This window comes from Muscardinus avellanarius (genome assembly GCF_963383645.1).
Source record: "Muscardinus avellanarius genome assembly, chromosome: 4".
In the NCBI taxonomy this organism is placed as follows: Eukaryota; Metazoa; Chordata; class Mammalia; order Rodentia; family Gliridae; genus Muscardinus; species Muscardinus avellanarius.
The window spans coordinates 132,234,697-132,378,875 of NC_137789.1; the positions used below are offsets into that span (position 1 = coordinate 132,234,697).

At 41.2% G+C, this 144,179-nt stretch overlaps 3 protein-coding genes across 5 annotated transcripts in view; 2 read left to right on the forward strand and 1 right to left on the reverse strand.

The window, feature by feature from the left end:
* Positions 1 to 7,235: 7,235 nt before the first annotated feature.
* Positions 7,236 to 26,163, reverse strand: COX15 (cytochrome c oxidase assembly homolog COX15; the record flags this gene model as incomplete). Of its 3 annotated transcripts, none has more annotated exons than XM_080695389.1 (9): positions 7,236 to 7,367; positions 9,074 to 9,187; positions 9,409 to 9,563; positions 13,832 to 13,886; positions 15,831 to 15,998; positions 18,916 to 19,102; positions 19,365 to 19,487; positions 24,948 to 25,138; positions 26,074 to 26,163. In XM_080695389.1, 9 exons carry the CDS (start codon positions 26,161 to 26,163, stop codon positions 7,236 to 7,238), a joined length of 1,215 nt encoding a protein of 404 aa, XP_080551515.1. The 3 variants fall into 3 exon arrangements, with proteins under 3 accessions (XP_080551515.1, XP_080551514.1, XP_080551513.1); XM_080695388.1 differs by having other exon boundaries at positions 13,805 to 13,886; XM_080695387.1 differs by having other exon boundaries at positions 9,397 to 9,563; positions 13,805 to 13,886.
* A 251-nt stretch (positions 26,164 to 26,414) lies between these two features.
* Positions 26,415 to 54,257, forward strand: CUTC (cutC copper transporter; the record flags this gene model as incomplete). The annotated part of the gene is made up of 9 exons (XM_080694287.1): positions 26,415 to 26,475; positions 29,893 to 29,964; positions 34,771 to 34,830; positions 38,344 to 38,553; positions 39,427 to 39,462; positions 41,773 to 41,906; positions 46,273 to 46,300; positions 52,982 to 53,087; positions 54,143 to 54,257. 9 exons carry the CDS (start codon positions 26,415 to 26,417, stop codon positions 54,255 to 54,257), a joined length of 822 nt encoding a protein of 273 aa, XP_080550413.1.
* A 25,187-nt stretch (positions 54,258 to 79,444) lies between these two features.
* The window catches only part of ABCC2 (ATP binding cassette subfamily C member 2), a gene marked incomplete at both ends in the record, with an annotated part of 65,557 nt that continues 822 nt past the window's right edge, over positions 79,445 to 144,179 (forward strand). Inside the window, 31 exons of the mRNA XM_080693902.1 lie at positions 79,445 to 79,477; positions 81,756 to 81,929; positions 90,465 to 90,590; positions 91,923 to 92,057; positions 92,248 to 92,355; positions 92,903 to 92,958; positions 94,256 to 94,487; positions 97,023 to 97,186; positions 97,991 to 98,168; positions 102,015 to 102,269; positions 103,320 to 103,385; positions 109,766 to 109,903; positions 110,687 to 110,833; positions 112,368 to 112,452; positions 113,092 to 113,158; positions 115,460 to 115,586; positions 117,728 to 117,904; positions 119,059 to 119,226; positions 120,330 to 120,510; positions 123,957 to 124,080; positions 124,369 to 124,501; positions 125,379 to 125,598; positions 125,739 to 125,893; positions 129,777 to 129,932; positions 131,349 to 131,548; positions 134,104 to 134,230; positions 136,529 to 136,630; positions 137,458 to 137,601; positions 138,341 to 138,499; positions 139,715 to 139,881; positions 143,143 to 143,337. Of these exons, the coding sequence (XP_080550028.1) occupies positions 79,445 to 79,477; positions 81,756 to 81,929; positions 90,465 to 90,590; positions 91,923 to 92,057; positions 92,248 to 92,355; positions 92,903 to 92,958; positions 94,256 to 94,487; positions 97,023 to 97,186; positions 97,991 to 98,168; positions 102,015 to 102,269; positions 103,320 to 103,385; positions 109,766 to 109,903; positions 110,687 to 110,833; positions 112,368 to 112,452; positions 113,092 to 113,158; positions 115,460 to 115,586; positions 117,728 to 117,904; positions 119,059 to 119,226; positions 120,330 to 120,510; positions 123,957 to 124,080; positions 124,369 to 124,501; positions 125,379 to 125,598; positions 125,739 to 125,893; positions 129,777 to 129,932; positions 131,349 to 131,548; positions 134,104 to 134,230; positions 136,529 to 136,630; positions 137,458 to 137,601; positions 138,341 to 138,499; positions 139,715 to 139,881; positions 143,143 to 143,337 (4,499 nt within the window). The remainder of the gene's footprint in view (positions 79,478 to 81,755; positions 81,930 to 90,464; positions 90,591 to 91,922; positions 92,058 to 92,247; positions 92,356 to 92,902; positions 92,959 to 94,255; positions 94,488 to 97,022; positions 97,187 to 97,990; positions 98,169 to 102,014; positions 102,270 to 103,319; positions 103,386 to 109,765; positions 109,904 to 110,686; positions 110,834 to 112,367; positions 112,453 to 113,091; positions 113,159 to 115,459; positions 115,587 to 117,727; positions 117,905 to 119,058; positions 119,227 to 120,329; positions 120,511 to 123,956; positions 124,081 to 124,368; positions 124,502 to 125,378; positions 125,599 to 125,738; positions 125,894 to 129,776; positions 129,933 to 131,348; positions 131,549 to 134,103; positions 134,231 to 136,528; positions 136,631 to 137,457; positions 137,602 to 138,340; positions 138,500 to 139,714; positions 139,882 to 143,142; positions 143,338 to 144,179) is intronic.

Genomic DNA, 144,179 nt, shown 5'->3' on the forward strand with positions numbered 1-144,179 from the left:
GTACTTTAAATAATTGTATGTATATTACTTAATCATTACAATAGCCTTGCAGATTGATATTTCTCTTTTATTTTTTTAGTGGTACTGGGGGTTGAAAACCCAGAGGCATTCATTCTACCTCTGAGCTACACCCTCAGCCCTATTTTTTTATTCTTTATTTTGAAGCAGAGCCTCATTAAGTTACAGAGTGCCTCACTAAGTAGCTGAGGCTGTCCAAGAACCTGCAATCCTCCTGTCTCAGTCTCCCAAGAACTGGGATTACAAGCATGCACCATCACACCTGGGACAGATTGATATTTCTATGTTCTTTTTATAGTTGAGAATCTCAGGATACCCATGTTTATCATTTTTCCATATAAATGTTATTTCTTATTCGTTTAATTAGTTTTTGTTTAGTGTGTTATATCCTGTTTACTATTTTAATATTATGGGACCTAGGCTCGCTGTGTGTGTGTGTGTGTGTGTGTGTGTGTGTTACTGGGGATGGAACCCAGAGGCATTGTACCTTTGAGCTACACCCCCAGCCCTATTTTTTTAGTCTTTTTTTATTTTTTGAAACAGGGTCTCACTGAGTTGTAAAGGGTCTCGCTAAGTAGCTGAGGCTGTCTGCTAACTGTGATCCTCTGGTCTCCGCCTCCCGAATGCTGGGATTACAAGCGTGTGTCACCATGCCCGGCCTAGGCTCATTTTTATTACTGTGAGTAAGACTTCCCAAAGTTCCAGGGTATAAAAATAAGTAGGAAATATTATTATACCATACTTCAAAAAAACTGAGTATTTGTTCTTGGTATTGATTCCTGTGTGTCTTCCATTGTTCCTAATTAGATTTTAAATGAAATACCTTTACCTAGAAATAGAATTCATTTATTCCTTACTGAAGGCTAATTATGTAAGATATAACTCCCTAATAATGAAATTTTCTTAAAATAGAATCAATTTTGCTATATTCTTTATCCTCTTTAGCCTTCAGCTTTTAAAGATTTGTTTACATTTCTGCATGTTGATTGGTTTCCTCTTGAAGATAATTATGGTGTCATAAAATTCACATTCCATAGGTTATCTTGTGCTAACCACTCTTGATAACAGAATGACCCTGAAACTGGGAAGTTCTTTTGTTACTATGGAGACAGGTGACAAATGTCCCGTTGGAGTCACTGGCGTATTGCAGTGATGCTTTAGTTTTATGGTTGTGTAGCCCATCATTTCCCTTAAGTTCTTGCCATTAGAACATAATGAAAGTGTGTATAATAATCCCTGTGTGGCACAGTCACTTACACTGCAGGGAATCCTCTGTACCTTATCTTCTTGAATTAAATTTCCTTGGTCTGGGAAATTAATCACTTTCTACTAATGTCACACTTCTCCAAATGTCAGCGAAGTACTGTGTCCCTCCCTGTTCCCTATCCTCTGCCTACAGCTTCCAACTTCAGGTCTTGCTTAGCAGTTGTGGAAACGTGGTTAACTGAAAGCCTGACATGCGCTAACCTAGTCTTTTTAGGCATCAACATATACTATCTCATCCATAGTTATATGTTTGAAATAAAAAGACTTAATACATCTCAGTGGTATTATCTAAACAGCTGCTTCTCCCATACCCACAGTCACATTGCTTTGTGTTTTTCTTTCTGTCAGACGAGAGACGGCGGTATGATTTAAGGGAAGGAACACTATACCTAATGAATAGCCAGCTTGGACTCTGGCCCTGGCTTTGTAATTTACTGGCTCTAGTATCCCAAGGAAGTCAGTTGCCCTCTCTGATTCAGTTTTCATCTATAAAATAAGGTGTCTAGACAGGATAAGGAACTAAAGGCAGGAGAAGGTAAAAAAGATATATGATTTCAGGAAGAAGGTTTTGGCCTTAGTTTTGCAAGACTAGGTTGCCTGAAAGAGCATCCTATTTTATCCATAGTCCCTGACATTAAGCTTGATGGGAATGGAGTTTCCAAAAGAAATCATTATAAATTTCAAATGAGAGGTTTTTTGTTTGTTTGTTTTTGTTTTTTAATCTGTAAAGAATAGATTTATTTACTCACAGTTCCAGAAGCTTGAGCTGTTCGGCATCTGCTGGGAGTCTTCTTGCTGCATAACACGGCACAAGCCTCACATGATGAGACAGAGTGAGTTTTAAAGCTGTGACTTCAGAGTCTTCTGGTACCGTCCTCCCCACCCCCCATGAAATTGATGCCAGAGCAGTTGTAATATGCAGAGTCACAGCAAGTGGCCTCTTAGACCGCAGGTTTCTCTCTAACACACACTGCAACCAATTTGACAGCTGCAATGGAATGGAATGCTCATTGACAGTGTCTTTTTTTTCTTTTCTTCTTTTGCAGTTCTAGGGATCAAGTCTAAGGTCTTGCACATGCTATGCAAAGGCTTAGCACTGAGCTACAGCCCCAGCCCTGTACAGAGTCTTTTCTTTATAGTACAGGTGGCTGCAATTAACCATACCAGATCTTTATAACATCTTTTTTTTTTTTTTTTTTTTTTTTTTTTTTTTTTTTTTAGCCAGCCAAGCTGGCTCTGAACCAGCATGATCCTCCTGTCTCTGCCTCCCAAGCCCGGGAATTACGTGTGCTACCACGCCCGGCTATAACAGCTTTTTTTTTTTTTTTTTTTTTTTTTTTGTGGTACTGGGGGTGGAACCCAGAGGATTTCTACCGCCAGGCTATACTCCCAGACCTATTTTATATTTTATTTGGAAACAGGGTCTCACTAAGTTGCTGAGAGCCTCACTAAGTAGCTGAGGCTGGCTTCGAACCTGTGCCATCCTCCTGTCTCAGCCTCCCAAGTGCAGGGATTACAAGTGTGTGCCACCATGCCCGGCTTATAACAGCTTTTGATATTCCTTTTTTTTTTTTTAAACCTTTGCTCACACTTAGAAATACACCTTGTAAGAGAAATAGTGCCAAGTTTTGACTGCATCCATTTCAGTTTCTGTATTCAAAATGTTCAAATTTTTTGATGCCCCTTTTAAGCAGTTTGCCTAATTTTGCACTAGTTTGTTAACCACAGCAACCAAGCAATTAATATGATAGTTATAATCTAAATGAAGGGATAAATGTGTTAGATCTACCTCATCAAAGAATTTTATTGTAATCTTGGGTAGTTTCTAGATTTCTTTACAGAAACAAAGTCCTGGGGTATTTTCGGTCTGAAAACTTTAAACTAGTTCAAAACTAGTATATAATTTTTGTTTTTGCTGTGGTATGTGGTATCATTTTTGCTGGCTTAAAGAATTTAGAAGTAGCAATGATGTTTCAAATTCTTCCAAATTAGTTTCTTAGGTTATGTTAGCTTCAGAGTCTTGCCATTGGAACAAATTACATCTGTCAAACTTGTGAGGGTTTTGTTGTTATGAACATATTACTGCTATAAAAAATGACTCAAAACCAAGTTTTGGCTCTTTTGATTAACAACATAGAATAGCACATATTTTGCAAACAGTGACCATAGCTGAAATCAAATACTTTTGGGGATGTTCTGTACCCCTTATGGCTCTGTCCTTGCCTTTCTGTCTCCTAACTTGGATCTGATTTAAGCTTAAAAGTTGTGTATTTGGGGGTATCCTGTCAACCTTCTGGCCTTTTTCTGCAGGTGATTTTTAAGGCTTCATTTTAAGCCTGAATTGTCTACTTTCTTGATATCCTAAAAGATTGTCTTATTATTATTATACATTTCTTGCTTGCCCTAATATTATTTCCCAACTTGTCAATACTATTATTAGAGGGACAAAGAAAGAATAATGTATCAGTTGACTTATTTCATTAGAAATCTGAGCAATGAGATCCTTTTACCTGTAAAAGTGAATTGTTACTCCTAAGTAAGGGCTTTCATTCTTAAAATGTAACCAGTCAACTAGGTATGGTGGCACATGTCTATAATCCCAGTACTTGGGAGACTGAGCAGGAGGATTACAGGTTTGAGTACTGCCTCAGCAATAGGGAGACTCTGCAACCTAGTGGATCCTGTTTCAAACAAAAAGGGCTGGGGGTGTAGCTGAGAAGTAGAATGTCCCTGGGTCAATCTCCAGTCTACGCCCCCCCCCCACACACAGTTAACCACTCATGCTTGCCATTTCCCTAAAAACCAAAGTTGATAATGTCCTGAATCACAGGATGCTCATGGCCATGCATTCATGTTAGGCAGACAGAAGACATGTCTGCTCCTGAGCCTCCCTTTTTAAAGTGAGGTAGTCACCAGCAGACTCTGGTAGCCTATCATTCCTCCTTCTCCACTTGCTTTAGTCATCTTTCTGTTACTATAATACCTGAGATAATTAACTTATAAAGCAGTTTAGGAGGTTCCAGTCTCATCGAGTGCCCTTGGCTTTGGGCCTGTGGTGAGGCAGCAACCATAGCAGGAGGATGTGGTAGAGCAAACCACTCACTCACGGCCGGCACACAGGAGGGAGCTCAAGTCCCATGGTCCCCCAGGGCGACGCCCCTGTGACCCAAGGACCTCCTACGAGGCTCACCTCACACCACTTTCCTGAGGATCAAGCCTGTGATACATGGGCCTTTGGGGGACATTGAGACCCAAACTATAGACACTTACAGGTGCTTTCCTAAGCAGCCCCTCCTGCTGAGCACCTGCCAATTTGGCCTGGGAGCAATACAGCTTTGCTCCTTATCAGCTCATAAAAGCTTTGCTGTACCAGCAGGAACCCCAAATACTTTGATTGCTGTATTGTCTGAAATTCTCGAATTCCAATTCCCATTTAGTTGAAGCTCTGAGGTACATCCTGTGTCTCCCATTATTTCTACCTTGAGCAATGGCCATCGCAGAGTGTGCTGAAAGGCACCCCCCCCCCCCTTTGGATCCACAGCTAGGCACTCCACACTTGAAAAAACCAATGGCTACCTATATTGCATTGCTTTAGGGGGCTATAAAGACTAGGTTTTTCTAATATTTCATATTAAGAATAGTTTTGCTGAATGATTCTTAAAATTCACATTGGCAAACATTAAGTGTTGAGGAAATGTGCAATGCATGCTAGAGAAGTGATGTAGTCACCCTTACACAGGGATGTGGGTGTATGCGTTACACAGCCATATATAGCCCATCATTTGTCCCAGGACTGAAAGGATAGCTGCAGCTACACAGGTTATCCTAAAATCATGATCCTCAGTGTGGGTCTCTGCAACCAACATTAGGCAGTTGTTAATCATTGTTCCTAACACAGTGGATGGCATATGTCAATGTAGGTTAAAGACAATTATGGGTTGACTGACTAAAGTATGTTTTAATTTCTTTCATGTTTAAAAACGATAGAATTGTTTTAAGGTCTTTGAAAATATTAAGGGAAATTAATTTAATTCTATAGGTATGTGATGACTTTTTTAAAAGGCACTTGGGATGTCAATATCTATAAGAATATTTTCCATTAATTCATACTTTAATTCATTGTGTTTGGTGTATGTCTGGTGGTACTGGAAATCTTACAAATAAAAAAATATTTAAGATAATCTCCTTCAGAGACCTCACAGATAGCACAATGCAATGATACAGCCAAATACCAGATTTGTTTTTCCAAAATACTCATCTGTAATAAAAGAAAAATGAAGCAAAACATCAAATTTGACCTTGTTCATGAGTTGCCATTTTATTTATTGGGGTGAACTGGGGCATACTATAAAGGCATTAGCACATAGTTCTTTGAGTCAGATCATATTGCCCTCTGCTGTCTCAGTTATTAATTAAAGACAACCTGGGTTTGGAGATGATGGTGTGGGGACCTATCCCAGTGACTACTGTTCCCTTTCTTTAAAGAATCCCTACGATGTAGGAAAGAGAATATCCTATTAATATACTAAAGTATTATGAGTATGTGTGGTAATGAGGATTGAATCCAGAGGCATTCCACCTGAGCTATACCCCTAGCTCTATTTATTTATTTATTTATTTATTTATTTATTTATTTATTTATTTATTTATATTTTGTAGTACTGGGTATGGAACCCAGAGGCATTATGTCCGAGCTACACTCCTAGTCCTATTTTTTATTCTTTATTGAAATAGATCTGAGTTCCAAAGGGCCTCACCAAGTAGCCAAGACTGTCCATGAACCGTGATCCTCCTTTCTCAACCTCCCAAGTACTGGGATTACAAGCATGCGCCACCGTTTACCTTAGTTTTATTTTGAAACAGGGTCTCACAAGGTTGATGAATCTATTTGTTAAGGCTGTCCTTGATCCTGCAATCCTCTTGTCTCAGGCTCCCAAGTACTGGGATTACAAATGTGCACCACCACACTGGGCCTAAAGTATGTTATCAACATTGCAGATTAAATGGGATAGGGTGTGGTGGAAATCTGGAAGGAATGGGGACAAGGTGGTCAGAACTTGCTGAGGTAACTAGGCTATGAGGATGTAGGTCAGTGGTCCCCCAGCTTGTACACTGCACATTCAAGTCACCTGGAAACTTAAAAACTTGCCTACTGCTGCTTCTAGATTCAACTGGTCTTAATGAGGCATGGGCTTTGAGAGTGTTTTAAAGATTCTAATGTGAGAGAAGCTGGGAGCCACATCTAGGCAAAAACATAGGTTCTGAGACTTTTTGAAAACCTACCTTTGTTTTGCTAAGAATGGTACAATTTAGGTCATACTGATATTCACAGAATATTAGAGTTGAAAGGGAACTGAGATCTAGTTCAGAAATTGCACAAGAGGAACCTCAGTATGGCTTTCAGATATAATAAGCCTATTAGCATATTTTTAAGAACTTGAAATTACTTGCCAACATTTAATTAAGAGATTTCACATAAAAATCTATATATTTGACTTCTTAAAAAAAAAAAAAAGTCTGACAACCCTAAACTTTAGCAATAGGCCCGCTAGCACTCTGTAGTGTTCTGGCCCCTCAGATGGGGCAGCTACTCTTCAGTCCTGACCCCAGGACAAGACTCAGGAGCACAAGGACATGGGCATAATGAATGTAAAACCAAAACCTCCCCAGCACTGAGAAAGCAGAGACAGCGCCTACTAAATAGCAACAAAGGGCAGAATTTCTTTCTATACATTAAAACTGATTTTCAACATGAAAAGTAACATTTTAAAAAAGAACCTTTGGCATAGCCATACTTAATGACATTTGGATCCAGTGACTATCTCAAAACAGGCAAGGAGTTTTAAATAATGTGGCCAACTGGAAACCACTGGCATGCCAAGGGCGTCTCTCGTGCTCTTTGGTGAGCTTTCACAAGCACAGTTTCAGTCCTAGGAAGCTGATCTTCTGAGTTATTTTGGGACTCTTCGGAGTTCGTTCATAAGCCAAAGGGCCCCACTGAGCAGAGCCAAGGAGCCCGACTGGTGAGTGGCAGCCAAAGGAGTAGGCACGTACATCAGCAGGGTGCTGATGCCCAAACCCACCTGAAGAAAGAAAGAAATAGGAAATGTGGTAGCTACAAACTCAGACTGAAAACGACTGGGCATGAATAACCAGACATATAAACCTCCACATTTTCCCATAACATTAAAGTATTTTTAAAATTTCATAAGTATTATTTACAATGGAAGAGATCTGAACAGAATAAAACTAAAATTCCTCTTATTCTACACCCTATCCCAGATCTTCAAAGGTGGTTACTATTAGCAGTTTCTATACATTTGTACTTTAAAAAATATTTATAGAGATACATAGTTTTGTTATTAAAAATACATATCCTGTCATCTGCTCCCTCCCACTTAACAATTTGTTTTGAAATTTTAAACTTCTGTACAGCATTCCTCAGTAAAGATGTACCATAGTTGTTTGGTAGAACTAAGTTTCCAATTTTTACCATCACAATTCTATAATGAATTTCCTTATACAAAGCTCTTGTACAATAGAATTTCTAGGACAGATACTGGTAAGTCAGTTTGCTAGTTCAGAGGATTATATACTTTTTTTTTTTTTTTTTTGGTGCTGGGAATTAAACCCAGAGGCATTCTACCTCTCAGCTATATCCCCAGCCCAATTTTATTTCTTATTTGGAAAAAGGGTCTCACTAGGTTGCTGAGAGACTCACTAAACTGCTGAGGGTATCCTATATATATATATATTTTAACATTTTAAGTGGTACTGCCAAATCTGCCCCTGAAAAGCTAAAAAAACTCATGTTCTCGCCAAGAATATCTCAAGGTATTTATTTTCCTATACCCATGCCTGAATGCCTTTTTTTTTTCAATCTTTACTTCTTCCCAATTTGATAGGCACAAATTGGTACTCATTTGCTCTTATACGATCATGAATGATGTTAAAAGCTTTTTATAAGCCGGGCGTGGTGGCACATGCTTGTAATCCCAGCATTTGGGAGGGAGGATAAGGCAGGAGGATCATGGTTTGTGGACAGCCTCAGCTACTAAGTGAGGTCCTTTACAACTCACTGAAACCCTGTTTCAAAATAAAGAATTAAAAGATAGCCGGGCGTGGTGGCGCATGCTTGTAATCCCTGTGCTTGGGAGGCAGACACAGGAGGATTGAGCAGGTTCGAAGCCAGCCGCGTGTGCTGGCTTAGGAGACCCTGTTTCCAAATTTAAAAAGTATAAAAAATAGGTCTGGGAGTGTAGCCCGGAAGTAGAAGGGCTTCCAGAACCACAAAAAAATAAAAAATAAAAAAATAAAAAATAGGGATGGGAGTGTAGCTCGGAGGTAGAATGCCTCAGGTTCCATCCCTAGTACCGCAAAAAAAAGAAAAGAAAAAAAAGCTTTTTACTGTTTATAACTATTCATTGTTCCTCTTATGAGAATAGAATAGTATATTGATATTTTATTGTTACTCATCTTTTATTGTTTTTGGTGGTACTGGGGTTCCTGGAAACCCTTCTACCTCCAGGCTACACTCCCAGACCTAGTTTTTATATTTTTATTTGGAAACAGGGTCTCTTAAGCCAGCGCGGCTGGCTTCAAACCTGCGGGATCCTCCTGTCTCTGCCTCCTAAGCGCGGGGATTACAAGCGTGCGCCACCACGCCCGGCTATTGTTACTTATCTTTTAATCCATTATAAATGTTAAATACACTTCACTTCAGTCTGTCAACTTTCTTTTATAACTTTGTTTTGGGGATATCACCAGACCAAAAAGCAGTGGTTTATACCTGTGTATATGCCAACGCCAGCAGAGTCACTGCTGCCATCCTGGTCCTCTGAGGAAGGTGGATTCTCCGGGAGAGGAAGTAGAGCACAGTGATGGCAGTGACTGAAGTGACTCCCTGTGGGACGAAAGGCTCTCATCACAAGTGCAAGGGCTCCCTTCGCCTCCCGTGCCTCTCCTCCAGGACCAGAGCCACCACAGAGCACTTTCCTGTACTAGTCCCAGGTGCACCCCATCTCCTCCACAGTCCCTTCCACACCCTCTGTTCCATCGGCGTGTCACTGCGCTCCGATGCCCGTGCAAGGCTCCCTGCACTCAGCAGCCCACCTCTATGCTTACCAGAACCCGGTGATCAAACTGCACCATGGTGGGATTCTCAAAAACATTCCTCAGGACAGGGGAGAAGGCAAAGAGGTCCTCAGGGATCCAGGATTCTCCCATTTTGGGGAAGGAGTTGTAAACAAGCCCAGCATCCAGCCCTGCCACAAAAGCCCCTGTATTCCAAGGTAAATGAGATTTATTAAAGTGACATGAAGAGACCAAATATTATTTCTGATTATTAAAAAGCCCATTCTCCCAGAGTTAGACAAAGGGTCTAGTCAGAGAACGAAAGATCCACATTAGGGGTTTCTCAAATAGGGAATCTATATCCTGGTCACCATGGAACTTAAACCCCACCCCTGCACCCTTCACTTGCTCCCACCCTAGGGTCTTTGCATGTCTTCTCTAGAGAACTGGACTTAGAAGCCCTGGAGGGGGAGGTGTATTAATTTGGAAGATTTTCCTTAGTGTTTCTGATCGCCCCCAGTCCCCAACTGAGTGCTGCCGATCTGTTTGGGGAATGTTCATCCCCGACATCTGCAAGACTTACTTCCTCACTTCCAGGTCCTGCTTGAAGGTGACCTCACCTGATGACCCGACATAAATGGCACTCGTCGGCCCCTCCTCCTCACTCCATCTCCTCATCCTGCTTTGTTTTTCTTCACAGCACTGAATACTACCTCACACATTATGTTTTTATTGTATATTTTATGTCTTCCCCAAGAGATTAATAAATGTTTGCTGAATGAACTCAGAAATTAGAAAAACTCCAAAACGTGAAATCCTCAATAAGCACATAAAGGCATCTGTGGATTAATGGGGGACTGATCCACTTTTCATGACCAAGGAAAATTTAAAGAAATTTGGATAACAGTCCTCATTTTTGTGAATGCCACTTATGAAGTAAAAATTCATGCTCTTATAACAGAGAAAAAAGAAAAATTAATAAGTGTGCGTAGATCATTGGTTTGAATCATATTATTTTCGTTCTTGAGCAGTATTATCCAATTTCTATGATAATGGAAAATACTCCATATCTGTGCCATCAAATACAATAGCCAGGAACCACATGCTTTTTTGGGGGATGGGTACTGGGGATTGAACCCAGGGTCATTCTACCTCTGTGTTACACCCCAGCCCTACTTTTTATTCTTTATTTTGAAAAATGGTCCCACTAAGTTGCAGAGGGCCTCATTAAGTAGCTGAGGCTAGCTACAAACCTATGATCCTCCTGTCTCTGCATTCCAAGTACTGGGATTACAAGGGTGCACCACCACACCCAGCTTAGCCACATGCTTATAATTCGAGTTACTTTGGAGGCTGAGGCAAGAGGACCATGAATTCAAGGCCAGTCTAGGCAACACAGAGAGTCCCCATCTCTAAAACACACAAAACATGGCTAGTGTGACTGAAGAACTAAGTTCTAAACTTTATCCAATATTAGTTCATTTAAGTTCCACTGAACTCCATGTGGCTACTGATTCCTCTACTAAATGCAGTTCTAAAGACACAGGTAAAGGTGGAGGTGTAACTTTTCAAGACTTAAAATCTTCATGGACTGGGCATGGTGGTGCATGCCTGTAATCCCAGTGCATGAGAGGCTGAGGCAGGAGGATTGCAGGTTCTAGGACTGCCTCATCAAGTAGTGAGATGCTCATCAACCTAGTGAGACTGTTTCAAAGTAAAAATAATAATAGGGTTGGGGGTGTAGATCAGAGGTAGAATGCTCCTGGGTTCAATCTCCAATACAAAAACAAAACAAAACAAACCTTCATTGGTCTCTGTGCCCCAAAGAATTCTCCATCTTCAAGGGAAGGCCCTTTGCTTAACTCATCTTGGTGTAATGTAATATGAATAATGCTAGCCAGGCATGGTGGTGCATGCTTGTAATCCCAGTACTTGGGAGACTGAGACAAGAGGATCTCAGGTTTATGGCAGCCTCAGCAAAGCCCTCCTCAACTTAATGAGACCCTGTTTGAAAAATAAAGAATAAAAAATAGGGCTGGGAGTACAGCTTGGAAGCAGAATGCCCCTGGGCTCAAGCCCTAGTACTGGAAAAAAAAAAAAAAAAAGAATGCTTACGTAATACTAACAGTGAACACTCATATACCCTTTGCTCCATGCCAGGCCCTATTCTAAGTCCTTCATATATATATTACTCATTCTATAGCCATTTTATAGATGAGGCTTCTGAAGCCCAAAGAGGTTCCACAGCTTGCTAACAATATACAGGTCATAGATGGGAAAGGCAGGATTTGAACATGGGAAGTCTAGATCTAGATATATATTCACTACTGGAAAGTAGGATTCTGGGGAAGAGAGAAAGAAACAGAAAATAGAGGATGAAGACAGTGGGTATGAGAGAGGCAAGTGTGAAAGGGAAATAAGCAGGAGGAAGGGGCAAAGCATTAAGAAAGAGATCCCGGCCCCCAACCCTGGGCGGGTGGGCAGGCGCTGGTGGGGCACCCCTGGTGGAGGCAATGGCAGTGGCAATGGCAGTGGCCAGTACTCAGGGGAGGCAGAGATCTGATACATTACACCTGGAACCTTTGAAGTAATGACCCCAGAGGCAGAATGCTACCACCACCATGCACCCTCGAGAACATGGGACAAATAGTTGGGCGAAGAGGGTGCTTGGATTAGAGCCTGCCGAAGGGTGAGGCCGGCAACGGATGCAGCAAAGCTGGGATCGGAGCCTGCCGTGAGGCAAGGCCGGAGCTGGGGCCTCCGAGGCCAGGATCGGAGCCTGCCAAGGGGTTAGGCCGGTGCTGGGGCCAATGGCCAGCATCGGAGCCTTCCGTGAGGCAAGGCTGCTATTGAGGCCTCCGAGGCCGGGATCAGAGCCAGCTGAGAGGTTAGGCTGGTGCTGGGGCCAGCGAGGCCAGGATCGAAGCCTGCCGCGAGGCAAGGCCAGTGCTGGAGCCTCCGAGGCTGGGATCAGAGCCTGCTGAAGGGTTAGGCCGGTGCCGGGGCCACTGGCCGGCATCGGAGCCTTCCGTGAGGCAAGGCCTCTATTGAGGCCTCTGAGGCCTGGATTGGAGCCTGCCGAGGGGTTAGGCCGGTGCCGGGGCCAACGAGGCTGGGATCGGAGCCTGCCGTGAGGCAAGGCCGGTGCTGGGGCCTCCGAGGCCGGGATCGGAGCCTGCCAAGGGGTTAGGCCAGTGCCGGGGCCAGCGAGGCTGGGATTGGAGCCTGCCGAGGGGTTAGGCTGGTGCTGGGGCCAATGGCCGGCATCGGAGCCTTCCATGAGGCAAGACCTCTATTGAGGCCTCTTAGGCTGGGATTGGAGCCTGCCGAGGGGTTAGGCCGGTGCTGGGGCCAGCAAGGCTGGGATCAGAGCCTGCCATGAGGCAAGGCCGGTGCTGGTGCCTCTGAGGCCGGGATTGGAGCCTGCCGAGGGGTTAGGCCGGTGTCGGGGCCAACGAGGCTGGGATCGGAGCCTGCCGTGAGGCAAGGCCGGTGCTGGGGCCAATGGCCGGCATCGGAGCCTTCCGTGAGGCAAGGACATTATTGAGGCCTCCGAGGCCAGGATTGGAGCCTGCGGAGGGGTTAGGCCAGTGCTGGGGCCAGCGAGGCTGGGATCGGAGCCTGCCGCGAGGCAAGGCCGATGCTGGGGACTCCGAGGCCGGGATCAGAGGCTGCTGAGGGGTTAGGCCAGTGCCGGGGCCACTGGCTGGCATCGGAGCCTTCCGTGAGGCAAGGCCGCTATTGAGGCCTCTGAGGCCTGGATTGGAGCCTGCCGAGGGGTTAGGCCGATGCCGGGGCCATCGGCTAACATCGGAACCTGCTGTGAGGAAGGCCAGTGCTGGGGCCTCCAAGGCCGGGATCAGAGCCAGCTGAGGGGTTAGGCCAGTGTCAGGGCCAGCGAGGCCAGAACAGAGGCCTCCCATGAGGCAAGGCCGCTGCTTGAGCCAGCAAGGTCTGGATCAGTCCACCGGGTAGCCAGGCCACAACTGGGGCCATCAAGAGTGGGATCAGTATTTGCAATGCGGCATGCACAGAGAAATATCACAGAAAATTAAAACCAGATGCTTCCCCTAATCAGCAATAACTAGGAGAAAAGGGGCAACAGGATGTGGTCGAGCTATAGAAAGGGCCCTATAGTGAAGCAATTAAGGTGACCAATCAGAGGGTATGGAATAGGGGAGGATGGAGCCTCTTTAAAAAGCAGGAGGTACATAAACATATGTATCAAAGTTAATCACCAAACAAGCATGGGATCGAGGGAGGGAGGGAATGGATGGGGACTGGATGAGGGCTAATTGGATGATATGTGCTTGTATATCCTCTCAAGTCTTGTATTCCAATGTGATGTATGATTACAATGCACCAATAAAAATAAATTAAAAAAAAAAAAGAAAGAGATCCCATGCAGGGTGGGCCAAAACAGATCCTCTGACGAGAGGAGTCCTACCTGAGAGAGCAGTAAGGAACACCAGACCTGCCGTTCCGCAGGCAAATCTCCGCAACCACAGGAGCTGGCGGGTTTCGGGCAACTAAGGAAGAAAGAAAACCACTCAGACAAACTACTGCAGGCAGGAACTAGGAAAGGCAGAAAGACAGATCTCCAAGGCCAAACCCAACTGATGATTTACAGTCAGATCTTTTCTGACCCCTAGAATCGACTAAGTGCCATAGATATATTTCACTATAGATATGCTTTTACTGTGTGTCTTCCCTGCTATCCTACAAGTTTTGTAAAGGCAAGAGCTGCCATCTGTCCTAATGACTACAGTAACCCTAGCCTCGTGCTTGGTACAAAAGCACTCAAGTACTTATTTGTCAGTAACTAAATGGCCCATGCTAATCGGGGGAAAAATGCTTTACCATGGTTGAAACAATATGTGCTTAAGATTTAGACCTGGATTTTTATACTGTATATAATATTCAGTGCTTAGCTAATATGGTCAAAATCAAATCAATTTTTTCTTAAAATTTATGTTTCCATCTTCCTCCATAGACAATGTTGACAAAATATTCTGTTTTTATATTACCCAGCAATTTCACTTCTGGACATATACCCAAAAGAATGGAAATAAGAATCCTAAAGAGATATTTGCACATACATCCTGGCATACACCAGAGTGGCATTATTCCCAATAGCCAGAAAGTAAAAGCAACTCAAGTGGTCCATCACAAGATGGATAAACAAAATGTGGTGTATATATACAATAGAATAGTACTCAATCTTAAAAAGGAAGGAAATACTTACATATGCTACAACAGGGTAAAACTGGAGGACATTAGGATACATGAAATGAGCCAGTCACACAAAAAAATACTGCAAATACTGTATTATTCCAACTATATGAGGTATCTAGAGCAGTCAAATTCATAGATAGAAAGACTAGTAGTTATCAGGGGCTAAGGAGAAGAGAAAATGGGGAGTTTTTACTTACTGGTTATAAAAAAAGTTCTACAGCTTGGTTGTACAAAGTGTGAATACATTTAACATTACTGCACTACACACATACACACACACACACACACACACACACACACACACACACACATATATATTTTTTTTGTGGTGGTACTGGGGGTGGAACCCAGGGGCTTTCCACCTCTGGGCTATACTCCCAGACCTTTTTTATATTTTATTTGGAAACAGGGTCTCACTAAGTTGCTGAGAGCCTCACTAAGTAGCTGAGGCTGGCTTCAAACCTGTGCAATCCTCCTGTTTCAGCCTCCCAAGCGCTGGGATTACAAGCGTGCGCCACCACGCCCGGCTTGCACTATATATTTAAAAACGATTAGAAAGTGTTTATCAGTTAATCTAAAAAAAAAAAAAAAAGATTGAAGGCCAGGCGTTGGTGGTACATGCTTGTAATCCCGTGCTTGGGAGGCGGAGACAGGAGGATCGCGCAGGTTCGAAGCCAGCTGTGCTGGCTTAAGAGACCCTGTTTCCAAGTTTAAAAAATATAAAAAATAGGTCTGGGAGTGTAGCCTGGAGGTAGAAGGGTTTCCAGGAACCTCAGTACCACCACCACCAAAAAAAAAAAAAAAAAAAAATAGAGATGGACATGTGTGGTGTGTGGTGGCACATGCCTACAGAATGCCCCTGAATATTGAAGGTTCAATCCCCAGTAACACACACACACACACACACACACACACACACACACACACACTCTCACACTCACACGAAAACAACAACAACAAAAAGCACCAAAAAGTTAGGGTGGGACTAGGAATCTATCTCAGTGGGAGACCACTTGGTAGCATGTACGAGGGCCTGGGTTCAATCCTCAGAGGGCTGCTAAGTAATTTTTTTTCTCTTTTTTTTCTGAAAAGGGGGCAATAAGTCACTAAGTCTGGGTACCTATGCGAGCAATCTGAATTTTTACTTACAACTCCCTATTAGAACCAGAGTTCCCATTTCCTTGACTCCATCAGCATCCAGAGAGGCGGTAGCAGTCAGCCCCCAGAGGGACTTTTACCTTGTGCTGAGGGAGCAGCAGTGAGAGCGAGGTCCACAGGCTGGCACAGTAAAGGACAAGGGCTGAGCCCAGGTGGGCGGCGAGGCGGTACTGACTGACCCGGGGGATATCATGCGAGTCTGGTTTTTCTTCTAGTCCGCTTTTCACCATATACCATCCCAACAGACCCTAGAACCCAAAAAGAGAAAAGGCAAGGCAAACAAGCTGACGCTGTTCAGGGTCACTGAGGAAGGAGACTCTCGGGAGCACTCCCTACCTGCGCCCTCCTTTCCACATAACTAGTGTTCCAGGAATCATGACCTATCCCCACTCCCACACACAGCACCAGAACTACTTAGCCACCATTTAAGTTCATGTTTATTGAAGTACAATCCAATATAAAAAAGTACATAAAATTCTATCTGCATGTAAAACCTTAAAAATGTAAACCAATGAAATAAAATGAGAGCTAATTCTATTAAAACCAGATTACATGTTTTGGAAAAGCTTAATAAAGGCGATAGCTTAAAAACAATTACTGTCAACTTAGGTGGAAATAAGACAACTATATAAGTTTTGGTGGGAAGTCATACAAATCTGTAAGGCTTTTCCATACAGATTGTTTTGCAAATACCTAAGTTCCCACTTTTCTTTAAGGAATGTGAAACTAGATATTAAAGTTTATTGGGACACAAGAGATCTGAAGTTGAACTCCAATCTAGGGACTCAGAGAGTCAAATAAAAGGCCTTCGCCCTTTATTAAAAAAGAAGTTGGGCTGGGTGTGGTGGCGCACACTTGTAATCCCCGCGCTTGGGAGGCGGAGACAGGAGGATCGCACAGGTTCAAAGCCAGCCTCCCTGGCTTAAGAGACCCTGTTTCCAAATATAAAAAATAGGTGTCTGGGAGTGTAGCCTGGAGGTAGAAGGGTTCCAGGAACCCCAGTACCACCAAAAAAAAAAAAAAAAAAAAAAAGAAGTTGGTAATGAAAGTATGTTTGAATTTAGAAATTTGTAGTATGCACTGTATTCTATGATTCTTTGCTCTAAATAGCTTTTTAATTAATCAAACCAATGGCCAATTTCAAATGTATCGGGTAAGATACAGCTCTTCACTCCCATCCTCTCAAGCCTGTAGAATCAGGTCAAAGAGGAGGGATTCACTTACTTCTAAATATATATTCTTCAGGCAATGCTTTGGAGCGTTTCTCCTTCCAGGACCACCCCGGCTATTCTAATTACCTTGACTTCACCTGCCTGAGACACTAGAGGATAAAGGCATTTATAGTACGATCCACCAATCCACCGGCTTCCACTTCCTCTTGTAACCTTATCTAGCATCTTAAACTTCCCCTCTCTGGAAGTCTATTTTTAGTGCTTATTTGCTTAATTCTAAAGTATTAACTTTCGTTTTGTTTTGCCTAACTTTTCCTAGTTACTGTTATTTTATTAGTGTCTAAATCTTTACTGTCTCTATTACTACATTAAACCCTTGTAGCTGGCTCATCTTCTTACCATTTCTGAGTTAAAGTAACTGGAATACGCCGGGCATGGTGGCGCACCTTGAAATCCCAGCATTCGGGAGGGAGGATCCTGGCTAGCGAACAGCCTCAGCTACTTAGTGAGGCTTTCTGCATCTCAGTGACACCTTGTTTCAAAATAAAGAATAAAAAATAGGGATAGGGATGTAGCTCAGAGGTAGAATGCCCCTGGGTTCCATCACCAGTACAGCAAAAATAAATTAATTAATTAACCGGAATACATTTAGCTTCCTCTTGAATAAATTTTCCTCCTGAATAAATAGAGCTTCTTCCTGAATGAATTTTGATGATGTTTCTTTGATGGTCTGATACTGTCCTTAGGACTCTGACTTGTAGTTGTCTTCTCTCTTAATTTCTTTTCTTGGCTCTAAGCTTTACCCAACCTCTTAACTGTGGGAATCTTTCAAAGCTTTCTTCCTTAAGAGGAGTTCAACTTAAATCATTTAATTAATTAACTGATTACTTTTTGGTACTGGGAATTGAAACCAGGGGCACTGTATCTCTGAACTACACTCTATTTTGAAATAGGGTCTTGCTAAATTGCTAAGGCTGACCTCAAAGCTACAATCCTCTTATATCAGCCTCCCAAATACTGGGATTACACACGTGTGCCACCATGCCTGGCTACAACTTACATTATTTTAAATACCATTTTTATTTGAATATTTCTCAGTTACAGCTACTAACACCTTTCATTCCACAAAATGTTTCCCTCATTTGAAGTTTTCCTATTTGCCTTAGCCATTGTAGTATAAGGATTTCCCTACTTATATAGCAGGCAATTTACATAGCGAGAAAAGAACCCAAGAAAAGAGCTATGATGGGAAATAAACTCAACTTCTTACTGCACATGAAAATATATTTATTGAGCATGGCATATTTTTTTTTTTTTTTTTTTTTTGGTACTGGGGATGGAACCCAGGGGCATTCTACCTCTGAACCCACACACCTAGCCCTATTTTCTTCTCTTTTTTCCCCCCCAGAACTGGGGATTGAACTCAGGAGCATTCTACCTCTGAGTTATACCCTCAGCCCTAATTTTTATTCTTTATTTGGAAACAGGATCTCAATAAGTTGCAGAGGGCCTCACTAACTAGCTGAGGCTGGCCACAAACCTGTGATCCTTCTGTCTCAGCCCAAGTTACTAGGATTACAAGTGTGTGTCAACACGCCCAGTTCCCTATTTTATTCTTTATTTTTAAACAGGGTCTCATTAAGTGGCAGAGGGCCTCATAAGTTGCTGAGGCTGGCTACAGGTGTGCGCCACCATGCCTGGCTGAGCGTTATAGATTCTAGGCACTTAACTAAGTGCTTTATATGTGTTATCTCATTCAATACTCACACAAACCTAAATGACAGACACAATTATTATCCCTTTTACAGGTAAGAAAATCATAGTTTATACAGGCCAGATAATCTGTGCTACCAAGTGGCAGATCTGGGGCTTAAAGCTAAGCCCCTGACACTAAAATGCATCTTCTTACCCACTCTGTTACAGTGCTTCAAAGAATACTTCCTTAAAAATAATGCCAACTAGGAAGCTCCTTAAACTTTTGAATAAATCTTACCTGGAAGCACACTAAGGCACACAGAGCAAGAACGCGTCCTTTCATGCCACGGCTGAGCCAGCCCTTTCTCCAAAAGTAGGCAGCAGGCAGGATGTATGCAAGGCCTACAACGCGGCCCCACATTCGGTGCGAGTACTCCATATACCAGATGAACTTGAATTCGGCTAGCGTCATATCATGGTTCAAGCTGGGTGAAATGGGAAGTTGAAAATGAAGACAGAGGCAACATCCAATTTTTACTTCCCTATTGAAGGCAGAGACATTTGCAGACTTGCAGCTTGCCCTCTTTCTTACCAGCAAGCTCAGGATGACTTTGGATTTAGAAACTTAAATTAGGCAGCTCACTAAACATGACTGAATGCAAGATCAAGAAATACAGGAATCCAATGGGTTTAAGCAAAAATTAAATGAAGCTGGTGGGATATTTATTTGATTTTTCAAATACTTACATTTTAAATTCTGGAAACTGCTGGTATTTTTGGAATTCTGCTTCCCATTCCTCTTGGGTCGTAGGTGGCTTCATCTCCTTTATTAAATGCCAATCTACCATCGAGAGGCCAGACTCTGTCAACCTTAGGAGAGGAAACAGATCTTTGAATGTATGATGCTGGATTGTTGATGCAGGTCTTGCCTTAGCCCCACTGAAGGTAAACCAGTAATTCGTTGGCCCTTTCCATAGTTTTCTCACTGCTTAGAGTCTTTTAAGCAACAGTTTTGTTCCCTCAATCCTTTCATTCAACTCTCCCTCTTAATTCTTCCACTGGCATTCCCCGATGGCCAAAACTGACCCTTCCACAGATCCTAAAATTTCCTGCCTTCCTGTCCCTTTTTAAGAGGGAACTCTCGGCATGTGCCTGGGTGCTTCCACTTCTGCCTTATTAGTTCAGTACTCCCAACTGCACCAGGGACCACGACCAGCCTCCTGACTGTCCAGTGTCCTCCCACCTTGGAGGGCAGTATTACCAACTTTGGGAATCTATGCCTTAGATCAAAGAAATGTGCCTGAAATGCATAACCAACAATTTGGGGGCTGGGTGTTGGGGATGGAACCCAGGAAGGCCTTCTGTTATAGGTATACAGGTTTAGGTTACTCTGTGAATTCAAAAGTAATAATGCTCAGTTAGGCGTGGTAGCACACACACACACTTGTAATCCCAGCGTTTGGGAGGCTGAGACAGGAGGATCGCATAGGTTCGAAGCCAGCCTCAGCTGAGTGAGGCTCTCAGCAACTTAGTGAGACCCTGTTTCCAAATAAAGTATAAAATAGGTCTGGAAGTATACCCCGGAGGTAGAAAAGGCCCTGGGTTCCACCCCCCGTAACACACACACACACACACACACACACACACACACAGTAATAATACTCAAATTTGTTGTAGTTACCCATAACAGCCTATTTAATATATAATATATTTTGTAATAAAGGTACAGGGAATATGGAGAGATTTGAGGAACACATGCTTTATTAAAACCAGAAAATACTTTCAGCAAAAGGAGTTGGGGTTCCTAAACTATACCCTAGGCCAGAGGCAAGAAATGTACAAAATGAGACTGATATATTTTATCATATTAGAAAGCAAGGAAGATATTGAAGGTAACTAGGGCCCTGTCAAAAACACACTGGAGCTGGGCGTGGTGGCACACGCTTGTAATCCCCGCACTTAGGAGGCAGAGACAGGAGGATCGCGCAGGTTCGAAGCCAGCTGCATTGGCTTAAGAGACCCTGTTTCCAAAAATAAAAAAGTATGCCGGGCATGGTGGCGCATGCTTGTAATCCCTGCACTTGGGAGGCGGAGATAGGAGGATCGCGCTGGTTCGGAGCCAGCCTCACTGGTTTAAGAGACCCTGTTTCCACATAAAAAAAAGTTAAAAAATAGGTCTGGGAGTGTAGCCCGTGGGAGTGTATCCCAGAGGTAGAAGGGCTTCCAGGAACCCCAGTACCACACACACAAAAAAAGTATAAAATAGATCTGGGTGTGTAGCCCGAAGGTAGAAGGGCTTCCAGGAACCCCAGTACCACCAAAAAAAAAAAAAAGACACTGGAGCCAATTTCAAGTGATCCCTACTAATGAAAGACGGGACAACAAAAAAATCATCATTATATCATCATCAATACAATGGTTCCCCGCGCTGGAAGGTGGATACAGGAGGTTCACGAACAGCCTCAGCTACTTAGCCAGGCCCTTTGCAACTCAGTGAGACCCCGTTTCAAGAATAAAAAGGATACTTTCGGGAAGATGGCGACCGAGAAAAGCGGGGTTTAAGAGCCCCGCTAACAACAAATCTCCATTACCACAAAATCAGAGCCTTTCATAGCCAGAAAACACCATCACCAGTGAAACAAAAAATCACCAGGCTCCAGAGAGAAAGCGGACTGAGAACAGAGCCACAGAGGAGATAACCGGCCTCACGCCTGAGGACGCGGCAGACGCGGCAGCAGCGCCATACTGCCGGCGGCACCGGCGAATTCACGGACGGCTACAGCAAGCCGAGGTGAGCCACTGCGGAACAGCCAGGCGGGATTTCTCTGTGCAGAGAGCATCTAAAGCTCCCAGTGGCCGAGCTCAGCACACGCTGCAGGGATTCAGAGTGGAAATCAAAACCAAGAAGAAAAACACCAGCCCCACAGCCGAGGGCGTAGCAGCGGCGCCATATTGCCACCGGCGGCAGCAGCACCGAATTCAGCGAGGCCAGTACAGCTACATCTGCGTACTCAAGAACAGTGAGTCAAATTGCGGGCCACAGAGGAGAAATCCCAGTACTGTACTCCCTGGGACTTGACCCAGTGGGGGAGGGGTGGTAGCAGAGATATCACACCATAGGAGAACGCCCAACCTGGCACCCCCCACAGTATAAAGCAGCCTCTATCGACTCTCTGGGTCGGAGACTCTGCGATAAAACCCAGTAAAGGAGTAGTGGGGTCTGAGATACTACTGACTCGAGATCCAGAACACCTTAAGTGAAGTCATAGTGACCCAAGGGAAGAACCCAGAGAAGGCACAAACATCCGAAATCATGGGAAAGAGGAATAATACTGGAGCAATAAATGCACACAACCCCACAACATCAGAACCCAATAAAACTGAAAATCAGAGATTTCTAGAAGATCAAATCAGGAAAATAACTGTAGAAATAATAGAGGTGCTTCGAAAAGAACTCAGAGAGAGCCAAAAAGAGATAAAGGATGCAATTAATGAAGTAAAGGCCTCAATTCAAAGCACAAACAACCGATTAGACCACATGGAGAACAGAATCTCACTCTTAGAAGATGAGCAAACCAAAAATAAATGCATAGTTTCTAATCTAGAAAAAAATATCCGACAGCAGGAATCTGATATTGAAGAAATATGGGCCCATTTTAAGAGAGCTAACCTAAGAATAATTGGAATAGAGGAGGGAAAAGAAAGTGAAACCAAAGGGATCAACAATCTTTTCCAGGAAGTAATAGCAGAAAATTTTCCAGACATAGAGCAAGAGGTCGATACACAGGTCCAGGAAACTTATAGAACTCCCTTTAGACAGGATTGGAGAAGAGGATCCCCACGCCACATAATTGTCAAAATGACCAATGTGGAAGCCAAGCAGAGAATCTTAAAGGCAACAAAAGCAAAGGGCCAAGTGACATTCAGAGGCAAACCAATTAGAATCACTCCAGACTTCCCAAACCAAGTTATGAGAGCCAGAAGGGCTTGGAGAAACATATTCCAAACTCTGAAAGAAAACAACTTCCAGCCAAAAATTTCCTACCCAGCAAAACTTTCTATCAAATTAGATGGAGAAATAAGAAGCTTCCATGACAAACAGAAACTGAAGGAATTTATGTCTTCAAAACCAGCACTAGAGAAAATACTCAAAGAGATTAACTACAAAGAAGAAATAGGTAACACACTCCAGAACTAGAGAAACAAGATTTTCCATCCAACAGACAACTAAGATTGGTTATCTGTGGAGATTCATTATTTATGTTAGTCTTTTACCTATCTCTAAATTGTATTGTTTGCCTTTATTGTTGTTAATTTCTAGGATTTCTAGTTGGAATATTAATATACCTTCAGATAGAGCATTTGGAAATATTTTATCCCATTCTATTAGTAACTGTTAAATCTGTTTACATTGTCTTTGGATATACAATATTTTTTTTATTTTTTAGGGAGTTTGTATACTCCTCTGTTGCCTGTGCCATTGAAATCATAACCAAGAAATCACTGCCAATTTCAATGTTGTGAGCTTTAATGACCCAGATTTTCTCCTAAAAGTTTATAGTCTTAAGATTTATATTTAGGTCTATTATCTATTTTGAGTTAATATTTGTATATGGGATTAGGTAAGGGTCCAATTTTATTCTTTTCCATGTAATTATTATTTTTTAACAATATTTAGTTAAAAGATTAATATTTCCACCACCAAATGTTCGTGGAAACCTTGTCAAAAATAACTTGACAATATAGGGAAGAATTTAGCTCTAGGCTTTTATTTAACTCCAATGGTTTATATATCTGCCTTTAGAATAGTACTACACTGTTTCAATTATTGTAGCTTTATATGGTTTGAAATCAGAAAATATATATCTTCTAGCTTTGTTCTTTTTCAAGATCGTTTTGGGTACCTAGAGTCCATATTCCATATTAGGATAGATTTTTTTTCTGAAAAATAAATATATAAATATATGATAGTTTCACCTAAAAAATAGAAAAAAAATATTCTCTGGTAAGAAAGAAAGCAAAAAGAAATATTGAAATGTTATCTTTAAGTCATCAAAAGCTTGGTATCAGACAAATGAAACTGTTATGTGAGATTATCATTTTTAATTTTAGATAAATTGCCATAATACTTGATGTCAACTACTAAGCCAAGCATGGGAGGGAGGGATAGGGAGAGAATGGGGTGGGGATTGGGTGGGGGCTGACTGGGAAAAGTGTGCATGTATGTCTACAAAAGTATGTATCCTACTATGATGTATGAATACAGTGCACCAATAAAAAATAAATAAATAAAAAAATAATAATAAAAAGACTAAAGCCGGGCGTGGTGGTGCACGCTTGTAATCCCAGGATTTGGGAGGTTGAGACAGGAGGACTGTGGTTCACAGATAACCTCAGCTACTTAATGAGGCCCTTTGCAACTCAGTGAGACTGAATTTCAAAATAAAGAATAAAAAATAGGGCTGGAATAGCTCAGAGGTAGAATGCACCTGGGTTCCATCCCCAGTAACACACACACACACACACACACACACACACGCACGCATGCACGCACACACAAATTATACCTTGGAATAACGAAAGTGCTTCATAGAGTTGAGCTAATAAAATATGACAATTTACAACTCTGATAAAATCCTAGAACTAGGCAATAGTAATCAATGCTGTAGAAATTTCTAACGAACACTTGATATTCACAAATGTCCCAATTGTCTATTAAATATTTTGCCTCTTTATCCTCAGTCCATATCTGATCGAGCAACTAGCCATTCACAGGACATATAGCGTACAAAGGGACATGTTAAACATCACTATAGATAAGCCGTGAGCAAAATCCAGACACTAGATAATCACACACACACACACACACACACACACACACACACACACACACACACTGACCTGGGTTTCTCCAACAACAATAAGAAATTGCATATAGGGGACAGGAAGAATCTAAATCCATATAGTCTATTTATATATTTAAAGAGAACCCACAACTCATATGAACAAATTATGACTTGAGTTTAATTCATAATAGCAAACTGTAGAAGAAAGTTTTGAGATAAATTTGAATGCTGAGTGGAGAGAGAAAATACACATGAACAATGCAGTCACCAGTTAAGACCTAAACCAGTGTGTATGATAGCCTAATAAAACACTAACCTGTTCTATGACAGGGGAAGCCATCAGATACATTCCCTCTTTAAGGCCTCAGTTTCTCCATCTGCAAAACGAGAGAGCTAGACTAGATGATTCCTAAGATCCCTTTCCCCTCAGTCCTCCTTCTACTGATAAACCCAAAACCTGACTCACTATGAGTGAATTACTCACCTAGTTACTCCACCAAGAATAACTGCTCCAGCTACGGTTCCACTGCAGACCAGGAGCCAGCGACCCACCACTCGCTCTGCAGCCTTTGAGGGCAGGGACACTGTACCCCTTCCAGATTGCAAAGCCACTTCAGTGACGGTGCTGTACTGCCCTGGCCTCGGAGGGCACCTGACGCCACAGATGCAGCCACACTAGGGACCAAGGCAGACAAATTGGAACTGAGAAAACAGGGAAAGGCTGCTACCCATATCCAACCCCAATCTGACCGTGGCCCGTGTGGCCACATCTCCAAAGCCACAGCCCTGATAAATCATCTCTTATCTGGACTACTCTATTCACCTTCCGTATTTCTGCCTCATGTCTTCTTGCCTTCGTCCCTGCACTACATGAGTTTTCTGTTCTCAGCCTAGGCCAGCCTCAACATACCATAATGCACCTTCGAGTTTATCTGCCTGTATCTGTCTTGAATTATGGAAGGCAAGATTTGGTCTATCTTGCTCTTTTCCTCCTACTTTTATTTCTAACACTGTTCCCATACATAAAAGATCTTAATAAAGATTTAACAAATGAATGAACTATGACTTCTTCCAGGTCAGGAGCTTTGCAGTATTCTTCTCGTTTCCGAACACATAATAATCACTCCACAATTATTAGGCGAATGCATGTTTTCTGGCTCTATTCCTAAGAGTGAAAAGATTCGTGCTCAATTTCCTATTTCGAATTAACTAACTTTAGCCGAGGCCTCAATTTCCTCCTCTGCAGAATGAGGCTGTACAGTTGTTCCTGACTATTTGGAAATGTTTAGCAAAGGTCAAACATGCAGGTAAAAATCCTTGGGTTTTGGTTTTTTTTTTTTAACTTGTGTTAAAAGTTTGATGTCTATTTAACTGTTTAACCTCACAACAAGCTTGAGGTAGGTATTGTCATCCTCATCTTATACACAAGGAAACTGAGGCCCAGAAAGGTTAAATAAATTGGCCAATAAACACAACTAACAGCAAAGCGGCACATCCGGATCTGAACCGGAGGAAACTGCGCTGGGAAATGTAAGGCGGACTTAAGGCTGTCCGCTGTCTACTCTTTCCGCCTCACCCGCTTCGGTGATCGGAGCCGCGCGGAGCGGTACCTGTGCTCTAGGCGCCGCCCTGGGGACCAGGAGCCGGTGACCCGGGCTCCTCGCCAAGGCTTTCAGGGGCGGCAGGAGCAAGCGCTGCATGCTGTCCACCGCGCAGCAGCTGCCTTTGAAGTAGACACACCACCGCTCCCCCGGGCGGCTGCTTCCGCCTCCGCGAGGAGGACTTCCGGGTCAGGCGCGCCAGGCGGTGACCGCGCTTCCGCTGGGGCAGCTGGGACGCGGGCCTCGGGCACGCGCGGGCGCGCGCCGCCGTGGGGAACGCGCTTCTCGGGCCGCGCGCTCGGCGGGGCGGGGCCTGGAGACGGAAGGCGGCGACGGAGGCGCGGCGGAGCATGAAGCGGCAGGGGTCCTCCTCCGAGCGGAAGCCCGCGTGGATCGCGGCGGGGAAGGCGGGTGCGGAAGGTGGCGGGCCGCGGGCGGGCGCGGGCCCTGGCCTGGCCGGGTTTCCCCCAGGAGTTCTCCGCTCCCCGAAGCGCCGGGCGGGGCGGCGCGCGCCCGGAATCCCAGGACGCGGGAGGCCGAGGCTGGAGGAGGATGGCGGGGTCAAGGCCAGCCGCAGCGATGTAGCGAGACCCTGTTGCTTCCAAATAAAAGATGAAATAGGGCTGGGGGTGTGGCCCGCAGGTAGAAAGCCCCTGGGTTCAATCCCCGATACTTCAAAAAGGAAAAGAAAAAAGGCGTGGAAAAAGTGAGGGGGCTTTGGAGCTTGTTGGAATCCCAGCGCCACCACGCACCGTGGCGCCACCTTGTGCGAGTTGGGTCATTTCTCGGACCTCCCGTGTCCCACAGCCGCCTCACCATCGCTGCGTGTTTGGCAAGTTCCTTTTCCTCCTCCTCTGTGAACTCGTTCCTCCAAACCAGTGGTTCTTGCATTTTTGGTCTCAGGACTCTTTTGTCCTAAAAATTATCAAAAACTTTCAAGATTTTTTTTTATATGGGTTATATCTATTAATTTTGACCATACTAGCATTTGAATCATTAAAATTATTGGTGAATTAGAAAATAATCACAGTAAACTCTTACATGTCATAAAACTTTTATGAAGAGTATTTTATAAATATTTATGAATAAATATTCCTAAACAAAAGAAAAAAATGTAAATGTTATTTTTTTGTTTTGCAAATCTCTTTACTGTCTGGCTTAATGGAAGGCAATTGAATTCCTACTTCTGCATTCAATCTAACAGTCAAATAGCATCCTGAAAACTCCACTCCACTTCTGAGAGAATGAGAGTGAAAAAAAAAAAAAAGTCTTAGGAATATTATAAAAATGCTTTTCACTCCACAGATGAAGTCCTGGGCTACCTTCTGAGCACAAGCATATGTCTTCTGTGATCTGAAAACTATGTTGCTTAAAACAGTTCCCTTACTCTACCTTCTGTTATATATAGCCCTTTGCGTCTATCTCCACCCAGTCCTGGCCAGGAGCCTTTCTCCTGCGAGGCTAATGGGGACCCTGCAGCATTATCCAGTTCCATGTATGTGAGAGTGATGTGGTAGCTATCAGGAGACTCATGGAGTGATGGGTAGTGCAGTGTTATTGGTTCAGAGCACAGATTAACACTTAACTCTTTCACAGGGACTGATAGTTTTTTTTAAATGTCACAGCTGCAATGTGATGTTAGGTGGTTTTGTCAAAAATTGCTTTTTAATTATAAAAGCAATATTGAGCAGAAAGAATTGTTATAGAAAAGTAAGAAGAAAGTAAAAGTAATCCCAAACTCCACCACCCAGTGGAAACCATCTCCAGTATGTGGTGAACATTTTTCCAGGAATCATTGGATGATGTATATTCAGTACTTTTTGTGTGTGGTACTAGGGGTGGAACCCAGGAGCTTTCTACCTCTGGGCTATACTCCAGACCGATTTTATATTTTATTTGGAAACAGGGTCTCACTAAGTTGCTGAGAGCCTCACTAGGTAGCTGAGGCTGACTTCGAACCTGTGCGATCCTCCTGTCTCAGCCTCCCAAGTGCTGGGATTAAAAGTGTGCCCCACCACGCCCGGCTTATATTCAATATTTTTAATTAAAAACAAATTATATGTTTAACTTGCAGGAGAATTCAAAACTTGATATATTTTTATTATCAAATATAAGTTTTTGTTAATTTGTATTTTAGTAAATATCTGAGGTACTGTGGTGTAGCATGGTAGACACTGCTTGATGTGGGTTATGATAAAGCTTTCTTATAAAAAGATCTTAGGAATTTAAGGTCAACTAAGCATAGCCAGACTTACCTACATAAATAAGCAGTAGAAAGTGAATAGAAGAGAGACAGTGTTTTAAAAAAACAATTAAAGCTTTAAAGAGGAAATATTCTCATAAAAAGATAAGTTCAAAAGAGGTAGATAGAATTTCCTACTTTGGGAGAGGGAAAAATTCATGGACACATGACATGAGCCTTGGAAAACTGGAGCATTTGAAGATGAAGCTAGAAATTTGTGAGTTGAGATGGCATAAGAGCAAGGATGGGGACTGGAGAGGAGTAGAGTCATAAAGAAGAAATAACCTGGCCGGGCGTGGTGGCGCACGCTTATAATCCCCGCGCTTGGGAGGCTGAGACAGGAGGATCGCACAGGTTCGAAGCCAGCCTCAGCTACTTAGTGAGGCTCTCAGCAACTTAGCGAGACTGTTTCCAAATAAAATATAAAAAAGGTCTGGGAGTATAACCCGGATGTAGAAAGCCTCTGAGTTCCACCCCTAGTACCACCAAAAAAAAAAAAAAAAAAAAAAAGAGGAAATAACCTGTAGTTTATTAATGATATAAATACTTTTGGGGGGCTGGGATGGAGCTCAGTGGCAATGCATCTGCTTTGCAGGCGCAGCACTCTGGGTTCAATCCCCAGTTCCAAAAAGACAAAAAAAACCACACAAAACTTTAAATACTTATTGGATTCTTAGTGGGCACCATGCCCTTTACATGAATTATCTCATTTGGTGTTCACTACTCTGAGGTAGGGACTAAAACCTACCCTGTTTTATAGAAAACTAGGTATTTTGTCTAGGATCACAAAATAAATAAATGGTGGGATTGAGATTTGAAGTTCATTCCTATTTTTAAACATATATTCCTTATAAAGATGTTTAAACATTCTATAGGCATTGAGAAGCTAAGAATCTGAACAGGGATGTAATGAAGTCTGTGTTTTAGGAAGATTAATTTGGCATTTTGTGTCAATTTTCCTCTGTGATTTTTTGTGTGTGTGTGTGATACTGGGGTTCCTGGAAACCCTTCTACCTCGGACTACACTCCCAGACACCTATTTTTTTATATTTTTATTTGGAAACAGTGTCTCTTAAGCCAGCAAGGTTGGCTTCGAACCTGCACTATCTTCCTGTCTCCACTTCCCAAGCGTGGGGATTACAAGCGTGTGCCACCACACCCGGCCTCTATGATTTTTTATGCCTATGTTTACCCACATTCTAGTCAATTTAAAAATTCATGTAGTGCCAGGCATGGTGGCACATTCTTTTAATCCAAGCATTTGGGAGGCTGAGATAGGAGGATCACGGTTTGCAGACAACCTCAGCTACTTAGGCACTCTGCAACTTGAGATGCTGTTTCAAAATAAAGAATAAAAAATAGAGTTGAGGGTGTAGCTTGGAGGTAGAATGTCCCTGGATTCCATCCCCAGTATTGCAAAAAAAAAAAAAAAAATTATGTGGTATTTTATTGCATTCATGGGCCCTGTTATCATTTCCCTATCATTGGGCATTTGAATTTTGTCAGCAAAATGTAAAATATTTGTGGGCAAGTGGTCTGGATGTATAATACCTTCGTGAATTTTCATTGTTCTCCATGGACTGTAGGAGCAGCAAATGGATTTCTCATGGAAGTGTGTGTCGATTCAGTGGAGTCAGCTGTGAATGCAGAAAGAGGAGGTGAGAGAATGTACTAAATATTCATTGAATGTGCTCCGACTATACTAACGATCACTAAATTGCATACTTTAAGTGGTTGTGAATTAATTATATGTTAATAAAGGTGTTGTTTTAAGAAATATACAATCCAGTGCTTGGGAGGCTGAGACAAGAGAATTGCAGGTTGGAGGACAGCTTCAGCAACATATTGAATCTCAGCAATCTAGTGAGACATTGTTTAAAAAAAAACAAAATATAAAAAGGACTGGAGGTGTTGCTCAGAGTTAGAATGCCCCTGGGTTCAGTCCATAGTACCACACACGCACGTACATGCACGCACAGACACGCACACACTCTCAGCTTGCAGGCTATAAAAAGAGAAACTATGGGCCTTCAGCCTGCAGGTCATAGTCTTTGACCCCTGATCTATATTCCTGCTCTCCTCCTCCCAACCCCAGATTATTTTGAAACAAATCCTAGACATAATGTAATTTTATCTTTAAATATTTTAGAATATATGTCTAAAATATAAGGACTCTTCTTTGTTGTTGTTTCAATTCAAAGGACTTAACATGTTACATACATATTATATATCCATAAGAAATATGAATATTATTAATATGTGTATTTTTATTTTTTATTTTTTTGGTGGTACTGGGGGTGGAACTCAAAGGCTTTCTACCCCTGGGCTATACTCCCAGACCTTTTTTATATTTTATTTGGAAACAGGGTCTCACTAAGTTGCTGAAAGCCTCACTAAGTAGCTGAGGCTGGCTTCGAACCCGTGCGATCCTCCTGTCTCAGCCTCCCAAGCACAGGGATTACAAGCATGCGCCACCACGCCCGGCCTAATATGTGTATTTTTAGATATAGACTCTCATAAGTAGCCACATTATCACTAAGGCATCTTAAAAATAATTTCTTAATATTTAAAGTAACCAGTAAGTTTTCATATTGCTCTGACTTCATACACATTTTTCTTTTTTAGCAGTTTTTTGTTTGTTTGTTTGTTTGTTTGTTGTTTGTTTTTGGTGGTACTGGGGGTGGAACCCAGAGGCTTTCTACCTCTGGGCTATACTCCCAGACCCATTTTATATTTTATTTGGAAACAGGGTCTCACTAAGTTGCTGAGAGCCTCACTAAGTAGCTGAGGCTGGCTTCGAACCTGCACAATCCTCCTGTCTCAGCCTCCCAAGCGCGGGGATTACAAGTGTGTGCCACCACGCCCGGCTTTAGCAGTTTTTTGAAACAAGAACCAAACATTTGTTTGATATGTGTCTTAAGTCCCTTTAGATCTAAAATTTCTTTAAAAAGTATTTTTTGTCATTGATTTGCTAGAACACTGTGTTATTCATCTTTTAGAGCACCACATAGTCTCAAATTTTTAACACCTCTTTATTTATTTATTTATCATTTATTTTTGGTGGTACTAGGGTTCCTGGAAGCCCTTCTAACTCCGGGCTACACTCCCAGACCTATTTTTTATATTTTTATTTGGAAAAAGAATCTCTTAAGCCAGCATGGCTGGCTTTATGCCGGAGTCCAGCCCTAGCAAGAGTCAGGGGTCCACGAGCGGTGGAGTGAGGAGTCAGCGAAGTACGGCAGAGAAACAGCACATAGAAGCAATGGAGAGTGAAACTGCTTTATTTAATTTCAGTTTTGGCAAGCATTTTATACTTTCTTTTTTGGCTATATTCTACTCTTAAAATTTTTTTCTAGAATTAATCTGTCAATAAGTATACAAAGAACTAATACATCAAAGCAAGGTGACAGACAGCCAGGTTCTTTTTCAAGGGAACATTTTCTCTTACAAGCAACCATGGAAAAGATCAGAAGTTTATTATTAATTACTAATATAATATCAAAATAATATCCTATGCTAAGCATTATACTCTCTGATTAATATACATCATTGTTTTTAATCAATAGGTACTACTAAGGAGAGGAACGTTTCATACTTTCCCATGTCCCAAGGCTGTGCCTGGGTACCCATCTATTCTGCTGCTGTTGTACCCATTGTACAACCAAAGAGGGTAGGGTTACTGGGGGGTCGGTAGCCACTCTACCATAGCCTACCACTGATTAAATATGCTGGCTTTTTAGAATTCATGACGGTGGGAACAACTTGTCTTGGCTCTCTTTTAGGTGTATTGTTAATATTGCTTTAGAAAAACCTGGGGAGGATCACTTGCCTTTAAGGCTTGTTCTGCTTGTTATTGTTTGAGTCTTTATAGAATTCTTGTTAGATCAGTTATTTGGAAATTTAGGTGCAACTCATACATAAATGTTAACAATTTTAGGGAGTAAATCTTGAATTATTTTAAACAATTTGAAGCCATTAATAACATGAGTCTCAGGTATCTTTTTGGTAACAAAGCCAATTCCAAAAAATCCCCAAATCCCCTTGCCTAATACTATTCCCCAGAAGGAGATGCTGCGCGCCTGTTCCAGGGAATGTCTGCCATGCAGCATTCCTGCTAAAATGAGCCTTGCTCAGTTTTAGACTAGGGAAGAAGGCGCGGCAGCTTTAAACCTGCGCAATCCGCAATCCGCGATCCGCCTGTCTCCACCTGCCTGTCTCCACCTCCCAAGCATGAGGGTTACAAGCCTGCGCCACCACGCCCGGCTCATAGTCTCAGTTTTACTGATTGTGTAATCAGTGTCACTTAAGGTTTCTCTGATCACCATATTCCTTTAAAGCTGTAGTAAAGCCAGAGGTTTACTCAGGTTCAGAACTGAGTTTTGACATGACTACTTTTTAGACAACTTCATGTTGCATTGCATTAAGAGGATATCTTGGTTTTTTTCTCTTTTTGTGATGTTAAGATTGATTAGTGGCTTAAGAAGTTGTCAGCCTGATCGATCTTTTTTAAGGCTTCTGGTCAGCTTTTCACCTAATAATTTTAGCAGTCCATATTTTTAATAAAGGTTACAAGCTGGGCTTGATGGCACACGCTTGTAGTCCCAGTACTTGGGAGGCTGAGACAGGAGGATTGCAGTCTTGAAGCCAGCCTCAGAAACTTAGTGAGGCCCTCAGAAACTTAGTGAGACCCTGTTTCAAAATAAGAAACAAAAGCCAGGAGTGGTGGCACATGCTTGTAATCCCAGCATTTGGGAGGCTGAGACAGAAGGGTCGCAGTTCGCAGACAGCCTCAGCTACTTAGCGAGGCCCTTTGCAACTCATTGAGACCCTGTTTCAAAATTTTAAAAAATAAGGCTGGGGTGTAGCTTGGAGGTAGAGTAGAATGCCCCTGGGTTCATCCCCAGTACTGAAAAAAAAGGAAAGAAAAGAAAAAAGAAATCAGACTAGGGGTGTAGCTGAGAGGTAGAATGCCTCTGGGTTCAGTCCCCAGGGACAGACACACACACACACACACACACACACACACACACACACACACACATGGTATAAAAAGGGGTTATATTAAATCTACATACATTTATTTATTTACTTATCTATTTATATTGTACTGGGGATTGATCCCAGGGGCATTCTACCTATGTGCTACACACCCATCACTATGTTATGTTATATTTTTGTTATACTGGAGATTGGTCCCAGGGCATTCTACCTTCCAGCTACACCCCCCAGCCCTGTTTTATTTTTTATTTTGTAAAAAGGCCTTGCTAATTTGCTGAGGTCCTACTAGGTTGCTGAGGCTGACTTCAGACCTGTGATCCTCCTATCTCAGCCTTCCAAGTACTGAAATTATAGATGTATGCCACCGTGGCTGGCTAACAATTTTTTTTATTAGCTAGAATATGTATAGACTTTCCTTCATCAACAGTTTGGCTATCTTGAGATTTAGTTTATATGAGAAAGGAAGGATCAGTGCTTGCTATTCCCCTGTATTTGCTGATTTCTAGAAAAAGGAATGTGTTCTCTATCCTCCAGTGAACTGTTTTATCATTATGAACCTAGACTTATTATGAAAGAAGAAGGAGAAACTATAGATGAGCAAATAAGGCGACCTAACTGAGGAGGACAGGAGGGGGAAGAGGAAAATTCCCTAATGTACATGATGCACATTCACAAACATATTAAAGTCAATCAGTAAGCCAAACATGAGAAGGAGGGAAAGGGGACGGAATGGGAAGGGAATTGGGGAAGGGCTAGATGTGTGCACGTATGCCTCTACCACCTTTTACCCCATTAAGATGTATGACTGCAATGCACCAATAAATTTTTTTAATTGACTGTCAGTAACACAATATAGGTTGCAGAATATAGTTGAGATTAAAAATAGTTTTACTCTAATTTTATAATTTTATTTCTCCTAGACAACTTCTAAAACTCTTCTATTCAGAATTTTAAAGTTTGCTATTTTATAAGAGCCATTGTAAAATAAAATGTGTTGAGCATATCTGGGTGTGGTGGCACACACCTGTAATCCTAGCGCTTGAGAGGCTGAGACAGGAGGGTTGCACAGGTTTAAAGCCAGCCTCAGCTACCTAGTGAGGCTCCCAGCAACTTAGTGAGACCCTATTTCCAGATAAAATATAAAATAGGTCTGGGAGAGCCAGGTGTGGTGGAGCACACTTGTAATCCCAGCATTCGGGAGGATAAGACAGGAGGATCGTGGTTCGCAGACAGCCTCAGCTACTTTGTGAGACCCTCTGCAACTCGGTGAGACCCAGTTTCAAAATAAAGAATTAAAAAAAAAATAGGGCAGGGGATGTAGCTCGGAGGTTGAATGCCCCTGGGTTCCATCCCCAGACCCACAAAACAAAATAGGTCTGGGAGTATAGCCTGGAGGTAGAAAAACCGCTGGGTTCCACCCTCAGTACTATAAAAAAAATGAGTTGAGCAATGCTTTTTTATTGCAGGTGCTGGTCGAATTGAATTATGTTCTAGTTTATTGGAGGGAGGAACTACACCTAGCATGGGTAAGTATCTATTTTTCACAAATTTTCTCATAGGATTTATTTTTATTTTATTTATTTATTTATTTTTTGCAGGTCTGGGGATGGAACCCAGGGGCATTTGACCTCCAAGCTACAGCCCTTGCCCTATTTTTTATTCTTTATTTTGAAACCGGGTCTCACTGAGTTGCAGAGGGCCTCACTAAGTAGCTGAGGCTGTCCGCGAACCGCGATCCTCCAGGTCTTAGCCTCCTGAATGCTGGGATTACAAGTGTGCGCCACCACGCCTGGCTTTCTCATAGAATTTTATAAAGCCTGGAGGCATTGGTTTCCTACACTAATGTTGTATTATGGATCTTATATCAATTAGAAGTGCTTATTATTGTAAATAGCACAATAGAAAATTTTATCAAAATCAAAAAGTTGGAAGGTAGGTAGTTGCTAATACTAATTCAGCTGTTCTACAGTAGCTGATCAAAGATCAGACATTTAAAAAAAAAATCTTTCTTTTTTTTTTTGTGGTACTGGGGTTCCTGGAAGCCCTTCTACCTCTGGGCTACACTCCCAGACCTATTTTTACATTTTTATTTGGAAACAGGGTCTCCTAAGCCAGCGCGCGCGCAACTGGCTTCGAACCTGCGCAATCCTCCTGTCTCTGCCTCCCAAGTGCGGGGATTACAAGTGTGTGCCACCACGCCCGGCTAAAAAAAAATCTTTCTATATTGGCATTCTCAGTATGTTGACTTTTGTTTTAGTTTTTCTCTCCTGTTGTCATACATTCATATATTTTACTTATATATGCCAAAACTCATGTATATTGTTATTTTCACTTGAAGGATCAATATCAATTATCTTTTAAAAGGGTTCTTTTTTTATTTTGATTTTTTTGTCTTTTTGGAACCGGGAATCGAACCCAGAGCACCTCACCTTCAAAGCAGGCGCTTTGTCACTAAGCTACCTCCTGGCCCCCGAAGGATCACTTATCTTTTAAAGAGAGATAAATAATAAGAAAATAATCAGCCAGGTATGGTAATACACCTGTAATCCCAGCACTGAGGAGGATGAGGTAGGAGAATTGACCGTTTCAAAATAAAATTTAAAAAATTAAAAAATTAAAAAATAAAGGTATAGGAGTATACTATGGAGGTAGAATACTCCTTGGTTCAAACCCTAGCACCACAAAAGAAAAGAACCAAATGCTTATCTATATATTTCTGTTTTTCATTTCTTTATGTAGCTCTTTATTTGTCTGGTTTCATTTTTTTCTGCTTAAAATTACTTTTATATTTTTTGTAATGCAAGTTTGATGGAAATAACTAGCTTCTGTGTGTCTAAAATATCTTTCTTCTTAATTTTGAAAGATATTTTTGCTATGTATAGGATTCCAGGTTGATATAGTCCCCTCAATTCAAATTATTTGAATTTTGTTTCCACTATCTTCTTGCTTGTGTTGTTTCTGATAAGAAATCTACTAATATCCATACCTTTGCTACATCTGAGTCTTTTTTTTCTCTCTCTCTTTTTGGTTGCTTTTTATGTGTGGGAGGGAGTAATACTGGTGATTGAACCAAAGGGCATTTTACCTGTGAGATATGCCCCCAGCCCTTTTTATTTTTATTTCCTTTATTTATTGGTGATACTGGGGTTCCTGGAAACCCTTCTACCTCCAAGCTACACTCCCAGACCTATTTTATACTTTTTATTTGGAAACAGGGACTCTTAAGCCAGCGAGGCTGGCTTCGAACCAGCGCGATCCTCCTGTCTCCGTACCCAAGCGCGGGGATTACAAGCGTGCGCCACCATGCCCAACTTATATTCTTAATTTTGAGATAGAGTCTTTCTGATTTGCTGAGGTTTTTGTTAAATTGCTAAGACTGGCCTTCTAGACAATTCGGTCTCAGCCTTCCAAATACTGGGATTACAGGCATGTGCCTTGGTGCCTGGTGCCTATGTGAACTTTTGACTCCTGAACTATAAGATATTAAGGATAGCATTATATATATATATATATATATATATATATATATTACAAAAGATTTATATATGCAATAGCCCTTGAAATTGCATCACTAAAAGAAGGCAATCCCTAGCATTCTAAAATAGTATGAGTGCTATTTGTTTTTAGCAACACCACTCATGATTCATTACTTGTAATTGGGCCTATTGTTATCCTGTGCAAAATTGGGGTTCTTTTAACAAGGAAAAAGAAGAAAATTTATATTGAATAAATAACTAATAGTGCTTGTTACAGAACTTATACTTTTGGTAGTTTCTAAGCTAGCTGTACATTGTGTGATATGTAGGTACTTTTGGGGGAGAATACTGGAGATTAAACCTAGAGGCATTCTACCTCTGAGCTACACCCCAGCCTATTTTTTTTTTTATTTTAAAATAAAATCTCAGCTGGGTGTGGTGGTGCACCCTTGTAATCCCAGCATTTGGGAGGCTGAAACAGGAGGACTGTGCAGGTTTGAAGCCAGCCTCAGCTACTTAGTGAGGCTCTCAGCAATTTAGTAAGACACTGTTTCCAAAATAAAATATAATATATGTCTGGGAGTGTAGCCCAGAGGTAGAAAGCCCCTGGGTTCCATCCCCAGTACCACAAAATCAATCAATCAATCAATCAATCAGTGTATCTCACTAAGTTAAGGAGGGCCTTGCTAAGTTGCTGAAACTGTGAGATCCTCTTGTCTCAGCCTCTCAAATGCTGGGATTACAAGTGTGTGCTACCTCACCCAGCTTGTAGGTACTTTTGTTCATATGTTTGTGCATGAAATCATAAATAGGTAGACTTTCCTCTTGCATATCTTTTTCAAATAAAGTTTTTGCTAAGTTAGTTTCTTTATCTATTAAAAGGACAGACTTTGAAGCTATTTAACCATTTCTGTAGTAGGTTTTAAATACAGTTGTAGTCAGGAAAAACTGGATCTTGGGGAATACATTGGCAGAACATTGAGCCTGGTTGTTAATACACTTTCAAATGTCACATACCATTTAAAGGGTTCTAAGTTGTAAGGGATTTGTTGGACTGACAAATGCTTTCAAATTACAGTATGTTCAGTTTTCTAAATTGTCTTTTTAACCTTTGAATTTCCTATTACTTCCCTTCTACCATACATACATTTTTATTTTCAGTGTCCTCCTTCCCTTTATATCCATCTTTCTCTGGTTTTCTCATTCAACTCTTCCTTTTCTCTTAGAAATAATACACAGGAAAAAATGTAACATAACCAATAATATTTTATTGCCTACCTAGAGCTTCTAAACTCACATTTGAAATTTAGACTGCTGTCTAATTTTATTTATTTATTTATTTTTGCAGTACTGGGGGTTGAACCCCGGGGCATTCTACCTCCAAACTACACCCCCACCCCTATTTTTTATTTTTTATTTTGAAACAGGGTCTAACTAAGTTGTGGAGGGCCTCACTAAGTAGCTGACGCTGGCTGAGAACCTGCGATCCTCCTGTCTCAGCCTCCCAAGTACTGAGATTCCAAGCATGTGTCACCACGCCTGGCTTGCTTTCTGTTCTTATAGGTGTCCTTCAAGTAGTGAAACAGAGTGTCCAGATCCCAGTTTTTGTGATGATTCGGCCACGTGGAGGTGATTTTTTATATTCGGACCGTGAAGTTGAAGTGATGAAGGCTGACATTCAGCTTGCGAAACTCTATGGTGCAGATGGCTTGGTATTTGGGGCATTGACTGAAGATGGACACATTGACAAAGAACTGTGCATGTCTCTCGTGGGTAAGAATTTGTATCTGAGATGTATAAACCTTTACTGATGATTATACTTAGTGTCCCTGATACAGAAAAACATCATTATAAAACCGATTTTTCAGTTATACCTGTAGGTCTTTATGCTAACCTATTTATTTTGTTTTTGTCTTTTTTTGTGTGTGGTACTAGGGATGGAACCCAGGGGCTTCTACCTCCGAGCTACACCTCCAGACCTATTTTGTATTTTTATTTGGAAACAAGGTCTCACTAAGTTGCTGAGAGCCTCACTAAGTAGCTGAGGCTGGCTTTGAACATTGCGTGATCCTCCTATCTCAGTCTCCCAAGTGCGGGGATTACAAGCGTGTGCCACCACGCCCAGCTAACTTATCTATTCTAAAGAGTAGATATTTATGTTTAGGGCAGAGGGTATGTACAAAGCCCTGGACAGTAGATCAAGTTCTGTAGATCAAGTTCTGGTGTTCTTGTAGAGCTTAAGGGAAATTTACATTGGTTCTTTAACCACTACACCAAAAACTTCAAAAGTGATTGAAATGGTGAAAGGTCAATAGGATAGAACCAAACTACCTGTGTTACTAAGCCAGACTATTTCTTGAAGATCATCAGAGAGATGAGTAATAGATGTAATGCTGTTCTTATAGTTGCCAGATCATGTAATTGTTATATGGTATCTCTAAGACGTGGATGAACATGTTATATATAAAAATTAGAATTTAGTGGAAAGATAGGAATTTTGAATTTTTAAGGCTACCATCTTATTTAGTTCACTCTCCTTACTTCTTAAAAGAAAGTATAAAAAAAGTTTCACATAACATGTAGAGTTCTCTATATAGTAATAAATGGTGACTTCATATTCTTCTTGTTATGACTTTCTTTTTATAGCTATTTGCCGTCCTCTGCCAGTCACTTTCCACCGAGGTGAGTCATTTCCATTTTAGAAGTCCTGTTGAACAATGTCAGTTTTCTAATTTTAACAGATGCCACATCCTTTCTATAGATGCAGTTCTATAGTGTTACTCAGATCTTGGGATGGAAAATAATAAATTTAGAGATGTAAAATCCCTAGAAAATTTGAAGGATTAGTTATAAAAAGTTATTAAAAAATAAGTGGTAGTAGAATATATTAGAAAAGAGAGAGAAAGAAAACATTACTTGCAAATGCATATATCCATCCAAGTAACAATTCTGAGATTCATTTTAATTAGATTGCCTTAGGTCATAAGCAGCCCTACAGTGGTCAGTGAAATGCAGTGCATTGCCTAGCAATGGTCAGCGAAATGCACTGCCTGCTGTGTTCAGTGAAATGAAACACCCTGCCAGGCAAAACTGTTCCTGGTACTAGGTGTGAGGTCAGATTTCTCTCTAGAGACTTCCTATCTGAGAGGGAGAGAGCAGGGTATCTGAAGAATTGAGCATTTTTAGGAGAGGGGAAAGAAGAAATAGATCCTACATAGTCAATGAACAAATGTCAACTAAAATATACAAAACTGTCTCATGATTGATCATTTGCATCATATGAAGAAATGCCTCCTGTCTTCAAATCCAGTAGTTATAGTTCCCATACACTTTGAGTAAACCTTGGTGAAATGGAGGAGAAAAGTGTCACTTTTGCTGTAGAGAGCACTGCCATTACTCATGAAAAGAAAGAACTGGTTAGTAAAAAATGCATGTATTTTTTAGTTGATAATATTCTTGAGAAGTTGATTAATGTTTTTCATTCTTTTAAATAAGCATTCAGGGGTTATGCTAATAGTGAATATCAGCATCAGCATCCATTTATACAAATTAGGGATAAAGAATACTTATTATCCTTGTTTCGTTTGAATGTATGACACATTTTCTTTGACTTGATGTTAGCAGTTTCTTATAAACTAGCAATAACTAAAAGACATTAGGTTGATTAAGTGTCTGTACCTTGAAGCTAGCTACACACATGACAAAGTTTTTAAACATGAAAAATATTTTAAATTAATGAGCAATTATCTGAAAATAGAAAGTTTAAAAATTTGAAATACTAAACAATTTAGAAAGCAAGCTAGTCATCTGGAATATATTTTTTGTTTTTAAACTAAAAAATTACTTCAAATTTCTTTTCCTTTCCTGTTCTCCACGAAATTTAACAGAAATACTTTCATAATGCCCCAAATTAACAAATTTTATATTGACTTGGTTTCCACATTTTTCTACTCATTAACTTAATGAGATAGTATGATAGTGTAGTCACTGGTGAGAAAGTGCTGTCACTAAAAAAGGAAAATTCTATATAGTAGATTGAGCTGAATTAGTTTTTCTGTTTTAAGTTTCCTTGGCCACTTTCTTCTCAGGGTTCTGAGGAGGGAGGTTTCTCAGAACATAGAAAGAAAATGAAACCCATAGACTGTTGAAAACAACCTTATACTTTGCACCTTGAGTATGTCAGGTAAATGTGTTAGTGCAAAATATTAGTAATGAAAATGGGAGCCAAGGCTTTTTCTAGAACTGGCAAATAATAGTGTTTTCATTTTAGGTAGTCCACTTTGACATCTTAAAGCAGTTCCCCAAATCTGGTCACTTACTTATTGCATTTACAGATTTACTATATCTGAGTGTTACCTGTGAAAATTTATTTAAAATTTTTCTTTAAGTCATAAGTAAATTTATTTTAAAGAGAAACTTATATAATTACTATAAACTGGAAACTTTTTCACTTCTGCATTCAAGTAAATACAGCTATTAAAATATATACTAGTAAAATGATCACACATACTGCTAGTAGTACAAAGACTATGGTTTGCTGGTAAATTGGCTCCAGAGCCCTGATTTGTAGTATTTTCTGATTTCTATAATTTAAGTACTCTTATCTGAACTAATTTCAAGATGCCAGTAGGCTAATAATCTGACTTGCAGAATTCCTCAATATTTATTTATGTATTTATTTTTTGTGGTACTGGGGATAGAACCCAGGGACCTTCTACTTCTGGGCTATACCCCTGATCTATTTTGTATTTTATTTGTAAACAGGGTCTCACTAAGTAGCGGAGACTGGCTTTGAACCTGTGCGATCCTCCTGTCTCAGCCTCCCAAGTGCTGAGATTACAAGCGTGCACCATCACGCCTGGCTAGAATTCCTCAATATTCAACAATTGACTTTTGTAAGCCAGTATATGCTAGGTCCAGCACACCAACTGCATGTATATGACATTTTGGAATGTATTTACTTAAAATTTAAGTCAATTTTGTTTATTTCAGCCTTTGACATGGTTCATGATCCAATGGCAGCTCTAGAGACCCTCTTAACCTTGGGATTTGAACGCGTGTTGACCAGTGGTTGTGACAGTTCTGCACTGGAAGGACTACCTCTAATAAAGCGACTTATAGATCAGGTACAAGCACTTTTTTTTTTCTGTTTTTCTAAGATGGTTATGGTTACTCCTTACATTCTGCCGTACAGCTGGGTTGTTAAACTAAATATTACTGACTTTGTGGTTATAGGAATAAACAAACAGGTAGTGATCTGCTTATATAATTCTTATTTCACATGAGTATTCTTAATAATCAAGGCTCTTGTCGGGTGTGGTGGTGCATGCTTGTAATCCCAGCATTTGAGATGCTGAGAGCAGAGAATTGTGGTTCACGGTCAGCCTTAGCTATTTAGCAAGGCCCTTCACAACTCAGTGAGACCTTGTTTCAAAAATAAAAAGACTAAAAAATAGGTCTTGGGGCATAGCTTGAAGGTAGAATGCCCTTGGGTTCCATCCTCGGCACTGTGAAAATAAATAAATAAATAAATAAATAAATAAATAAATAAATACTAAAAATAGGACTGGGGATGTAGCTCGGAGGTACAATGCCCCTGGGTTCCATCACCGGTACCACAAAAAAAAAAAAAAAAAAAAAAAAATCAAGGCTCTTCAGATCAAATTATAGACAGTGCCTACAGATCCAATCTAACTTGGATAATCACAGCAAATTTTGTCTTTTTTCTGCTATTACCATTATGTATTTTTAATATCTCTTCATATGCAGCTTATAAATATATTCAAATTCAAAGAACCCCATACAGTTTGTGAGATAACTATCATATGCAGGTAAATTCCAAAACTAAAATTATATTTTTTTCTTTTTTCCCATCTGTCAATATAAGAGAAAATATATTTTTCCCTGATATGTATCCTCTTGATGAGCTCTCATCATTTGTAGCTCAGTCAAATATGGCTCTGTAATTGAAGTCTGCCTCTGTTTCTGTTTTTTTTTTCTTTTTTTTTTCTTTTTTAATACCAGAGGCATTCTAGGTTATGAGTACAGGCTTTGAGATAAAAGAGTTTTGTGTTTGAGACTCAGGTTTGACACTTATTTGCTGCATGATAGTGAATAGGTTACTATATTTGAGTGTGAGATTGAGTTAAATTTAATTCTCCTTTTATAGGGTTTCTCTGATGATTGAAAAAGATAAGATATGTAAGAACCTGAGCACAGTGCTTGGCACATAGTAGGTCTTAGTACATGTGTTTTTTGTTTGTTTGTTTGTTTGTTTTTGCAGGACTGGGAATGGGACTCAAGGGCATTTAACTTCTGAGCTCTACCCCCTGCCCTATATTTTATTCTTTATTTTGAAACAGGATCTCACTAAGTTGTGGAGGGCCTTAAAAGTAACTGAGGCAGTCCGCAAACTGCGATCCTCCAGACTCAGCCTCCTGAATGCTGGGATTACAAGCGTGCGTCACCAAGCCTGGCTTCATGTTTTTATACTTATTGTCCTTACAATCTAGTGCACAACAGTTACTTTAATAGAGTACTATTGTACTATTTAAAAAGGTATTATGTAGGCATATTGGAGAGTAATTGACTCCAGATTGAGTATAGGGCGTGGGGTGGGTGGAGGTTGGCAGTACTTAAGGAAAGCTTCCCAGAAGAAAAGGCATCCAACTCATAATCAATGTCTTACCTATTTGAAAGTTTGGGATTTATCCTTGTAAAGGGTAGGGTAGGGGAAGTGGAGGGATTGTTCCATGCAGGAGAAATTGTATATGCTAGCACCTGGAAACAAAATTAGGCATAACTTGAGATATTGAAGAATGACTGACGTGAAGAGAAGAATGATATCCAAAACTCTGAAAGCCTTATTAAATAGTACTTATACTTAATCCGTGGTGCACTAGAGAAGCCTGAGGCATTTTAAAAGAATTGATGAATCAGGTTTCTAGTTTAAAAAGGCTACTCACTAAGGAATAGAGAATAAGACATAACTGCCATAGTCATATATTGCATTTCAAAAGCCCCTCACTTGTGTGCCTTGCTCCCTCTGGTTTATCATTGATGGACAAGAAGCTGGATTAACTATTTTCATACACTATATTATTTTGTTTATTTTTTTATTTTTTTTGCGGTGCTAGGGATGGAACCCAGGGACATTCTACCTCCAAGCTACACCCCCAGCCCTATTTTTTTAGTCTTTTTATTTTTTGAAACAGGGTCTCAATGAGTTGCGAGGAGCCTAAGTAGCTGAAGCTGTCTGCGAACCACAATCCTCTGGTCTCCACCTCCTAAATGGTGGGATTACAAGGGTGTGCCACCACACGTGGTGATACACTAACTGCTTGAAGTAAATAGCTACCTAGTAACTATATTATATATTATATAAAATAGTATGTGTAGATATGTGTACACACACACACACACACACACAATACTGGTTAAAGCATAGGCTTCAGGATTATAATCCTGGCCTGCTGGTGGGCTGTAATCCCAGCATTTGTGAGCCTGAGACAGGAAGATCATGGTTTATGGACAGCCTCAGCTACTTAGTGAGGTCCTTTGCAACTCAGTGAGAACTTGTTTTAAAATAAAGAATAAAGCTGGGCGTGGTGGCGCATGTTTGTAATCCCCCGCACTTGGGAGGTGGAGACTAGAGGATTGGGCAGGTTCGAAGCCAGCCGTGCTGGTTTAAGAGACCCTGTTTCCAAATAAAATAATATAAAATAGGTCTGGGAGTGTAGCTTGGAGGTAGAAGGGTTTCCAGGAACCCCAGTACCACCAAAAATAAATAAATAAATAAATAAATAAATAAATAAATAAATAAATAGAATAGGGCTGGGGATGTAGCTTGAACCCTGGATTTTATCTAATTTCAATGAAATATTTTTTCTCTTTAAAATATCACTTGTCCTTATTTTGAAAAGCTTTATCCTGTAAGAAACAGATAAATATGAATTTTTTCCTCCTCAAATTATTTTAGCTTTCTAGATGTTTTTCTTTATGGATGATTTGCTTTGGAGAATATAAAACATCTTTGTTCCACTTCATTTTCTAACAATTATTAAATTTGATGAAATAGCCCCTTCTCTTTTTCATTTCATTTCTTTGCTTTATTTTATGTCATTGTACTTACAGCTCTCTGAAATTTTATTATGTTAATATACCTTTCTGTTTTCTGTCTTTCCTAGATGTTTAACTTCATGAGAGTAGAAATTTGTTCACTGTGTCAGGAGAAAAACTTTTCTTCTACCCTCTTAGGTTTAATTCCTGTGAGTCTATAAATTAAATTGGCTAAAAACAGATTAGCAAGGGAGAAAATAAATCTTAAGTGCATGTAGTATATAGAATATAGATTCTTATATACATATGGAAGTTCATATAGAACTATAACTCAAAGTGATGATTTGAATTGAGGGCTTATAAGCCATCTTAGTAGGTGAAGAGGCAGGAGAGAAGGGCACTTACAGTGGGAAAAGTGACTTTCTGGAAAGATAAGTGGACTTGTAGGACAATAAATGGGAGATATTATAGTTTATAATAATTTCAATCCATGTATTCCAGAATTATCAGAAATTAAATCTGTTCCTATAATCTCAGTTAGGGAATTTAGTTGAGAATATAGGATTTGAGTGAATTTTTCTAGCAACTTAAAATTGTGTTGTGCTTTCTTTTCTGCTAAGATCTTGTTTAAATTTAACCACTTCCATCCCATTGCATAACAATAATGCGGGATTAATGTTATTTTTCTGTAAGGCTTTCATAAGATAGTGTGATTTTTCAACATTTATATTGTATTCACCAATTCTCTATGCTCATAAAAGTTAGAGTTTATAAAGCAATAAACAAAATAATCTTCTGGGATAAAAAGTTATTATGCTGGACATCTTCCTTGCCCAATATTTATTACACTGCAAAATAGGATATATTAGACATTAAGCCAGGCGTGGTGGCGCACGCTTGTAATCCCCGCGCTTGGGAGGCTGAGACAGGAGGATCACACAGGTTAGAAGCCAGCCTCAGCTACTTAGTGAGGCTCTCAGCAACTTAGTGATACCCTGTTTCCAAATAAAAATATAAAATAGGCCTGGAGGTAGAAAGCCCCAAGGTTTTATTCCCAGTACAACACACACACACAAAAGTAGACATTAGAATATTTTTTTAAATTTAATATACCTTGACTTGTGTTTCTATTCTTACTGCCTTCTTATTCCAATTTAAAAAAGATACTGGCCAGGTGTCGTGGTGCAGTTTGTAACCCCCGCGCTTGGGAGGCGAGACAGGAGGATCGCACAGGTTCGAAGCCAGCCTCTCTGGCTTAAGAGACCCTGTTTCCAAATGAAAATATAAAATAGGTCTGGGAGTGTAGTCCAGACCAGAGGTAGAAGGGTTTCCAGGAACCCCAGTACTACCAATAAAAAAAAAAAGAAAAAGAAAAGAAAAAGATACTATACATTTTTTTTAAAGATACTAAAATGTACTTTTTTTTTTTTTCAGGCAAAAGGCAGGATTGTGGTAATGCCAGGTACGTGTATTTCCATTTATCAGCATAACACTAAACAGTAGTGGTGGAGAGCAAAAGAGACAGGATAACCTGTGAGAAAGTATTAGTATGTGATGTTTAGAGAGAAGAATATATAGATTGATTAAGATGTTTATAATTAGGAGATCTGGGCTGGCATTTAAAACTTTAGAGTGAGAACATTCTACAGGGATTACCTCAGAGAGAAACAAGTGAGGAAGTAGAAGAGGACTGAAGTGTCTCCGTGTTTGCTTTCCTTACAGTGTAGAATTTTATGAATTTGGATGTTGATGTTCATCTCTGGGAAGGCACACCAAGTCTAATACTGTGTTAAGGCCAAATATTTAGGTTACATCACTGCATAAATAATACTTTTTAATTCCTGAAGGTCTCTGATCACCAAATTATTTGTCAGAAAATTTTGAGTATATGCTAATAATCATAAGATTAATTAAGTACACAATGATTCATTAAGAATAAACAGAGCCGGGCATGGTGGTACATGCTTGTAATCCCAGTACTTGAGAAGCTGAGACAGGAGGATCTGGGTTCATGGCCAGCCTCAGCTACTTAGTGAGGCCCTCCACAACTTAGTGAGATCCTGTTTCAAAATAAAGAATAAAAATAGGGGTTCCGGGAAGATGGCGACGGAGAAAAGCGGGGCTTACGAGCCCCGCTTACAACCAATCTCTATTACTACAAAATCAGCGCCTTTCATAGTCAGAAAACACCATCAGCAGAGAAACAAAAAATGTAATTACAAGGGACAGAGAAAAAGAGGGTTGGAAAAATGAGACACCAGAAAGAAACCAGATCATAGTGGTGCGGCCGGAGCTGCGGCGCGGAGCGGTGGGCACCATCTTTCCTTGCAGCACCAGGCCCCAAAGAGGAGGGGGACTCAGAATGGAGCTCAGAGCCACAGAGGAGATACACCGGCCTCACGGCCGAGGACGCAGCAGCAGCAGCGCCTTACTGCCAGCGGCAGCGGCAAATTCACCAGACGGCTCCAGACCAATGCATTCAACAGCCCACCAGGTTCCAGAGAGGAGCGGCAGACAGCGAGCAGAGGTGAGCCGCTGCAGAACAGCCGGGTGGGATTCGGCAGGTTTTTCGGCGCAGGGAGCATCTAAAGCTCCCAGTGGCTGGGCTCAGCACACCCTGCCGGGACTCAGAGTGGAGCGCAAAACCAGAGAAGAAATATGCCAGCCTCATGGCCGAGGGCGTGGCAACGGCGCCATATTGCCACCGGTAGCAGCAGCAGCAAATTCACCGAATCTACTACAGCTCCATCGGCGCACTCAACAACAGTGAGTCAAATTGCGGCCCCTAGAGAAGAAATCCCAGTACAGCACTCCCAGGGACTTGACCCAGTGGGGGAGTGGTGGTGGCAGAGATATCACACTATAGGAGAACGCCCAACCTGGCACCCCCCATGGTCTAAAGCAGTCTCGATTGACTCCCTGGGTCTGAGACTCTGCGATACAACCCAGTAAAGGAGGAGTGGGGACTGAGATACCACAGACTCGAGATCCACAACACCTTAAGTGAAGTCGTAGTGAACCAGGGAAGAACCCAGAGAAGGCACAAACTTCCGAAATCATGGGAAAGAGGAATAACAATGGAGTAATGAATGCCCACAACCCCACAACATCAGAACCTGATAAAACAGAAATTCAGAGATTTCTAGAAGATCAAATCAGGAAAATAACTTTAGAAATAATAGAGGTGTTTCGAAAAGAATTCAGAGAGAGCCAAAGAGAGATAAAGGATGCAATTAATGAAGTAAAGGCCTCAATTCAAAGTACAAACAACTGATTAGACTACATGGAGAATAGAATCTCGCTCCTAGAAGATGATCATTCAAAAAATGAACGCATAGTTTCTAATTTAGAAAAAAAAAATCCGACAGCAGGAATCTGACATTGAAGAAATATGGGCCCATTTTAAGAGAGCTAACCTAAGAATAATTGGAATAGAGGAGGGAAAAGAAGGTGAAACCAAAGGGATCAACAATCTCTTCAAGGAAGTAATAGCAGAAAATTTTCCAAACATAGAGCAAGAGTTTGATACACAGGTCCAGGAAACTTATAGAACCCCCTTTAGGCAGGATCAGAGAAGAGGATCCCACACCACATAATTGTCAAAATGACCAATGTGGAAGCCAAGCAGAGAATCTTAAAGGCAACAAAAACAAAGGGCCAAGTGACATTCAGAGGCAAACCAATTAGAATCACTCCAGACTTCCCAAACCAAGTCATGAGAGCCAGAAGGGCTTGGAGTAACATATTCCAAATTCTGAAAAAAAACATCTTCCAGCCAAAAATTTCCTACCCAGCAAAACTTTCTATCAAATTAGATGGGGAAATAAGAAGCTTCCAGGACAAAAAGAAACTGAAGACATTTATGTCTTCAAAACCAGCGCTAGAGAAAATACTCAAAGAGATTAACTACAAAGAAGAAATAGGTAACACACACCAGAACCAGAGAAACAAGATTTTCCATCCAACAGACAACTAAGATTGGCTATCTTTGGAGATTCATTATTTATGTTAGTCTTTTACCTATTTCTAAATTGTATTGTTTGCTTTTATTGTTGCTGATTTTTAGGATTTCTAGTTGGAATATTAATATACCTTCAGATATAGCATTTGGAAATATTTTATCCCATTCTATCAGTAACTTTTAACTCTGTTTACATTGTCTTTGGATATACAATATTTTTTTTAATTTTTAGGGAGTTTGTTTACCCGTCTGTTGCCTGTGCCATTGAAATCATATCCAAGAAATCACTGCCAATTTCAGTGTTGTGAGGTTTAATGACCCAGATTTTCTTCTAAAAATTTATAGTCTTAAGATTTATATTTAGGTCTTTTATCTATTTTGAGTTAATATTTGTATATGGTGTTAGGTAAGGGTCCAATTTTATTCTTTTTCATGTAATTATTAATTTAATGGTGGTTTTTTTTTTTGGTAGTATTGGGGGTGGTTATACTACCTCTGGGTTATACTCCCAGACCTATTTTATATTTTATTTGGAAACAGAGTCTCACTAAGTTGCTAAGAGCCTTACTAAGTAGCTAAGGCTGGCTTCCAACCTGTACAGTCATCCTGTCTCAGCCTCCTAAACAGGGGGTGGGGGTGGGGATGGGGGAGGGATTACAAGCGTGCGCCACCACGCCTGGCTAAGAACTTAATAGTTATAGATCAGATGATGTCACGTACAAAAATACTTGTGATTAGTTTATTTAACAAGGCTGACCAAGCAAGTGTTACTTACATATCAATTATAATTACACATATATAACATGGTAGAGGTGAGGATAGAATGAATATGAAGCAATCCTTCTTTTTTTTTTTTTTTTTTGGTGGTACTGGGGAAGCCCTTCTACCTCCGGGCTACACTCCCAGACCTATTTTTTATACTTTTTTATTTGGAAACAGGGTCTCCTAAGCCAGCGCGTGTGGCTGGCTTCGAACCTGCGCGATCCTCCTGTCTCTGCCTCCCAAGCGCGGGGATTACAAGCGTGCGCCACCACGCCCGGCTGAAGCAATCCTTCTAATGGAGGAGTTCACAGAGTAGATTTATGACCAATTTATTACGATTATTAGGAAATATGAAGATAGGTAGAACATAGTAACTCCTCAAGGGGCTTTTCATAATGAAGCTTACAACATATTTGAGCTCCAGTTTTCTCATCTATAAAGAAGGGAAATATTAAACTAGTTGAGGGTTTTTTTTGAGATCTTTTAACTGTAAAGCTATGCTAGCCTGTATTTAGAAAGTGTCTTACCTACTTGATAAAGTTGTTGATCGCTGAACAACACGTGTTGTAATGTTCAGATGTTTTGTTAGAAGAAAACAATAAACTGTGCATGGTGGTACACACCTGTAATTCCAGGACTTGGGAGACTGAGATAGAAGGACCACAGGTTTGCATCCAGCTTCAGCAACTTAGCAAGGCCCTCTGCAACTTAGTGGGACCTTGTTTCAAAGTAAAAAATAAAATAGGACTGAAGGTGTAACTCAGAAGTAGAATGCCCCTGAATTCCAAATTCCATCCCTAATCACACACACACACACACACACACACACACACACACACCCCACACAGAGAAAATAATATATTTGTCTTTTGAACTTTACAACAAACTACATAAGGTAGACTGTTATACTCTTTATTGGTGAAAAATTGAGGCTCAGTGGATTTAAATAATTTGTTTAATATTACACAAGTGTGAAGAGCTACAGCGATGAAGTCAGGATACCAATTTAAATCTGACTTCTCAGCCTGTGTTCTATTGCAGCAATATGACTGGACCACTAAAACACACACAGAAAGCTGAGTTAATGAACTTCAAAAAGTATATACAAACAGGCTATTTCAGCAATTCGAATAGCTTGAGGAACAGAGAACATGTTTTTATATTGTTTTGAAATATTTATTGAATATATAGTCTATCGAGCTAAGAATATAAAGATCAATAAATTAACTTCATAATTACTGGTACTAATTCAGATATGACTTAATATATAAATATTTTTAAAAAGCCAGGTGTGGTAGCACATGCTTGTAATCCCAGCATTTGGGAGGCTGAGACCAGAGGATCATGGTTCATGGACAGCCTCAGCTACTTAGGCCCTTCACAACTTAGTGTTTCAAAAATGAAAAGATTTAGCCGGGCGTGGTGGTGCATGCTTGTAATCCCAGTGTTTGTGAGGCTGAGACTAGAGGATCGCACAGGTTTTAAGCCAGCCTTAGTACTTAGTGGAACCCAGAGGCTTTCTGCCTCTGGGATATGCTCCCAGACCTTTTTTTTTTTTTTTTTTTTTTTTTTTTTTTTTTTAAACAGGGTCTCACTAAGTTGCTGAGAGCCTCACTAAGTAGCTGAGGCTGGCTTCGAACCCGTGCGATCCTCCTGTCTCAGCCTCCCAAGCGCGGGGATTACAAGCGTGCGCCACCACGCCCGGCTAGAGACCCTGTTTTCAAATAAAGTATAAAGATAGGTCTGGGAGTATAGCCCGGAGGTAGAAAAGCCCCTGGGTCCCACCCCCAGTACCACAAAAAATATAAATAAATAAATAAATAAATAAATAAATAAATAAATAGACTAGCCAGATATGGTGGCTCATGCTTGTAATCCCAGCATTTGGGAGGCTGTTACTGGAGGATCCCGGTTCTTGGCCAGCCTCATCTACTTAGTGAGAGGCCCTTGCCACCCCCAGTACCACCAGAAAGAAAGAAAGAAAGAAAGAAAGAAAGAAAGAAAGAAAGAAAGAAAGAAAGAAAGCAAGCAAGCAGGGTCTCACTAAGTTGCTGGGGCTGACGGGTGTAGCTCAGAGGTAGTATGCCCCTGGGTTCAATCCCCAGTACCACAACATAAAATAAATAAATAAACAAATAAATAAATAAATAGACTAAAAAATAGGGCTGGGAGTGTAACTTGGAGGTACAATGCCCCTGGGTTCTATGCCCAGTACCAAAAAAAAATTACGAATGCTCCCGGGTTCTATCTTCAGACCCACCAAAAAAAAAAAAAAAAGTAGCTGAGGTTGTCCGTGAACCATGATCCTCCTGTCTCAGCCTCCCAAATGCTGGGATTATAAGCATTTGCCACCACACCCTCTCCCAGCCCTATTATTAAAAAAAAATTAAAGATTGCTCATCAAAACATTTCATCATAAATAAAGTACTTAGTGTGTGCTTTTTTTTTTTTTTTTTTGGTGGTACTCGGGTTCCTGGAAACCCTTCTACCTCCGGGCTACACTCCCATACCTATTTTTATACTTTTTAAATTTGGAAACAAGGTCTCTTAAGCCAGTGCACCTGGCTTTGAACCTGCACAATCCTCCTGTCTCCGCCTCCCAAGCATGGGGATTACAAGCATGCACCACCACACCTGGCTAGTGTGTGCTTTTAATAAAATAGAATCAATTTCTTCTGTGTAATGAAACAAAGTTGATATTGTGGAATAAACCATATAACATTTTGCCTTATTCCCATTTCCATCACTATACTCTAAATCCTGGACCAGAGAAAAAGCCTTATAGGTAGGTTCTCTCTTTCAGACACACCTCTGAGTTTGTGTGTTTGTAGATTTTTCTTCAAACCTGTCCTCATCTTTCTTTTTTATTTGATTTTTCTCAAATTGAGGAGAGAGCAGGGATAAAGCACCAAATTATTTTCCTTGCACTAGGGTAGACTTTTCAGTAATGTCTAGCTTTGTTATACAAATCAGTAGATATATATACAATTCCATCGTATAGGCTTTGTGGCCTTAACAGTTTTCTGGAGCTGGGCATGATGGCGCATGCTTGTAATCCCTGCACTTGGGAGGCTGAGACAGGAGGATCACACAGGTTTGAAGTCAGCCTCAGCTACTTAGTGAAGCTCTCAGCAACTTAGTGAGACCCTGTTTCCAAATAAAGTATAAAAATAGGTCTGGGAGTATAGCCCAGAGGTAGAAAAGCCTCTGGGTTCCACCCCAGTACCACACACACACAAAAGCAGTTCTCCGGAGTCTGGTAGACTTCTTATGTTACTTTTCTGATCTCATTCTAGCTCCAGGAGAGAATAATTCTTGATTCAATGAGAAATTTCAGAATGAAGAGTTCAGATAGAGTAAGTTGTAATTATTATATTTTAAATTTTATACTACTTAATTTATTACTTTTTTTTTCACCAGGAGGTGGCATAACAGACAGAAATTTACAAAGGATCCTTGAGGGTTCCGGTGCTACAGAATTCCACTGCTCTGCTCGAACTTCTAGAGACTCAGGAATGAAGTTTCGGTAAAAATGTGTTCTTGGAATCATGCAAGAAGGGCTGAGATTAACCTTTACTTCCTCAGATAGGAACCTTAGCTGATGCCATAATTAATGAATAGAATATTGTGATTAGTATATAAGTATTGTCATTTTTGCAGATGAAAAACATTTCTAAAACAGTTCTTGTTCTGTTTTAAACCAACAGGATCTTTAGAACATAGTAAACCTTTATATAGCCCACTTAGTCTTGCTAGCCATTGCTGTTTAGCCAGCTTTCCGCCACCTTTGCTCTCTACTGTCAATTATTTTGAAATTATATCATCCTTAAGAAATTGAAATTATCATGTGCTTTTTTTTTTTTTTTTTTTTTGGTGGTACTGGGGTTCCTGGAAACCCTTCTCTGGGCTATACTCCCAGACCCACTTTTATATTTTTATTTGGAAACAGGGTCTCCTAAGCCAGCAAGACTGGCTTCGAACCAGCGCAATCCTCCTGTTTCCACCTCCCAAGTGTGGGGATTATAAGCGTGCGCCACCACGCCCGGCTCATGTGCTTTTTAATACTTGAAAGTATACCTATAACTTAGTAGTAGAATCTTTCTACTGTTTCTTGGAGTAATAATTCCAAGCAAGCTGCTGCATTATTTATATATAACTGGCATGCTGCATTATTTATTTCTTGTTAATTTTCTTAAACCATGCCCATATCTTTGTATATAATTTATTTATTAAACTCTCTTGAAATTGCCCTGCTAAAATATATTATCTATCTGCTACCAGAATCTTAACTAACAAAGTGACAACTTTTTCAGAATTCAGTTTTTCATTTGGAAATTTCTTTCAACTTTTACTTATAAATTGGGGAAAATGCAAAGTAATTTACATTTCCAGGTACAAAATTAGTTTACCTTTAGAGTCAGCTGTTAAATGTTTCAAGTAAATAATTAATGAAAGTTATGGAATATGGTAGTCCGGGATTCTTCCCATCTCTTGTTCCTGAGCCTACAAGGGAAAGTGCTGGAAGGAGGACTCATTTATCAGTTTATATACTCATCTGTTCTTTTGCTATTTCTATTGCAGAAATTCCTCTGTTGCCATGGGAGCCTCACTTTCTAGTTCAGAATATTCCCTAAAGGTTACAGATGTAACCAAAGTAAGGACTTTGAATGCTATTGCAAAGAATATCCTGGTTTAGGCAGACCTCTCTGAGAGACATGAATATCACAGTATGAAGATAAAAATATCATCTACAATCCACTGCAATGCAGCTTTAACCTTCTCTGGCCAGGATAGTCACAGTCTTTGTTTTAGGTTTCATGTGGCCATGGTGTATGTGTCCAAGAGGAAAAAGAATTTAAAGCAGAGAGACAGTCACTTTCTTTGCTACTTTTGCCAACCATTGGATCATCATGGTTAAATCTGGTCTGTGCTTCTTCAACAGATAGAGACTTAGTCTGTTTTCAGTGGAACTGAATTGATGAACTGAGAAAATTCAATGCAAGGTATTAATTCAGAGTGTAGCAATATTTTGCCTTTTCATTTGTAAAATAAAAATTTCCATTTTATTCTGATATAGTCTCTTATTCTTACATTGAATACAGGCTGTAGCAAAATATGAAAGGGAAGTTTATGTTTCATTTTGCTTTTTCTTCATTTTCTCTTCTATATACTCATCAGGTAAGATGCTAAGGGTACAGACTGAACTGGTACAGCATAAAAATTCCTAGGGTTGGGAAACAGAGTATAAAGGTTCCTAGACTCAGTTCATATACACATGCAAATATAATCATATTCAGTGTTTTGTTCTGACCTTCCTCCATGTTTGGACTTTACTGTGTGATTCCCCCAAAAAGCAGGTCTTGTCATATCTATTTTATTTTAGCAGATTAGTGGGGGATCTGAGGTAATGTGAATTGCTTCAGATTTAATGACAAATGAATGTTGCTTATGAGACTTGAACACTAGGCCCCCAGATTCCTAAGTCTTCTGCATTAAGATGCTTCTGGTATGTGGATGTGGTACAAAGAGCAGAATTCCTAGACAGATCAGACGCGCCTACCCAGACATGTGATGTTCTGGTTCCTAGTTTATGAGGAGAGGATTACCTTCATTTCTTGAATTTTAACTCCCTTGTTTGTAAATCAGGTATAGTAACTTATTCATAGTTTCTGTTTAAATAAAATATTAAACTACCAGGTGCATAGACTCATTAAATGTTAATTCTTTTCTCCTAGGTTAGTTTTTTAGTATCAGTCTTCAGTAGTTTAAAAGCTTTTCCCAGGAAGCCAGCCATTGAGTATTGGAGCCAGCACTTACTTTGTGCCCTCCACTCTGTGATATAAAAGAAGCATAAGGTAATTCCTACCTTGATTCTACACTTTAGTCCTGTTTAAAAATATTTGCTGGTTATTTCATGTATACAAATCAGTATTATTAGTATTTTGAGGATAGAAAACTAAAATACCAGAAGTCTCCTTAATTTTGTATATCTCCCATCACACCTACCACATGTGTACCACACTTTGCCTAGGGGAAAAGAGCAGGCTATCATATTGTTGTGACTTAGCTGCATCCCTTTTGGGTAATGGATTCTTCTATCAGTTGTCTCTTTTCATACTCTTACTGAGTTCCAACAACTAGACCCTCCCCCTTCCCTCTTTAGGCTTATGGGTAGTAATAACTCCAAACAGGACTAGCTTGCATACTGTATTATTTATTTCCTGTTGATTTTCCTAAATCATGCCCATACCATACAGTTTATTATACTCTTTTGAAATATACCTGTTAAAGTATATCATCTATCTCCTACCAGAACCTTAACTAACAAAGTGACTTTTCCAGAATTTAGTTTTTCCATTTGTAAATTTCTTTCAGCATTAGTAATTCATTTCAGCCATTATATACTTCCTAGTAGAAACAAATTATCAATAATAATATGTTTCAGCCAGGTAAGGTGGTGCACATTTATAATATCAGCATTTGGGAGGCTGAGACAGGTGAATCCTGGTTTACAGACAGCCTCAGCTACTTACGCCCTTTGCAACTCAGTGAGACCTTTTTCAAAATAAAGAATAAAAAAATAAGGCTGAGGGTGTAGCTCGGGGGGTGGATATACATTAATAAACATCAAAGCCAATCACTAAGCCAAACAGGAGAAGGAAGGGGGAGAAGGATATGGGGAAGGAATTGGGTAAGGACTAATTGGGCAATGCATGCATGTATGTCTCCACCATCTTGTACTCCATTAAGATGCATGACTACAATGCACCAATAAAAAGTTAAGAAAAAAAGTCCTGGGGACATTGTTTGAGTAATTGGACCCATATGATCTAAAGTTAGACCCATTCCTGGACTTGTCTATTAAATGAGCCAATACATTTCTCTTTTTTATTTTGTTTTGTTTATTTATGCCAGTTTGATTTGGATCTCTATCACTTGTGATCAAAAGAGGCCTGACTGATAGTTACTAAGTTCCCCTCCTTTTTTTTTTTTTTTTTTTGGTGGTACTGGGGTAGAACCCAGAGGCTTTCTACCTCTGGGCTATACTCCCAGACCTATTTTATATTTTATTTGGAAACAGGGTCTCGCTAAGTTGCCGAGAGCCTCACTAAGTAGCTAAGGCTGGCTTCGAACCTGTGTGATCCTCCTGTCTCAGCCTCCCAAGCACAGGGATTACAAGCATGCGCCACCATGTCCGGCTTCCCCTCCTTTCTTTGATAGGAAGCTTGGAGTCAGATTTGTAACCCACATATAGACAGGGACATTCACTCATCTTGTGAATGAATTATGTATAATTGGCTTGTTCCTTGTTTTTTCTTTCTGTTTTTTTCTGCACTCATTTCATCTTGTTGTATTTTATGTACTTTTGTAAACCAGTTCAAATCTTTTTACTGCATGACAGAGATTGTTTCCATATATTCTCAGTCTGCACTAGAATAAAACTAAGGGCTAATTTCCAGTGGACATAATTGATTTTTTTACTCAGACTTCATCTCTCCCCTCTTCTTTTCCTATCCCTGATAATGTTGTAGAAGTCATTATCTTCCCATGTTTTAGAGAAGGCTGTTAACTTCAGGGATAGACTTAACTCTAGGTAACTGCATCCATCTGGCAAGGAATATCAGGAACTTATGCCCTTGAGAAGCCAGAAGGCTGGGCATGGTGACACATGCTTGTAATCCCAATACTGAGACAGGAGGATCACAGGTTTAAAGTCAGCCTCAACAACTTAGCGAGGCTCTCAGCAACCTAGCAAGACTGTTTCCAAATAAGAAAGAAAATTGGGCTGGGAGTATGGCTTGGAGATAGAACGGCTTTGAGTTCCATCCCCAGGGCCAAGAGAGAGAGAGAGAGAGAGAGAGAGAGAGAGAGAGAGAGAGAGAGAGAGAGAGAGAGAGAAGTTTGCTGGTGCCTTCTACTTCCAGAAGATCCGGAAATGACCTTTTTCTGAGTTCAATGTAGTGACAATCAACTGATATTAGAAAACAAACAGGTTTATTTACTGGTTGATGAGTTCAAAGGCCTCTAAATCTCCTTCTGCCTTGCTCAGGCCACTCAGAATGTTGTCATTTTTATAGAGAATGCACTTTATACTTTGAAACTGCTTAGAAGACAATTATTGTTCCTGTGAAGATAGGGCATAAGTAAGTAAGTTATTCTGTTTGGTTATCTTCAAGTCATTCCCAAGGGTTCACTCACAAGATGTTTAAATGATGGCCCTTCTCTTTTTAGAGACCAAAGAGGAACAGAATCTCTTCTTAGGTAAATGATGCAGTTATAGTTCTTTTTTCTTTTTTTTTCCATTTATTTATTTATTTATTTATTTATTTATTTATTTATTTATTTATTTATTTATGTGTGTGGGGTGCTGGGGATGGAACCCAGGGGCTTTCTACCTCCAGGCTATACTCCCAGACCTATTTTATACTTTATTTGGAAACAGGGTCTCACTAAGCTGCTGAGAGCCTCACTAAGTAGCTGAGGCTGGCTTCAAACCTGTGCAATCTTCCTGTCTCAGCCTCCCAAGCACTGGGATTACAAGTGTGCGCTACCACGCCCGGCTATTCTTTATTTTGAAACAGGGTCTCACTAAGTTTCGGAGGGCATAAGTAGCGGAGGCTGGCTGCGAACCTGTGATTCTTCTGTCTCATCCTCTCAAGTACTGGGACTACAAGTGTGCGCCACCATGCTCCCTCAGTTGTATTTCTTGTCAAAAGTCATGATTATGAGAACAGCACATTTTACTTATTTAGTCCAATTTCACAATGCTCTGCGATACTTGCTGCTCTATGTTTGTAGCCTCCATAGCAAAAAAATTTAAGATTGAAATAAAGGTTTCTTTCTGTGTGTGTGTGTGTGTGTGTGTGTGTGTGTGTGTGTGTGTGTGTGTTTGTACTGGTGATTGAACCCAGGAACATTCTACCTGCATGCTATACCCTTAGCATGCATGTATACATTTATGTATGTATTTTTAAATTTTTTATTGGTGCATTATATTCATACATAATATTGGGGTAAAAAACTTGTATGCCTCTACCCAATTCCCACCCCATTCCTTCCCCATCTCTCCTTCTCTTGCTTGGCTTAGTGGTTGACTTCGGTATATTTAAGTACGTTGTGTGTTTTAGAATGTTTTCGGTATATTTAAGAACGTTGTGTGTTTTAGAGTGGTTTTTGTTTTTGTTTTTGTTTTTTTAATCTTGAAACAGGCTCTCGCTAAGTTGCTGAGGATCTTACAAAGTTGTGAAGGCTGGTCACTAATCTACAATCCTGCCTCAGCCTCCTAAGTACTGGGATTACTGGCATGTGCCACTATACCCAGCTAAAGCAACACATTTCAAAATATCCTTTAAAGCAGGCATGATGGTACATGACTGCAATCCCAGTACTTGGGAAGCCAAGACAGGAGGATTGCAGATTTGAGACCAGCCTCAGCAACTTAGCAAGACCCTGTCTCCAAATAAAAAGTAAAAAGGGTTGTGGATATATCTCAGTGATAGAACACCCCTGGATTCAATCCAAGTATACCCTCCACACACCACACATACATCCTTTAAATAAAGTATGGGTCCTTTGTACTTTAGTTTCTCTTGCAAATTACCATTGGTAGTCCCTCAAATATGTCCCCAGCAACAAGTAAAAAGCTAATAAAAGCACTCTCCCCAAATTTCATCATATGAATGTGAGCATATATTAAACACACAAATGTGTGAGGTTTTTTTTAGAAGAAAATTTGTTTCATAGATATTTGCAGTGGAGAAGAGGAATGTTTTTTTTTTTCAGATAATTTGAATACTATACTAAAAGGCAATAAGTGTTTCTTTTCTTTCTCTTAATTTTTTTATTGGTGAATTGTAGTCCTACATCTTAATGGGATACAAGATAGTAGAAGCACACCTGCACACATCACTCATTTAGCCCTTCCCCATTTCCCACCCCATTTCTTCCCTCCTTCCTCCTCATGTTTTGCCTACTGGTTGACTCTGATCTCTTAATATTTTCTTAGTTTTTTTGTTTTTGTTTTTGTTTTTGTTTTTGCAGTACTGGGGATTGAATCCAGGAGAATTCTTCCTCCGAGCTGCACCCCCCAGCCCTATTTTTTAATTATTTATTTTGAAACAGTTGCAGAGGGCCTAAGTAGCTGAGGAGCTCACTAAGTTCTGAAGGGTCTCCTAAATTGCTGAGGCTGGCCTTGCACCCATGATCCTCCTGTTCTAGCTTCCCAAGTATTGGGGTTACAGGTATGTACCACCATGCCCGGCTTCTTGTAGAATTTTAAGATAATTTCCTTGTAGTTAATTGCTAGTAAAGCTACATGTTTTTCATGTGACAATTTACTGTTTATCTGCCCCTACTCGTGGTTTTTGTCGAGTATGTTTTTATTTGACTACTTCATATTAATATTTGCCTTATAAGATTACATTTTGAAAATTAAGAAAAATTATATAAACCCATTTCTCTGTTTTCTGATACCACCCTCTTCCCTCCACCTCCACCACAGAATGTGGGAAGAGTATTTTGCCCTCCTGTACATTTCTTTTTATGCTAGCCCACTTTTTCCTGTTGTTTTTTGACCTATGAAGAATATATTTTAAAGCCAGATATGATGGCACATGCTTGTAATCCCAGTACTTGGAAGCCTGAGACAGGAAGATCGTGGATTCAGTGGCTTCATGGAAAGTCTCAGCTACTTAGTGAGGTCTCTGCAACTTAGTGAGACTTTGTTTCAAAGTAAAGAATAAAAAATAGGGGCGGGTGTAGCTTGGAGGTAGAATGCCTGAGTTCAATACTCAGTACCAGAAAAAGAATATATTTTATGAAATTATGTGAAGTAAATTTTGAAATTCATTACTTTTTTTCTATGTTGACATTCTGATGTTCAGAAAACATCCCATTCAACTCTAGTTTGTCAAAAGTTAAAAGCTTATCCTTTTTACATACTAAGAATGATTCTGTACCACTGATAACTTTATTTACTTATTTATTTTTCAGTGTTGAAGATTGAAACCAGGGCCTCATGCAAGTGAGGCAAGCAGGCACTCTACCACTGACCTAAATCCCCAGCACTTTTTTTAGAGTATATGTGTTATTTTTTTTTTTAATTACATAAACTGCCAGGCATAGTGGCACATGCTTGTAATCCCAGTATTTGGGAGGCTGAGACCAGAGGATCTTGGAGGTTGAATGCCCCTGGGTTCCATCACAGACCCACAAAAATTAAATAAATAAATAAATAAATAAATAAGCCGGGCGTGGTGGTGCACGCTTGTAATCCTCCCGCTTGGGAGGTGGAGACAGGAGGATCGTACTGGTTCGGAGCCAGCCTTGCTGGCTTAAGAGACCCTGTTTCCAAATTTAAAAAATATATAAAAAATAGGTCTGGGAGTGTAGCCAGCGGTAGAAGGGCTTCCAGGAACCCCAGCACCACCAATAAATAAATAAATAAATAAATAAATAAATAAATAAACATAAACTTTTGATACTTTTTTTTGCGGGGGGGTACTGGGGATGGAACCGTTCTTTCTACCTCCGGGATACTCCCAGACCTATTTTATATTTTTATTTGGAAATAGGGTCTCTTAAGCCAGCGACACTGGCTTCGAACCTGCACAATCCTCCTGTCTCCACCTCTCAAGTGCGGGGATTACAAGCGTGCACCACCACGCCCAGCAATACTTGACTTTTTGAGTAGGTTTTAAGTCTAATTCAATGAGTCCACTCATTATTTAAATGATTTTTGCAATTTATTCCTCCCAATGAATTTCACTGTTTCAAGTTTTTATAATTGAAAGTTTTACAATAAAATAAAATATCAAAATAGTGTTAATTTAACTGTCCTTTTGGTCTCTGGATATTATAAAAAGATTTTTTGTTCTACTTAGAAGCACAAAAATGTTCAGATTATCTTTGATGGAAGAATTTATGAGTGATTATTTTATGGTTACAGTTTTAATTTTTCTGTAAGTACATAGATTCTTAGGCCCAATTTAAAATGTGAAGGAAAGCTGGGCCTGGTGGCGCATGTTTGTAATCCCCGTGCTTGGGAGGCGGAGACAGGAGGATCCGCAGGTTCTAAGCTAGCCTCTCTTGTTTAAGAGACCCTGTTTCCAAGGCCGGGCGTGGTGGCGCAGGCTTGTAATCCCCACGCTTGGGAGGTGGAGACAGGAGGATCGCGCAGATTCTAAGCCAGCTGTGCTGGCTTAAAAGACCCTGTTTCCAAATAAAAATATAAAAATAGGTCTGGGAGTGTAGCCCGGAGGTAGAAGGGCTTCCAGAAACCCCAGTACCACACACACAAAAAAAGGACCCCCCCCCACCAAAAAAGAGACCCTGTTTCCAAATAAAAATATAAATAGGTGTCTGGGTATATAGCCCGGAGGTAGAAGGGTTTCCAGGAACCCCAGTACCACCACTAATAATAATAATAATAATAATAATAATAATAATAATAATAATAAATGTGAAGTTTTTTATTCAACCCCACATAAATTGGGGTTATTTATTTATTTATTAGTGTGTGTGTGTGTGTGTGTGTGTGTGTGTGTGTGGTGCTGGGAGTAGAACCCAGAGGCTTTCTACCTTCGGGCTATACCCCCAGACCTATTTTCTATTTTATTTGGAAGCAGGGTCTCACTAAGTTGCTGAGAGCTTCACTAAGCAGCTGAGGCTGGCTTTGAACCTGTGCAATCCTCTTGTCTCAGCCTCCCAAGCGCTGGGATTACAAGTGTGTGCCACCACGCCCGGCGGGGTATTTATTTTAAGATACTTCACAAGAAAGAAAAACCTAGTTGGGCATGGTGGTGCAGGCTTGTAATCCAACATTTGGGAGGCTGAGACAGGAGGATCGTGGTTCACAGACAGCCTCAGCTACTTAGGCCCTTTGCAACTCAGTGAGACACTGTTTGGTTTCTTTGTTTGTTTGTTTGTTTGTGGTGGTACTGGGGTTCCTGGAAGCCCTTCTATCTCAGGACTACACTCCCAGACCTATTTTATACTGTTTTGTTTTTTTTTTAAACAGGGTCTCTTAAGCCAGCGAAGCTGGCTTCGAACCTGCACGATCCTCCTGTCTCCCCCTCCCAAGTGTGGGGATTACAAGCGTGAGCCACCACGCCCAGCAATGTGAGACACTGTTTTAAAATAAAAAATAAAAAATAGGGCTGGGGGTATAGCTCAGAGGAAGAATGGCCCTGGGTTTCATTCCCAGTACGAACAAAACAAAACAAAAAGAAACAAAGAAAGAAAGAAAAACCTTTCTTAAATTTCTCTCTAGCACTGGGTGTGGTGACACACGCTTGTAATCCCCGCGCTTGGGAGGCGGAGACAGGAGGATGGCGCAGGCTCGAAGCCAGCTGCGCTGGCTTAAGAGACCCTGTTTCCAAATAAACATATTTTAAAAATAGGTGTCTGAGAGTGTAGCCTGGAGGTAGAAGGGTTTCTAGTACCACACACACACACACAAAAAAAAACATCTCTCTAATCATTAACCAAAAATACACAACTCTTTGGCTATCTTAAACATTGGGAATTTCTATAGATTTTTAAAAGTCATTTAATCAACAACTTTTAATTAATAAATAACTTATTTAATTAATAACTTACTAATTAAAATATGTGTGCTAAGTAGGATGATATAGCATTTTTTTTCTGAGTCATTCTGGTTAAACATTTCCTTTTATATCATCTTTGTGTAATCACAATCCTGCATCACTGACCAGGATATGTCTAAGTAATGCATCATTAGGAAATTTCATTGTGCAAACATCATAGAGTATACTTTCGCAAACTAAGACAGCCATGTCAGTAGGCAATAAAATCTTATAGGAGCACTGTCATCATTAACTGAAACATCATCAAGGGGCCCATCATTATATTTATTGAGCCATTAAGAAGAGATTTTTGGAGCTGGCTGTAGTGGTGTATGCCTGTAATCTCAGTAGTTGGGAGGCTAAAACAGGAGGTTTACAGGTTTGAGGACAGCCTCAGCAATTTAGCAAGACCCTGTTTAAAAATAAAAAGGGATAAAGGTGCAGTCTAGAGGTAGAATTGAATCCTAGGTCCAATCCCTAATACGAGAGAGAGAGAGAGAGAGAGAGAGAGAGAGAAAGGGAGGGATGGATGGATGGATGGATGGATGGATGGATGGATGGATGGATGGATTTTAAGAAACCATAAAGAGATTTGGGAAAAATCATGTCACAGAAAAGCCATTTCAGCAAGTCATGGTGGCGCACGCTTGAAATCCCAGTACATAAAAGGCTGAGACACGAGAATCACAGGCTCACAGACAGCTTCAGCTACTTAGTGAGGTACTCTGCAATTTAGTGAGATCCTGTTTCAAAATAAAGAATAAAAATCGGGCTGGGGGTGTAGCTCAGAGGTAGAATGCCCCTGGGTTCAATCCCCAGTACTGAAGAAGAAGAAGAAAAAAAAAGAACAATGATACTTTAAGAGAGAATTCACAGTAAACCTTATCTGCTAGAACAGGAGTATTCCTAAAGTTTCACATATGTAAAGATTCTGTGTGTTACTGTTATATTTATATTAGGCCGGGCGCACACTTGTAATCCCAGCGCTTGGGAGGCTGAGACAGAAGGATCGCACAGGTTCTAAGCCAGCCTCAGCTACTTAGTGAGGTTCTCAGCAACTTAGTGAGTGAGACCTTGTTTCCAAACAAAATATAAAAAAAAAAAATAGGTCTGGGAGTATAGCCCGGAGGTAAGAAAGCCCCTGGGTTCCACCCTCAGTAACACACACACACACACAATAAATAATTAAAATAAAAAATAAAAAAATAGATTAGATGTTCATGGCACCAGGAAAGCTTGCGATTTAAAGAAATCCTATGGTGGAAACTTAGGTAAAGGAAATTGTCACACTACTTTATCTTTCGTATAATCTTTGTATTCATTAAACACAAAACCTTACAGATCTTCTGGTTGAACCTTCTCCCCAGAGCAAATTCTTGTCTCCTACCTCCTTCAGGGAGTGGGAGGGCACTTGCTGGGGTTTGTGCCATGCAGATGTGGAGCATTAGGCTTTGGAATTTCTGGAATATAGGACCATTTTCTTCACTTTTCTGAACCTCAGTTTCCTAACTGGTGAAAAAAATAATAATAAAGATATTATCACATAGAATTGTTGGGAAGATTAAATAAGATAAAAACTTTTAGAATACCTAACAAAAATGTATTTATGACATATATAGATATCCACTAAATGCAAATTCTACTACTACCTGTAAGTCACTGATAAAAATTTGAAAGTGATGTTCTCCTCCTCTTCCTCCTCCTCCTTTTCCTTCTTCTTTTGAGGTTCTGGGGATTGAAACCAGGGACATTCTACTTCCAATCTACACTCCCAGCCCCATTTTATTTTTTTGTTTTGAAGGAGAGTCTTGCAAAGTTGCTGAGAGCCTCACTAAGTTGCTGAAGCTGGCTTCGAAACTGTGACCCTCCTTTCTCAGCCTCCCAAGTACTAGGATTGCAGGAATGCACCACCAGCCCAGTTGAGCTATTCTTCTTTATGGATGAATAAAAGCCTCTTTGCCGGGCATGGAGGCTCACGCTTGTAATCCCTGTATTGGGAGGCTGAGACCAGAGGATCGGGGTTCACGGACATCCTCATCTACTTGGTGAGTCCCTCTGCCACTTAGTGAGACCCTGTTTCAAAATAAAGAATAAAGACTTCCGGGAAGATGGCGACGGAGCAAAATGGGGCTTACGAGCCCCGCTAACAACCAATCTCTATTACCACAAAATCAGCGCCTTTCATAGCCAGAAAACACCATCAGTGGAGAAACAAAAAAATGTAATTTTAAGGGACAGAGAAAAAGAGGGCTGGAAAAATGAGACACCAGAAACCAGACCACAGTGCTGCAGCCAGAGCCGCAGCGTGAAGTGGCGGGCGCCATTTTGCCTTGCAGCACCAGGCTCCAGAGAGGAAGGGAACTCATAACAGAGTTCAGAAACCAGAGAGGAGATACGCTGGCCTCACGCCCGAGAACGCAGCAGCAGCGCCTTACTGCTGGCGGCAGCGGCGAGTTCACCGGACGGCACAAGACCAACACACTCAAAAGCCTCAAGCTCCAGAGAGGAGCGGCGGACAGCGAGCTGAGGTGAGCCGCTGCGGACAGGACAGCCGGGCGGGATTTGGCAGATTTCTCAGCGCAGGGAGCAGCTAAAGCTCCCAGGGGCTGAGTTCAGCGCACCCTGCAGGGACTCAGAGTGGAGTTCAAAAACAGAAAAGAAATACGCCAGCCTCACAGCTGAGGGCGTGGCAGCGGCGCCATATTGCTACTGGGGGCAACAGCAGCGAATTCACCGAGTCCACGACAGCTCCATCTGCGCACTCAACAGTGAGTCAAATTGCAGCCCCTAGAGGAGAAATCCCAGTACTGTAACCCAGGGACTTGACCCAGTGGGGGAGTGGTGGTGGCAGAGATATCACACCATAGGAGAACGCCCAACCTGGCACCCCCCCCATGGTCTAAAGCAGTCTCGATTGACTTCCTGGGTCTGAGACTCTGCGATACAACCCAGTAAAGGAGTAGTGGGGACTGAGATACCACAGACTCGAGATCCACAACACCTTAAGTGAAGTCGTAGTGAACCAGGGAAGAACCCAGAGAAGGCACAAACTTCCGAAATCATGGGAAAGAGGAATAACAATGGAGTAATGAATGCCCACAACCCCACAACATCAGAACCTGATAAAACAGAAATTCAGAGATTTCTAGAAGATCAAATCAGGAAAATAACTTTAGAAATAATAGAGGTGTTTCGAAAAGAATTCAGAGAGAGCCAAAGAGAGATAAAGGATGCAATTAATGAAGTAAAGGCCTCAATTCAAAGTACAAACAACCGATTAGACTACATGGAGAATAGAATCTCGCTCCTAGAAGATGATCATTCAAAAAATGAACACATAGTTTCTAATTTAGAAAAAAAAATCTGACAGCAGGAATCTGACATTGAAGAAATATGGGCCCATTTTAAGAGAGCTAACCTAAGAATAATTGGAATAGAGGAGAGAAAAAAAGGTGAAACCAAAGGTATTGATCTTTTCAAGGAAATAATAGCAGAAAATTTTCCAAACATAGAGCAAGAGGTTGATACACAGGTCCAGGAAACTTATAGAACTCCCTTTAGAGAGGATCAGAGAAGAGGATACCCACGCCACATAATTGTCAAAATGACCAATGTGGAAGCCAAGCAGAGAATCTTAAAGGCAACAAAAACAAAAGGCCAAGTGACATTCAGAGGCAAACCAATTAGAATCACTCCAGACTTCCCAAACCAAGTCATGAGAGCCAGAAGGGCTTGGAGTAACATATTCCAAATTCTGAAAAAAAACATCTTCCAGCCAAAAATTTCCTACCCAGCAAAACTTTCTATCAAATTAGATGGGGAAATAAGAAGCTTCCAGGACAAACAGAAACTGAAGGAATTTATGTCTTCAAAACCAGCGCTAGAGAAAATACTCAAAGAGATTAACTACAAAGAAGAAATAGGTAACACACACCAGAACCAGAGAAACAAGATTTTCCATCCAACAGACAACTAAGATTGGCTATCTTTGGAGATTCATTATTTATGTTAGTCTTTTACCTATTTCTAAATTGTATTGTTTGCTTTTATTGTTGCTAATTTTTAGGATTTCTAGTTGGAATATTAATATACCTTCAGATATAGCATTTGGAAATATTTTATCCCATTCTATCAGTAACTTTTAACTCTGTTTACATTGTCTTTGGATATACAATTTTTTTATTCTTTTAGGGAGTTTGTATACTCTTCTGTTACCTGTGCCATTGAAATCATATCCAAGAGATCACTGCCAATTTCAATGTTGTGAGGTTTTATGACCCAGATTTTCTTCTAAAAGTTTATAGTATTAAGATTTATATTTAGGTCTTTTATCTATTTTGAGTTAATATTTGTATGTGGTGTTAGTTAAGGGTCCAATTTTATTCTTTTTCATGTAATTATTATTTTTCAACAATATTTAGTTAAAAGATTATTATTTCCTCCACCAAATGTTCGTGGAAACCTTGTCAAAAATAACTTGACAATATATGGAAGAATTTAGCTCTAGGCTTTTATTTAACTCCAATGGTTTATATATCTGCCTTTATAACAGTACTACACTATTTCAATTATTGTAGCTTTATATGGTTTTGAAATCAGAGAATATACATCTTCTAGCTTTGTTCTTCTTTGAGATTGTTTTGGGCATCTAGAGTCCATATTCCATATCAGGATAGATTTTTTCTGAAAAATAAATAAATAAATGTATGATAGCTTCACCTAAAAAAAAAAAAGAAAAGAAAAAAATATTCTCTGGTAAGAAAGAAAGCAAAAAGAAATATTGAACTGTTATCTTTTAGTCATCAAAAGCTTGGTATCAGACAAATGAAACTGTTTTGTGAGATTATCATTGTTAATATTGGATAAATTGCTATAAAACTAGTTGTCAACCACTAAGCCAAGCATGGAAAGGAGGGATGGGGAGGGAACGGGGTGGGGATCGGGTAGGGGCTAACTGGGCGATGTGTGCATGTATGTCTACAAAAGTATTTTCTTTATACCATTATGATGTATGAATACATTGCACCAATAAAAAAATAATAAAAAAATAATAAAAAAATAAAAAATAAAGAATAAAAAAATGGGGCAGGAGGTGTAGTTCAGAGATCAAATGTCCCTGGGTTCCATCTCCAGACCCATAAAAATAAATAAATAAATAAATAAATAAATAAATAAATAAGAGCTTCCCTCAGGTCATATTATTCTAATTTCTTTGAATATATAGTTGTTCAACCAGCTAAAGATCCATGAAAATATATTCTCATCCAGTTTAAGTTTCTTGAACTATGTAGAAATCATGATATATCTCATCAGATGCCTTGCTGAGTTCAAGATACATGATGCCTGTTGCCAATTTAATTATCACATAAAAGAAGGATTACATTTGATTCTATGGTTTGTTCTTAAAGTGTTCATTCTGGTTTTCAGTGACCATCTCTAATTAATTAATGTATTTATTTATTTATTTATTTATTTATTTATTTTTGTGGTACTGGGAGTGGAACCCAGAGGCTTTTCTACCTCTTGGCTATAGTCCCAGACCTATTTTATACTTTATTTGGAAGTAGGGTCTTACTAAGTTGCTGAGAGCCTCACTAAGTAGCTGAGGCTGGCTTCAAACCTGTGCGATCCTCCTGTCTCAGCCTCCCAATCGCTGGGATTATAAGCATGCGCCACCATGCCCGGCAGTGACCATCTTTTAAAAATCAAAACCAGCTGGGCGTGGTGGCGCACGCTTGTAATCCCCGTGCTTGGGAGGCAGAGACAGGAGGATTGCACAGTTAGGAGACCCTGTTTCCAAATAAACAACTATAAAATAGGTCTGGGAGTGTAGCCCAGAGGTAGAAGGGTTTCCAGGAACTCCAGGACCACCAAAAAAAAAAAAAAAAAAAAAAAATCAAAACCATTCTCTATTCAACAAATCTTTTTAGATCTTTCTAGTTGTTAATGCCATACTTTATTATCTGTGATTTTCTTTAAAAATCATTTGCCTCATTCAGTGTGTGTGTGTGTGTGTGTGTGTGTGTGTGTGTGTGTGTATTAACCCCAGGGGCCTTCTGCCTCTGAGCTATACCTCTTGTCCCCAGCCCTATTTTTAATTTTGAAGCATCTCACTAAATTGCAAAGGGCCTCACTAAGTTGCTGAGGCTGGCCTTGAACCCACTATCCTCCTGTCATAGTCTCCCAAGTACTGGGATTACAGGTTTGTGGCACTACACTCAGTTCTCATTCAGTTCATTCAGTCTCTCTATCTCTGCCTCTCTGTCTTTGTCTCTTTCTATCTTTCTTTTCTCCTTTTGGGACTGGGGATTGAACACAGGAGCAGTCTACCTCCAAATTATACCCTCAGCCCTATTTTTTTTAAATTTTTTGATGAGAGCCTCACTACTTGCTGAGGCTATCCTTGAACCTGAGATCCTCCTGTCTCAGCCTCCCAAGTACTGGGATTACAGGCATGCACCACCATGCCCAGCTCCCATTCAGTCTCTTGATACTTTTAGTATTCTTAATAATTTAAGAAGATTGCAGATAACGGCACAGCAATGGCTTGTAAGTTTTCTTAGTACCTATTTTTGGCTGCAGGAACTTGGGTGTTAATTTCCTGCTTTCCAAGTGTATAATGTAAAAAAGCAGAGGTCTCAGAAGCCCCTGCTCTCTCACATCCCAAAGAGAACCACAATTTATAGTTCATTTATATTACTTGAATCCATAAATGTAGATATGTAATTTTTATCAAGGAGTCACACAAACTGTCCTGACTTTTCATTTATTTTCATATGCTTTTACTGGTGCATTGTGATTAGACAACACAGTGAAATTCAAAGTGAAATAAGTATGTGCACACCTCACTTGGTGTGTTCCCTTATCCCGCTCCCCTTCCTCCCTCCCCGTACATGTTGGTGAGTTTGGTGGTGATGTCTTCACTGTGGACATAAACCATCTGAACTGTTCCTTTCCTCAAGGAGTGTTTTCCCCTCCCGTCCTCTCTCCCCCATCCTCTTCCACTGTTCTATTGGTCTCTCTCCTCACCTGACAAAAGTCCTTTTTGTTTCCTATTTTTGTTCTAGTTTCCACAGAGGAGAGAAAACAAATGACCCACGAGACTGGATGGTCTCATTTGGCATAATATTCTCTAGTTCCATCCATTTTCCTATAAATTTGTTCTTTATGGCTGAGTAAAATCCCATTGTGTGTATATATGCCAGATTTTCTTTATTCATTCATCTATTAAGGAACAGTGAGGTTGGTTTCATAATTTGGCTATTGTGCTATAAACATGAGTATACATGTATCATTATAGTATTCTAACTTTAATCATTTGGAAAGATACCTAGGAGTGGTATGGTTAAGTCATATGGTGGGTCCATTCCTAGTCTTTTGAGAAACTTTCATAACTGATTTCCATGGGGTGGGGGGGGGCTGGCACTAATTTACAACCCTGGACCATAGTTTTATGACCCCCACTTCAATTCATTTAGGATTTTTTTTTTTTTGGTGTGTGTTTTCACTGACAAATTTGTGAAAATCTATAGTTATCATTCAGGCTTTTTTTGTTTTGATATAAATAGAGCAAGTATCTTCTGGTTTTTTTATTATTATTATTCAAACCAAAGGTCTAGGTTTGAATAAGCCAGCTTCGTTCCTACCAGAGTAAACTTCTGCCTACTCCAGTGGGATTTCATTAACCCTCTGTATCACTAAACTATATGTAATACCAAGGAATTCCTAGCATTTTTAGTTTTCCTTTAGTGTGCCTTTAGAATGCCTCTATATCTCTTAAAATTTGTTCTCTAACAGAGAGCAAGAAAAATACTGACTTTCTTTTTCCTCCTTCCTAGTATAATCTGAGTTTCTTTAGGCCTCACTGGCTTCTGGATACAAAGGGATCTCCATTAGCAATAATAATCTAATTTCCACTGTTTCTTGCTCTGATCAGTTTATGCAGGACTTTAACATACTATAAAAGTACCCCTTCTACATGGTTTCAGTTACTTATTGCTGCATTAAATGGCTTAAAACAATGATTTACTATTTCTCATAATTCTGTGTGGCTGTGTGGTTCTTTTATTGCTCCTGCCTAGATTTGCCCATGTGTTTACATTCATCTACTGAGTCAGCTGAAGGGTTAATGATTCCTGAATGTCCTCACCCCCAATCCAGGGCCCCAGCTGGAAGAGCTGGGATTACCCAATCTCTCTCGAGGTGACCAATTTTCCACATGATGTCTCATCTTCCAATAGTTAGGTCATTCTGGTGGAAGCATCCCAAGAGACTGAAGGTGAAAGCTACAAGGACTTTGGAGTAAGGGACTCCCAAACTGGCCCAGCATCACCTCTGCCTCATTCTACTGATTGGAGCAAACAATAAGGCCAGTCCAGATTTAAAGGATGGACAAATAAACTGCTTCTCTTGCTGGGAAGAAGTGCAAAAGTGTTGCACAGCCACAATTTATCAGAACTCTTTTAGATATTTCTTGGAGTCCTCAGTCTTTTCAATCAAATGCCATTCCTTTCTTTTTTTTTTTCTTCAAGTTTTTTTTTTTTTTTTTTTTTGGTGGTACTGGGGTTCCTGGAAGCCCTTCTACCTCCGGGCTACACTCCCAGACCTATTTTTGCATTTTTATTTGGAAACAGGGTCTCCTAAGCCAGCGCGCGGGGCTGGCTTCGAACCTACGCGATCCTCCTGTCTCTGCCTCCCAAGCGTGGGGATTACAAGCGTGCGCCACCACGCCCAGCCTTCAAGTTTTTTTTAAATATATTTTTATTCGTGCATTGCCGGGGTCCCGCCCTAGCAGAGTCGAGGTTTGTGTGCAGTGAGAAAAGAGCCGAGGTCAAAATGAGAAAAGAATTGCCACACGAGATCAATCTTTTCCATTTTATTCAGGATTTGTTACAGTTTTTATACTTTATTTTTTTTTGGCAGAAAAGCAAGAGCATAGTCATGCAAGCAGGATTGCCAAGGACAGTAAAAATTATTATTTTCTATAAAGTTTAGGGCAAGGGTGCTGGACATAGTATATTTTGTCTCACTTTACAAGGCTTTCTCAAATTTAATTGTATATAGTGGCTCTAACTAAAGTCAGTTTGAACTTAATATTTGGCCCAATATTTTTATTCTTGGGAAGATATCTTTGCCACCTGAGTCTCACAAGCCGCTCCCCATCAGTTTTAGTTATAATGTTTATACATAAAATTCCAATTATACATATTAATCCAAATAATCCTGAAATAATTTTATGAAGAAAGGAATGCTAGACATACTTCATGAGGGATCTACGCTGTTGCAGATCCCCTGATCGAGCTTTCTCAAGATCTGCATGATATGCGGTAGCAGTGCATTGTAGTCAAACATCACAATGGAATACAAGACTTGTTAGGATATCCAAGTACACATTATCCAATCAACCTTTATCCAATCCCCATCCCACTCCCTCCCCCTCCCTCAATCCCATGCTTGATTTAGTGTTTAACATTGATATATTTATTTACGTACATCATATGCTTTAAAGAGATTCCATCTTCCCCCATCCCATCCCCTCTGATTGGTCACCTTAGTTGCTCCTCCATAGGGCCCCTTCTTCCATTAGATTCCCTCCTATTACCCATTTCTTCCTAGTTTTGCATATTAGGGAGAGCATCCAATTTTTTTTATTTTCTTTGATTTTTCTTTGTGTATGCCACTTTGCAAGTTCCAATCCCACTCTTGAAGGCCCCAGCACCAGCTTGGCCACCTTGTAGACTCTGCTCCCAGCCTCATAGCTCCAGTACCGGCCTTGTCTCATGGCAGCCTCCGATCCCAGCCTCGGGGGCCCCAGCACTGTCTCTAGGCTAGCTCCTATCTCAGCCTCGCTGGCTCCAGCTACAGCCTCACCAAATGGCAGGCACCAATCCCGGTTTTGCTGACCCCAGCACCAGCCTCCCCACTCAGCAGGCTCTGATCCCAGCCTTGCTGGCCCTGACACCGGCCTCACCTCTCTGCAGGCTCCGATCTCTGCCTCCGAGGCCCCAGGAATGGTCCTGCCTCAAACAGGCTCTGTTCCCGGCCTCGCTGGCCCCGACACTGGCCTCACCCCTTGGCAGGCTCCAATCCCAGCCTTGGAGGCCGCAGCACTGGCCTTGTCTCACAGTAGGCCCCGATCCTGGCCTCACTGGCCCTGGCACCAGCCTCACCCCTTGGCAGGCTCCGATCCCGGCCTTGCTGGCCCCGGCACCAGCCTTGCCTCACGGTAGGCTCTGATCCCAGCCTCGTTGGTCCCGACACCGGCCTCAGCCCTCGGCAGGCTCCAATCCCGGCCTTGGAGGCCCCAGCACCTGCTTTGCCTCACAGCACAAATGCCACTCCTTTCAACAGGCACTGGTGCCTCGGTAGGCATAATGGCTGTTGTTCCAACCTCAGTGGAGTCACCTCTGGACACCCAGCTGGCTCCTCTTTTGTAGGATATCACAGTATCTACTGAACTTAGCACCTGTGTTGGATAAAACTGTTATTTCTGGTTGGGCATAATTAACATATCCCTCATTTCATACAGTTATCTTTTGTGTGTATATGATGAGAGCACTTAGGATCAACTCTAGTATCAAATTTCCAGCACACAGTATAATATTGTTACCTGTAGTCACTGTGTTATATAACAGATCTCCACTTATTTATTCATCCTGCATAACAAACTTTGTGCCCCTTGAACAATCTCTCCACATGTTTCCTTCCCCGTAGTCCTGCTCTCTGCTTCAATGAACTTAACAGTTGTAGATTCCTCAATAGCATGATATATAGTAATTATTTTTCTGTGTCTGGCTTATTTCATGAAGCATAATATCCTTCAAGTATATCCATGTTGTCACAAATGGCATGATTTCCTTCTTTATTAGGGCTGAATGATATTTTACTATATATGTATGTATGTATGTATGTATGTATGTATGTATGTATGTATCTATCTATCTATCTAGTATACATACATCATACTTCTGTATCCATTCATCTGCTAGTGGATATTTAGATTCTTTCTATACTGTGACATTGTGAATAATGCCACAGTGAACATAGAATTGCAAGTATCTTCCCATGATACTGAAGAGTAGCCTTTGGATACTCAGAAGAGGGGTTGCTGCTTCATATGAATAGAACTACAGAAAACCAGGTCCTTGACATGGTAGGCAAGTGCTCTACCACTGAGCTATATACCCAGCCCTCAATTTCTTAACAAATAAACTAAAAGAAGACATTGAATAGAATATTTTTAATGGCTATTAAAAATTTTTAATGGCTGAACCAATTTACATTTTTAATGGCTGAACCAATTTACATTCCCATCCACTATTTACTAGAGTTTTCTTTTCTTCAAGTCCTTGCAAACATTTGCTATATTTTTGTTTGTTTCCTTGCTTACTTAGGTGCTGAGATTGAACCTAGAGTCTCACATATGCTATGCACAAACTTGACCACTGAGCTATATCCCCAACCCTATCATACATGTGTGTGTGTGTGTGCCATTTTTTAATTTTTTATTTTAATACAGGATCTCACTAAGTTACCATTTGCTGGCCTTGAACTTGCAATTCTCCTTTCAGCCTCCCAAATACTGGAATTACAGGCATGCACCTGGCTTATTTTTTGTATTTTTAATAATAACCATTCGAATAGGCATAAAGTTATATTTCATTGTGGCTTTGTGGCTTTTATTTACATTTTCTTAATTACCTGTGACTTTTTTTTTTTTTTTTTTTTTTTTTTGTACTGGGGTTCCTGGAAGCCCTTCTACCTCCGGGCTACACTCCCAGACCTATTTTTTTTTTTTTTTTTTTTTGGAAACAGGGTCTCTTAAGACAGCGAGGCTGGCTCGGGACCAGCACGATCCTCCTGTCTCCACCTCCCAAGCGCGGGGATTACAAGCGTGGGGATTACAAGCGTGTGCCACCACGCCCAGCTTATTTTATTTTATTTTATTTTGGTGGTACTGGGGGTGAACCCAGAGGCCTTCTACCTCTGGGCTATACTCCCAGACCTAGTTTATATTTTATTTGGAAACAGGGTCTCACTAAGTTGCTGAGAGCCTCACTAAGTAGCTGAGACTGGCTTTGAACCTGTGTGGTGGTCCTCCTGTCTCAGCCTCCCAAGTGCAAGGATTACAAGCGTGTATCACCACACCTGGCGACATTGAGCATTTTTTATATACCTATTGGCCATTTTCTTGTCTTCTTTGAAAAGTGTCTTTCAAGTCCTTTGCATATTTTTATTCGTGTGTGTGTGTGTGTGTGTGTGTGTGTGTGTGTGTGTGTGTTACTGTGGGTGGAACCCAGAGGCTTTTCTACCTCCGGGCTATACTCCCAGACCTATTTTATGCTTTATTCGGAAACAGAGTTTCACTAAGTTGCTGAGAACCTCACTAAGTAGCTGAGGCTGGCTTTGAAACTGTATGATCCTCTTGTTTCAGCTCCCTAAGCATAGGGATTACAAGTGTGCGCCACCATGCCTTTATTCTTTTTTTTTTTTTTTTTTTTTTTTTTGGTGTGTGTGTGGTATTGGGGATTAAACCCAAAGGCATTCTACCTCAGAGATACACCCCCAGTGATTTTTTTAATCTTAAAATTTTATTTATTTATTTATTGCGGTACTGGGGATGAAACCCAGTGGCATTCTACCTCCAAGCTGCAACCCCAGCCCTAGTTTTTATTCTTTATTTTGAAACAGGGTCTCACTGAGTTGCAAAGGGTCTCACTAAGTAGCTGAGGTTGTCCATGAACTGTGATCCTCCTGTCTCAGTCTCCCAAATGTTATTTTTTGTTGTCAAACAGAGCCTTGCTAGGTTGCTGAAAGAAACTACCTTGTGAGGAACCTGTGATTCTCCTGTCTCAGACTCCCCAAGTACTGAGATTTCAGGCTTGTGCCACCACACCTGACTTCCTTTGCATATTTTTAATTGGGTTATTTGGTTTTTGCTTTTGAGCCATATGAGTTTCTTATATATTTTACATATTAACACCTTATCAGATACATAACTTGCAAATATTTTCTCTCATTCAGTAGGTTGTCTTTTTATTTTATTTGTTTCCTTTTCTGTATATAGTTAGTTTTAAAAACCTGCCCTAAGGTTCATACAGTCCACTTTTGGTTTATGTCTCTTGATTCTCTTTTAATTTATCTACTTCTATTCAATGTCTTCTTTTAGTTTATTTGTTAAGAAAATGAGGGCTGAGGACATAGCTCAGTGGTAGAACACTTGCCTACCATGTCAAGGACCTGGTTTTCTGTAGTTCTTATAAACTGGTTGTTAGATCTAGTGTTTAGCTAGATTTAGGCTCAATGTTTTAGCTAGGACACTTCATTGGTGGTAATGTCTACTCTTTTTTATTACGTCATGGGACACAAAATGTTTGGTTCTTGTAGCAATATAAGTGACAGTACAGAAGATTGTTCTGGTGACAATTTCTAGAGACCAATACCACCACTCAGTACTCAAGAGTTATCCCTCTCCTCTGCCCTTGATGTTTTATTTTCACATCATCTTTACAATGCCTTCTCTCACATTATGACTATATCTGGCCCTGTATCTTATCTGATCCCAAGGTCCAAATCACTTTAACACTGTTACAGGCACATAAAAATGTATGGATGTCCAGTTCATGATTATCTTCTCATAAGAACTATGCTTTAAGATGATATGTGCTCACTGAAGATGGAAAACTATCTTATGAGATATAAGAAGATATTACCTAAGAAATGTATCTTGTAGGAAAATAACTGAATGAATATTAACAGTATAGAACATATGCACTGGTACTAGTGGCAACAATTTTTATCATTTATGAATTAAAGTGACTGAAGTAGGTGCCAGTTAACCATAAACCAGGCATTAAAGCATATGCTAATAAGCATATGTATGTATTCATTAATCCCTTGTTAACTAATCTGTGTAGATATAATTTTTATATATCCACAGAACAAAGTAATGAATTTGCAGACATATTCAACCATCAGAGTTTGATTTCCTATATTGGATTATTCACATCTCAATATGAGATAAGAACTGAGAAGCAAGACTTGCCTCTATAGATATTCCCATTCCACCTTTCTAACATGATCCTGAATATGATAGCCATACATCAGAGCAATCTTTTTTCTTTCTAATTGAGGTTGACTAGATAAAATCATTTCTCAATTTCCTGGCATTTTCCAAAGTTATTCAAGCTCTTTCCTTCTAGATCACTTCTTGATATCCAGTTACTCTTTTTCTATCTAGACTCTAGTATTTCCAAGTAGATATTGTTATATTTAAGATTATTAAGAGAATCATGAAAGAAAGTACTGTGCTTAAATGATTTTGAGAATTAAACAAGTTTTTTGCTGTGTTCTCTGTTGCCCTGGAGTTTCTTATAGGATCTGGGAGTAAGGAGGAAGAAGATAGGGGTCATTTTGATTACACTATTAACAAAACTAATATATTCTTGATTTTTTTTTTTTTTTGGTGGTACTGGGGTTCCTGGAAGCCCTTCTACCTCCAGGCTATACTCCCAGACCTATTTTATATTTTATTTGGAAACAGGGTCTCTTAAGCCAATGTGGCTGGCTTTGAACCTGTGTGATCCTCCTGTCTCCACCTCCCAAGCACAGGGATTACAAGTGTGCGCCACCATGCCTGGCTATTCTTGATCATTTAAATAAGACATTGTTCTGCTCTACAAATTCAGAACTACATTTACATTTGTGTTGATAACCGAAATGTTTTTACATGATATTCTAAATTACGTTTATGCTTTACTATATTGATAGGCATGTCTGCCTGCTATTAATTTAGGATAACTTATATTAAAATAAAATGCACTTTTCTGAAGACAGAGGAGGATAAGGCATTCTTTAATGGCCACAGTTTCAGTTTTGCAAGGTGAAAAGTTCTAGGGATTGGTCGAACAACTATGTGAATACAATGAACTGCTAGACTATATATTTAGAAATGGTTAAGATAATAAATCTTGTTATGCATTTTTTACTACAAAATGCCTTAAATGTTATTACACAAATAATACCTGATAATTATGAGAAGAAATCAGAAAATACAGACAAGGAAAATAAAAATTATCCACAATTCTACCAGCTAAGGTTAAAATTTTGTGGCATAAATTACATACATATTTTTTTACAGTGGATGTACTATTATAACCTGAATATTTTAGACAAAAGTTTACATGACTTTTACACATGACTTAAGTTCTATGTTATTCATTAAAATAACAGAGGAGTGGATAGTTCACGTTTCTATAGAGTCTAAGACCTACGAGCAGAAGGCTGTGTGTTCCTTCATTGATGCATGCTGTCCTTTGGAGGTCATATGTCCTCAGGGGAATGAAAGCATTCTATACTCCTAATTTGCTGGTAGCTCTAATGACACCTGTCAGTGGTTCCTTTTTTTTTTTTTTTTTTTTTTTTTGCGGGTCAGGGAATGGAACCCAGGGGCATTCGACCTCTGAGCTACAGCCCCTGCCTTATTTTTTTTTTCTTTATTTTGAAACCAGTCTCATCTGGGCGTGGTGGCGCACGCTTGTAATCCCCGTGCTTGGGAGGCAGAGACAGGAAGATCGCACAGGTTCGAAGCCAGCCTCAGCTACTTAGTGAGGCTCTCAGCAACTTAGTGAGACCCTGTTTCCAAATAAGGTATAAAATAGGTCTGGAAGTATGGCCCGGAGGTAGAAAGCCTCTGGGTTCTATCCCAGTTCCACGAAAGAAAGAAAGAAAGAAAGAAAGAAAGAAAGAAAGAAAGAGAAAGAAGGAAGGAAAGAAAGAAAGAAAGAAAGAGAAAGAAGGAAGGAAAGAAAGAAAGAAAGAAAGAAAGAAAGAAAGAAAGAAAGATAGATAGAAAAAGAAAGAAAGGAAACCGGTCTTACTGAGTTTCAAAGGGCCTCACTAAGTAGCTAAGGCTGTCCGCGAACCCCGATCCTCCGGTCTCAGCCTCCCGAAAGCTGGGATTACAAGCGTGCACCACCAGGCCTGGCTCGGTGGTTCCTTTTATATATGCCCTGTACGACAGAGCCTTTGGGATTTGGGGAACTGGTAAATCTACCTATTCCTCTCTATCTCTAGTCACGTGTGTATATACACTGGGATGGTGTAAGCCTTCATCCCGTCAGGTTAACTATTAAATTCTTGGGATGAAAGGTCAAGATACCTGCCTTTAATTGGAACATCAGAGCATCAGAATTGGAAACAGCGTGTTGCTACTTACCATCCACCTTCTCTGAGGAAGAGTAAAGAAGAAACCGCACAGTCACGCTGAGGTCTTCATTCCAGAAGCACTCCAGGCATCATGCTAGAGACATTCTGCAACTCTACTTTTTGGGTGAGAAATTACATTTACTCTCCTTGCTTTTTATTCTAGAACTTAGAATGAATGGTACATTATGTTGGAGTTGCCGTGGAAAATAATCAGAAAAATTAGGAGTACATTGATTTAAAGCTCAGGTTTTTGTGTGTATGTGTGGTACTGAGGATTGAGCCTTGGGGCATTCTGCCTCCGAGCCACATCCCCAGCCCTATTTTATTTTTATTTTGAAACAGGGTCTCACTAGGTGGATGAGAATCTCACTACTTGCCAGGCTATCCTCCAACCTGTGATCCTCCTGTCTCAGCCTCCCAAGTACTAGGATTACAAGTGTGTGCTCCCACCCCCAACTAAAGCTCAAGCTTTTTAAGAGAGGACAATTCATAATATTTCCAAGGAATATATTATCTGTGAAGGGCAGTATAATTTATTCTTTAAAATATGCTTATTATATCTTAGACTCTTCTTGGACTAGCTAACTGCAAATTCCTTTCTCTACAGAGAAAGAATAAATCCAATTTCCTCAGTTTTAGGAATGGGAATTATGATATGCTTTGTGGGGTAGGAGGAAAGAGGGGAAAGTCTTGCTGAGGTATGTTGAAATGATAGTAATATATTCTAGAGAAACTGGCAACTAACACTGTGGCCTAGAAGCTGAGACCAGGGATGGAAGTTTGAGAAATATGAGTGCTGAAATGCTTTTTGAATGATTTAGAATTGGGCAATCTTGCCTCTAGAGAAAGGAAGGGAGAAGCACGTCTGAAGGAAAAGTTGGGCATTTAGAGAATGAACAAGAATAGTATTGATACTATGAAGCCACTGGCGGCAGAGAATTTCAACACAGAGGACAATTGATAGTACCAGACGGTTATTGAAGCAGAAAAAAGAGAAAGGACCTCGGACTCTGTGGTTTTGAGAATGTCCTCTGCAAATTTCTACCATCAAAAGCACCTGGGGTGTGGTTAATATAGTTCAAATACCTTAGATGAGTCTTCCGAAGTTGAATCAGAAAAGCAGGGATGAGATAGGCAAACACAGCCCTTCCTCTGTTAGCAGAACCTGAGTCCCGAGGCCCTGAGGGCCAGGACTGAATACCACTGGAAGGTGGAGCTTAATAGGCCCCACTATCTGATAGATCATATCTTAGATATTCTGAGAGTTAGCTGACAAATCATCTTGTTAAAGGACCTCAACCCTTTCTCTAAAGAGTCTATACCAATAGTTGTGTAAAACAATTTAAAAAGATCATTAGAAAGAAAAATACCCACCCTTATATGACTCAGATGTAATAAATGGTGCTTCCCAAGACAGTTCTATTTATTATAGAAAACAAAATCGGTACAAAACTGGCTGGACGTAAGGTTTCTGTTCAACAGGGCCATTGTCACTCCTGTGCTGAAACTAGTTAGGCCGTCTTGGTTTCAATATAACCCCTCTGGGCTGTAGTAGCCTGAATGTCTAGTATGACTAAGCATTCTACTTGTCTGGTACAGCCAGACACCTGAACATCCCCTACTGAATTCAACTAATGCTAGAAACTAAATAAGAACATTGTTTTTAACCCTGAGAACTAATCTCCCCTTTGAGTTGAGGAATAGTCCCTTTTTTTCCCTACAATTTGGCAAATGTGTTGAATTTTACTCAAAGTAACTGTTATATAAATTTACCTAAAATAGGAAGGAAGGTAGGTTTTTTGGAGTATGGGTTGACCAGAAAAGTCACTAAATGTCCTTAAATGGTGAATATGTATCAACGGGGATAAACAGAAACTTAAAGAGTAAGGCTGGATATGGATATGAAATTGAATTAAAATTGTTTAGAAGCTGGGCATAGTGGCATATGCTTGTAATCCTAGCACTTGGGAGGCTGAAACAGGATGTTCACAGGTTTAAGGACAGCCTCTGCAAGTAGTGAGACTCTCATCAACATTGTGAGACTCTGCTTCAAAATTAAACTAAAATAAGACTGGGAGTATAGTTCAGAGGTAAAATGCCCCTGGGTCCAGTTCCTAATACAAAAGAAAGAAAGAATGAAAGGAGGAGGGAGAGAGGGAGGGGTGGGAAAAAGGAAAAGAAAGAAAGAGGATGGAAGGAAGGAAGGAAGGAAGGAAGGAAGGAAAGAAAGAAAGAAAGAAAGAAAGAGAAAGAAAGAAAGAAAGAAAGAAAGAAAGAAAGAAAGAAAGAAAGGAAGGAAGGAAGGAAGGAAGGAAGGAAGAATAGTTTAAAACCATGTGTCTGGGGGATGAGCTTGTCTTAAAAAATACAGATTCCTTAATCCTTCCTTTTTGATTCTCCAGAATTCCTCATACCTAGAGAGACCAGATGCGGACCTACCACTTTGCTTTGAGCAGACTGTTCTGGTGTGGATTCCTTTGGTCTTCCTTTGGCTCCTCGCCCCTTGGCAGCTTCTCCATGTATATAAATCCAGGACCAAGAGATCTCCTATAACTAAATTCTACCTTGCCAAGCAGGTACAGTAACCTGAATATTTTCAACTCTCATTTCTTTTGCACAATAGATATTTTCTTGGTGGTTAGTGTCCTCTTCCTCGCCTTTAGTCATCTTTTCTTGGCACTGCAGTCTCAGGTACAGACAAGCTCCAGGCCATCCCTAGGCCTCCTTGGGCACCTGTCATATTTCTCAGTGAAGGTAGCTTTAACTTTTGCATAAGAACAGTGACTTAATTCTTATGGATATTACACTCTCTAAAGACAAATGATAAGTAGTGGATCAGTTAAATTGTCATCATCCTTTTGGTATTTGAGAAATGAACACTGTATCATCTGTCTTTAAGCTGTTCTAATAAATCAGGAGATGGCAATTCAGTTGGCACCTACCATAATGTGAAAATGAATCATATAATGTATCTTTTGCACCATACAGGCAATCCAGCTGTCACTTATCTCCCAGAACTTAAATGAGAAATAGATTTTCCATGTTCAGAATATTCCATGAATCAGGATGATCATTTACAGTGGAGAGATGGAGAGTTAATGTGTAGTACAGCAAGAAGCTTGAGTAGGGAAATAATGGAAAGGGTTGATCCTGCACAGGAGAGAGCCCAGGAGGAACCAGAGGAGGAGCTTGCAACCAGTTGCATCAGCTGGCTCAGGGAGGGCTCCTGGACACCTTGATCAAAGTTGTGAAGCTACCTCATAAAATTTGTTTCTTTTTACTAGGTTTTTTTTCTTCTTCTGTCAATCTTTAAACAGATTCTTAGACAGGCAAATTAGATTCTACTGTTGTATAAGCACACATACCTAGGACCTTCAGTAACCTAAAATCTTCAAGAGAGGAAAGGGCTCAGCCAAAGGGGATGAGATTCACATTAACACCTGGGATGGGGCTGGGAATGGGTTTGGGCTGGCTCTGGATAGGGAAAGAACTGTTTATGAGAGCCTGAGTCAGGGTCATTGTCTCCCTGGTTGGGAAGCAATGTTTTAATCTTGTTGTATTCCCTGTAGTTGATAATCTATACACCCTAACTCAGAATCTCAAGAGATACATTTATAAATTGCATTTTCCTTTTTTTTTTGTCTACTATTCTGAGATTGACAGGCATAGATTAGCTTCTTCTTTAAAAATTCAAAATAGTTTTTCCTTTGAAAGAGACAGAAGTATAATTCCTCATGAAGTAAACTCTTTTTTTCTATGAGAACTTTCTTCTCGGCTCAGTCCTCTACTTGGTTTTATTTCTCAGCTTCCGTTTCTCCCTACCTTTGGACTGGTTTTTCCTCTGAACTCTCCTGAACTGGTACTGCTGCTGTTGATTGTTCTTAGTGTCGTGTTTATCTCATCTGGACTTAGAACAGGCTGCTGGAAGGATATAGTTCCTGAAAATACTGAAGTTGTAGCTAGACATTTGTCTTTTAAGGAAGTACTCTTAGAAGAAGACACCCTCTATGATGAATGGAAGATTCAACCAGAGCAACTCCTCATTTGTAAAGTCCTGGGAAAGGGGGATCTTGCAGAGATGCATAGGTATCAAACATGGCCAAACTATATTCTCTTTTTTTTTTTTTTTTTTTTTTGGTGGTACTGGGGATGGAACCCAGGGGCCCTCTACCTCTGGGCTATACTCCCAGACCTATTTTATATTTTATTTGGAAACAGGGTCTCTTAAGCCAGCGAGGCTGGCTTTGAACCTGCACGATCCTCCTGTCTCAGCCTCCCAAGCGCAGGGATTACAAGTGTGCACCACCACGCCCGGCTCAATTCTCTTCTTTTTAATATCAATGATATTGTGAAAGGTAGGCTCAGAAGCCAGGCACAGTGACACACACCTGTAATTCTGGCTACTTGGGAGCATCAAAGTTTGAGGCCAGCCTGGCCAATTTAGTGAGATACTGCCTTAATAGTACAAAGGCTAAAAATTAATTTTAAAAAAGGGCGGGAGGTGTAGCTCAGTGGTAGAGCACTTGTCTAGCATGGGTTCAATCCCCAGTACTGCAAAAAAAAAAAAAAAAAAAGTTGAGTTTAGTGAGCCCCTTTGTCTGGTGGAAGCTCCTTCAATCACCAGAGATTAAAGGCAAAGAGTAGTAAGGACTTGGTAAATCATTAAACACCCACAATATTTCCTTGTTACTAATTAAATTCATTGATAATTGCATTGCTCTGAGCTACACCTATTTTCTTCTTTAGCTTGGAACAGGGTTTCACTAAGTTGCTGAGGGTTTCATCAAGTTGCTGAGAAAGGTCTGGAATCTGCGATCCTCCTGCCTCAGCCTCCCAAGTACTGGGATTACAAGTGTGTGCTACCATGCCCAGCTTACTCTTCATGTTGTTTTTTTGTTTGTTTGTTTGGTTTTTGCGGGTCTGGGGCTGGAACCCAGAGGCATTTGACCTCAGAGCTACAACCCCTTCCCAATTTTTTATTCTTTATTTTGAAACAGGGTCTCACTGAGTTGCGAAGGGCCTAAGTAGCTGAGGCTGTCCTCGAACCGTGATCCTCCAATCTCAGCCTCCCGAATGCTGGGATTACAAGCATGCGCCACCACGCCCAGCTTACTCTTCATTTTGAATGTTTTGTTTCCCAGTTCTTCTATTTGTTATCCTTAGAAGAACTGAAAGTTACTTCTATTGGCTTAAACAGTAGGAGTTCATTATTGTATATAACAAGAAGTTCAGGAATAGTACAGCTCCAGGATTTGTTAATTTAGCAGCTCAACATCAAACAGGTAGCTAATCACTTTAATCTTTCTTCTAATAATCTCATTATACCATGCCATTTATCATGATAGCACATCATTTCAAGAAGGCTGCAATAGCCCCAGGCACCACACCTTCAAATGCAGAGGCAAATAAAGGAGTCACTTTATTTGTGTCACTTTTGAAAAAGAACAACTTAGCCAGGAGTGATGGCACACACTTGTAAACCCAGTACTTGGGAGGCTGAGACCAGAAGATCGCAGGTTCGTGGCTAGCCTCAGCTACTTATTAAGGACACTCCGCAACTTAGTGAGACCCTGTTTCAAAATAAAAAGGTAAAAATAGGGCTGAGGATATGACTTGGAGGTATAATGCTCCTGGTTTCCGTCTCCATTGTCACACATACACAAAAAACTTCATCGGGATTTTACTTCATGTACTATAAAACTAAAGTGTACAGTTCAATTTTTTAGTATATTCGGAAAATTGTGTGACCATCACCATTGCTAATTCCGGAATAGTTTTGATACTCTAGTGAAACCCTGTACCCATTAAGCAGTGACCCACCATTAACCTCCTACTTCCACAGCAGGGGAAAGCTGGCTAATGCACTCTAACTAACCTCCACCCCTAGTCCCTGTCAACCATTAATCTGTTTTCTGTCTCTATACTTTGCTTCTTTGGGACTTTTCATATGTGAAGAATTACACAGTATGTGCCCTTTACTATTTGGCATTTCATTTAGCATAATGTTTTTGAGGTTTATCCATGTTGCAGCATGAACCAGTACTTTGTTTCTTTTTTTAGAAGTTTATTTTGTTATGGTAAAACAACAACAACAACAACAATGGTGTATAATCATCATTACTGTTTAGTTCCAGAACTTTTTCATTATCCCAAATAGAAAACTTTTACCATTAAGCAGTCATTCCCCCATCCCCTCTTATCCTAGTCCCTGTCAGTCACGAGTCTGTTTTCAGTACCTACACATAGTTTGAATATTTTGCATATAGGTGCAATCATCATATGTTTATGTAGACTAGAATATGTGGCCTTTTGGGTATGGCTTCTTCCATTTAGCATGATGCTTTAAAGATTTATCTGTGTTATAGTATGTATCAATATTTCATTCCTTTATAGGGCTGGGAGTATTTTATTAAATTAACATACCATATTTTATTTGTCCTTTCACTGGTTAATGGGAATTTGGGTTGATTCCGTTTTTTTTTTCCATTTTATTTATTTTTTATTTTTATAGTAGCTGAGACTGGCTGCAAACCTGTGATCCTCCTGTCTCAGCCTCCTAAGTACTAGAATTACAAGTGTGTGCCAGCATGCCTGGCTTTGCTCATTTCTTTCTTTCTTTCTTTTTTTTCTTTTTTTTTTTTTTTTTTTTTTTGCACTGGGGATGGAACCCAGGAGCATTCTACCTCTGAGCTATGCCTGCAACCCTATTTTTTTATTCTTTATTTTGAAACAGGGTCTCATTGAGTTGCAAAGAGCCCCACCAAGTAGCTGAGGCTGTCTGCAAACCACGATCTTCCCATCTCAGCCTCCCAAATGCTGGGATTACAAGCGTGGGCCACCATGTTCCAGTTGACCCACTTCTTTTTAAGACCACTTGAGTTGCTGCTACATAGACATACCATACCATGATAGGAATTTAGGTGGTTTCTTTATTTCTTCCATTATAAATGATGCTGCATACACAATGCCTTATACATGGCTGTGTGTAGGATAAATTCCTAGAAATGAGTTTACTTAGTTAAGGGTATATGGACCCCCAATTTTTTTATAGATAATACAAATTGCCCTCCATTAAGGTTTTTCCTTACTCTCTTCAAATTTTTACTATCAAAACGAATGTGAGAGCCAGGTGTAGTGGCACACACTTGGAATCCCAGCACTGGGAGGCTAAGATGGGAGTATCGCAGTTTTCAGACAGCAGCAGCTACTTAGTGAGGCCTTTGCAACTCAGTGAGACCCTGTTTCAAAATAAAGAATAATAAAAAAAATAGGGCTTGGGGTGTAGCTCAGGGGTAAAATGCCCCTGGGTTCTATGCCCAGTACCAAAACAAAAACAAAAACGTGTGTGTGTGTGTGTGTGTGTGTGTGTGTGTGTGTGTTTTGCTGGAGACTGAACGCAGGACCTCTGACATGTAAAACACATGAACCACCACTGAGCTACATCCACAGCCCTATTATCTAACTTTTTATGTCTTAATTGGCTAGGTTAAAATGGTATGTTATAATTTGAAATTATTAGTGAGGTTAAACATGCTTTCATATGTTTAATAGTTATTTGTGTTTTCTCTTTATCCTTTTATATTTCATGATCTTTTTTGCATTGAGTTGTTAGGGTTTTGATGTGGTTCTGTAGACATTCTTTTTGTGTGTGTGTGTGTGTGTGTGTGTGTGTGTGTGTGTGTGTGTGGGTCTGGGGATGGAACCCAGAGGCATTTGGCCTCCTAGCTACACCCCCTACACAATTTTTTTTCCTTTATTTTGAAACAGGGTCTCACTGAGTTGCAGAGGGCCTCACTAAGTAGCTGAGTCTGTCCGCAAACCGCGATCCTCAGGTCTCAGCCTCCCAAATGCTGGGATTAAAAGCGTGCGCCACCACGCCTGGTTGTAGACATTCTTTATAAAATAAATTGGCCCTTTTTTTTTTTTGTGGTATTGGAGGTGGAACCCAGAGGCTTTCTACCTCCGGGCTATACTCCCAGACCTATTTTCTATTTTATTTGGAAACAGGGTCTCACTAAGTTGCTGAGAGCCTCACTAAGTAGCTGAGGTTGGCTTCGAACCTGCGCGATTCTCCTGTCTCAGCCTCCCAAGCGTGGGGATTACAAGCATGCGCCACCACGCCCGGCTCTAAATTGGCCCTTTTTAAAAATGAATTGCTCTGCATATTTTCTAATCAGTTATTTTGGTTCAATATGTAAACCAGTGGTCAGGCCCCTGCTTTTCCTTGGCTGGTCGGCTGGTTACTGTTTTCCCTGCCTAGTCATCTCAGGGGTGGGTGCTCTGGCTCTCCCTTGATCTGTGTTACCACCTGATTCACCTGAGGGCAAACATAACTTGCACCTCTGGACTGTTGTGTTTTTTCTAAACCCTCATAGTTTCTTGTGAAGAAACCACAATACAGCATATTATGTGCTTGAGCAAAATGCATTTCTGTTATTGAATGGCTCCTTGATAAATAATAACACTGGTCCAATAAGTTAAAGATGCCTCATCTCCTGTTTTTCATTATAAAGAACCCAAGATCTCTGCTGAACCAATCTGGATGAAGGAGACTTGTCAGAATGAGTAGGGGTCGATGGGTGGGAGTAGGAAGGATGAGGGAAGGTGAGATGATGGTGGTTGATCCTTATTTGGGGCTAAGATACTGGTGTACCACTCAGCAGAGGCAGGAATGTTCCTCTCTGATGGATGGGAGGAGAGGGACTCATAGGACAAATATTTATTTTAGGGTTGGGTTATCCTGGGGCAAAACAGTTACAGTTGTTTGCAATAGAAAAAAAAAAAAAACTTCAAAAGTGCAAATGTTATATGAGGTCAAATTGGGACCAAAGAACAAAGAAAGGGAAGAACGTCATCCCAGTTGGGGTGTGGAGGTTCTCCTTTTGAACCTAGTATATTAACTTTCTACTGCTATATTAACAAATTACTCAAATCGTAACAGCTTAAACATAAACATTTTTTAGAAATCTTATAGTTGTGTGGATCAGGACATTGGAACTACTTATCTGGATTTTGCTTCAAGGTCTCTCATGAAGTTCTGGCTGGGTCCCCAGCCATCTAAAGGCTTGACTGGGGTAGAGGATCTGCTTCTAAGATGGTTCACTCACAGGGTTGTCAGCAGGAGGTCTCACTTCATTTCTAAGTGAGCCTCTCCTATTATACGTGTGTGTGTGTGTGTGTGTGTGTGTGTGTGTGTGTGTGTGTGTGTGTGTGTGTTACTGGGGATTGAACCCCGGAGCATTCTACATCTGAGGTACACTCCCAACCTATTTTATTTATATTTTTGAAACAGAGTCTTGCTAAGTTGCTTTAAACTGGTGATACTCCTGTCTCGGCCTCCCAAGTACTGAGATCCCTGGAACAATCTGAGTTCTTTGACAGAGCTGGTGGCTTTCCCCCGAGAGGCAGGGGGAGCAAGTACACAAGAATGAGCCATGTTGCTTTTTGTTTTGTTTTGTTTTAACCTATCTTGGAAGTCTCTCATCGTCACTCTCACCGGTTTCTTTGTTTTTTTGGTGTTTTTTTTTTTTTGTTGTTGTTGTTGTTTGTTTGTTTTGAAGTAGTAGAAATTAAACCCAGGGGCATTCTACCTCCAACTTACACCCCCAGCCCAGTGTTTTATTCTTTATTTTGAAACAGGGTCTCACTAAGTTGCGGAGGGCCTCAGTAAGTAGCTGAGGCTGGGCATGAACCTGCGATCCTCCTGTTTCAGCTTCCCGAATGCTGGGATTACAAGCGTGGCCACCACACTCGGCTCCACCATATTCTATTCATTAGAATTGAGTCACTGAACCCAGCGTACACTAAAGGGAAAGGGATCTGTACTCTACATTGTGAAGGGAGAAGAATCAATAGTTTTACATATTTTATTTTTCAATATAGTTTTATTGGCACATTGTAATCTCACATCATAATTTAGTTCAGAGTGACAGGGACATACATATATGCACACAGCACTTAGTGAGTTCCCCCACCCCAGCTCTCTCCCTGCTCCCTCCCTTTCCCCTCCATGGTATTGAGATTGGCATTGACAATTTCACATATGTACACAACTTTAGTAGAAGTGTTTCCTTCATTAATTCTTCCTCACCTTCCCCAACTCTCCTCTAGACCCCTCCATCTCTCCACTAGGGCTTCTCCTCCTTTATCTAAAGTATCTCTTGTATCCTGATACTCTTCTGCATCCACATAGGAGAGAAAACATAAGACCCTTCACTTTCAGTCTTGTGGACATATTTTATTTTATTATTTATTTATTTATTTATTTGGTGGTACTGGGGGTCAAAACCAGAGGCTTTCTACCTCCAGGCCATACTCCCAGACCTATTTTATATTTTTTTATTTGGAAACAGGGTCTCACTAAATAGCTGAGGCTGGCTTCGAACCCATGCGATCCTCCTGTCTCAGCCTCCCAAGAGCAGGGATTACAAGAATTTGCCACCACGCCTGGCACTTGTGGACATATTTTATTTTTTTTATTTTTTGTGGTACTGGGGATGGAACCCAGGGGTCTTCTACTTCTGGGCTGCACTCCCAGACCTATTTTATATTTGGAAACAGGGTCTCACTTAGTTGTTGAGAGCCTCACTAAGTAGCTGAGTCTGATTTTGAACCTTCACGATCATCCTTTCTCAACCTCCCAAGCACGGGGATTACAAGCGTGCACCACCATGCCTGGACATATTTTAGAATCAAAACACTTAACATTTGCTTTGAACATCATTCCATTACTTGAACTATATGTATCTATTCACTTCAGAAATACTTACTATGTTATCTGAATCACTCTATATCATTTTTCCCATTCATTACTAGAAAACTTTCACTTCTAAGAGGCTTATAAAGAATGACATGTTTTGGGAAGTCAAGGCAGGAGAATCGCAGGTTCAAGGCCAGTATGTGGCAGCTTATTGATACCCTGTTTCAAAATAAAAAATAAAAGGGCTGGAAATGTAGCTCAGAAGTAGAATGCCCTTGTGTTCAATCTCCAGTACTATACACACACACACACGCACACGCCTGTAAAGAAGGAGAAGGAGAACAAGAAAGAAGAGGAGAAGAGGACAGAAAAAATTAGCATGTTTCTAATAGTGATCTTTTCTCCTTCTCAGGTGCTCGTTGGGCTTCTCCTCATTCTAGCTGTCATAGAGCTGGCTTTTGCGCTCACAGAAGACTCTGGACTAACGGGAATCCCTCCTGTTAAATATACTAACCCCATCCTCTACCTAGTCACATGGGTAAGGATCATCTCTACTTCCATCCTGTTTATCTTCTCTCTATTCATCTAGCTGAAATATGTTCTTTGGGGATAAAATTAAGTCCAATTTTATCTTTTTCAAGGTCTTATAGTGAAGCAAAGATTGTTTATAATAGGGTAAACCAAATTGTTAGGTTTTCATCTACTCTTGAATACTAACTTATAAGAGCCTTTTTCAGCTTAATGCCTCCTTACTCCTGCCATTTAAGGATCACAGAGAAGATTTAAATTCCTTGATAGAGAATAATTTTAAATGTTGTAAATATTATTTTAAGTTGATAGGCTGGTGAGTAATCACTGAGTCTAGAGTTTTTGTATAAACTTGAAATTTTTTGTAGATTTTTTTGTAGAAAGTGATGTCTCTCTTGCAGGCATATTTTGTAGGTGGCCTGTACAGTGTTTAAAAAACAATTCAATTCGGTGCTTTCATTCTAAAAGAGAAAGATTACACATAATTCTTTGGGTTTGCAAAATTTCTTGAAAATTCAGAATGTCTATGCCAACCATGAACCTACATCTCCATTGGTCAGTGGTCAACTGAGACTGAGACTGAGTAGCAATTGCCTCCTTCAGACCATGAGCTCAGCACATCCTGATACTCTTGCTCTGCTAGAAGGTAAACTCATCTGCCAGGCTTCTCCAGCAGTTTTGTTTGCTACCACTGTTACAAAACAAGCGGAAGAGGGTCTTGAAAGTGGTTTGGTACTGGAACCTGGTTCGCAGAGCTGTCTGCATACCTCATCCCAGTCCTGTACCTAGTAACACTGTGTTGGAGCTTGAAACCTATCTCAGCAGGAGTATTTACACCATGAAAATTGACAAATGCTACTAATCATGGCCTTTTGTCACCCTCCCTCAGAATGCTGGGTTACTAGCACAACACTAAGTCTAGGAAACCAACATATTTAAATAATATAGGGCAAGTTTGGAAGTTTTTAAAAAAATTACTTAGTATATTATATTAAGAAAATCAAGATAAAGACAATTTCTACCTACTCATCAGAATCTACCTCTTTGACCTATTACCTGATAGTTCTTTTGGTCTTGAAAAGGTTTTCATAGCTCCCCCCCAAAAAAGCAGGCAGTGACCCTCTGCTTTCTTGGCTAACTTCCCCTCTGAGTGTGGTGAATAAAGATGAGACACTGGAAGAGAGAAGTAGATGGTATAATGGAGAAAATACACAGTTTGGCATGTGTGAGCTCTCTGCCTGACCAGATCAGTTTCAACAATCTCCTTTCTCTGACATCCTTCCTTCTCCTGTCAGTGGTTAGTGACACTACTCTTCAGAGCTTCATACACATTTCTCTCTAGCTCCTGGTTTTGCTGATCCAAGACAGCAGGCAGTGGTGTAGACAGAAGAACTCTTGGTTCCTGTCCCTCTTCTGGATCCTCTCACTACTCTGTGGCGTTTTCCAATTTCAGACTCTGATCCGGGCACTGCTCCAGGTAAGGAAAAAAGATAAGGCAACATGAGGAGGTACTGCCGGGCACCCCTAAGTCAGCATCAAGTAAGAGACCCCAGGACAGAATTGTAGGAGGAGGTCCTGGCTACAGGCTCTCTTCACAAGCATGGATATACATGGGCTGTTTGTTCTTAATTTGGATGAAAGGCTCATTCTCTCTGTTTTCCCCATAGGACAGCACTTCTAATCTGGCCTATTCCTGCCTGTTCATCATCTCATATGGACTCCAGATCCTGATCCTGGTTCTTTCATCATTCTCAGAAAAAAAAGACTCATCAGATGTAAGATTGATTATAGATATTATTTAATGGATGATATCTTAGCAAATGTAACTTTAACATGTCTTGGTCTTATGGAGGTCCCATGAGCCCAGAATAAGGTACAGGATAAGCATCCCTAATCTGAAAATCTAAAATCTGAAGTGCTCCAAATCCAAAGTTTTCAAAAAGTCTATGTAATTTTGCTAAATCCAAAAACCTTCAAAATCGGAAACATTTCCAGTCTCGGGCATTTTGGATAAGAGTTATTGAATTTGTAGTACAGAATATCTTATACATAAGGAAACATTGACGAGCATTTTAAAATATTTTGATCTTTACCTATCAATCTTTACGATTAGCAATGAATTCATACATCTTTGCCAGAAAATCTGATTACCATTCTATTAGTGACAGTAAGATCTCCAAACTAACATATGTTGACCAACCAACTTCAACATCATATCTAGTTTCTAGCACATCATATCCAAAAAAATCAGTTTCTGATTTTAGAGTCTGTTAGTGTTCCTGTTATCTATTGATTCACTTTTTAATTTTTTGTATCTTTCAGAATCCATTAACCACGGCTTCATTTCTGAGTAGCATTACCTTTAGTTGGTTTGACAGGTAGGAAATGTCTGGATTGTGGGTTTTCTATATTCTTATGCCTTCACTTTTCTAAAAGTGAAGGGAAGCTTAATTTTTTTAAAAAAATTGCCTCCTGTGGCCTCCATTTCTCTTCTACTTTGATTTAGAGAATGTTCATCTTAAGAGTCAGTTAATTCAGCCTCTTTGTTGGGCAGATTAGGATGCTTAGGAGGGGAGGGAATTGCTCTTGGTAGCCTGGGAATTCCACAGGAAGAAAGAACGGATGCAGCAAGATAGGACCAGGAAATTTGGATGCAGGCAGTGTGGCCCAGGTAAGGATGAAATAGCCAGCCTGCCTATCAGAGGATCTGGACATGTACTCTTGGGTTCTGCAGTTCCAGAGACCCCATTAGCAAGTTGGCAAAGCCCATGAGTCCCTTCTCAGATAATGTTTAAAAGACACAAAATTATAAAGGAAACACAATATATTGAAATACAGTTATCAGAGCTAGGTACGGTGGCACATGCCTGTAATCCCTGTACTTGGGAGACTTTGACAGGAGAATCACAGTTTTGAGAACAGACTCAGCAACTTAGTGTGATCCTCAGCAACTTAACAAGACCATATTTCAAAATATTAAAAAATAAAAAGGGCTTGGGGTGTAGCCCTTTTTATTGGTGCAAAGCAATACATTAATATTTCAGTACCTGTGCTGCAGAAGCGAGCACAAACCAATACATTCAATAACACAATTTAGTGATGAATCTAATAATGACTTTGATTTTTAAAACAGTGATGAATTGAATAGCCATGCAAACATCTGTGGTTTCTCCTGGTGACAAAGTACCATATTATACTCATATTAAGAGAAAAGGCTAGATTTCACTTAGAAGTTTTACAAATAAAGATGTTATTTATTTCCCATCCATGTCCTCAAACTCTTGCTTGGGGAGTCCTGGTCTAGGGAGATAGTATAGGAACAGCTGGGGGTTGGCTCCATTTTTTAAAGGCATCATGAAGCCCCTTCACAGAGACCCCAGAGTGTAGAGAGGCAGCCAAGTTTGAGGAGGGAGGAGCAGGAGCACAGAGGAGTGATGCTATTTTGGCTCTCCCTTTCCTTGGTTTCTTTGAACACTTTCTGTTTTTGCCATGTACTTCCTTTTCAGTTCTACTCAATCTTCTATCAGGTCCAAAGAGCCAGGAGAGAGGAACAAAGGTGTAATGGAGAAGTCCCATCCTCTGTTCCTCTCTCTCAGGTCTGGGAGGTGGGTTTTGATAGAGACAGCCTCTGATGCAGCCTGCAGTGTCTCAGCCTGTGGGCCATTCTTGTTTCAGCACTGTTCTGAAGGGTTACAAGCACCCTCTGACACTTGAAGATGTCTGGGATGTTGACGAAGGGATTAAAACTAAGTCAGTTGTGAGCATATTTGAAAAACACATGGGCAGAGAGCTGCAGAAAGCCAGGCGAGCATTCCAGAGACGGCAGAAGAACTCCAAGAGGGACACTGCAGCCACCCTGCACGGCTTGAACAAGAACCAGAGTCAAAGCCAAGATGTCCTTGTCCTGGTAACTCTCCCACAAGTGTCTGTGTGACTGTGCTGTCTGTCTCAGGCAAGAAGTAGTGTCGTGGTGCTTCTGTCCTTACATTTCTACAGTTCTTTATATATTTCAGTGTATTTCATATCATTGGTAGTATTCACAATACTAGCATTACCTTAGTGGTGGATATATGAGGGTATAATACGCTATCCTCAGCCAGGCATGGTAGTGCACGCTTGTAATCCCAGCATTCAGGAGGCTGAGACAGGAGGATCACGGTTCGTGGACAGCTACTTAGTGAGGCCCTTTACACCTCAGTGAGACTGTTTCAAAATAAAGTATAAAATAGGGCTTGGGGGTGTAGTTCAGAGGTAGAATGCCCCTGGGTTCCATCCCTAGTACTACTACTACTACTACTACTACTACTACTAATAATAATAATAATAATAATAATAATATACTATTCTCTCTCCTTTTGAGTATATTTGAAATTTTCCATTATATTTTTTGTAAACAATATCTTAACTTTACTAGAATTTGCACCTTGGTGGGAGTTAGCAATTTCATGTTATTAATAGAGTCACTCAAAAATATTTATTGAACATACTTCTATGTGTAAAATAAGTCTGAGACTGTTCTGGGCACTGGGTACAAGGAACAAGCTTGATAGTGTGGTCATTTTTAGAGAGATGGAAAATAGAAAATTGAGAATATTATATGCTATTAAGAAAATAAAATAAAACAGGTGGAGCACAGTATGTGCCTGTAATTCCAGCTACTTAGGAGGCTGAAGCAGGAGGATTGCTTAAGCTCATGAGTTGGTGACCAGCCTGGGTAACACAGAAAGACCCCATCACAAACAAACAAAAAACAAACAAATAAAATAACAAATATCCCCCCAAGAAAAAAACTAAAAATAAATAAAAAGAAAAGGCATGTTAGTGGATTTCAAGTGAAATGCTACTTTAGACAGGGTAAGAGGGAAGACTTCCAAGAAAGGATGACATTTGAAAAGAGACCCATATAGTGAGAACAGTGCATGCAGGGTTAGTCAGAGGAGCAGGCAGCGAGCACAACTGAGAACTGGACAGAGATCTCCGGAGCATCAGGAGAGAGGCTGAGCACGGGGTGCAATGACTCAGAGAAGCAGACGGGACTAAACTGGGTGGATCTTTGTGGGCCACCATGAGGACAGCCAGTGGACATTTTTAAGTGAAAGAATAATGTGATTCAATTTGCTTTTTTAAAAGCTTACTTAGGCTGCGTCTGGAAAATGGATCCTTACGGGGGCAGGAGTGAAAGCTGGGAGGAGGCCAGCAGTATTCCAGGGAAGAGAGAGGGAGAGGGAGAGAGAGAGAGAGGAGAAAAAAGAGGTATGAAAGGATGTTACTAGTAGAAAAACCTGGAATTTGGGACTGAGAAGCTAGAATTTGGAGCCTGAGGCCAAAACATAGAAAAAGAGGCTGGTGAATGAGTTCTTGTGCCCCATGTGTTAGTTTCCTAGGGCTGCCATAGCAAAGTACCATAAATCAAAGAATTAAAACAGCATATGCTGAGGGTGCCCAGTGGCAGAGCATCTGCTTAGCACACATGAGGCCTTGGGTCTTACACACACACACACACACACACACACACACACACACACTTACACATATTATCTTCCAGCTCAGGACACCAAAAGTCTGAAATCAAGATATCAGCAGAATCATTCTCCCTCTGAAACTCATAGTGGAGAATCCTTCCTTGTCTCCCCCACCTTCTGTTTTTCCCCCCAGAAATCCGGGGCATTCCTTGGCTTATAGATATATCATTCCGTTCACTGCCTCTGTTGTCACATAACTCATCTCCCTGTGTCTGTCTTCCCTCTTCTTATCAGGACACCAGTCATACTGGATTACAGCCCACCCTAATCACCTCATTTTAAATTACTTACACCTTCAAAGTCTCTTAAGGGTACATTTTAGGACTTGGACTTTTTTTATGGCGAGACATAATTCAATCAATAACAAAGGCTTCGAAGTATCCAAAATATATACTACCATGTCCATGTCCGTGTCCTTCACTCTCATGACTGGGACCCTCACTCAAACTCCCACTCAATTTGTTTTTATGTGGCATTCATACTAGCTTAGTTGTCTACTTTTTTTTTTTAACAGTACTGGGAATTGAACCAAGGGGCATTCTACCTCTGATCTACACCTGCAGCCCTATTTTTTTAATTCTTTATTTTTAACTAATGTCTCTCTAAGTAGCTGAGGCTGGCCACAAACTTGCAATCCCCCTTTCTCAGCCTCCCAAGTACTGGGATAACAAGCATGTGCCACCATGCCCAACTAGTTGTCTACTTTTCTAATCCAAAATACATGACAGTATCTGTTAGAAGGAGGAGAAAGGAGCTAGAGGGTGGATAGCAGTGAGGTGATGAAGAGAAGATTAAAATGTATACAAAGAAGACAGCAAGGCCCACAGGCACTGCCGGAACTCCACAGTGGCACAGGCAGGAACATAGTCTTACATCAGACAACTCTGTGGATGCTGTTGTTTTTTTGATTTTGTATCTAGGAAGAGTCTAACAAGAAAAAGAAGAAGTCTGGAACTACAAAGGACTTTCCCAAGTCCTGGCTGATCAAGACCCTCCTCAAGACTTACACCGGCATCCTCTTGAAGTCATTCTTACTGAAACTAGTGCATGATATCATCTTGTTTCTGAATCCTCAGCTGCTGAAGTGAGTCCCAAGGCCTGGAGTGTTCTTTTGGGGCCACCTCTGCCACTCTTCTTTTTTGCCCCTTATTTATGCAGGCCATAACTTTTATTAAATTCCCATTTTTTAAACTGCCCGTTATTTTATTTGACCTCAAGCTTTGTGTTCATGAAGAGCACAAGGCATTTTTCAAGACCTAAGATGATGTACACTTTAGCCTCTCTTTTTCACATCTCCTCCACCCACCTCATGGGAGCCCAGATACTTGTTAGACCTTTTCCTTGTTAAACAGAACTGCTGTGGTGTAAGCCACATCTGAAAGTAAGGCGGCATATCCAAGGAGAGTAACTGACTTCGCCTCTCCCGCAGTCACAGTCTTCCCTTGAAGGTTCAGACAAATCATGACACAACTTTGAAGTCTGCCATCTGGAATGAAGCACCAGAAAAGCCCTTTTCATTCATGCCAGACACATATCTTAATTTTCAGCCCCACATTGTCTAGAAATGAATCAACTTGTCCCATTACAGCTTCTTTTACCAAGGAGTGGGACAAGACAGGGCCAAAGCACTGCAGTGGCAGCATTGTTGAGCACTTCTCTCATTATCCATTCTCACAGCCATGGACTGTGACCCTAAGTTCTTTCTGCCCATCTCCAAGGAAAAGCAAGACTATTGGCATGATTTGGAACTTAGGTCTTCCAAAGGCATTGGACAATTCGGGCCATTTTTGCTTCCTATGGTATACAAGTGGGGTCATTGTCTGTGCATCAGGAGAGTGGGAGCCCTTGGAGGCCTAATGGCAACACTGACCTGCTTTTGCTCTGGCAGATTACTGATTTCCTTTGTGAGTGACCCTGGAACATACCCATGGGTCGGATATCTCTACGCAATCTTCTTATTTGCTGTGACATTGATCCAGTCTCTCTGCCTTCAGTCTTATTTTCAAATGTGTTTTCAACTGGGAATGAGTGTACGGACAACCATCATGGCTTCTGTATATAAGAAGGTAAGTGAACTATGTCAGGTGTCACCAAAGAAAATCTTTTCAGTAATCATAGGCATTTATTCTAAGAGAGGAAAACTTGACAGAAATGACAGAAATGATAACTGATCTCAATACTTAATTTTGGTTAGTTATACAGAGACTCCTTTCAATGTCTGTTTGGAAATTAAAATATGAAAAGTATGTTCATAGACATAGGTCTTTGGGGGGGGGGGTACAGCCTAGGGAGAAACTGCCAAGCTGCCCAGGATCTGCCTTTTAGTTTTTGAGGCTTAGATATCTGCACTCTCTTTCTGCCTCTCTTGACAAGGTGAAAATGCCTTGGGAAATCATGTGAAGTCAGGAAAGTTGTCCAAGAGTCATACTCTTAAAACCACCAACATTTAATCCCAATGCTTCTCTAAACCCAGTTCATAAACCTGGTGTGTCCTTTCAAATTATAGTTTTGCCAGTGAGACTAGAGTGCTCTATGGATCAGGACTTCATCTCTCCAGAACAACTTTTACCTAGCAACCTTTTTTCTTTTTTTTAATCTATGGCAGCAAACCAAACCCTTCTCTGTCTGACTTTTTTTCCTGGTAAATATTTACTGAGCTTTTCAGGCCTGGAGAGTTTTCATTTCCGTAAGATGATTCTGTTCATCTTCCTTCCGATACATTGGTTTTAAGGTTTGACTTTCTCAGAGGAACTGTATTTTCCTTATGTTTTAGATATCAGGGTAAAGCCTAATTTTATTCCTAAAGAAATGCAAATGAAGTCGTTATGTAAGTGACTATAAACTTGAGGGAGAAATTCAAACATGAGTAGACAGAACTTTTTTTGTGTGTATGTGGTACTGGGGATGGAACAAAGGGGCATTCTACCTCCAAACTACACCCCCAGCCCTATTTTTTAGTCTTTATTTTGAAACAGGGTCTCACTGAGCTGCAAAGGGCCTCACTAAGAGCTGAGGCTGTTCGCAAACCTGGATCCTCCTGTCTCGACCTCCCAAATGCTAGGATTACACTCCTGACCTTAGATAGAACTTTTTATAGATCAGAACATTAGTTTTCTTCTCTTCTTCTTCTTTTTTTTAACCTGCACCAGAAAGTGCAATGATAGGGAGTTCTCTATTATACCTTCTACTTTTCTCCTTTGTTTTTTTCTCTCGAAACACAAGGTGTCTTTGTCTTCTCTTAATAGATGTTGACTGATTGGGACACTCCAGCAGGTAATCCAGGCATCTTGAGATAAGAAGTCTTGTCAAGTACTTAGAACTCATATTGGAATTGAAAATTGTGATTATTCATTTCCATTATTTTGATTCCTAATATATTCAAGGTTTTGTTGTTAGAACCAAAACAGATATTCATAAAACAGAGCCCTTAACAATACATTCATTCAAATAATTATTGCTACTAAAAGTAAAACAAAAGCCGGGCATGAGCCGGGCGTGGTGGCGCACGCTTGTAATCCCAGCATTCGGGAGGTTGAGACCGGATGATCACAGTTTGCGGACAGCCTCAGCTACTTAGTGAGGCCCTCTGCAACTCAGTGAGACCCGGTTTCAAAATAAAAGAATAAAAATTAGGGCAGGGGGTGTAGCTCAGAGGTTGAATGCCCATGGGTTCCATCCCCAGACCTGCCAAAAAAAAAAAAAAAAAAAAAAGCCGTGCATGGTGGTGCATGCTTGTAATATCAGCATTTAGGAGGCTGAGACAGGAGGATCACAGTTTGCAGACAGCCTCAGCTACTACTTAGTGAGGCCCTGTGTAACTCAGTGAAACCCTGTTTCAAAATAAAGAATAAGTCGGGTGTAGTGGCGCATGCTTGTAATCCCTATGCTTGGGAGGCGGAGACAGGAGGATCGCGAAGGTTTGAAGCCAGCTGCACTGGCTTAAGAGACCCTGTTTCCAAATAAAAGTATAAAATAGGTCTGGGAGTGTAGCCCGGAGGTAGAAGGGTTTCCAGGAACCCCAGTACCACCAAACAAAAGAACAAACAAACAAACAAAATAACGAATAAAAGATAGGGCTGGGGGTGTAGCTTGGAGGTAGAATGCCCCTGGGTTCCATCCCTGGTACCGCAAAAAAAAAAAGTAAAATAAAGTTGCTAGTTTCATGCATTTAGATAATGCTTCTCTATTTGTGAAATATTTTTCACATTCACTATCAATTCATAATCCTGTGAAGTAACAATGCATTATTCCTATTTTATAGAGAAAAATAAGGCTTAGAAAATTCAATGCCTACAATTACATAGCCAAGACTCACCCTCAGACAAAGCTTGTGACCTAAACCAATGGCCCTTCTACATGCATAGTGACTACCTTGCATGGTAGTTGGATGTTTTTATTTTCACTTTGCTTTTCTACACCAAAGTGGAAGTATGGCAGTGGGCTGATTTCTAGAACCCTGGTGGCCTAACATTTTAGGGATTTTCTTTCTACTGTATAATCAAGAATACTGGTATGTTCCAAAGAATGTATTGGTGGATCAAGATGACAGTTCTAGAAGGAGGATGAGGTGGGTACCCAAGGTCACTCACACAGAAGGCTCTTCTTCTGGGAAGATATAGGCCACACCAGATGTTGCCTTGGTGAGCATAGTGTTAAGTTTCAGGGCTCTAGAGTTGTATAAACAGCATTGTTGAGAGGGACAGACCTGAGAGTATTAGCCTTCTGATTTCCCTAACATGAGAGAAGATATTGCCCACAAATTCCTGACAAAGACAAGGCATTTTTACTACTGATGTGTGAACTCTGAAGCTTTCCTCTCCATTCTAAAATCTCTGTTCTTGGGAATGCTTACAACCTCAATGTAAGAGCATAGGTACAAGCCAGGCGTGGTGGCGCACGCTTGTAATCCCAGCATTCCGGAGGCTGAGACTAGAGGATGGTGGTTCGCGGACAGCCTCAGCTACTTAGTGAGGCCCTCCACAACCTAGTGAGACCCTGTCTCAAAAGAATAAAAAAAAATAGGGCAAAGGGTGTAGCTTGGAGGTAGAATGCCCCTGGGTTCCATCCCCAGACCCGCAAAAACAAAACAAAACAACAACAAAAAAAAAGAGTATATGTACAAAAAACATTGCCATATCAAAAGTCTCCAAGCTGGGCGTGGTGGCACATGCTTGTAATGCCAGTACTTGGGAGGCTGAGGTGGGAGGATTGTGGTACGCAGTCTCAGCTACTTAGGCCCTCCACAACTTAGTGAGACCCTGTTTTAAATAAAGAATAAAAAATAAGTGGTTTCACTCTCTAGTACCACACCAAAAAAGTCTCCAAAGCCAGAATCAATACATGCTGATTTCATCTCTCCCTCTCATTTTCCCTCCCTTCCTTCATCCCTCCTTTTCTTTCAGTCTTCAGCATTTGTGCCTCATAATATAGTAGTGAAAAGGACAAACATAGCTCTTGTCCTCACAGTGTTTATACTTAATAGAGAAATAGAATATCAAAACAATTGCGGTTCATTTTAATGAAGGCAATGAAAAAAGTAAGCATAGAATGTTACAGGAGTACACAGGAGAGATATCTATCCCAAACTTGGGGGTCAGAGTAGTCTTCCCAGAAGTTGCATCTAACCTGAAACCAAAGAATAAATCCCTTTGGACACCAGGAATAAATCCCTGTTTTCTGGACAAAGCCATGTGTGGATCACTGGGGCTGGAGGAAGGTAGAAATAGGAGAAAAGAGTGAGCAAGAATGAGGAAATAGTGTGCACAAGATTTGGGGGCAAAAGGTCAGTGTTTTGAAGACGTATCCATGTGAAACCTATACTTTCATCGTGTTCTCACTTCCTGAGTTTCCCCATCTCCTCCCCAGTATTCTTGGCCTTGTTCCCAAATCCTAATCCTGATCTTTACTTTTAGACACTGACCCTATCCAACATGAGCAGGAAGGAGTACACGGTGGGAGAAACAGTGAACCTGATGTCTGTGGATGCCCAGAAGCTCATGGATGTGACCAACTTCATACACTTGCTGTGGTCAACTGTTCTACAGATTGCCTTAGCCATTTTCTTCCTATGGAGGGAGTTGGGACCCTCAGTCTTAGCAGGTTTTGCTGTGATGGTTCTCCTAATCCCACTTAATATAATATTGGCCACCAAGAATAGGGCAATTCAGGTAAGAAAACAAAGTCATCCTGGGGATATATGTCTTCTGTAAAGTCAGTCTAATTCTTACTTACTCTAAAGTCTTGGAAGGAACACAAGCAAGGCAATACTAGTGCAAGACTTTCTCCTCTCCCAAATATTCATGGCTTTCCCTGTCTTCCCTTTTCATCTCTAACCACTCTTAGGGTTTATATACTATGTCTTCATTCATGCTAGAGGAGAGAGCCTGACTGGAGAGGGAAGGGTGGCCCTGGACACTGGGTACATAACTCTTCCACTCTGCTCTCCTGGGCTGCATGCAGAACAGTGATTTCAGCCCTGCTTCTTCATCACAGCAACCCAAACCAAGCCCTCAGCAGTCACATGAGCAATCCAAACTTTCTGCCTAAGTCCTGGCAATCACCCTGCTACTAGCTGGTAGGAGGGCTCCATGTAGACAGGAATTGAAGGTTTGGTGGGTGGACTTGACAGTCTTTTTTATTTATTCATTAGCATGTTTTGCATTTATTTGGCTACAATTATTTTAAAAAGATTTATTGCATATCTTAGTTTTCTGAGAACACAGCAGTAAATTACACAGGGGCTCTGCTCTTATGAATCTTCTATTCTGCATGGGGCTGGAGAGACAGGCAATGGATAAAGAAAAATGTCAGATCATGATAAGTACTAGGTAGAGAACTCAGGGTGAAATGATAGTGAGTGAGTAGGTGGCCATGAGAGTCTTCTGCAAGGAGAGGACATTTAAGCCAAGCTCTGAAGGACACAAGGCTAACCATGAGGGGCAAGCCTTGGGAAGGGCACTGAAGGATAACCTAAGAAGAGAATGGTCAGGCAAAGGTTGTGGGGCAGAAACATGATTCCTGTGTTTGAGGAGCAGAAAGAAGAGGGGATGGACAGGTACAGAGTGGGCAAAGAGGAGCATTAGGAGAAATGAACGCTGCCACTGAGCACCTCAAGTTCTGGCTAAGTGATGGCCACAAGGGAGGCTTCATGTCTGTAGTAAACCTGGACACTTTCTCATGAAAGCATGTTTTGTTTTTGCTTTGCTTCTTCCTGGCAGTTCAAAAATATGAAATACAAGGACAAACGTTTAAAGATCATGAATGAGATTCTCAGCGGAATCAAGGTAAGAAGCTGGGTATAGGTGGCCCTCTGTGCCACTGACAGAAACAGTGTGTTTCTTCACCTTCATAAACTCTAGAAGTTGTGGATTCCTGCTTCTCGGCTTGTTGGGTGTCACATGATTCTTTTTTTTTTAATTTTATTTTATTGGTGCACTGTATTCATACATCATAGTGGGATACAAACTTTTGTAGACATACATGCACACATCACCCAGTCAGCCCCCACCCAATCCCCACCCCATTCTCTCCCCATCCCTCTCTCCCATGCTTGGCTTAGTGGTTGACATCTAGTATTATAGCAATTTATCCAAAATTAAAAATGTTAATCTCACATAACAGTTTCATTTGTCTGATACCAAGCTTTTGATGACTTAAAGATAACATTTCAATATTTCTTTTTGCTTTCTTTCCTACCAGAGGATTTTTTTTTGTTTTTTTAGGTGAAACTATCATATATTTATATATTTATTTTTCAGAAAAAAATCTATCCTAATATGGAATATGGATCTAGATACCCAAAACAATCTTGAAAAAGAAAAAAGCTAGCAGATATATATTTTCTGATTTCAAACCATATAAAGCTACAATAATTGAAACAGTGTAGTACTGTTCTAAAGACAGATATATAAACCATTGGAGTTAAATACAAGCCTAGAGCTAAATTCTTCCCTATATTGCCAAGTTATTTTTGACAAGGTTTCCACGAACATTTGGTGGTGGAAATAATAATCTTTTAATTAAATATTGTTGAAAAATAATAATTACATGGAAAAGAATAAAATTGGACCCTTACCTAATCCCACATACAAGTATTAACTCAAAATAGATAAAAGACCTAAATATATATCTTAAGACTATAAACTTTTAGAAGAAAATCTGGGTCATAAAACCTCGCAACATTGAAATTGACAGTGATTTCTTGGATATGATTTCAATGGCACAGGCAACAGAAGAATATACAAACTCCCTAAAAAGTAATAAAAAAATATTGTATATCCAAAGACAATGTAAACAGAGTTAAAAGTTACCAATAGAATTGGATAAAATATTTCCAAATGCTATATCTGAAGGTATATTAATATTCCAACTAGAAATCCAAAAAATTAACAACAATAAAGGCAAACAATACAATTTAGAGATAGGTAAAAGACTAACATAAATAATGAATCTCCACAGATAACCAATCTTAGTTGTCTGTTGGATGTAAAGTCTTGTTTCTCTGGTTCTGGTGTGTGTTACCTATTTCTTCTTTGTAGTTAATCTCTTTGAGTATTTTCTCTAGTGCTGGTTTTGAAGACATAAATTCCTTCAGTTTCTGTTTGTCATGGAAGCTTCTTATTTCTCCATCTAATTTGATAGAAAGTTTTGCTGGGTAGGACATTTTTGGCTGGAAGTTGTTTTCTTTCAGAGTTTGGAATATGTTACTCCAAGCCCTTCTGGCTCTCATGACTTGGTTTGGGAAGTCTGGAGTGATTCTAATTGGTTTGCCTCTGAATATCACTTGGCCCTTTGTTTTTGTTGCCTTTAAGATTCTCTGCTTGGCTTCCACATTGGTCATTTTGATAATTATATGGCGTGGGGATCCTCTTCTCCGATCCTGTCTAAAGGGAGTTCTATAAGTTTCCTGGACCTGTGTATCAACCTCTTGCTCTAAGTTTGGAAAATTTTCTGCTATTACTTCCTTGAAGAGATTGTTGATCCCTTTGGTATCACTTTCTTTTCCCTCCTCTATTCCAATTATTCTTAGGTTAGCTCTCTTAAAATGGGCCCATATTTCTTCAATGTCAGATTCCTGCTGTTGTATATTTTTTTCTAGATTAGAAACTATGCGTTCATTTTTGGATTGCTCATCTTCTAAGAGCAAGATTCTGTTCTCCATGTGGTCTAATCGGTTGTTTGTGCTTTGAATTGAGGCCTTTACTTCATTAATTGCATCCTTTATCTCTTTTTGGCTCTCTCTGAGTTCTTTTCGAAGCACCTCTATTATTTCTATAGTTATTTTCCTGATTTGATCTTCTAGAAATCTCTGATTTTCTGTTTTATCAGGTTCTGATGTTGTGGGGTTGTGGGCATTCATTGCCCCAGTGTTATTCCTCTTTCCCATGATTTCGGAGGTTTGTGCCTTCTCTGGGTTCTTCCCTTGGGTCACTATGACTTCACTTAAGGTGCTCTGGATCTCGAGTCTGTAGTATCTCAGACCCCGCTACTCCTTTACTGGGTTGTATCACAGAGTCTCCGGCCCAGGGAGTCGATAGAGGCTGCTTTAAACTATGGGGGGTGCCAGGTTGCACGTTCTCCTATGGTGTGATATCTCTGCCACCCCCACTCCCTCACTGGGTCAAGTCCCAGGGGGTACAGTACTGGGATTTCTCCTCTGTGGCCCACAATTTGACTCACTGTTCTTGAGTACGCAGATGTAGCTGTACTGGACTCGGTGAATTCACTGCTGCTGCCGCTGGTGGCAATATGGCGCCACTGCCACGCCCTCGGCCGTGAGGCTGGCGTATTTTTTCTTCTCTGGTTTTGAGTTCCACTTTGAGTTCCTGCAGCGTGTGCTGAGCTCAGCCACTGGGAGCTCTAAATGCTCTCTGCGCCGTAAGATCCCGCCTGGCTGTTCCGCAGCGGCTCACCTTGACTTGCTGTAGCCGTCCAGTGAGTTTGCCGCTACCGCCGGCAGTATGGCGCTGCTGCCGCGTCCTCGGGCGCGTGTATCTCCTCTGTGGCTCTGAGCTCTGTTCTCAGTCCGCTTTCTCTCTGGAGCCTGGTGGTTTTTTTGTTTTTCTGGTGATGGTGTTTTCTGGCTATGAAAGGCGCTGGTTTTGTGGTAATGGAGATTGGTTGTTAGCGGGGCTCTTAAGCCCCGCTTTTCTCGGTCGCCATCTTCCTCATCCACATGATTCTTGATTCATCTACACACAAGTCTCCTTTTGAATTTCCTTTTAGACCCTCTTTTTTTGAACCTCAGTTTCTTTTTGTTTACCCTAAATTATTTGTTTTGGTTTTACATTTTACTGTAGAAATTATTTAAGGTGTACAAAAGCAGAAAGAATGATATAAGAGAGATCCATGGACTTATTACCCAGCCCAGCAGATCAGCCTGCCCCAGCTAGTTTCATCTGTTTGCCCACTCCCCATTCCACACCCGAGACCTTAAAGTACATCTCAGATATCTTGTCATTTCATACATAAGTACTTCAAATGTATCACTAAAAGAATTTTTTTAAAGAAGACTGATTATTTTTTTTATTAATTTATTTTTTAAATTGGTGCATTGTAGTCATATATCAATCACATTGGAGTACAAGACTTGAGAGGATATACAAGCACACATCATCCAATTAGCCCTCCTCCAGCCCCCATCCCATTCCCTCCCCCTCCCTCCATCCCACCCTTCTTTGGTGATTTACTTTGATACATTTGTTTATGTACCTCCTGCGTTTTAAAGAGGCTCCGTCCTCCAGTATTACATACCCTCTGATTGGTCACATTAGTTGCTTCATTATAGGGCCCTTTCTATAGCTCAACCTCTTCCTGTTGCCCTTTTCCTCCTAGTTATTGCTGATTAAGAGAAGCATCTGATTTATATTTTCTGCGATATTTCTCTGTGCATGCTGCGTTGCAAGTACCGATCCCCCTCTTGATGGCCCCAGTAGTGGCCTGGCTACTCAGTGGACTGATCCAGACCTCGCTGGCTCAAGCAGCGGCCTTGCCTCATGGGAGGCCCCAGTTCTGGTCTCGCTGGCCCCTGCACCGGTCTAACCCCTAGGCTGGCTTTGGTTCCGGCCTTAAAAATATAACCACAGTACTGTTGCAGGATGCTTGAGAAGCACAGCCTGTTCCCCAAAACAAACTCCAGAGGCTGAAATCAAATAGTCAGGCTTCTTTATTCACCAGTGAAGACCCAGTTGGCAAATTGTCATGAAACTGGGTCCCAAACAAAGGGCTCACATGACTTTAATACCTTCAGTCTCCCAATTTGGGGTGAGAAGGGGTAAGTGTGAGATTAATTATACCTAGCATAAGTGAGATGCAGAAAGCAGAAAAAGCCATGAAATCACAAATCATCCCCAGCCCCTTTCTCATTCTGTAAATGGCTAGAAGAGGCTCTCTTTTGTTTACATTAGGAAAAGCTCCTGGGTCCTGGCTCCAATCCAGGGTTGCCTAGGGAACAGCTTAATTAACTTAATTAAGTTAATTAATTAAGGAATGGACCTGTCTTTTATCTTCCAAAGTGTCAGCTTGCAGGGGAAGGGGTTGAGGGAATTTTTATTTTTTCTATCTTAAGTCTAAATTCCTAGCTAACAATAATTTGGGTTTTATACCTTAATACCATTTTCATACCTAAAAAATTTTATACCTAAAAAATTACAATCATTCTTTGATATTATCAATTTCCCTAATTGCCTATATTTAAATTTTGTTTATATTTTACTTTTTTCCCCTTATGGTACTGGGGATTGAACCCAGGGACATTCTACCTCTGAACTAACTACCTCAGCCCTAATTTAATTTTTATTTTAAAACAAGTTCTCACTGAGTTGCTGAGGGTCTTGTTAAACTGCTTAGGCTGGCAAATCTGCCATCCTTCCAAGTATTGGGATTATAGGCCTGTGCTACTACATCCAGCCTTATCTTCCTTTTTTTTTTTTTTTTTTTTGGTACTAGAGATTGAACCCCTAGGTATTGTACCTCTGATCTAGCCCCTCAGCCCCATTTTTTTTTTTAATTTTGAAACAGGGTCTCACTAAGTAACTGAAGCTGGCAGCGAACCTGTGATGCTACTATCTCAGCCTCCCAAGCACTAGGATTGCAGGTATATGCTACCATGCTCAGCTAGGCTTATCTTCTTTTTTAACTGCTAATTTGAATTAAGATCTGAAAAATGTCTATGCCTGGCATTTAGTCAATAGTGCTAGTCTGCTACACTCCTCCCTCATGTTGAAGAATTTGGGTTTCTTTCCCCATATTTCTTGTAAATTAGTAGTCACATATAAAGGCTCAATTAGATTTATATTTGTTTGGGGTGGCTGCTTTCAAACGATCCTGTGTGTGACCAAATAGCAGCAATGATGCCGATTCAGTGGGTTCAGCCACTGTCTGAATTGTTTCTTCTTTTGCCTAGAACAGTGGTTTGTGACCCTGGCAGTGTTAGGATCACCTGGGAAGTTTGTAATACCTACTGAGGTTGAAGCAACACTTCAAATTATTTAAATTTAATTCTCTAGGGTTGAGGCCTAGGCATCTATATTTTTGAAATTTCTCTAGGTGATTCTAATATGCGGCCAATATAAAAAAATGATGTACATATTTTATGATTATTACTTAGATCTCTTTTTCATTAAGAGTTGCAAAAGGGTGAATATTTTTTGCCAGGCATGGTGGCACACGCTTGTAATCCCTGCAGTTGGGAGGCAGAAACAGGAGGATCGCGCAGGTTCGAAGCCAGCCGCGCGCACTGGGTTAGGAGACCCTGTTTCCAAATAAAAATGTAAAAATGGGTCTGGGAGTGTAGCCCGGAGGTAGAACGACTTCCAGGAACCCCAGTACCACCAAAAAAAAAGGGTGAATATTTTTTGAAAAAGTAGTACTTTAATTCTATCATTCTTTCAGTATAGACTAGCTGAATTTCTAAAAGAATTCTCTTTTATCAACTAGTTAGTTCCCTAAAGTGAAGTTTGTAAAGGATAGGCAGGATAAGCATATGTTTCTTTCAAAACTTTCAAAATAATTCATTCCATCCTTTAAAGATAATATTTTTAAAAATATTGCTTCAAATTAATGGCAACGATTTTTAACATTACCTTAAATTTCTTGAAAATGAAACAGAGGCCTCTTTTTAACTCCATAGTATTTCTCCACTTATCAGAGCTCTAACAAGTCTTTCTGCTAATGTGGCAAAAAATTACAGATCTGGTTTTGAATTTTGGTACTTGCTACATTGGTGACTTTGAGCAAGTTATTTATCTTCTTCTAGCCTGTTTCCTTGTTGTTTAAATGGAGACAATAGTTCTACAAATGTGGAGTGACAAACTCATGTTGGTTTAATCAGAACTTTCTAGGTTTAGCATAGAAAGGCCTGTGTCCTGGCCACTCCTAGTCCCAGGCAAACTGAGACAGTTAGTTATGAAGATTCAGTGAGATAATGTGTGTAAGATGCTTTGTGTTTACAGGTTGCCAACAAATACGAGCTACCACTCTGTAATTATTCTTTATAACTGGATTTCCAACTCTCAGATTTTGAGAAGCATATCCTAAAATGTGGATGAAAGCATATCCTAAATGATATTATGCTTTAGGAAGCATCTTCTCAAATATGGATCATACACACCTGGTTACTCTTTCAGTGTGACAATGTGGGCTGTGCTCTTTTCTAACCTATTAGATCCTGAAATATTTTGCCTGGGAACCTTCATTTCAAGGCCAAGTTAACAACCTTCGGAAGAAAGAGCTCAAGAACCTACTGCGCTTTGGTCAGCTACAGACCCTGACAGTCTTCTTGTTACAATTAGCTCCAATCCTTGTGAGTAGCAGAGGAGTCATGGAACTGGGTACATTGGGATCTGGGTCAGCTTCCTGAAGAGAAAGTTCATTTTTTTTCTTTGCAGGCCTTGGGGTAGAACCCAGGGGCATTCGACCTCCAAGTTAGACCCCCTGCCCTATTTTTTATTCTATATTTTGAAACTGGGTCACACTGAGTTGCAGAGGGCCTCACTAAGTAGCTGAGGCTGTCTGTGAAACGCGATCCTCTGGTCTCAGCCTCCCGAATGCTGGGATTACAAGCGTGTGCCACCACGCCCAGCTAGAAAGTTCATTTCTTGACAGATACTCAGCATTTGAAGGCCTAATCCTAAAATCCAGGGAATTTATCTCCCCTTTATCAGCACTGTCACACCCTCACCCCTCTGTTGGGTCTCCAGCTCTAGTTCCAGCATCATGTATTATTTGATGGTCAGGTAGCCAAGAGCAAGATTTCAGGATATTCAGTGAGAATGCAGGTATTTAAGGGAGATTTTCATAAGAGGGTTTCTTGTCTTCTTAGGGCAAGTGATGTGGGTCTATAGTGAACGGAATATTGGTAGAAAAGCCAGAAAACCAAAATTCTGGTTCTAGCAATGCATTGATTGACTTTGCAACTTTGGGAAAGATGTTTCTCTCATGGGTCCAATTTTCTCATCCGTAAAATGGGGGGGGGGGGATACTCCCTAAGGTTCCTTCTATTCTGATAAACTGTGTTCCTGAAACTCAGTCCAACAAGGCTACTGGGATTGTTTTAGGTCATCACTCATGACCCTGCTCTTTCCAGGTGTCTGTGATCACATTTTCTGTTTACGTTCTGGTGGACAGCAACAATATTTTGGATGCAGAAAAGGCCTTCACCTCAATCACCCTCTTTAATATACTGCGCTTTCCCCTGTCCATGCTTCCCATGATGATCTCCTCCATGCTCCAGGTATGTGTAAACTTTGCTGCTAACCGCTTATCTCTGGGAAAAAGCCTCAGAGTCCAAAATGACTCACCCAGCATCTGCTGGTAATCTTTCAATTGGGTCTGTTTGATCTGGGGAGATCAGTTGTTTTATCTTAGTTAAACGGCAAGCTCTCTGAGCCTCAGTTTATCTGAGAGAATTAAATAGATGAGAATTATCATACCAACCTCTTTTTACCTCACAGGCAGGCAAATTTTTCAAAACATTTAATGAGTGTATTACGATTAGCCCCACTGTTGAGAACATTTCTATCCCTTTACCCAGCTGAGTTTCTCTCATATTTTTCTAAGGTGCCATAAGTAAATAGAAAAAAAGGGAGAGAAAAAGACCCTCTCTTTGTATGAAACCACGTGGTGGCAAATTTGGGAGCTTTAACCTGTCAGACATAAATATGGAGTTCAGAGGGCCTCAGATGGACCGCAGGGAATGTCTGGGTTCTGAAAACAGCACAGTCACTGAGATGGGCCACGGATCACACCTCAAGAGGAAGTTCACAGGACAAGTGGCAGACTGATGAGAGGGCTAGAATGATGGAGGCCAGGGAAAATGTGATGAGCCACATTCATCCCAGAGGTAGCTAGCTTCAGTCAGTTCTGGCCATAGGAAGGACTGGGGTTTAGAAGAAGTCTTCCCTGTCCTGGAATGTATAAAGAAAGGCTGACCAATTTGGACATTCAGGAAACAACATGCTATTTTTAGTTATATTTATTGCATTAATAGTGAAAGCAAGACCAACAAAGATATCAGCTCCCTGCACTCCGTAGCGTAACACTGAACCAATTGGGGTCAGGTGATGATCAACATAGGGCAGTGGGGCCCTCTCTGTAGGAGCTGATGCATGGGGCAGCTAGTCAGTTTTATACCCAGCAGTTGTACCCTAAGAAAGGAATGGACAAGAAAGCCCAATACTTAATCAGAGGCTGGGTGGCCATGAGAAATGGTTGGTGATAGCCTCCCTGGAAGATAGGAAGGCTGATGAGAACCTTCCTTATAGAAGTTCCTCAAAAACCTCCCATGCTCTCATGTTCCAGGGCCCACTAGGTATTCTGCAACACTTAGGTCAGCTGCAATTTACACTTTGGCCAATTCACCTAGAGAGAGTGCCACTGGTATCTCAGGAAGCTGGATGGGTCATCAAGGCATAGATTCAATTAAATAAGAGAAATACAGGGGCCTGGTTGCCAAAAATAGGTAGAAGTTAGGGTTTTGTCTGAGAAGACAGGAGACACTTTCTGGAAATAGGGCCAAATATTATAAGGAAATAGGAGAGCTGAACGCCTTGAGCTTCCTGACGGGCTGAAATGGAGTGTCTTCATTTCTTTCTGTCTAGGGTGGGATGGCTTCCAGGGCTGAGGGATGGCTGAGTCTGTGGTAGGGGTCAGGAGGTTCCAGCTGTGGCAAACAGCAAATTGTGGCTGATGACAAAGTCAGACTTCTTTCCCCACTTGTGTTTATTATTGGATTTTTTTATTCTTAAAATTGTGTGTGCCCTTCCTAGGCCAGCGTTTCTGTAGACCGTCTAGAGAAATACTTGGGAGGGGATGACCTGGACCTATCTGCCATTCGACATGTCTCCAATTTTGGTAAACAAATTTGGAACTTGCTTCCCCAAATTGATACTGAAATTCTATATTGAAGGGCTTAACAATAGCAAACTAATTAAAGGGGAGAGCTAGGGAATTTGTCTTGAACTTATGCTTATATAATTGGCATGTGGTTTTAGTTTAAATTATGTTTCCACTTAGAGCAAACTGCTTAGCTAGATTGCCAAGTAAAGCTGGGCCAGCTGTTCTGAGGATAAGCAGGGAATCCACAAAGCAGAAGTCAGGATGGAGCCCAGTGTGTGGGATTGGGAAGGTATCCTGGGTTCTGAACTGGAGGGCATCCTTGGCCAGAATGGGCAGTGGGTCTGGAATCCAGAGCAAGGAGGGATTATGGAAGGAGATGGAACTCATACAAGGGGGCAGAGGACCTGGGATGTACCTGGGCTATCAGAAATCTGGGATACCAAGTTTGAGACGTCTGAAGAAGAAAGGACTTCATACGCAGGCCACTTCTAGTCTTGGTCAGGAGCTTTTATTTGCCTCTCATTAGTATAGGAGCAGCATCTAACAGAAGTGATCTGGGAGCAGACAGGAAGCAGTTACATGAGGGCTGAGGAAGAGCAGACAGTTTTTTGGGGTCTTACGTGTGACTAAAAGAGGAGGCCTTTTCTCCCATAGACAAAGCTGTGCAGTTGTATGAAGCCTCCTTTACCTGGGACAGAGACTCCGAATGCACAATCCGAGAGTGAGTAGCCTCCTTGCCATACTGCCATTCCTTCAGATTCTCCTTGCCGGTCTTGTTCTCAGAAATGCCTTGTAATAGGCCACATGGGGAACTAATCTCTGTGAACACGATCAGTTAGCCACTAGTGCTAGTTAGGTACTAGTTCCCAGAGAGATAACCAACAGCAAGGATCTGAAAGCTCTTTCCCCAAGACTGTGTTTGTAGTCCTGCTTTCCTGCGGTGGGACACACCTGTCCAGCTGGGAACTCAGGGAGACACGCCCCACCCCGCCCAATAATGGATGGAAATTTGTGAGGTTGGCAAGTGGCCTGGGCCTCTGGTATAAAAGAGAATATGCACACAAAAACCTGAACTTTATGTTTCACTTATTCATTTAGGAATAGTAATTACGAACACTGGAATCTGGCTTTTTTCCTCAGACAGGACAATGGAAGTTATTTTTATATCTGGAGTTTCCTATGAAAATAACCCATTCTTGCCGAGAGTGGTGGCGCACGCTTGTAATCCCAGCATTTGGGAGGCTGAGACCAGAGGATCGTGGTTTGTGGACAGCCTCAGCTACTAAGTGAGGCCCTCTGCAACTCAGTGAGACCTGGTTTCAAAATAAAAAATAAAAAAAATAGGGCAAGGGGTGTAGCTCGGAGGTTGAATGCCCCTGGGTTCCATCCCCAGACCCGCAAAGAAAAAAAAGAAAAGAAAAGAAAAAGAAAATAACCCATTCTCCATCCCACCCTGTATCTCTTCTGTGAAGTAGGTGTGCTTGCCCTAAACAACCCCCTTTGGCACACTGCTGTGCATAGTGTATCTCTCAGGCACTATGTGGCAGCACAGCCAACTAGTCCACCCAGCATGTCACAGACTGCGAGGTATGGCAGGAGCCTGAGCAGGCCGCGTCTTTTCTCACAACCAAGCATGCCTTATCATTTCTCCTCTCATGACTTCCCACCCTTTTCTCCTGTTCCTATAGCCTTTAATATGAACTCTTAAGTTAGGTGTGGTGGAGCACACTTGTAATCCTAGTACTTGGGAGGCTGAGACAGGAGTTTCACGGGTTCAAAGCCAGCCTCAGCAACTTAGCACAGTCCTCAGCAACTTAGTGAGACCATGTTTCAAAAAATAATGATGATGTGCTAGGGATGTATCTCAGAAGTAGAATGCCCCTGGGTTCAATCCCTGGTAACACACACACACACACACACACACACACACACACACACACACACCTTGGCATTAGCCCCAGGATGAGTCAGGGCAGAAGCTCCTGCTCTGAACCATCTCAACCCAAAATCTTCCTTTAACAGAGGAAACAAGACAGACATAGCTCCGTGTGTGTGTGTTTGTGTGTGTGTGTGTGTGTGTGTGTGTGTGTGTGTGTTGGTTACTAGGGATTGAACTCAGAACATTCTACCTTTGAGCTACTCCTCCAGCCCTATTTTATTTTTTATTCTGAAACAGGGTCTTGCTAGGTTGCTAAGAGTCTCGATAAAATGCTAAGGTTAGTTTTGAATCTACGATTCTCCTGCCTCAGCCTCCCATGTATTGGGATAACAGGCATGTGCCATGGCACCCAGCTTCACAGCTCCCACTTTACCACTAAGTCTGGAAGAAGGTCAGCTTAGTGGGCACGTTCAGAAAAGACCCTGAGCAAGTTCCTAACGTCCCGAGTGTTCTAGATGGGGCTGGCATACAGAGTTCCCAGGATCCTAGCCTATGGCGGACACTTTCCTGGCTAGAGAAGTCAGATCTTCAGGGGAAGGACTAGGGAATTTATCTTTGCCAAGTGTTACTCACTGAATACACAAATTTGAAAAACACTAGGTAAAAATAAGTAACATTTAGTTTGTTATTGAATAACTAAGTTAGGAAAAAAATCCATTCAACTCAGTTTAGACAAAGACGTCCTTAGTTCAGAGCGAGTGACCTTCCCAAATCACACAAGCCCGCAGTGGCAGAGCTGGCATGAGAGCCAAGCCAGGTCTCCCGGTGCCCACGAGGGACTTGTTCAACACTACCATGTGGGGCCTAGGAGAATTTTCCCACTGGATACATACATTTGGCACAAATAGCTTATTGATGAATTGGATAAGTTTGGGCTCATTCTTTAGCCTTTTGGAACGTATAAAAATTTTTTTTAAAGCACTTGAGGTTAATATTTCCAAGGCAAATTTTCCAGTCTTGCAGGGTTTGTGTGTGTGTGTGTGTGGGGGGCTCCCAATACTTCATGAGAGTCAGAGAAGTGGCTTGAGCTACTCTTGAATACCACCCCACCTGTCTCCTTCAAAATTATTTCTCCTCTTTCAGTGTGAACTTGGACATTAAGCCAGGTCAGTTGGTGGCCCTGGTAGGCCCTGTGGGCTCTGGGAAATCCTCCCTGATATCAGCCATGCTGGGAGAGATGGAGAATGTCCATGGACACATCACCATCAAGGTAAGAGGGAATGCCAACGGGAAGATGTCTAACCCTCAGACGCAGGCTGCTTAGTGCTGCGAGGGTGCACCAGGAGCTGAGGCCTTGGACACACTGGGCAGGTTTAGTTTCTCCGCTTCATCCCATGTAATCAGACTCTGAGGATAGGTTCTAGAATGTGCATTTTTAGTGAGCTCTCCAGGCGGCTCTGATATGTATACTAAGCTGTGAAAACTGTCAATTAGAGAGATGCCTTCCTTCAACTAACCTATAGATACAGCTGCTCTATGTGTGTTTTTTGCAAACCTCAGGTTCTGCAATGTTTTGTTAAAAAGTAACTGGACCTGGAGGAAAAAGTTATAGGTTGTTACTAAAAACACAAATAACTTTGTAATCAGAGTCCCACAAAAACAGGAGGAACATTAAAAAGAACAATGAAAACAGTAGTGCTGTGAAGTCAAAACTCTGGCCTCCCACCAGCGCCACACCGCCTTGGGCTTCTTGCCGCCACCTCTGAGCCCTACGTCTTTGAGGGCATTGCCACCAGTGTTAAAACCTGGCACTGGTGTTACTCCTTTATCAGACACAATTTTTTTTTAACACAGAAGGCAATGTTTTATGGCATTTTCATCAGCACTTTGAACTTCTCCCCAAAAAAGCTTATTTTAGAGAATATTATAGATATTTTTAAATCATTAAATCAACCTCTATTTGCACCAAAGAAAGTCAGACCTATCCGTTTTCAGTTTTTTCCCCCTTAAGATCTTTACATATTGCCAAAGCTTTCTTTTTAATTATAAGCTAAGAAAGCTTGCTCCTGGTTGCATTGCTTTATATTGACCTGCTTCGAAAATTTTTAAGAAATATCTCTTCTTCAACAGTATACTGACATTTCCCCTCACTTATCAATCTCTAATGAGCTAATTTGCAATTATACTTGTTTTAATTTATTTTCCCTTTTTTTTGCGGTACTAGGGATGGAACATCCTACCTCTGAGATACACTCCCAGCCCTATTTTTCATTCTTTATTTTGAAACTGTGCCTCACTAAGTAGCTGAGGCTGGCTGTGTATCTGCAATTCTTTTGTCTCAGCCTCCTAAGTACTGGGATTATAAGCATGTGCCACCACAACCTGTTAAATTATTTATTTATTTATTTATTTATTTATTTATTTATTTATTTTTGTGGTACTGGGGATTGAACCGAGGGACATTCTACCTCCAAGCTACACCCCTGACCTATTTTATTTTTTATTTTGAAACAGGGTCTCGCTGGGTTGATAAGATTCTCACTATTTGCTAAGGCTGTCTCAGCCTCCCAAATATTGGGATTCTAGGCATGTGCCACCACACCCGATTTAATTTGTAATGTTAAAAACCATACACTGTAGCTAAGATGACTCTACAGATTAGACTTTGTCTTTTTATTCCTTTGGGGGAGCTTTTTATTGTTTTCATTGTTAACTCATAACTGAGTTCTAGCTCAAATGCAGCCGTTCATTTCTATCTCTCTTTGGATATAATCTGCTTTGTGTACCTCCTGGTATGCTAACCTCTTAGCTTTTGCTTCCTAAAATATCATCTGTAAATCAGGCACGGTGGCACATGCCTATAATCCCAGTACTTGGGAGGCTGAGACAGGAGGATCACAGGTTCGAGGACAGCCTCAGCCATGTAGAACAAGAACTTGTATCAAAATAAAAAATAAAAAGGGCTGGGGGTATAGCTTATAAGTAGAATGCCTCTGGGTTTAATTCCCAGTAACACACACACACACACACACACACACACACACACACACACACACACACACACACACAATCTTTACCATTCCCTAAAAGTAATACTAGTAAGCTTATTGGGTTTGACTAAAATCCTTTTCTAGAGGTAGAATCTGTGTTCATCTTATGATTTTCAGGATCATGGCAAGAAAATGAGTTTAAAAATGGGAAGATTAATGATGAGTGGGACTTTGAATCTTTCTCCTTGATCAGTGCAATAAATGCAAGCACATTGATAAAGATAAGATGTGTAGGCAGCCTGACGTGTAGTCCTTCAGCCTGAGCCCTGTTAGCTCCTCTGCACCCACTCCTGCCACTCTGCCCGGAGCTTTGCACTTCTGGAGGCTCAGCTGCCATGTGGTCTGCTCCTTTCCTATCTAGGGCACCATAGCCTATGTCCCTCAGCAGTCCTGGATTCAGAACGGAACCATAAAAGACAACATTCTTTTTGGGTCGGAGATGAATGAAAAGAAGTACCAGCAAGTTCTGGAGGCCTGTGCACTCCTTCCAGACTTGAAAATATTGCCTGGAGGAGACATGGCTGAGATCGGAGAGAAGGTACTTGGGACAATGAGGGGCTTGCAGGGTAAAGAAATATTGAAGAAGAAGAAGAAGAAGAAGAAGAAGAAGAAGAAGAAGAAGAAGAAGAAGAAGAAGAAGAAGAAGAAGAAGAAGAAGAGGGGGGGGATGGAGATGATGATGACGTGCCAAGAGTAACACAGTTGACCAATGTTAGTAGTCATGTTTGGAACAAACACCAGAAAATAGGTGTTTGTACTATCTGCCACAGTGTTTTTATAGATAACTCAGAATTGGTAAACTTTGTACCTGGAAGCAAATACTAGATTATGCAATGTAAAGCAAAAGTGATAAGGCAGAGGACATCAAAAGCTAAGTTAACAGTGACTGGAACAATGTTCACCCTGTTACTAAATGTCTTTTTGTCAAAATAGACTTTAATAACCATATTGTCTTCATTATATAAATTTAGCATAATTTATTTAAGATTTTTTTTGTGTGGTACTAGGGTTCCTGGAAGCCCTTATATATCCGGTCTACACTCCCAGACCTATTTTTTTAGTTTTGGAAACAGGGTCTCTTAAGCCAGCACAGCTGGTTTCGAACCTGTGCGATCCTCCTGTCTCCGCCTCCCAAGAGCGGGGATTACAAGCGTGCGCTACCACGCCCGGCGTTATTTAAGATTTCTGATCACTACATGTTTAGAATGTTTTCATTCTTCTTTTCCATTACTAAAAATGCACATATAGTATTTGGGGGGCAAGGGTCTTGGGCTACTAGGATTTTAGTGAAGATACAGCTCTGGAGGGAGTTTGTCCATGAATTCAGCATATATTTGTTGAACAACTACTATAGACAAGATACTATTTTAAGTGCCAGGATTATATCTGTGAGCAAAATAGAGAAAACTTCTGCCCCATTATAGTTCTATATTCTCACAGGGTAGAAAATAACAAAAATAATAAGTATGTAAATTACATGATTGAAAAAGGTAAGTTGGGCATGCCTTTAATTATTGAGCCTAAAATCATTTATTTGAGCCAAAGTAATTTATTTGTATAAAGAAACTTGTAAGATTTTTAAGCTCTTGAGGTAAATTTCTTCTTTTTACCCCTACTTATTAGACTCTGTGACTAGGGAGAAATAGAAATTATTTAATATAAATTATTGATAGAAATTATTCCCTTCTTCAGGGTATAAATCTCAGTGGTGGTCAGAAGCAGCGAGTCAGCCTGGCTAGAGCTGTCTATCAAAATTCAGACATCTATATTCTAGATGATCCCTTGTCAGCGGTGGATGCGCATGTAGGAAAACACATTTTCAATAAGGTTGTGGGCCCCAATGGATTGTTGAATGGCAAGGTAAGAAATCCTTTAAAGGGGTGCAGATATGAGAGCAAGGAGGTGGGCATCACACACATCCCCCAGGAGAGCCACAGTCCTGAAGCAGCTCTTCTTATTCACCTGTTCCCTGGGCTCCTGGGGGAATAGTGTCAGATGGCATTGGCCATCCTGAGCTCATGGCTTATGCTAGATCTGGCTAAATTGACCCTAGTTCTTTGGCTCTGACATTGAGCCTCTTAAGATGATTGGTTGTGATAAAAAAAATACTTTTGTACCTGTGGTTATCGTAAGAAATATATTTGATTTTTATCCCCAATTCCTGGCAAAGAGTTCCTATAACCCTTGGAATTTTAGGAGTGCTAGAATGTCTTTTGTTATTCATAATGAGTGCCTTCATTATCTCTCCAGAAGCCCATTGCAACCCCTGATCCCCTAATTGAGCGTCATTCTTGACCTGAGTTTGCCTTTCTTTTTCTATGTGGCCATGGTGAAATATGCCGGTATTTAGGAGATTGAAACAGGAGGATTGCATGTTTGAGGCCAGTCTCAGCAATTTAGCAAGACTCTCTTTCCAAATAAAAAGGGGGGGCTGGGGAGTGTAATTTAGAGATAGAATGCTCCTGAGTTCAATCCCCAGAACCACAAAATAAAAAAAAGGAACCCACTCTCTTTTTCTTTTCTAAGTTACCCTGAGCTCTGGCCTTGAACCTGTGACCCTCCTGTCTCAGTCTTTCAAGTATTGGGATTATGGGCATGTGGTTCCTGACTTAGCACCACATATTTAATCAAGACTCAATGTGAATTGACATGTCTATTTTTTATTAGAATAATCCAGGGAAGATGGTGAACATAGGGTAGATAGAACAACTTTATGTATTTAAAAAAAATTTTTTTTTGATACTGGGGATTGAACTCAAGAAGCATTCTACTTCCAATTTGTACTTCCAACCCAATTTTATATATTTGGAAACAGGGTCTCACTAAGTTGTGGAGAACCTTGCAAAGTTGACTAGGATGGCTTGGAACCTGCAATCCTCCTGTCTCAGCCTCACAAGTACTGGGATTTCAAATATGTGCCACTACGCCTGACTAGAACAACTTAACTTACTTTATTCTTGCAGACGCGACTCTTGGTTACACATAGCATTAACTTTCTTCCCCAAGTGGATGAGATTGTGGTTCTGGGCAATGGTACCATCTTGGAGAGAGGATCCTATAGTGCTCTGATGTCCAAGAAGGGAGCATTTGCTAAGAATCTGAAGACACTCATGAAACGCTCAGATTCAGAAGGGGAGGCCACAGGTACGAAGGAAGAATTGGAACAATTTGGGCCTGGGTGGAAATGATAAATCAGTAACTAACTCCCAAAATGTTTAATATACAGTAAACTAGATTTCTAGGAAAATTACCCAGATATTCAAACTCTGCTCTTCTGTGTTCTGGGGGAGAGAAGAAAAATAAACATAGACACACAGAAATTGAAACAGTACATGGGCAAACTGATGGCTCATCCTGCTCATCTTTCTCTGACATGCAAAGGATACTTTAGAAAGGTACAAAATCAGAAAAAAAAAATGGCCATTGCATAGACTCACAGCGCACCATAGGAATCATCCCTGGTTCCACTCAACAGTGGCCCTGGTTACTGTTCTCAAGGACCTGGCAACAGCAGCCTTGTACAGAGTCCAGGCAGTGATCATTTGACTGAAAGAGCAGGATAAGCATTTCAGGAAGCACTCAGGTGAGGGAGGAGCTGTGGAGCCTGCAAGTGGGAACATATCTGGGCTCTGAGGTCAGATTAACATGGGATGATTAAATACGACACTGGGACGTACAAGAGCCTGAAGGAAAAGTCTCGCCAGGAATCAGCGAGCTTGGCAGGACAGAGGAGGAGGAAGAGCAAGATGACGTGGGCGGTAGAGACTGAGAGGCAGGCCAGAAGAGTGGGACCAGGGCACCAGGAAGCAGCAGAAAGAAAGGAGCTAGAATTTCCCATCTGTCTTTATGTGCCCCAAATACTGGGCTGGAGAGAGCCATTGCTCTGGCCTGGAGTGGAGAGTGAAATCCCCTAGCAGAGCTCAGTGTCTAATGCAGGATCCCCGGGTTGCTACTCAGTCAACCACATCACCACAATCTGGGCTCCTTTCTTTCTTTCATTTTTTTTTGGGGGGGTGTCACAAATTGAGCCCAGGGACATTCTATGTCCAAGTTACACCCCAGCCCTTTGTTATATTTATTTTTATTTTGAGACAGAGTCTCACTAGGTTAATGAGAGTTTCACTGCTTTCTAAGGCTGTCCTTGAAACTATGATCCTCCAGTCTCAGCCTCCCAAGTACTAGGATTACAGGCACATGCCACCATGCCCAGCTTGGGCATTTTTCTTTTGCTATTTCTAAGCATTTTTTCTGAATTGCCTGTATCTGAGTTCCTGGATTTTGGTATAAACCCCCATGGGAAGATGGCCCTCTTGGAAGAATACTTTATATTCAAAGTACAGTTTAAAAAAACAACCCATTAAGACTTTATTCTGGCAAACACGGAGAGACCATTTCTGAGCAGTGAGCTAAGCCCCAAGCCTGGCCTGTTATTGTGTTGGTTCTGGGACTTGGGACTTAATGGAATGAAGAAAGGGCACATAAGCTCTGTGGATATTGGCTCTGTGAATTCGTTTTCCATCTAGGTGCTATGACAAAACACATCAAACTGGTTGGCTTAAACAAAAGAGGTTGTCTCAGACTTCTAGAGGTAGAAGGGCATGATTAAAATGCCAGCAGGATTTGTCCTTTCAATTTACTTACTTATTATTGGTGCATATAATTATACAGCATAATGAGGTTCAGGTGATAGAGACATACATGCATACAGCACTCACTGTGTTTTTCCCGCTGGGTCTCACCCTACTCCTTCTTAAGATAATAGGGAGAGAGTCATCTGAAGCTTCTCTCTCCTGGCAATCTTTGTTGTTAGTGCTGTTTATTTCTCCTCTTTGTTCAGTTTCCTGAACAAATTCTATTAAGTCTGTGTTCTTTGTCATGTGTGGGCCACCAGAGATTTCCTTGCATGCCTGGCATCTGTAAGTCTTTCACTCTTTGCTGAAAGGCTCTGTGTGCTCTAATGTGTCTTTGCCTCCTGCTTGTACAGTAGAGCCACAAATGGGCCAGACTCGAGAACAGAGGGCCTTCTCCAGAACTTCCTGGGCACATGCACAGCCCTGCCTTGTGTGCAGATCCCAGGTGGCCAGGAATATATTGGGGCTAGCAGCGCCCTCCATGGCCATCTCATTCTTCAGCTTTCCCTTGAACTTTTTGGCCAGCTTCTTCTTTGCCTCAACTGTTACCACTATCTGAGGCAACTGGGCTGTTAAATATGTAATGATGGCTGTTTGCCCCATCTCTGAGTTAGGTCAACTAAAGACAAGCTTTGTCAGTGGAGGTTTTCAGGGGATTGTGGATGGGTGAGGTAATGGCAGTTCTCCTAGGATGGGGCTTTGGGGTGTATCTCAATCCACTAGGTTCCCTTAAGTGATTGCTAGGCTGCTAGCTTTTTGTGGTGACCCTGACTGTGTAGCTGTTGGGTTTCTAGGCCACAGCAGTTGAGGAAGGTTGGAAATAAGACAAGTTAAGACACCATGCAACCTTTCTTATCAAGATTTAGTAATTTAAATAAATAAATAACCATTGGATTGTTTGATTCTTTGGTTAATTTCAGAGTTCTGAAAAAGTTAATTTTGACTTATTTTATTTTTGCTAGTATTCTCATTACTTTTACAGAGGAGCAGATTTCTAGAGATCCTTATTCTATTATTTCCACTGATTCCTACGCTATGTTTCACATTTTATTTTTACAATATGTTTTTAAAATGCATTTATTTATTTATTTATTTATTTATTTATTTATTTATTTTGGTGGTAATGGGGGTGGAACCCAGAGGCTTTCTACCCCCGGGCTGTACTCCCAGACCTATTTTATACTTTATTTGGAAACAGGGTCTCACTAAGTTGCTGAGAGCCTCACTAAGTAGCTGAGGCTGGCTTCAAACCTGCGTGATCCTCCTGTCTCAGCCTCCCAAGTGTGGGGATTACAAGCATTGACCACCATGCCTGGCTAAAAATGCTTTTATTTAATAAACGTTTGTTGAACTATTTGAACATCAAGATTAGCAATTTCAATTTACAATCATCTCTTTAGTCAATTCATGGAATGGTGACTCTTCTGTTTATTTACCCAAATCCTGAAAAGTCCTTTCATGCTCTAAAGAAATTTATAAGTGTCTGGGAGTTTTCTTCTTCTTGATTATTTTCTCTTTCAGTGACAATTTTTTGTTTTGCTTTGCTTTGGTTTGTTTGTGGGGTTTTTTTGTTTGTTTGTTTTTTGGTACCAGGGATTGAACCCACGGGTATTCTAACTCTAAATTAGACCCCCAGCACTTTTAAATTATCTTTGTTTTGAGTCTTTGTCTTACTAGATTGTTGGGAGACTCACTACATTGTTGAGGCTCTCCTCAAACCTGTAATACTCTTGTCTATGTAGTCCTAGACTTACAGAACCCATATTTTCTTTATCCTGGCATTTCTCGATAAGAATGTCTACTAATAACTAATATTTATGGGGTAAAATATTATAGCCTGCGTGTACATAGGGGATCCCTTGCTGAAGCCAAACAAAATCAGAGAAGGCTTCTCCCTCCTTGTTGACAGGGCAGTAAACACTCTGTGCTATTTCTCTAAGCTCTGATGTGTCTCCCTAGTCAATGATGGTTCTGAAGAAGAGGATGATATTGGGCTGATACCCAATATAGAGGAAGTCCCTGAGGATGCAGCCTCCTTTGCCATAAAAAGAGAGAACAGCTTTCATCAAACAATGCGCCGCAAGTAGGTCATTTATATAGCTGGCAGCCCTTATCGCTTCCATATATCCACTTGATCTTTCTCTTTGCCTCTGTGGGCTTTCCTGGGAGGTGGGGGCAGCCTGGTGGCCACCCCCAGCTCTTCCTTTGTTTCCTTGTACGGGGGAAGGACTAAGGTGGGGTCAGTTTGTCATGGCCATCTGCTCTAAAATGTGCTTTGACACCAGCAGAGTGGTTGTGACATCTGCTTGCAAGAAGACCTCCTAGAAAGCATCTCCAAGCTCAGGGACATTCTGCCATCTCTATCCCTCAGCTCTAGGTCCAGTAACCGGCATCTGAAGTCCCTGAAAAACTCCTTGAAAACTCAAAATGGGAACGCCCTGAAGGAGGAAGAAGTAGTAAAAGGACAAAAACTAATTAAGAAGGAATTCATGGAAACTGGAAAGGTGAATACCATACCAAATTTAAAAAAAAATACTATTTGAAGTGATATAAGGCTTGGAATTTGAAAATTTTTAAATTAGTTAAACTTGAAAACCTATCTACAAGGGCAACAATTTTTTCTTTGCAAATATTCAAATTCATTATCATTATTATAACAGAGGTTGTAACTTTCAATCCAATTATATTTCTATAAAGAATGACATGTTTTAGCAGAGCATAGTGGCTCATGCTTGTAATTCCAGTACTTGGAAGCCGAGACAGGAGGATCACAGGTTTGTGGTCAGTCCCAGCAACATGAGACCCTCCACAATTTAGACCCTGTTTCAAAAATAAACAATAAAATAGGACTAGGGATGTAGCTCAGAGGTAGAATACCCTTGGGTTCAATCGCCAGTAACACACACACACACACACACACACACACACACACACACACACGCGTCTCTTGTAAATAGCCTTACACCACCCTGCATACATGTTTTATTACATTCTGAGGTGGGCAGAACAAAACTCCTTTGAGATTTAATTCTAGAAGCCAGAATACACTAACATATCAGAGCCAGAGCTCACCGTTTAAATAAATGAAACTTAAAACCACAAATTCCAAGGTCTGCAGGAATCCCTCCTCCTCATTCCTTTCTGTTTTTCTATCTTCTCCTAATTGCATCTAGGTAGTCACTAATAACTGGATGGCTATTTGCCCTGCATTGTATTTCAGCACTGACCTTTATTATCCTGGCCAGTGCAGAGATGATAACTCTAGACTACCAAATTCTGTTACTTTCTATCCACTTTTCCTCTGTCCCTTGTGATTTTTTTTCTAGGTAATACCTCACTAAAAGCCATTAGGGTGTTCTAATACTGGTGGGGACTTTGCAGGTGAAATTCTCCATCTACCTGAAATACCTACAAGCAATAGGATGGTGTTCAATATTCGGCATCATCTGTATCTACATAATGAATTCTGTGGCTTTTATTGGATCCAACCTTTGGCTCAGTGCTTGGACCAGTGACTCTCAAATCTACAATGGTACCAACTATCCAGTCTCTCAGAGGGACATGAGAATTGGGGTCTATGGAGCTCTGGGATTGGCACAAGGTATGTCTGATGGCTATAGAAGCCATCTCATGGGAATTTGTGTCTTTTCTGCCCTCAAAAAAACATTTGCCATTATGTCCTGGGCACAATTCTTCAAGGATTCCTGTGCACAATACTGACAAAATTGGTTCCATTTCCAGGTATTGCTGTGCTTCTAGCAAGTATCTGGAGTGTGTATGGTTGCATGCATGCATCAAAACTCTTGCACAGCCAACTGCTAAACAACATCCTTCGAGCACCCATGAAATTTTTTGACACAACACCTACAGGTCGGATCGTAAACAGGTTTGCAGGTGTAAGTATTTCAAGGGCTATACAGTGGTATTTTGATACACTGAGGATCTTTCTATTGCTGATAAGGAATTCATGTGTTCCTCTAGACAACTCTGTGTGGTTACAGTTCTTTTGTCCACTTAACATACAAATGTCTCTTGATTACCTACTGTGAGGTCCCAGTGGTCCTAGGGATACAGGGATGAACAGCTCCAGTCATTCAGTAGCTCACCATTTAGTGAAGGAGACAGCCAAAGAAATGAATGATGGTGACAAAGTATGGTAAAACCCACAACAACAGTGTGCATAGAGGTACAAAAGAAAAGCAGAGAAAAGAGGTTGTTGTTCAGTCTGAATGGCTGAGGGTGGGAAATGCCAGAAAAGGTAAGACTTGAGTTAAATCCTAGAAGAGATGGTTGTTTGGGGAAGGGTGAGAAGTTGAAGGGGGTAAGAAGGATTCTTCTGCAAAGGGAAAAACATAAGCAAAAGCACTTTCATTGCCTGTGGCATTGAATGGGGGTAGTAAGATAATCCTCTGCCTCATGTTTCTCTCCATTTCTGAAATTTTCATCTTTGATGATTTATTAACCAGTGAGTTAAGTCTGAATGTTGAACCAGAGCCATCTATAATTTTAAGGAAGTTCACTCAGCAACATTTTTTTAACTTTTTTTTTTTTTTTGCAGTACTGGGGATGGAACCCAGGGGCATTTGTACCTCCAAGCTACACCCCAAACCCTATTTTTTAGTCTTTTTATTTATTATTATTATTATTATTATTATTATTATTAATGGTGGTACTGGGGTTCCTGGAAACATTTTTACCTCCGGGCTACATTCCCAGACCTATTTTATATTTTTTATTTGGAAACAGGGTCTCTTAAGCCAGCAAGGCTGACTTCAAATCTGCGCAATCCTCCTGTCTCTGCCCCCAAGCACGGGGATTACAAGCGTGTGCCACCACGCCCGGCTTAGTCTTTTTATATTATTTGATTTTGGTGGTACTGGAGTTCCTGGAAACCCTTCTACCTCCAGGTTACACTCCCAGACATATTTTTATACTTTTTTTTTAATTTGGAAACAGGGTCTTTTAGACCAGCGCGGCTGGCTTCGAACCTGCGTGATCCTCTTGTCTCGCCTCCAAAGCACGGGGATTACAAGAGTGCGCCACCACACCTGGCTTAGTCTTTTTATTTTTTGAAACAAGGTCTCACTGAGTTGTGAAGGGCCTCGCTAGCAATCCTCCGTAATCCTGGGATTACAAGCATGTGCCACCATACCCAGCAGCAGCAACATTTATTGATTACCTTTTATGGGCCAAGTACCACACTAGATGCTGGGGATAACAAATAAATGTTAAGGTCGCAGACGGCTATCATCCATGGGCCAGACCTAATTCATTGATTTTCTTCTTAAATGCGTCTGAGATAGAATTTTGAGGAACAGAGGCAGAGATTAGGCAATTTTGATTGATTTTCAAAAGCCATCAGCATTGTTTTTAGTTCTCTGCTTATGGAAGAGAAAAACTACATTATATAAAATGTCTGAACAGCTCTGAATCCTTATTGTTTTGGTCCTGAAGAGAACACATAAAGGCTAGCCCATAGTTAGGTTCTAGAGACACAGCAACAACTTTGAAAGTGGGCAGATGACTGGTCCCCTTTTGTTATCTTCTGGTACAGAAATGGCATGCCTGCTGTCATTTGAGACCACTTAAATGCACTCTCTTCTTTGTTTTTAAGGGAGATGAGAACTGGGGATTAAATCTAGGGGCATTTCTATCTTTGAACAATATCTCCTGCCTTATTTTATTTTTACTTTGAAACAGAGTCTCACTAAGTTACTGCATGCTGCTGGCCTGAAACCTGCGATCCTAATCCTCCTATCTCAGCCTCCCAAGTGCTGGGACTACCACTTTACATCACCATACCAGCTACATTTTTTAATAGAGTTTAAATAAGCAACGCTTTAGGATAGAGACATTTTTCACAGGAGTTTTGCAAGGATTGAAGAGTTTTCCCCTTGTCATAATATTATCTGACTAATCTTCTGGAAAAGAAAGAACAGAGGTCTTCCTGTGAGTTAAGTAGATTGCAGTCACACTTCGTTGACTGCTTTCACATTAAAATCATACAGTAAGTTTTGTAGGGGAAGTGGCTCAGGCCTGAAAGGGGAGTTTGATATAGAGTCTTCTAGAATCAGTGGTTGAGGCCTTAAAAGGAGAAAGTCAGGTATGGTAACACCTGTAATCTCAGTACTCATGGGAGGCTAAGACAGGAGGATGGCAAGTTCAAGACCAGTCTCGGAAATTTGGTAAGACCCTTAATTTCTTAATGAGACCTTGTTTCAGAACAAAAAAAAAGGGGGGGGGAGCATCTCAGAGGTAGAATGCCCTGGTTCAATCCCTAATACCAAAAAAGAGAAAAGAAAAGAAAGAAAAAAGGAGAAAGAATGAAGGAAAGAAAGACGGAGAATCTGTACTAGGTAAAAAAAAAAAAAAGCAATTTTCAGAGAACTGGTACTAGTGAGGATTTCTTTTCTTCTGTCAACCTTGGACATGGTTATATATTTGCATTCTGATGCAACTTATGGGAAGGTAGATAAGACAAGAGTCATCCCCAATTCAGAGCTTTCTCGAAAGACCATATCCCTGGCTCAGTTTGGGAGACTCCAAAGATTGATTTGGACTGACCTTAGCAGCCTCAACAATTTAGTGAGACTGTTTCAAAATTAAAAAATAAAATAGGGCTAGGAGTGTAGCTCAGAGGTACAAGCCCTTGAGTTCAAACTCCAGTCCCACAAACACACACATACACACAAACAGAACTATCTATCACTTTTGGGTTCCCTGATCAGGGCACTGGCCAGCCAGCAATCACATTCAACCCACCTCTCTTTTCCCTTGAAGCTCTATTCTTGGCAGAGGAAACAACTTACCAGTACTGAAGAGTCTTCAGTCAAGGGTGATGATAGGGCTTTTCAACTTGAGCTTCCAAACAAATGTTCATTGAATGCCTGTTACATGCCGGGCTCTTTTCTAGGTACTCAAAATAATTAGGACCTGTGAGCTGGGTGTGGTGGCACACGCTTGTAATCACAGTACTTGGGAGGCCGAGACAGGAGGGTTGCGGTTCGCCGACAGCCTCAACTACTTAGTGAGGCCTTTTGCAACTCAGTGAGACCCTGTTTCAAAATAAAATAATAAAAAATAAGGCTGGAGGTGTAGCTTGAAGGTAGAATGCCCCTAGGTACCCCCCCCAAATAATTAGGACCTGTGTAAAGTAAGAATAGCTTAATTGGTTTGGTTATAGAAGGATTTAACGATTAAGGCTTTATTAGCTTACAATAATTATGAATGACTTAATAAATTCCATGAATGGGAACAGTTACCAGATCTACTGGAAAATGTGGAAGAATATGTCTGGAGGAATTTTGAAGGAGAAGATGACAGAAATGAAATTGATTATTGTAGTGAGCAGCATAATGTATTACAAATGGTTATTTTGAAAAGATGAAGTGGAAAAGTCACTGGAAACACACAGAATTGAACAGATTTCTGCCTGGGATCGGGAAGATATAAGATGTGTCTTGTCTGGGTGTGATGGTGCACGTTTATAATTCCAGTGCTTGGGAGGCTGAGACAGGAAGATCAGAGGTTCATGGCCAGCCTCAGCAACTTAGTGAGCCCCTTCATAATTTATTGAGACCCTTTTTTGAAATAAATAAATAAACAAACAAACAAACAAACAAACAGGGCTGGGGTATAGCTCAGAGGTAGAATGCTCCTGGGTTCTATCCCCAGTACCACATACACACACACACACACACACACACACACACACACACACACACACACACAGGTCTTCGGGATCCATTGGTCCACCCTATCACCTACTTGTATTCCTAGGATATTTCTACTGTGGATGATGTCCTCCCTCAGTCCATGCGCAGCTGGATTATGTGCTTCCTTGGGATAATCAGCACTCTTGTCATGATCTGCATGGCCACCCCTATCTTCGCCATTATCGTCATTCCTCTCGGCATTCTTTATGTGGCTATTCAGGTAGGTTTGGAAATGACTAGGACTTCCTTTCTCTCTGCTTATAAAAGCCCGAGATCCTTCCGAAGAACTTTCTCTTGTTTATTACTCTCCAGCATCTTTACTGTTTAGTTTTGTATCTATATACTCAGGCCACTGAAGCTATATTACTACCATCATCAGTTCCTTGGTACATGGTTCACAGCGCATCTTATCCTAACTGCTTGGCCTCAGAAGCTTAAGTGGGACAGGTTTATGTTTGGATTCAAGACTACTTTGAGGTGGGCTTTGGCTACAGTCTTGCAGCCGCATAAGAGTCCCCCACAGTCATTAGGTCATTTTTAGAAGAGTTATGCCAGGTGGCTGCTCCTCTATGGACTTTGAATAGGCATAACTACTCAGGGATGTCTTTCAGCAATAACTCGATTCTCTTTTCCCTTCAGGGCCATTCTAGTTTCACTGGGGTGTCTCTGGATGGTGTAGGCTTTCTCAAATTCGTAAGGAAACAGGTAGCTTGGAAGCCAAGCTTCACATAAAAACTGGAAGCGACTCCATGCTCAGAATAAATATTGACAAGGAGAGGGAAACTGTGAGAACTTTTGTCCCACCACCAGAAGACCCTACAGGCTGGGTCTTGTGGCCTAGTGGCCACTGGTAAAATGGCACCCCCTTGTGGTTGAGTGAAGTTTCATAGCCTCACCATTATCTTAACAGCCCTTTGACTCAAAACAACAAATACAGACAGGATTCTTTGAGGAAACTTCCAGAGATAGCATTTTGCACTCTGACTTTCAAATTCCCAAGTCTTCTCAGGTTTCAACAAATCCTCACAGAGCACCACTAAACCCATTCCACTGTACTTTGCCCTTCAGGCCACAGGGACTCTTCCTGCGTTCTGTCACAACAGTTCCAGAGCTCGGTCCTCAGCCTTCCAAGTATCTTCAGAACTCTCTTACCTACACATGCCATTGAGGCACAATTTTGTTCACTCAACCGATTGATTTTACTCAAACCTTAGTATTCCTTCCTCTGGCCCTTTCTCACTTTACACACCCCTCGGGTGCCAGCATCCTTTATAAAATCCTTTTGGAGACCATTTTGGTAGCCAGCATAGAAACTATCATTTGGATAAAACATGTGGATGAAGAATGTGGCTTTAGTGTTCAAAACTCGTGTGGTTTGGGAACTCAAACCTCTGAGGCTGTGGCATCGTCTCCTTACGTTGAACTTCTTTGAGCTTCTGCTCCTCACCAGCCTCAGTCTTCCCACTGCTCTCAGCTTGGGCCTCTCTCGTCATTCTTGTGGCCACTGAGGTTTCCATTCTGTTCAGATGCAGGCTGTGGCCTTAGAGTGCAAAAAATGCTGGGACATCCATCACCAGAAAGGAAGAGGTACAGCACATACACGCGCGTGTGACTGACTTTTTACTTTTTGTGTTAGATGTTTTATGTGGCCACTTCTCGTCAGCTGAAACGTCTGGACTCTGTCACCAGGTCCCCAATCTACTCTCACTTCAGCGAGACTGTGTCGGGTTTGTCTGTTATCCGTGCCTTTGAGTACCAGCAGCAATTTCTAAAACGCAGTGAGGTGGGGATTGATACCAACCAGAAATGTGTCTTTTCCTGGATTATTTCTAACAGGTAAGGCTTCCCAGCTATTTGCCCAAATGTGTGCTTTGGTTGGTCTGCATGTTTGATATTAGCCTGAGAGGACAGGTGTGGCCAGTGGTATAAAACTCACTCTGGACACACACACACACACACACACACACACACACACACACACACACACCTGTCATTGTGTAATTAGAAGGTAGTATGAGCTTTAGAATCAGAGATGAGGTCCCCATGCCCTGCCTTTTACCAAACGAGTGAATTGCCTTGGCCTCACTAAAGAAAATCAAAGTCTCTGTTTTCACAGTGGCCAGGATGCACTATTGGGTCATGTCAGAAGTCAAATGACATTTGTGAACATTTGGTAACTCAAGTACTATGCCAATGCTGGGTAAACTAAACATTCTTTTTGTGTGTGTGTGTGTGGTGTTGGGGATGGAACCCAGAGGCTTTCTACCTTTGGGCTAAACTCCCAGACCTATTTTCTATTTTATTTGGAAACAGGGTCTAAGTAAGTTGCTGAGAGCCTCACTAAGTAGCTGAAATATTAAGGGCAGGCCAGTGATGGTGAGTATTATTTGGAACACTGAGAGGTTAGAAATTTGATTATGAAAATATTCTATTTCTAGCCGGGCATGGTGGCATACGCTTGTAATCCCTGCGCTTGGGAGGCTGAGACAGGAGGATCACACCGGTTTGAAGCCAGCCTCAGCTACTTAGTGAGGCTCTCAGCAACTTACTTAGACCCTGTTTCCATATAAAATATAAAAAAGGTCTGGGAGTATAGCCCGGAGGTAGAAAGCCTCTGGGTTCCACCCCCAGTACCACCAAAAAATAAAAAAAATTCTATTTCTGGGCCTGGTGTGGTGGCACACACTTGTAATCCCCATGCTTGGGAGGCAGAGACAGGAGGATTGCGCTGGTTCGGAGTCAGCCTTACTGGCTTAAGAGACCCTGTTTCCACATAAAAATGTTAAAAAAATAGGTCTGGGAGTGTAGCCCGTGGGAGTGTATCCCGGAGGTAGAAGGGCTTCCAGGAACCCCAGTACCACCAAAACAAAAACAACAACAACAACAACAACAACAACAACAAAAAGCCAGCCTCAGCTACTTAGTAAGGCTCTCAGCAACTTAGTGAGACCCTGTTTCCAAATAAAATATAAAATAGGTCTGGGAGTATAGCCGGGAGGTAGACAAGCCCCTGGGTTCCACCCCCAGCACCACACACACATACACACACACACACACACACACACACACACACACACATAAAATATTAGATTTCTCACTTTCCAAGAAGAAAACGGCATATAAGTAAATTCTAGTAGACCCCCATTATGTATCCTATTTATTTGTACATATGCTAGAATTATTGGTGCAAATTTATATAAATATACTTTACTTTAAAAAGTCAATTTTGTGTGTGTGCGGTCCTGGGGATGGAACCCAGGGGCATTCTACCTCTGAGCTACACCCTCAGCCCTATTTTTTATTCTTTATTTTGAAACAGGGTCTCACTGAGTTGCAGAGGGCTTCACTAAGTAGCTGAGGCTGTCCCTGAACCATGATCCTCCTGTCTCAGCCTCCCAAATGCTGGGATTATAAATGTGTACCACCACGTCTGGCTTAAAAAAGTCAATTTTTATAAACCATGTCTACATGTTCTCTACAGAGCCCCTGTGTATCTCCCTGTGATCAGCTCACACTTAACTTCCCTCCACCCCCAGCTTCTTTACCTTTTTAAGCCCTAACACCAGATAGGGTACACTGAAATTTCCTGGGGTGCTTGCTGTTTAGCCATACATTTGGATTTACTCTGACCTTGCTTCTTTGGCCTGATCAGGAAAAATCACTTGTGACACTCACTTAAAATGGAGATTCTTAAACCATGTCCTAAAGCGCCTGTATCAGAATCTCCTAGAAAAAGGGCCAGGGATCTTTTATATGAATCGGTAACATTATACCTTAAACAATGGCTCTCTTTTAATTTGGAAGACATTGCATTGTAGGATTTCCTTAATTTAGTAAACTCCACTTAGACCTATAAATGCTGTTTATGAAGGGGGGTCTTCGGGACCAATGAAGGGGGGGGGGTCGGCGCAGTTAAGACCCAAGGCCAGCCGTCAGAGATAAGCAAGCAAGCAAGCAAAAGCTTTATTAAGACAGCCCAGCTCCCTTTTAAATCAGGCAGCTGGAAGGAGGGGGACTTCCGCTCACAGCGGAAGATCTCACAAAGTACGGGGCGTTTACTGATTGGATGGTTCATACCCCAGTGAGCGTGTTATCAGGGGACTGGTTGTTGGGCATCCCGTGGCCCCTCTGGCAAGCTATGAGGTAACCAGCACAATCCGGAAGAGAAGCCAGAGAGGCGCCATCTTTGGCATGACTGAGCTGCTCATCCTAACACTTTATTTTTTAAAATAGTCATTTAAGTAGACTTTTGGGGATATGCTTAGGTCTTTCTAAATCAAATTAAGGTGCTAAAACCCCTCTGAGAATGTTCTATGAACTTGTAGTTTCCTGGTTATGGTGAGGAAGCAGAGGTTGCTGACACCGCTCTTCCTGGTTCTGTTGCCCTGCAGGTGGCTTGCGATTCGCCTGGAGCTGACTGGAAACCTTGTTGTGTTCTTCTCAGCCTTGCTGCTGGTTATTTATAAAAATACCCAAAATGGGGACACTGTGGGCTTTGTTCTGTCCAATGCCCTCAATGTGAGTATGAAGATTGGGAGTTCAGCTCAATGAATGTACTTATTCATAAATTGAGTCAAGTATATTGTGGAGTCCATGCTTTTGATTCCTTTCTACATTCTGAGAGACTAGGGGAAACTGAGATTCAAACCCTGGCTCCATATTATACCCATAGACATGCTCCTTACCCTTTCTAAGAAGGCCCCGGTCTCATCTGAAAAAAAGGACAAAAAATTATTACAGTGTGGTGGCACACACCTGTGATCCTAGCTGTTAAGGAGAGACGAAGGCAGGAGGATGGCAAATTCAAGGCCACGTGGGCAATTTAGCAAGATCCTGTCTCAAAATAAAATGAAAAAAGAGACTAGGAATATAGCTCAATGGTAGAGCACCCCTGATTCAAACCCCAGTACCACAAAAATGAACAAACAACAAGACATAAATATTGTTGCCATTAGGGCTTAAGAAGCCTACTGCATGTTTCAATTTAATATTTTTCTGTCTCTTTGCCTCTTTGATTTGTTCAGGTCAAAACAGATAATAAATAATTTTTTCCTCGAGAATATGTCAGTAATCAGAAAGTCCTTTGGACAAATAACTCCTCTTGAATTTGTTCTTATATCATAGAACAATTGGAGCTAATTGCGATAAAGGAAGCCTGATAAATTTTATAATGTATCTTACTCTAACATCTCCAGCATCCCTGGAGGATAAATGCCAGATGCTCTTACTCCCTGGTACTTAAGACCATAGTCAGCAGTGTACTAACTGTTCAATAAACATTTGTTTGATAAATTATTTGACCATCTTTAATGGTACCTCTTTGAGCTGTTATTGAGAGATTTGCATAGCCACAAGTGTGCGTTTTCTTCATTAGGAGTTAATAAGGTCTACTGTGATCCTGCCAGGGAACCTGAAAGGATTGTTATTCACCCAAGTTACTTGGTTCCTCGTGGCCCTTCCCCTTCATCCTCCAAGATAAACAAGGCAAAGAGGTGGGAAACTATTAGATTGAACAAACAAACAAAAACCACTCAAGTGACAGCAATTACATATAGTTCAACTTACACACAGTGGTCACTCTTCGTCGCCATGATATTGCCCTCTGCCTATGACAGCTCCCTTTCTCTAACCACTATTGGCTCCACAAAACTACCCACGCATACGTATGTGCAAGATCCTGACTCCACCTGAAAGAAGCTTTACATCTGGCTAATCGCTGGCCTTTAGACTGGCCTGGATTCTTTCAGCCCCTTTAGTGGTTAGATACATTTGTGTAGGCACCTGGAGTCTATTAGGACAAAGGAGAATGAGGGTCCATGTGGAGGCCCCATCTTGATGGCTGACATTGAGTGAGAACCCAGAGCAGAAGCAGAGTTTCAAAAGGCCTTTTCCTGCCCTGTATCTTTTCTAATGCTCTCGCCCATTTTCAGAGTGCCACCTACCACCCCTTCCATAAAGAGCACAAGGGAGCCGGGTGTGGTGGCCCACGCTTGTAATCCTAGTACTTGGGAGGCTGAGACAGGTGGATTGCAGGTTCGTAAGCCAGCCTCAGCAATTCAGTGAGGCCCTCCCTCCATAACTTAGTGAGCCCCCTTTTCAAAATAAAAGAATAAAATAGAGCTGGGGTATAGCTTAGCGATAGAATGCCCCTGGGTTCCATCACAAGTACAAATAAATAAATAAATAAATAAATAAATAAATAAATAAATAAATATAGATAGATAGATAGATAAATAAATAAATAAATAAATCGAGCGAGCACAAGGCTTACAGGCAGGAGGTCTGCATTCTGTTCCTGCTCTACCAATAGCCAGCTTCTTCAACCCCAGCGTTAGCTCCGAATCACTCAAAGCTTATGCTGCCCTTCATGCAAGGACCCCACAGTTGAGCACTTAATTCAATGTTCTGCTCGTATCCCCCAAAGAAACAAAGACTGTCTTTCTTCTATTTTCCTTACTCTTTCCTAGAGCCCACCACAGTGCTCAGTGAAAAGCAAGCACTGAGTGACCTTCTGGTGTGACTAATGGAGTTGGTTTTTGAGCCTACAATTATCTTTATTTGTTTTTTTTAAAATTTTCGTGGTACTGAGGGTGGAACCCAGGGGCTTTTCTACCTCCAGTCTTTGCTCCCAGACCTATTTTTATACTTTATTTGGAAACAGGGTCTCTCTAAGTAGCTGAGAACCTCACTAAGTAGCCAAGGCTGGCTCTGAACCTGTGCGATCCTCCTGTCTCAGCCTCCCAAGGGCTGGGATCACAAGCATGCACCACCATGCCTGGCTCTATGATGATATTTAATATTTTGGTTTTTCTGTAGATCACACAAACACTGAACTGGCTAGTAAGGATGACATCAGAAGCAGAGACGAACATTGTGGCTGTTGAGAGAATAGATGAGTACATCCATGTGGAAAATGAGGTAAGGAGGAAGTGGAGGAACCCAGGACAGGGGCCATTCAAGCCCTTTGAGAGCACATCTTCCTCACTTTTCAACATCTCACATGGGCTCATTACATGTGTGTGTGTGTGTGTGTGTGTGTGTGTGTGTGTGTGACTGAGAATTAAACCCAGGGGCACACTACCTCCAACCTAAACCCCAAGTCTTTTTTTTGTGTGTGTGGTACTGGAGTTCGTGGAAACCCTTCTACCTCCAGGCTACACTCCCAGACCTATTTTTTAATATTTTTTTTATTTGGAAACAGGGTCTCCTAAGCCAGCGTGGCTGGCTTCAAACCAGCGCCATCCTCCTGTCTCCGCCTCCCAAGCACGGGGATTACAAGCGTGCGCCACCACGCCCAAATCAAGTCCTTTTTTTTTTTTTTTTAAAGAGTCTCACTAGGTTGATGAGAGTTTCACTACTTGCTGAGGCTGTCCTTGAACCTGTGATCCTCCTGCCTCCCAAATCCTGGGATTACAGGCCTGTGCCACCACAGCCAACTGTTTTATTTTAAGTTCCCTTTGCTTTAGCTCAGAGGACCTACTTTATTCAAACGTGGAACATGAAATGGTTTGGGGGAAGTCAGGTTTTGTAATACACCAAGTTGGAGTTGGGGCCTCATTCTGGAGCTTCACGGGGCGCCCTTATGGAATGGGGTTTCTTTAAATGAATAAGGTAGGCACCTTCTGGAGATAGAGTCCAGTCAGTCAGGGAGCTGATACACTCCTGCCCTCCTGTTCTGAGACACGAACCCATGACGACTGTCGCCTGAGCTGTGACTGTGAAAGCTCATCCTGTCTCCTTGCCAGGCTCCCTGGGTGACTGACAAAAGGCCTCCAGCAGACTGGCCCAGCAAAGGTGAGATCCAGTTTAGCAACTACCAAGTGCGGTACCGGCCTGAGCTGGATCTGGTACTGAGAGGGATCAACTGTAACATCAGGAGCACGGAGAAGGTGAGTGGAGCCGAGGGAGGGCTGGCTGGGGAGCCCTGGGCTCAGAGGGTAGGGCAGGTGGAAGCACTGGGGCCTGGCTGGGAGGGTTGTGGTACTTCCTCTGCCCTGAGGACAGACAGAGACACCTCCGCCACCAGGGGGCAGGGCTGTCGGCGAGACATCTCCTGCCTGCCCCGGGAGGAGCCAGGAAGTGAGCCCGGAAAAGGAGTCCCCAGGCCTGGGGAAGGGCAGTGTGCGTTTGTCTCTAAAGAGAGAGTGGCCTCTTCTCCTCCTGGTCCACAAAGTTGAACTCCCTCCCATGGTGCTCCTCTTCTCCAAGGATTTGGGGTCTAATGTAAAAATAAGTAAATCTGGGTAAGGATTCCAAATGAGGGTCTAGTTCCCAGCGAGTGACAGGCTCCATCCTTTTCTTCTCCCCACTTTGAAACAAATATTTTTTAAAGAAGCTATAATTTTTAACAATAATTATAACAGCAACAGCTGCTGCTAAGAGGGTGTATTCATTTCCAGCTGTCACTGTAGCTCTCAGCAAGCAACACTGTGAGGGAGGCTCAGAGAGCCATGCTTTTCTGACATCTAGACATTTTATTCTTCCACCAAAACCATGAGCCATTTAATGTCTTGAGATGAAGTAGCCAGTCACTGCCTCTTATCACCTGGGGTTGAGAATGCTCAGGCTAAATAATTTTTTCTCCGGAACTACATGTTGAACTAATGCACAAAGGAACTCCATTCACAGGTGGGCGTGGTGGGCAGGACCGGAGCTGGGAAGTCGTCGCTCACAAACTGCCTCTTCAGAATCTTAGAGTCCGCAGGTGGCCGGATAACCATTGATGGAATAGATATCGCTTCCATCGGACTCCACGACCTCAGAGGGAAACTGACCATCATCCCCCAGGTGAGCTCTAGAACTTACTTGGGCACACACAGTGGGGCAGCTTTTTCTGCAAGAAACACACTGATATCTATTCTATTAGCAGTACCACCTCTGTCCTGGGGTGTACTCAGGACCTAAAATACACAGTTTTCAGAATTTAAGTTTTGAATTTTTGTGTGCTCCGCATTTGTAACTGCTAGTGTCTGGCCAGTAGGTGGCAGCAACACAACAGAAGTTAAATAGAGCAGATGATTATTTAGCATTTCTTTAGTCCATCATGGTTTGCAAGACTTTTGCAATCAGCATTAGCAGTTTTGCCACTGAAGCATGAAGCCATTAAGCTTTATGCTCCCCATTTGATGTGGCTAAAAGATAGAGGAGGGAATTTGATGCAGGTTTTTGCCAGCAAGCAGAACATTTAGTGTATCAGCAAGAAAGACTTCCCTTTGGCTTGCCTGCTGGACCCTACCAAATAAGGATCACTGTGGAGGCCTCTCTCCTCACAGGTGGTCTGTGGCTGCTCACCAGAACCATCCCTTCTCCCTGCATTCTAGCCAATTTTCTCTGGGGGTAGTTTTGATTTGTCTGGTATTTGCTTAGTTTGATACACTCTTTTCTCTGGCCCCTTCAGAGCCTAATGAACTCTCCCCTGGTGATCGTGCCATCTCTTCCTTCATGCTCCTCCCACCCTCTACCTCTAAACCATGCACTTTCATTTGAGGGGGTATTTTGGTCATCTTAGAAGATGCTGTGGCAAAATTGGAAATCCCTAAGTGAATCTCAGAACGAAACAGAAACAATGATGGACCAAGGATTCCGCTTATTCCTGTGCTTAGCTCCCTAAGCACTCCCCAGGCAGCCATTCCAGGCCTTCAGAGGACTTGCAGGAGCGCTACCGTGTTATGTGTAGTGGCATGTCTGTCCTGCCAGCTCCTTGGGAGGCCGAGCAAAGAGGATTGCAAGTTCAAGGCCAGCCTGGGCAACTTAGTGAGACTTCTGTCTCAAAGTAAAAAAAAAAACGACTCAGGGTATAGCCCAATGGTAGAATGCTTGCCTAGCACGTACGAGGCCATGTTCAATCCCAGTATGAAAAACAAACAGACTCTGCCACGAATCAGCTTCCTGCCTAAGGAATCCATCTCAAGACAGTCCTGCCTGCTTCCCCCCAGGCTCAAAGAACTACTGGGTCTTTTTCTGATATTAGCTCCATCTGCTCCCTTGTCCCTTAATTTTCAGGACCCTGTCCTGTTCTCTGGAAGCCTGAGGATGAATCTAGACCCTTTCAACAACCACTCAGACGAGGAGATGTGGAAGGCCCTGGAGCTGGCTCACCTCAAATCCTTTGTGGCTGGCCTGCAGCATGGGTTGTCCTATGAAGTGACAGAGGGTGGTGACAACCTGAGGTAATATCTCACAACCCACCTCCATGGCAGGCAGTAAGAGGGGCCGCACCTCTTGCGCCTTGTGTTAGGTGACATCTGACATTGTGGGATTCTCACTGTACAGGTCAATTCCTGTATAAAATGTGGCCTGGTGCGGTGGCGCACGCTTGTAATCCCCACGCTTGGGAAGCAGAGGCAGGAGGATTGCGCAGGTTCAAAGCCAGCTTCACTGGCTTAAGAGACCCTGTTTCCAAATAAAAATATAAAAAATAAGTCTGGGAGTATAGCCCAGAGGTAGAAGGGTTCCATCCCCAGTACCCCCCCACACACACACACACAAAGGATGCAACTGTGAAGGTTTGCAGACAGCCTCAGCAAGGAGGGAGATTCTCATCAACCTAGCAAGACCTTGTTTCAAAATAAAAATAAAAAATAGGAGCTAGTCATGGTGGCTTACACTTGGAATTCCAGTTCTTGGGAGGCTAAGACAGGAGGATTACAGGTTTGCAGCCAGCCTCATCAACCTGTGAGGCCCTCCACAACTTAGTTAGACCGTCCTTCAAAATAAAGAATAAAAAATCGGACTGGCATGGAACTCAGAGGTAGAATGCCCCTGAGTTCAATCCCCAGTACCACAAAAATAATAATAAAACAAAGAAACAAATAAATAGGGCTGGGAAGATAGCTCAGAGATAATTCCTGTGGGTTCAATCTCCAGTAACAAAGGAAAAGAAGTGAAAGTGTGTTTGAAACCTTTGTTATTCAGTGCGCCCTTGTGTTAGGTGACAGGACACACGGTGAGCTTCTAGATCCCGCGTGGTGGAGAATCACAGAACGCAGAGCCGCTCGCCTCAGCTGTGCACAGCGATCATGACTAAAGCAGTTCAGCTGCCTGGTCTAACCCTAGTGTCTGGTGTAGTCGTTGTGACGTAGAAGTCTTAAATGACCCACAGGCTGCTAAGGGCATTTCAGTTTGAAATCCACTAGTCTGAAGGGTGTGGGGATGATGAGGATGTGATGTCTGCACAGCTTTAGGCACTGTTGAAACACTAAATCAACACAAAGACACCCTCGGCTTTCCCAGTTCTTTTTACCTATTCAGAGTATTTTTTTTATATATCTTGACACCTTACTTCTGGCCTTTTCTGTATGTTTAACTGTCCATGAATAGGCTGACTTGGAGCCAGGCATGGTAATACATCCCTGTAATGTGAGGAGGCTGAGAAAGGAGGACTGCAGGCTTGAAGACAGCCTCAGCAACTTAGCAAGACCCTGTTTCCAGATTAAAAAATAAAAATAAAAAAATAAAAGGGGAAGGAGGGATAGCTCAGAGATAGAATAGTCCTGGGTTCATTGCCCAGCACCACACACACACACACACACACACACACACACACACACACACCCGTGGACTTGGCATTGTTTACAAGCGTGTGCCACCATGCCCGGCTCAGGCCCTACTTCTTCTAATCCACATTTGCGTTTTAGCAAGATTCCCAGGTGGTTTGTGTGCACAATGCAGCTTGGGAAGTCATGCCTAGAGCACTGGTTCTAACTACGACAGGAATCGCCCGGGGAGCTTAACAAACCCAATGCTCCATCTGTAGGCCAGACACGGCGATTTCACCCAGGACACTTCCAAGGCTCGGTAGCAGGTGCCATTGGTTTTGTTTTCTCTTAGCAACATATCTAGGAACTTGCTGGACTTAAGCAGGTCTTTTTTTTGTTGTTTGGTGGTACTGGGGTTCCTGGAAACCCTTCTACCTCTGGGCTACACTCCCAGACCTACTTTTATACTTGTTTAAAATTTGGAAACAGGGTCTCCTAAGCCACCAAGGCTGGCTTCAAACCTGCGCGATCCTCCTGTCTCCGCCTCCCAAACTCAGGGATTAAAAGCAAGCGCCACTAATGCCGGGTTTAAGCAGGTCTTTAAACTGACATAAAAGACCATTCAAACTTTTAGTCAACAAAGTTGCTAATTGCTAATACATATTAGCCCTTACTATGTGCCAGGCCCTGGAGATCCAGCGGCAAACAACACAGACACAATCCCTGACTTCTAGTATGCACAGCACAATGGAGGAGACAGTCTTGTGGGAGGAAATGCCAGTGTTGTCCGTGTTTCAGAGAGGATGTGCGGGACGCTAGGCAGGATGAGGTAGCGACTCTTCTGATTTATAAGAAGAAAAATCACACCATCCTTCTCTTGTCCATGTGAGACACTCTAATGGTATTACCAGAACCTTGACTTCAGGCTGAGTTTCAGCTCTGGTTTGGGAGATTAAAACTTCAGTGCCTCTGGATAGATCAGCCTGGAGAACACAGCTAGGAGCCAGAGTGGTGCCTCAGAGCAGCCCGTTACTTAGAAAGCCCAGTCGACCCGCAGGAGTTTGGTTCAAGTTAAGTAAGTAGTTTGCAGGGCCTCTGCTCTTACATTACAGATAAATACTGGAAGTTCATCTGGGGTGACTTCTCATCTCCTGCAGAAATTTTCTCACAGAAAATTACAGAACTTTATCTAGCCACCCCTGTTTAATATGCTCCCTAATGGCCACAGCAGGAAAGAGCAATTAGCAAATTCCCAAATATTTCCTTCACATCATTTCCCAGAGCTTCTTTACATAAGTAAGAGGTCCAGCTTTCATTACAAGCTCTTAGCAAATTAAAGCTATTTGCATTTTACAAGCATATTCGAATTCCACATACATTGCATCTCACACCAAGACATTGTGTTCATTAGATTGCTTTGTCTCTAATCAAGGCAGAAGGCCTTGAACAAATAATTAGCCTTGAGACTGGAATTACACATTAGAATAATGGATGGATATGCTAAGGCCACAGTGAAGTGCCGCTGGGGCATCGTGGTGCAGCGCCACCCTGTATTAACGGCATCAGGTCAAATACTGCTGAAATCGACTTGGTGGCGTTCATGTTGCTTTGGAATTGTTGTTGCTATTGCTGTAGCCAAATGCAAAGCACTGTTCCTGAGCCAGCGGGTTCCGAATGTTACAATTGCCTGGGGCGCTTATTAAAAATGCACATTCTTAGGCTTCTCCCCATTCTGACTGAGTAGGGTGAGGATGGAGACATGAATTTTTAACTTAAGTCCCCATGCTAAGTCTTCTAATTGGGAAAGTTTGAAAAACATTGCCCACAATGCTGAGTTGGGGAAATCTGGAGTGGGGTTTTCAGAGTCTGATCTGGAACATGAAACTCTGCCCCTGTCTTGGGTCTTTCTGTGGTTCCGTGGTGCTAATGTGCAGTTTCTTCCATTGACTACAGCGTAGGGCAGAGGCAGCTCCTGTGTCTGGGCAGGGCGCTGCTGCGGAAATCCAAGATTCTGGTCCTGGATGAGGCCACCGCCGCGGTGGATCTAGAGACAGACCAGCTCATCCAGACGACCATCCGGAGCGAATTCTCCCACTGCACGGTGATCACCATTGCCCACAGGCTGCACACGATCATGGACTATGACAAGTGAGTGGGGCCAGGGCAGCGACAGCTGTGAAACGCCTCACAGCACGAGGGTTCACCCCCGTCGTTTTACTGATGAAAACGAGGTCCAGAGGTTTCAAGAAATGTGTCCAAAGTTATCTATCCAGCTAATAAAAGCTCACAAGGTCAAGGCAACTATCTTGAGAGTAAAATAGGAAGTTGTCATTGCTGAGAGGTAGAGTCCTGATGAATGAAGAACACGTGTTGACCAGAGACCTCCCCAGTATCCTGGGCCTCAGCTGTTGTCCTGTAAAATTACTAGCCACCTGTCCTTCTTCCTCTGGCATCTTAAATTCAAAGGTCAGTAATCACAGAAAATCGGGGAGGAAATAGATTGAATACTGTGTCCATATGTGAAGGTATCGTTCACAACCTTACAGGCATGTGTGGAAGGGAAGGATGGGAGTAGCAGGATGGGTTAGGAGAGAAATGGAACTAGAGGTGCTGTGAGCACATAATGTGTCACTTCACAGTCACTGTGATATGTGACTATCACCAACACAATGCTAAAAGAGAGCTAGTAAACATTAAACAATATGACAGCAAACAAGAAAGAAAGAAAACGGGAGAGGGGAAAGTTTTTCTTTTAAATTAATCATCCTTAAACAATGTGTATGTTTGGGGAAAACTTATTTATTTATTTATTTATTTATTCATTTATTTACTTATTTATGGTACTGGGGATGGAATCCAGGGGCATTCTACCTCTGAGCTACACCCCCAGCCCTATTTTTTATTCTTTATTTTGAAACAGGGTCTCCCTAAGTTGCAAAGGGCCTCACTAAGTAGCTGAAGCTGTCCGTGAACTGCGATCCTCCTGTCTC